This window comes from Taudactylus pleione, unplaced genomic scaffold (genome assembly GCF_031769625.1).
Source record: "Taudactylus pleione unplaced genomic scaffold, aTauple2 ptg000974l, whole genome shotgun sequence".
Classification (NCBI taxonomy): Eukaryota; Metazoa; Chordata; class Amphibia; order Anura; family Myobatrachidae; genus Taudactylus; species Taudactylus pleione.
In genome coordinates, this window is record NW_028285375.1 from 3,268 (window position 1) to 147,446 (window position 144,179).

A 144,179-nucleotide genomic window follows, 5' to 3' on the forward strand; every position below is an offset into this window, starting at 1 on the left:
CTTTTACTTTTCTAATTATGGAAACTGCAATGTTCAATTACATTTCATATTAAAGAATATGGATATAGGCTAGTCTGATGGGAAGACTGATGAATGGAAACTATATGAATATATGCATTTCAGTCTAATTATTATGGCAGAATTCAAGCGTCTGTTTTATTTTAGCTTTGGTTCCTATAATTTTATCCGGAAGGACTGAGGGCCTCATTCAGAGGCGGTCGGAGGATGCAAGCGGTCGCTCAGAAACTGGGCGGCCACTTGCAACCTGACCGCCCGCCTCTGTTGCGGTCGTTAGGCTGTGGGTTAACACCCACAGCTCTAACGACCGCTCGGGTGATGGTCGCGATGGTCAGAGACCATCGCGACCATCGGGGCTTACGACGAGACCCTAGGGTAGGGTCTCACTTGTCGTAAGCCCCGGAGAGCTTCTGGCTCTGTCAGAGCCGGAAGCTCTCCACTGACATCACTAGTGGGAACGCCTCCGTTTGGCCTGCCACCCCCCCGGCCCGCCTTCCAAACGGGGCAAGCTGGCAATCAACATCGACAGCTCGCCCCCTTTGGAAAGAGACCTGCTACGATCGGCGCTGTCGGTCGTAGCGGGTCTCACGCATGCGCACGAGGGAGCCGGCTCCCTCATGCGCATGCGCACTGGCAAAACATCGAGGCGGCCGTGCGGTCGTAGACCATACGGCCGCCTCTGAATAAGGTCCTGAGTGTCACAGAATGTCTGAAAACAAAAGACATATGAACATCTGCAGAGGATTAAGACTGTATTGAACTGCGACTTCCTTGGAAGAACTACAAACCAGTAGCACGGAATAGGATATGTCACCTGGTATAGTGTTCTTATCACTTACTCATTATTAATCACTTGGCAAGTCTACTTCCCATGATATCAACTAATCGGATAAGAATTATATTATTGCCACTCAATAATATAATAGATGTATGTTTGCAATCGTTTCTTTCCGATTTTCAGTCAATAGATTACGGACAGGAATATCAATTTAATACAGAGTATGTGAGTATGTGAACAGAGTATTAGGCTACAGGCAGGTGTGCCGAGAGGGGGGAACCAGTTACAATTGACTCTGGGCCTCTGTGGGGGCCCAGGAGTGCAGGAAAGGCATAAGGCCCTCTTCTGCATAGTGTCCCAAATTTGTGCATGCAACAAGTGGACATATTAGCGTCCCCTCTGGTGGCCATGCCCTACCTCCCCCCAGCACCAAAGTCCGCCCGCAGACTCAGCAGCCCTGGTTACAGGGGCCAGAAGACAGTAAGGGGGAAAAAACCCCTATAGCTTATTATTATTGCCATTGTAAAGCAAAACAATTCCGGCAGTGAGAAAAGAGAACATACATAAAAAAGGAACATACACGGTAGACATAGGGGGAGGTGTACTAAGCCTCGGAGATAAAGTGGAGAGAGATTGAAGTACCAACTAATCAGCTCCTAACGGTCATTTAACAGAAAATGTGTTTGAAATATGACAGTAAGGAGCTGATTGGTTGGTACTTTATCTCTCTCCACTTTAGCTCTCTCCAAGGTTTAGTGCATCTACCCTACAAAAACAAAGGGTAGGGAGGGCCCTGCATGTGAGACTGTTTCCAAACTAGTGGGAAAAGGGCAGGGTTGAGACAAGAGTTGCGGTGTGGTTCAGAGTGGAGATTGGCACACTGGTGAGGGTGGATTAATGTGAGTAGGGCAAGATGTAATAAATATATGGGTTTTCATGAAGCATTTAAAGATTTGAAGGCTGTGGGAGAGCCTTATCAAATCTGGAAGGGACCTCCATTGGTGGGCAGCAGCACAGGAGAAGTCTTGTAGGTGGGTGGGTGTGAGAGAGGGCAATCAGAGACAAGGCAAGAAGATGACCAGTATTACCCAGGTACACTGAAGGTTGAGTTAAATACTAGAAGAGAAATTGGATGTAAGGAGTAAAAGAGAGAACAGAGTCAGGGATTACACCAAGGTAGTGGGTTTGGCAGGCTGAGGGTGATTTTATTGAAGGTGAGTGAGATTGGGGGAGGGGGTGACTCTGGCAGGATGAAAGCTGGACATGCTGAGAGCTACTAGCGGATTGGTTTCTATAGGAAACACCTCCACTTGTCCTCTAAAGATTGTGGGGTAGATGTACTAAGCCTTGGAGAGAGAGAGAGAGAGAGAGAGAGAGAGAGAGAGAGAGATAAAGTACCAACCAATCAGCTCCTGTAATTTTTCAAACACTGCCTGTAAGATGACAGGAGCTGAATGGCTGGTACTTTATCGCTCTCCACTTTTCTGTATGCCCAATGTGAGAGACTAGCTATGCTGGCAGCAGGTGCAGCGATGTATTATGTATACTGTGCATCTTGTATGTGACATACAGTGGCTGTACACATGTGTCCTCATACACTATTGCTGCAGTCGCACCAAGCAGCCCTTCCCGCCACACCAGATCCAGTGCGCCGGATTTTTAGACAGAAAATGCTTTAGTCACAATCAGATGCGACAAAACCACTTCACAAAATTATACGGATTCATTTGCAATGCGAAACTTGTATATCTGTGTGCGAGAGACTCTGAATGTGTATATGTATATGTGAATGTGTATATGTAATTATGTGAATGTGTATATGTACTGCATATGTGAATGTGTATATGTATATGTGAATGTAGCGTTCCCGCTAAGCTGTTTTAGCGGGGCGCGGCGCCCTGCCCTCCTTCTGGAGGGCAAAAAGCACCCTGCCCTCCAGGAGGAGGGCAAAAAGCGCCCTGCCCTCACAGCCTGCGGGTGCCGTTCTCACCCGCGAGACGCAGTGTCCCGCGGGTGGAGAAACATGCGGTGACCCGGTCACCGCCGGAGAATAGACGCCGGGCGCATGCGCCCGGCATCTATTCTCCCTTTCTGCAGCGCTTGGGGGCTGCCCGGCATGTCCGTAAGCGCCGGGCACGCCCCCAAGTATGACGAAAAGGGGACGCGTCCTATAGACACGCCCCCTTTTCATGACCACACCCCCTTTTTCTGCCTGCCGCCGGAGCTAGAGTGAACACTATGAATGTGTATATGTAATTATGTATATGTGAATATATATATGTAATTATGTATATGTGAATGTGTATATGTAATTATGTATATGTGAATGTGTATATGTATATGTGAATGTGTATATGTAATTATGTATATGTGAATGTGTATATGTAATTATGTATATGTGAATGTGTATATGTGAATATGTAATTATGTATATGTGAATGTGTATATGTACTGTATATATGTAATTATGTATATGTGAATGTGTATATGTACTGTATATGTATATATGTATATGTGAATGTGTATATGTACTGTATATGTATAAATGTAATTATGTATATGTAATTATGTATCTGTGAATGTGTATATGTACTGTATATGTAATTATGTATATGTGAATGTGTATATGTACTGTATATGTATATATGTAATTATGTATATGTGCATGTGTATATGAAGTGCCATGATGCAGTGACCGCGGCTTTTTTTCACTCCAAATTCTGTTATTCTTTGAGCACAACCTCATAGGAAAAAGACGCTCTGTGCCGAGTCGCATGGGACCCGGCAGCTCACTCGCGCCATGCGCCCCTCAAGGCTAATTGAGGCTAGATGTATGTGGACACATACACTGTTCTAGAAGTAAACACTAAAGAATAAAATAGCTAAGCGTAATGTACAAAAGGATAACTAAGCATTAGTCCTAAATACAATTACTCTCAATGGCTCACCAAGGATGAGATGTACTAAGCCTTGCAGAGTGATACAGTGGAGAGAGAAAGTGCTGTACCAACCAATCAGCTCCTGTCATTTTTTCACATACAGGCCCGTATTCAAATTGTTTTCATAGCTGCGATACTTTTTGACAGGCCAGACTTTTCGCCGACATCACCAGTTATGCATGCGGAAAAGTATCGCGCGCTCTCCTGCTATTCGCCGTATTCAATTCCAAAGGACGCGAAAACATGTCCTGGTGAAACTCTAACAGGCAAAAAGTGTTGGCAAAATCAGCCTGACACCCCCCCAAAAGATGCACTAACATTGGGGATCAATCTAGATGTCCCCGATTAGCCATACTGAAGCTATTTGTGGTACTTAAGTGCTGTCAATTGCTCCAAAATAGCGGTTTTGCACAAGTGGTGAAGAATAGCATTAAACAGGGGGTTTTTGTGAAAATAAGTATTCCCATCAAATTTGGGGTACTTGAAAATGGGTGCAAGCATGGTTAAAAATCACTAAAGCCAAGTGTTAAGTTGCGCAAAAAACGCACCTTCAGCAAACACCTGCAATAAAAAAAAACATCTCCCATACTTGCAGGCCCCCAAAAGTCTTTTTCACTAGTTTTTGCGTTCGTACAACCACTTTGTACTTTTTCGCCCCCATTTTCAAAGTGCTTTTTTGGGGTTTTCCTCTTTCTTTCTTTGCATTTTTTGACGCAGTTATCCTTTGGGGGGCTGTCCGAAGGGTACAGACTGGTTTCCGCACCTTTGCACCCCAAAACCGCAATTCTGCACTTTTTTCCGCCGGGTATCAATAGGCGAAACTTTTTCACCTATTACATTGCACTGACTTTCCGCTTACGCGAAAAGTCTTTGCAATTGAATACGGGGAATAGTTTCCATCTGGCGAAAAGTCGCAATCGGCGATACTTTTGCGCCGATCACGGCTTTTCGCACCTAATTGAATACGGGCCACAGCCTGTAAAGTGACAGTTAGGAGCTGATTGGAGAGAGATAAAGTGGTCTTTCCACTTTGTCTTTCTCCAAGGCTTAGTACATCTCGCCCCAAATGCTTACTGTAAAATCCGAAGGGGGGGGGGGGGGGATATAGGAATAAAAAAATAAAATTAACAACATTAATCTCTAAAAAGTCGATAGCTCTGCAGTTTAATTATTTTGATTCTGGAGAAGGAGGAAAGTGTACACCAGGGAAATTACAGCACGTGGAAACAGAATAATTACTTAACACCTCTTTCTGGAACAGAAGCCCATAGCAGACAGGTTAAAAGTTCACTGGGCTGCAGGTAGACCGTACAGTAACGAGATGAAATAATGAACCTCACGGATCTTTAATGAGACTTGTCATGCTGCTTAATGAAGTGTACGGCATATAGCATGCGGGCTGACAGAACTGCCAGTCATGGGTAGTTGCAGCCGACGGCAGGTGCTGAATAATCCTCCCAGATACAGAAATGGAGCTTCTCACTGAAACTGCCGACACAGCACAGTCTTGTCAGTGGATCACATTACTATCATAATGCGAGACTCATAGGGTAATATGATTAACGTTTAAATGTGACTTAATCTCTTCTACTTACTCTCAATAAAAAGTTTGCATCCATACAATCCTCCATACAGTGGTGAAAATGGCCCACTAAGACCGCATTACCTTAAGTGACAGGCTTCTGGATACCTGCACTGCCCACTAGTTGCAAAAAACAGGCATTCCATACACAGGAATGAAACGTGCCGATTGCCATTGGACAGCTGCAGTTCCAGCAGCAGCTCAACAGACAGGAGCCTCGGCTGTCTAATGAGAAGCTATAGCTGCCAATATTTGAAAATCATTTTCAGGCAGACTTCATCGCTGGACAAGTGTATGTATGCACAGAGCAGTCCCCGATAGACCTACGCTCACTAAACCATCATAACAAGTACACCGAACCTGGCTGAAATGGGTTTTATTGTTATTTTAAATGCTTCCTTTCAATATCTATTCATTTATAGAGCACAGAGTAAGAATGGCTTGTGGACGTTGTATTAAATACACCGGCTAAAAGGGATTGTACTTTGAAATTGTTCGAAAAATGGGGACATTTCCAAGGACGACTCTTTTGGCAGCTCTGAGCAGTAATGTATTATATTCTCTTTCCTTCACATGGAACAGATTCAACTGAAAGCTCTATAGAGGGACAAGGGCACTAATGGACATTTCAGGAAGTATAAAACCAGTCATTCAAGGTAACAGAAGACGCTGGCACAGAGGTGGCAGATGCAAGGTATGAATGCCATAGACATTCACGTATCTCAAGCAGAGAAGGATACAACCATTGCACGCATGTACATTTCCTGCCATCTCAATGAGCACTGACTGCTTTGCTGGTGTAAATCATAATGGTTTGGAAGTTAATACACATTACATGACCGTAAACGACTAGAATAGATACAAATAATTAGCCTAAAGGATAGCATAATTTCTACACTTACCAAGCACTGTGGGGGGCGATTCAATTCAGCGCAATGCAGAATAACCTCTGGAAGGAGTTCCCGCAGCTATTCAATTGACCGCTCTATAAACTCCGACTAGAACCACTTAAGTTGGGGAATGCCGGTTATTGCACCTTAAGCTGGATGTTTAGTCCCGGGAACCAGCATTCACCAACCAAAGTGCCGGCCGCGAGGCTGTTAGGTCCACAATAAGCCAGAATACATCGTGGCCGGCACTTAAGTCGGATTTCTGTTCCTGAGGTGCGAGCGGGAATCCTGTAGTCGGGCTTAACAGCTGAATTGTAGGAGAACAATTTTAAAATGTAAATTCTTTTTCTAATATTGGGCTCGATTCAATTGCCTGCGATGTAAATAGCGCCGGGAGATAGCAGTGTTTAGTCGGAGAATGCCCATTCTCGCGACTAAACAGCCTCGTGCCTGGACTTTTGTCGGATTTCTGCTCGCATCCCTGGAGGGGTGTGAGAAGAAATCCTTAGTCAGGCTTAGCAGCGCGGTGTATTCCCGGCGCTATTCACTTTGCGCTGAATAGAATCGAGCCCATTGTCTTAAGGGGGTTGCCCAGGAGACTTCTATATATGCCTTCTTGCTGCCTTTATCATTAAATATATACAAATATTAATTAAATATCAAATATTGAATTTTCTGTAACCATCTTTATACCTATTCATTGGTTTTTTAATATACAGATCAGACTTTTGTCATATCCCAGGGCAACAAATATAAATAACTGTGATAATATAAACACACGACTGAAAAACGCTGAAGGCAGCAATATATTTGTATTGTATAAAGTTGCAACAGGTCATGTCATAGCCAACAGAGTAAAATCATCTTAGGGTGGAAAACGCCTGAAAATAAGCGATTAGCGGAATAGAACATCAACATCTCTGACACTTTATACTCTATATAACGAGGATTTGTACACGGCAACATGTAAAATACTGTATTTCAGTTTGAGGTATCGAGGGATAAGTGCGACTCAACATACACAAATAAGTGTATTTGTGTGTGTATGAGTGTATTTGGGTTGGAAAATACATCCATCTCTAAATCAGGCCCTAATGTATGCACCCCTGTACTATGTATTAGTCCCAGCCTGTACTAGAGACAGACTCGGACAGTACGTACTAGGACGACCAATCCGCCATCACAGGTGGCCAATTGATAAGTAATAAATACTTACCAATCGGCCGCTCGATGCGCCTGGGCTGACATCACAACTGGGCGGCCATTTAAACTTGCCCACCAGGTTGAGATGTCAGTGTCGGCAGTGCCTGCAGCAAGTGTACAGGTGGTCGGCGGGTCACCCACAAACAGGCACATATATCGGCATCAGTTGTACTGCAGGGCCACCTGATGTGTCTGAACAGGATGCAGTCGGTATCCCGGCATGCGGGATGCCGACGGTCTAAATACCGGCTCCAAAATCCCGACAGGTCGGGATCCCAGAACCAGTATCCCCACCGTCGGCATCTCAAAGGTAAGTATCAATGTGTCAGAGGGAGGTTAGGGTGCGGGGTTAGGGTTAGGCACTAGGGGGGGAGGGTTAGGGTAAGGCACTGGGGTGGGAGTGTTAGGATTAGGGTACGGGGAGGGGTAGGTTAGGTTTAGGCACTAGGGGGGGGGGGGGGTTAGGGTTAGGCACCAGAGAGGGTGAGTTAGGGTAGGGGATGGGAAAATACTTACCAAGCGTTCCTATGGGTGTCGGGATTCTGGCTGTCGGAATGCTGCTGTTAGTACTCTGACCAACGGCATCCCGACAGCCGGGATTTCATACCGAACCCGTCTGAACAATGTAGTTCACAGACATATCAGGTGTACACATGCGTCATTGCATTCAAGAAATATATATCGATCAAAAGAATGACATATCGAGAAGTGTGTGCCCAGCATTAGATACTTCCTGAACTTCACCAAGTGCTAAACGATTAGTAACAGCCATTAATGACAATCATTTACCTGCACACCAACATGCACTACTACTATACCAGCTTTCTCCATAGTATTCCATGTACGTATGAAGGCTCAGCAAAGAAAACCCTCATAGACAAGAACATAATAATGTAGATAGCCATGAATAATAATCTCTTACTTGTGCATATGTTCCACGCCTACTACGATCATGATGAAATAGGAGATACCGCTTTGCACAATAAAATGTAAGGCATACCTACGGTAGAGATAAAGACAAAGCATTAGCAGCATACAGTATAATACAATGCTGGCTTTTCATTCCAGCCTGTGCTACCTGCATCGGATAGGCAGGAAGGCTTAAAGATGACAAGGCAACCCATCATATCCTGTGTCATACAATTAATCAAGCTCTCAAGCATATACACTGTGACACGGCAAATACAAATACCAGGAGACGGACATCTGCAACTCTCACAAACCCAAAACAATGACTTCAGACAGGCGATATAAGAGAGCGTTAAGTAGTGATACAAAGCAGCAACGCTCAGACTAATTGATGGATAATTGTGTGCATTTACAGATTTGTGTATATTCAGTAAGCCACGAAGCCTCTCTCTAAAGGTTTCCATGACAACTCCCATTGTTGCGTTTTCGCCTCAGTATACATTTTCTGCCAGTCACAAGTCTCCATGAAGCACATGCTGACTCCACAATGTGGGAAATGTCACATATCATTTTGGGAGAGGGAAGAGGACAGGTTCCAAAATCTGCATAAAGCTGAGTGGTAGGCTTGCAGTCTCCTAGTTAATCTGGGAATAGCTTGCATGGCGTGCCTTTCCACCGTAGGAGCAACTTAGCACTGTCTCTCGGCTGTAGGATATGTCCTTTGTGGTGTGTTAAGGTCAGAAAATAGCCACATACACTTTATGTATTAACAAAGCTACTGTGAGAAGTTGGTACAAGGCTGGACACTTACAGCCTCGGAATTCTTTAGGATTCCAAAAACACAACATTATCTATAAACGTAAAACAGTGGCCTCTCCAGATATGAGGGAGCCATCACGTAGGCTAAACATGTATTAGCTATAATGCGGCACGTCAAACCATAAAGAATCTAGTAACAGCACCGAGGTAAGATGTGTAATTGTATTGCTTCAATTACACATCCGTATATCAGGAAAATAGAATTCATCAAAACATAAAATCTACTTACCATCCAAAGCAAAAAAGTGCAAGGTACAGCCCCAGCAGGGTAGCAACCACATGTCTGATTAAAGGACTAGTTTTGCTTGAATGAAGGTAGGTACGAAACCAGATAGCAGCAAGCAAGGCAAATAGTTGGCACGCTACAAAGTTGACCTGCAGAGAGAACAGACAAATACTTCACGTAAAAACTTTGCAGAAAGTTGCTAGAAATCTTAAATGTCCCAACTGGTAAAAATGTTGTCAGATGCCACAATATCAAATGTCTATATCTTTCTTTACTACGGAGAGGTTTTTTCTACTGATAGTGTTTAAACATTAAAATGAAACTAACTACCTTAACGACAAGCCTTGGAGAGAGATAAAGTGGAACAGTTGGCCAAAAGCGACCAATCAGATTCTAACCGTCAATTCTAAAAGGGGCCTATCCATTAGACGACTTTTTGAACGTTCCAACCAAAACCGGTATGTTCAGAAAGTCGACTAATGGATAGCCGACAAGGACCAGCGATGCGCGTGCACGCTGGGTCCTTGCCGATCCAGACTACCTGTAAAACATGCTTGTCAACCTGACGATGATCGTCAGGTTCCACATGACCGCAGATAAGAGGTCGGTTGCCTGCACTGAATGACATTCAGTGAACGCCGTTCAGTGCTTGCACCGTACCTGGCGACCTGAAGGACTGGGCGCTAGTCGTTCAGTTTTTCAGGTCGTCTAATGGATAGGCCCCTTAAGACTGTGCTAGATATATGACAGAAGCTGATTAGTACTTTAGGCAATCTCTCTTCAAGGCTTGATACATCCACCTCTTCCCACCATCTCTGAGACGTAGAAGTTCCCCTATCCTAAATACCAAAACAATACATAACAGGCGTCATTAGTTGTGCTGACTAACTGCATGATCAGGAGAGGTCAGCAGATATCACGCATGTGATCCTATCAGAGCAAAATATTTACGAGGGAAACAAAAACTAAGCAGTTTTCAGCGTTCAGAGCCACAAACAGCATACATGTTACTTTTCCTAATCGTAAATATTTTTTTTGCATTCACTAACAATTAGCCGTATTTGATATTTCAACTTCTAATGAAACAGGCAATATCAATAAACAAAATTAGTCCTGCCATCTGTTGCAATTGTTCATTTAAAAACAAATATCTATGCAAGGAAAGCAAATTCATTTAGCAAACAACAAGAATGTAGTTATTTATTAACAATCATTTACTGTATATAGTGCTAGGATATTCTGTTGCGCTTTACATGGGAACACAGCAATAAATCAATACCTTGGTGTTAGCTGACAGAGAGGGGAGTGCTTGCGAGCTTATTTATTTATCATTAGTAACTTATATAGCGCAACATTTTCCATTGGACTTTACTATTGGGAAGAAACCAGTAATAAAACAAGACTGTAATAACAGACCGACAAAGAGGTAAGAGGGCTCCGCTCGTAAGCCTACAATCTATAGGGAAACAGGAATTTTATATAGAAGTAAAAAAAATAAAAATATATATATATATATATATATATATATATGCTGTATGTTCCAATTTTGCATCAATGTTGCCAGCAAATGCAGCCTGGAATAAGAGAGTTGTTTTAGCATGGTAGAACACTTGTAAATTTTGTTGGAACTGTGTATAGGCAGGTAATTGTCTAGAGTGGCCTAGGGAGGTTATGCAGGGCTGTAACAGTGTTCTATGCTGCCCTTAGCTGGCCCTGCGCATTAAACCTGTGATGTCATGCCAAGGGAGTGGGGCTGCCAGCACCTACGGTGCCAGGCCTCAGTCTGCATCACCCTCCTCCCCCTACACACTCCACTCTCCTCGACTTACCTGCTCCGTGGTTGCCTCCTCCCAGCATCAGTCAGTGAGGAGAGGTAGATCCGACCGGAAGAGGAGGTGTGCGACCACAGAGCATGTAAGTCAAGGAAAGAGGAGTGAGGTGGGTGCAGGAGGGTGTATACTGAGGGGGGGGGGGCATGAAAATTTTGCTATGGGGTCCCCCTAGGTCTAGTTAAGCCCCTGCCACAGGCTGCAGGGTGCCTGCAATGCTCGGGCCGCAGTGCCAATGGCTGCGGTGTGCAGTACCAGACACCCTGCAAGCCACATGCAGGTGCCATGGGGCAACCCTGTGCAACGGGAGCAGGTACGGGAACAAGTAATGAGTGTGGATGAGAGACACAGATCGCGTGCAGAGTGGAGGGGATTAGATGGTGCAGTATTGTCTATGATCTTATATGTTAGTAGAAGTATTTTATATTAGATTTGATAAGATACAGACAGCCAATGTGAAGACTGACAGAGCAGCTCAGCAGCAGAACGTTTTACAAGGAAAATCAGTCTAGCCGCTGCATACAGAATAGACTGTGCGAGGTGAAAGTCTGTATAAGATAAGAGCAGTAATGAGACTACTACAATAATCAATGCAGGAGATAACGAGGGCATGAATTCCAGCTTTTACAGTGTCTTGTGTGAGAGGTATGTGCATATTCTGTAAATATTTCTTGTATGCAAGAGGATTTGGAAACAAATTGCGTGTGGGGAACAAAGGACAGTTCTGAGACAAGGATGGTACCTAGGTAGTAGGCATGAGGGGCAGGGTTTATTGTCATGTTGTCAACAGAGACAGAGATATCAGGTACAGTAGGAAACTGCTGTTGACTGGTGGGAAAAATCATTAATTCCAGTTTTGAAAGATTGAGTTTGAAGTGGCAAGAAGACAGAACATAAAAAATGGCAAAAAGACAGCCAGCAACATTAGAATTTAAGGGGTCTAGTTACTAAGCAGTGTTAGGAGACAGAGTGAAAAGTGATAAGAAAGTGATAAGGTGCCAGCCAATCAGCTCCCAACTGTCATTTTTCAAACACAGCCAGTGAGATGACAGTTGGGAGCTGATTGGCTGGCACACTATCACTTTCTTATCACTTTTCACTCTGTCTCCTAACACTGCTTAGTAAATAGACCCCTAAGACTGCCGATGAAGATAAGTACATTTGGCTATCATCCGCTGAGTGGCGTCACTTGGGGGTTGCGGCCTACAAAGGATGACACCATCCTAGGATATGACACCACAAGGATTACGTCAACAAGCAGGGCTGCAGCGGTGATGGATGACATAAGCATCATCCACTGTGCTGGGAGAGGCGGGGCTGCTTAGTAGCTCCAGGGGGGCTAAGCAAGCTCTCAGAGTAACAAGAAGGGGGCGTGACATGCAGTCATGCCCTCAAAATGGCATACATTAGAGTGCGTGGCCTCACGGGCATGAGGCCACGCCCCCTTTCACAATGAGTACCTAGTTACTGCACTGGGTGCCTCCGCCCATAGTGACGCTACTGTATCCGCATAGAAATCATTCTGAAATCTAAATAAAGAAAATTGATGTAAAACACTGGGTGCGCGTTTAGAGTTATAACCAACAGACACATAAATAAATCGGCTGTAATTTATTACACTAACCATTAAAATGATCATTTTACAATACTCATAAAAAATAGTAATAATTGTAATGACCAATAAAATATGAGATATGGTAAGAACTTACCCTTGTTATCTCTATTTCTACGAAGTCCATAGGGTTCCACAGGATACCTTGGGGTATAGGTGTGACGTCAGTCGCTGGGCACCATAGAGTTAAGCTTTTCAGCCTCCCAGGATGCACTAGGGTCCCCCTCCTATACCCCGCCCCCGAGCCAAGGCACCTCAGTTAGTTATCAAGCCATGGCCGGAGGAGGAGAAGGAAGAGAGAGAAAAAAGATATGGACACATACAAGAATCACATTCTCACCAGAGGGAGACGGAAAACCGGTGACCAGAGCAAAGCCCATCTGCAGCACAGGTGCGACAGGACGGGAGTCCTGTGGAACCCTATGGACTTCGTAGAAATAGAGATAACAAGGGTAAGTTCTTACAATATCTCATATTTTCTACTTCAGGGTCCATAGGGTATCCACAGGATACCTTGGGGATGTCCCAAAGCAGTATCCTTTAAGGGTGGGGACGCTCCTGTGCAGAAAGGAGAATCCGCCGCCCGAAGGAAGCATCCTGAGAGGCGAAGGTGTCAAACCTGTAATACCTCACGAAGGTATGGACAGAGGACCACGTACCAGCCTTGCAGATCTGAACTGCCGAGGCACCACGTCGAGCTGCCCACGAAGGACCCACAGACCTAGTGGAATGAGCCTTCAGAGAAGGTGGGACCGGTAGGCCTTCATGAAGATAAGCTTCAGAAATAGCCATACGGATCCAGGCTGCCAAAGTTTGCTTTGAAGCAGGCCAACCCTTTTTACGGAAGCCATAGAGGACAAACAAAGCGTCCGACTTCCTAAACGAAGAAGTGCGGTCAACATAAGTCCTTAAGGCCCGCACAACATCCAAAGAGGCCTCACCCACGGAAAGACCCGGTGAGTTAAAGGCCGGAACAACTATTTCCTCGTTAACATGAAACTGGGAAACAACTTTGGGAAGAGACTCGGGCCGAGTGCGGAGCACTGCCCTGTTCCCATGAAAAACCAAGAAAGGGGGTCTACAAGGAAGAGCCCCTAACTCAGAAATACGTCTGGCCGAAGCAATGGCCAGAAGGAAAACAGTCTTAGCTGTTAGCCATTTAAGATCCACTGAGCCCAGTGGTTCAAACGGCAGTCCTTGGAGAGCCCTCAGGACCACAGCCAAATCCCAAGGCGCCACAGGTGGAACAAAGGGCGGCTGAATGCGGTGAACACCCTGCATAAAGGTGCGCACATCCGGGATTGTAGCAATCCTACGGTGAAACCAGACAGATAGGGCCGAAACCTGTACCTTCAAAGAAGCAAGGTGAAGCCCATGATCTAGTCCCGCTTGCAGGAAGGCGAGAATCCGAGACAGACGAAACTCCCGCGGTGCATAACCTCTCGGTCGACACCACTGGAAGAACGTATGCCACACGCGATGGTATATCCTCGCGGAAGACGGTTTCCGAGCTCGTAACATGGTACGCACCACAGAGCTGGAAAACCCCCGGGACCTCAGCATGGCCGTCTCAACAGCCACGCCGTCAAAGACAGCCGAGTCAGGTCCGGGTGAAGGCAAGGACCCTGAGACAGAAGGTCCGGTTGTAGCGGCAACCGCAGAGGACTGTCCACGGACAGACCCTGAAGGTCTGAGAACCAGTGCCGTCTGGGCCACGCGGGAGCTATCAACAGGAGCGTCCCTCCTTCCTGTTTGAATTTCCGGATTACCCGTGGAAGAAGGGAGACCGGAGGGAACAGGTATGCGAACCGGAACGTCCACCGGACGGACAGAGCATCCACCAGAGACGCCCCTTCGTCTCTTGTGCGAGACCCGTACACCGGCAACTTGTTGTTGTGCCGGAACGCCATGAGGTCGATTTCTGGAAGACCCCACCTGTCCACCAGTAGTTGAAAAACGTCCGGGTGCAGGGACCATTCCCCCGGATGAACGTCTTGGCGACTTAGAAAGTCCGCTTTCCAATTTAGCACTCCCGGGATGAAGACCGCTGATATGGCCGGAAGATTGCGCTCCGCCCAAACCAGGATCCGAGAGACCTCTACGAGAGCCGCCCGACTGCGAGTTCCTCCTTGCCTGTTTATGTAGGCCACGGTGGTAGCGTTGTCCGACTGGACCTGCACCGGGCGACCCTGGAGAAACCGCTGTGCCTGCTGGAGAGCATTGAAGACCGCACGGAGTTCCAAGATATTTATTGGAAGCTCCGCTTCTGTCGGCGTCCACCTGCCCTGGAACAAGTGTGGACCCGAAACTGCTCCCCAGCCCCGAAGACTGGCGTCCGTTGTCAACAGGACCCAATTTGGAACCCAGAACGGACGTCCCTTGTTGAGGTGGGTCGTCTGTAACCACCACGCAAGGGACAGGCGAACCTCCGGGGTGAGCACAATCGTCTGGGACTTCAGAGACTGAGGCAGCCCGTTCCACTTGGACAGGATCAGGTGCTGCAGAGGTCTGGAGTGAAACTGGGCGTATTCCACCATGTCGAACACCGACACCATGGAGCCCAGTAACCTCATCGCCGAGTGTAAGGACACCCGGCGGCTGTGCAGGCAACTGCGCAACCTTGACTGTAAAGCAGAGATCTTGTCCGCCGTCACGAAGATCCTTTGCTGTCCCGAGTCCAATAAGGCTCCAAGATGCAGAATCCTCCGAGACGGGATTAGAGTGGACTTCTGCCAGTTGATTAGCCAGCCGTGCCGTTGCAGCAGTGCAATGGTCAGGTCCAAGTGGCGTAACAGGAGCTCTGGAGATCCTGCCACCAATAACAGGTCGTCCAAATACGGCAACATGCGGACTCCCTGCAGCCGCAGAGAAGCCGCCATGACCGCCATCACCTTGGTGAAAACACGTGGTGCTGTTGCCAGGCCAAAAGGTAACGCCCAAAACTGGAAGTGGTCGCTGCGGATTGCAAACCTGAGGAACTGTTGATGGCGCAAAAGAATAGGGACATGCAGGTAAGCGTCCTGTATGTCCAATGACACCATGTAGTCCCCAGGTTCCAGCGCCAGAATGATGGACCGTAGGGTCTCCATCCGAAACTTCGGGACCCGCAAAGACTTGTTGAGTGCTTTGAGGTTGAGAATCGGACGATATGACCCATAGGGTTTCTGTACCAAAAATACATTTGAATAGAAACCCTGGCCCCTCTGGGAGAATGGAACAGGCACTATAACTCCAGCCTGGAGCATAGTGTGCAATACCTTCCGCAGCTCCGTAGCCTTGTTCCGGTCTGATGGGAGACCCGTGGTGAAGAAGCGAGCCGGGGGTCTGTGCCGGAAGGAGAGGGCGTATCCGTGGGAAACCACCTCCAGAACCCAAGTGTCTGTCGTAGTGTTGACCAACACTGGGCGAACTGTAGCAGGCGGCCTCCCACCCTGGGATCCCCCAAAGGGAGGCCCGGACCGTCAGGCCGCAGGCTTGTCATCTGGCTTGGGGGCCGGACGTCTGGTACTCCATGCCTGCTTCCGGGGCTTGACCGATTTCTTAGGGCCAGCCTGTCGAGGAAACGACTGTGGTTTGGGCCTGCCCTGGGCCCTAGATGACCGAAAGGACGATGGTCCAGAACCAGAAGGAGCAGCGGCCGACGGGAGACAAGCAGATTTGGCTGCCGCCAGCGTGGCCACAATCTTATCCAGATCCGGACCAAAGAGAACTTCTCCGGTAAACGGCAACGCTTCCAGACCTTTCTTGGAATCTGCGTCCGCCTTCCAGGATCGCAGCCACAAGGTGCGATGAGCAGCTACCGCTGCTGAAGAAATTCTAGACACCAGAGTACTAATGTCTAGAGCCGCCTCGTTGATGTAGGTGGCCGAATCACGGAGATTGCCAATCAACTCCGCCTGTTCGGCCGGACAGTCGGATTCAAAAGAAGCCTCTAATGAATCCGCCCAGCGCTCCATCGCTCTGGCAACCCAGCAAATGGCCATAGCCGGCCGTGCTGCCCCCCCTGCAAGGGAATAAGCGGACTTCAGGCAGATTTCTACCGTGCGGTCCGTAGCATCCTTAAGGGAGGACATGGATGGCATCGGCAATGTGGCACTACGGACAAGACGGGTCACGTGAGAATCCACCTGTGGAGGGGATTCCCACTTAGCAAAATAATTATCCGCGAACGGATAAGCCACCGCCAGGCGTCTCTGCGGCTGGTATCGCTTGCCAGGCTGTTTCCACGCCTCCTCTAAATGGTCCACCAACTGACCCGAAAGAGGAAAGACTGTGGCATCGCCCTTCACATCTTTGAAAAAGGCATACTTAGATTTAGCCGCTGGGGGAACTTCGTCCTCAATCACCAAGGCTGTGCGGACCGCCCGAATATGTCCAGGAATATATACTTTGGACTTAGCATCAACGTCCTTAGTATGGAGAGGTTCCTGATCGTAAGGATCCAGAATCTCCCCATCATCAGACGTCCCTTCGTCATCCTCATAAGGAGCGGACAGAGACGCCACCGGCCTTTTATGAGGCCGCATCACAGACTCCCCTTGCAACACATCCGACAAGTGCTGTACAGAACTCGTCAGGGAGTTAACCCACGCTGGCTCCTGAGAACCCGGGAGCGGGGAAATAGGGAGACTGTGGGGTACCACCAATTGTCGTGGGAACCCCTGCATGGGTGACGACACCACAGACTGCTGGGACAAACCCATCGGAGTAAACGCGGGCTGCGGAGCTAACTGGTCCACTAAAGCTGTTAACGCCTGAGCGAAACAAGCCCAGGGCGGCTCCTGTACCGGTGCTGTAACCGTAATAGGCCGCGCCATGGACAAACACTGCCGGCAAAGGCCCTCCGCGCTACCCTCCCCCTCCGCTAACGGTACTTTGCACGTGGTACACTGTAGCCGGAGGGGAAAATCACTTTCAGACATGATGGCACCACGTATGTGACCTCTCTCACCAATTAAGTATTAAATAGGCGAGAGACCACCCTGCAGCACCGCACCGCAAGGGCTTTAGCAGAAAGAACAGGGACAGTAATAAAGCTGACAGTTTAGAGAAGAAAAGTTACAGGCAGCGCTAGCACAGTCACATACAATGCAGAGAAATAACAATTCCTGCACTAACAGCGCTGATCACTCAACTACACAGACACAGGGCCTGGTAGAACACAGCGCTGCATACACAGACCTGAGCCACAGCGGAGGAGAGGTATGCGGGGGGACCCAGACCACGATGCTTCCGTCCAGCGCTTCCAGCAGCGTTCACCATGCGTTCTGGAGAAGATGGCCGCCGAGGAGCAGAGAGGAGGCTGGCCTGGGGGAGGAGCGCTGCCACAGGACCAGTCGGCAGCATGCAGAGAGGGCTGTGTGCAGCGGGGGAGGCGCCGGCTGTGAGACAGGGAAGGCGCGCTCCCCTGGCATGCATTTAACCCCTGGGACGCCGCAGCGCTACCGCTCTGCTGCGGTCCGCTGTCCCAGGGGGTAGTGGAAAGCGCAGGTTGGTCGCCTGGCTCCACGCTGCAGCCAGTCCCCAGGGAGCCCCCTGCCTGGGGACTTAGGACCATGTGACCAGCGGGGACCCACCGCGGGACCCCGCTGCTTACCTTTGTCCCCCTTGGATCCGGCCATGGTCCGGAACATCTGGGGTCACCGCTAGCTGTGACCCCAGATGCTCACCAGCATCCCCGGATCGGTACCGGCGTTCTGGTACCGGCGGGGGTGTAGGGAAGACAGCATGGACGTCAGGACTGAATGTCCATGCTGTACATCCAGATGTGCAGCCACAGCTGCACTGAAGAAAGCTTCAGGGGCTCTTCTAGCCCCCACTCTGACAGGTGCACCCGACGCCGGCCGGGCACCAAACTAAACTGAGGTGCCTTGGCTCGGGGGCGGGGTATAGGAGGGGGACCCTAGTGCATCCTGGGAGGCTGAAAAGCTTAACTCTATGGTGCCCAGCGACTGACGTCACACCTATACCCCAAGGTATCCTGTGGATACCCTATGGACCCTGAAGTAGAAAATGAATCCTAGCGGACCAACCTCAATGTCAATAAGTATGCTCACCTCCTTAAAATTAGGAACCCAAATTAATGTTTTAAGTAATAGAACATCAATATGTTGGAATTAAGTGATAGCTAATGTGGCAAAAACAAATGTATATATGACAAGGGGGCAACAATTATTATTTTATGCCTTAACAAATGGTGCCCACGTCATAAAATAATAATTCAATAAAAAAAGGGGTTGATAATCCGAGCGCTTCACGTATATGAGGGAAATGCTTCAACAGGTTTAAAAGGTGTACGCCCAACACCAAAGAAATACAAATAACAATACACAGGTACACCTTGCGCAGAACCTTCAATGGGGAAATCACTAATGGTATGGTGATATATTTGTAACCACCACAATAGTCAATAGGTCAAGTCTGAAAAATGAGCCCAGGAGGTACCCGGTTGTTACAACTTTATATGCTTGATGGTGTTAGTATACACCCCAAAGTCTGGTACGCAGCATTATTATTTTAAACACATTGTCAGTGAATAAATTGTATCACACTATTGTGGCCCTCCTTTGTCTCCTTTTTTTCTTTGAGGAACAAGGAGGTACCATGGTGGGTGTGAGGAAATCAACAAGTGACGTGTGCGACGATTTGGGTAGACCAGTTTTATTTTCAAGAAGAGGATTTAGAAGCATGAATTTTATGTTGATATGAACATACAGTAATATCCATTTTTCAGACTTGACCTATTGACTATTGTGGTGGTTACAAATATGTCACCATACCATTAGTGATTTCCCCATTGAAGGTTCTGCGCAAGGTGTACCTGTGTATTGTTATAAAATAATAATTGTTGCCCATGTCATACTGTAAATATATTTTTTGTCCATTTATTTCAGGCTAGAACTCAAGTGATATCCTATTAGATATAGACAAAATCAGATTATTATTTTTTTTAATCTCTTTACTTATGGTGTTACAAAACAGAACTGGATGTGTATCATGTGATTACACATTATGCAATAAAGATACTCAACTGCACAGTACATGGCTTTGAATGTACATTACAATGTCAGCATTTTAGCACATTGTCTGCATTGTGATTATGTTCTGCAAGTTTGTCCAAGGTGTAAGAGGTTTGGGTGATTTCTTCTGGCATTGTATAGGGAGGTGGAGATGAAGGGAACCGGTGGGGGGGCGAAGGGAGTCGGTGGGGATAGAGGAGGGGGAGTGGGTTTAAAAATTAAAAAAAAGGGGGGAGTTCGTGCAACTGTAAAATTACAGTATATTCTAATAGCAGAATCACGTGTTAAATTACTTTACAAGCTGCAAGGAATGAAAATTGCCGATATAGGTCGCAGCATGTTTATCAGTTATCCCTGTTTAGCCAAAAGCTTATCGTCCTTGCCAAATGTTCATCGTCTGCTGCCCTGCTCTGTCAGTCCCTCCATTGGTTGCCGGTTTTCTACCGTATTCAATACAAAATACTGTTACTTACACATAAGGCCATTAAGCAAACCACACCAACATACATCTCTTCACTCATCTTAAAATATCTCCCAACCCGACCTCTCTGCTCAGCACAAGATCTGCGTCTCTCATCCCCACGCATTACTTGCTCCCATTCACGATTACAGGACTTTCTTCGGGCTGCACCCACTCTATGGAATGCCTTACCACGCACAATAAGACTTTCCTCTAGTCTCCAATCCTTCAAGCGTTCCCTGAAAACTCACCTCTTCAGACAAGCTTATCAAATTCCAGAACCGACCACATAACCTTCATAGCTTCCATGTCTTATTACATCCCCTCTCACAGTCCACACATAACCTCACATATTGTCTTTCTCTCACATCCTCCTGACATTTGGCCGACATTCCTGTGTGACTAGATCATGCAGCCACCAAGAACCTCTGCATTCTGGCTGAACCAAATAGCAATATATAGCACCTATCCTTGTGTATCAATGCCTATTTCCCTATAGATTGTAAGCTTGCAAGCAGGGCCTTCCTACCTATATATCTGTCTGTTATTACCCAGTTTTGTTCTATAATTGTTTCCAATTGTAAAGCGCAATGGAATATGCTGCGCTATATAAGAAACTGTAAATAAATAATAAATAAATAAACGAATATCCCACTTGCAACTAATTTTCAACCTTAAAAGCACACTATCAATGATACAATTAATAAGTCCTTGTAAAAAAAAACGTTTGTGTTACACTTGTGAAAATTCTTTCTTCACATGGATCCCCTACAGGGAACATTATAAATTGCATTTGCTATTGTTCAAGGTCAACGTACAAGGAGGTGTCCTACATTCTAGGTAGGGACTGGTCCGTGGAAGGGACTGCTGTTCTGCAGGGTGAAGTGCTCAGTTGCGACTCTCAGCCAACAAGAGATAAAGAAGAGATAGAAATTGTGCCAGAGAACATTGTAAATGATAATAAACTAAAGCAGCTTCACACTCTGGGTAATTATAGAAACTCGGAGAATGCCAGGCTCTTGCCAGTTCCAAATTCCAAGATGATAATTCTCATCCTATTTTGTTAAAAAGGTCTCTGAAATGCCATTTTCAGCTCCATTTTTATTTAAAACTGTACTCAAATTCCTCAGCTCAGGTAACATCTGCATATCCCTCCTGAGGTGCATGTACTGTGCTCGGGGCTTAACTCTTGTCAGTGCTTTATCCCACTACCCAATAAATATTCACACATATGCCTAGTAGCCAGCAAGTCAGCGGATTCCAGTCAGTAGGTAGACAGTAAAAGGTTGACATTGTCTAGATCAAGGGTCTTCAAACTTGGCCCTCCAGCTGCTGTGGAACTACACATCCCAGCATGCACTGCCATAGTTTTAGCATGCTGTTATATCAAGAAGGTGGTAGTGCATGCTGGGATGTGTAGTTCCACAGCAGCTGGAGGGCCAAGTTTGAAGACCTATGGTCTAGATAGATAACAGATGTAAGACAGGCAATAGGTCGACACAGTAAAGGTTCAACAGTTAGAAAATCTCGACATGGTCAAAAGGGAGACACAAAATTTGTCGACACGAAAATGGTTGATACTTTTTTTTTATAGTGCTATGGTTAGGCCCTTACCACTGTCAAAGCTGGATAATTGGCTGAGACAAGATCAGTTTAAAATTGAAGCGTGCACGACGCCATCTTGCGAATGGCAGCTAGACTCCATTTTAGAAACAAGAATCTGCAAGACGCCATTTTGCGACCAACGTCACTTTAAGTTACAACTCACGAGCTAAGAACAGATGGCAATGTTTTTGATAATCTACCAAGGGCAACTAGAAGAACAGCCTCTTGAGAAAAAGTAAATAGAATAGACAATGCACCAGAAACTGTGAGTGCTTTACATACAAATTGGGAATCCCTGTATGCAGATAAGTATAGTTGTGGCAATTGTAATATAACCCAGGCATTGATCTACACAATTGAATGTGTCTGAATCCTAAACAGGTTTTAGCCCCACACCCCGACAGAATGGCCCCAGCTTCGCAGCTGGAGGTAACACATTTGCATTGCAGTCTGAAACTGTGAGTGAGGAATGATACGTGTGTGTGTGTGTGTGTATGTACATGTATATATATATATATATATATATATATAAATATGATAAGTCCATCATAGATGGAACCTCATGCATAAACAATGCACATTACGCACAATTGAGCTGCTAACATGACGCCCATTAGCGAATGCATAAGAAAAACACTGTTTAGTAGCTAAATGCGCACGCATCTGTCCCTAGTTAACTAGCGTCTTCATATCAAACCCCGTACACTCACACATTACATATTCACTTACAAGGTTCCATTAGCATTAAGTTATAAGATTTAAGTTGGTTCAGTTAGTATAAATGCTGTAAAATAAAGATATTTGATAACTAAGGTTTTATACATGCTAAGAAAGCCGTGTTTGGTTTTGTACTGATGCGTACTCTTTCCACAGTATTCCGGTGATATCGGTGGGGAGATCGCATCATGCATTCTCGAGTTATGGACCGCAGAGACTTCAAGCAACAAAATGTATTAACTGTTATGATGTTGCAGGGGGCGGGTGGGCAGAGATCACCAGCTGTTAGAGGCTGGGTGAGTCTATTTGAACCAGCCTGTTAAATGCTCTGTAACAGATGCTTCTCCCCTGGGAACCAATGATATCAGCAGCAAACTTCTCTATTGTCCTGTCTATTCTGGGGGGTATAAACATGTGTGCTCAAACACTGGGTCTTAGTCTTCATGCTGAATGCTGACGGACGAGGGGTTTCTTGCTGATACCTAACATCTGGACCAGAGGCGCTGCGTATGTATACTGTACTTGGGTCTGTATAAATCCTTTGCACTAAATTGTACACAGATCATAGCGTGTAACTGACTGTACTTTTACTTGAATAATACTTTGTGCTTTGGAACCACAGATTCCAGGTCTAAGTCTTTATTTACTGTATGACTGCGTACGCAAATTAGCGTCATCCTTAGAAGGTATAGGCAGGATATTAGAAGGTATAGGAAGGTGTGTATAGAGGTTCTGATCCAATATCGTCACCAGAGAATTAGGGTTAGGCACTAGAAGGGACAGTTAGGGTTAAGTACTTACCCTTACGGTTAGGGTTAGGCACCAGTAGGGAGGGTTAGGGTTAGGCACCAAGGGGAGGGTTAGAGTTAAAAAAACACACACACAAAAAAAAGGGTCGACCATTTTGTGTCTACCATTCTTTGTGTACCTTTAGACCCTCTCAACCTTCATCCATGTCGACCTTTACTGTGTCGACCTTTTGTCCCTCTCGACCTGTTGTCCCTGTCTAACATCTGTTGTCTATCTAGACACTGTCTATCTAATTCCTGCATATCTGTAAACCAAACCCCAGGTCAGCACCATCCTGTGACAGGAGATAGGAGCACATTCTGGCAATGGCTGTGGCTATATGTAGCTTCCCAAAAGCTGCACAGTCACCGATGGCTTATGTGTTCCTGTAAGTTCTGAATGCATAACAGGCCAAGCATCTAGTTTATTGGAGCAGAAGAACAGCATACCTCACATTATTAGGCCAAAAGCCAAGAGAACCCAGACTTGTGCACAATCCCAGAACCCCCCTCTCCCACATTTATATGACAGCCCCTTCTTGTTGGCAGTAATTTGGGGCTGTCCTGTAAAAATGGGACTGAAAGATGTTACGGAATAGGCAAATACAATACGACTTCAGAGAATATATTTGCTGCGGTCTATTTTAGAGACTTGTGAGGACTGGGCTTCACAGAAGCAAAGGAACATTCTGCTTGGCAGCCAGGTATATTTTTGGCTTACTATCATTTTTATGAACATAAAAAAAAGAAACAGTTCACAGCTGTCGGGGCAGTGGGTGTGGAGAGCACAGGCACGCTGACGGGACGTAGAAAAGGTAAATATGCTGAAGAGCAAATCTATATATAGCTCCTGTACATGCCTCTATGTATTTATTTTCTGCTTGGATGGTTAACCATTTGAAACAGAACTGTAGGTGAAGGTGAACATTACAATTCGGGCTCACTTTCATTTTTAACAACCGTTTTACCTACACAGGAAATAATTCAGAAGTTGTTTGCTGAATGCTGCCAAATAAACACATCCATCCCACTCCCCTAGTTACAAACTTACAACCTTAGGTTAATACAATATACACTGTACTATCTTACCACTGATATATGTAAAATACTCTGTAATGTGCAATTAAAAAAAAACAAATTTTTTTAAAGCTTGAATTCCTCATGCTTGTATTTAGGTTTCATAAAAAGATTTTTCTTAATGGATTACACATTAAAAAAAAAACAGAGAAAAAGTGTCGCCTTTTCTTTAATATTTGATAGAAGCACCTTTAGCTGAATGTGAGTCTATACCAGTCTTACATGTGTGCACAGCGCAATTTTCACCAATTTCTTCCAGCACCATCAAGTTGGGTGAGCATCTGCAGAGACCAGCAATTATCCTTTACTTAATCCATTCCAGGAGACTTTGCTGTGCTGGAATATACTGTACACCTTCTCCCAAGCAGGAGGCCTCTCACAGGCAGCAGCAGGTTGTCTTTCAACACTTGCTCTAACGCAGGGGCGGCCAAACACGGGCAGTCCCCTGCTAGACTCTGACCCCCGACCCATCAGAGATTCTTCAGAGCTCCGGATGCCTTGGTCCAGACTCCAGAGGCTGGTAGGTTAACTTTGAGTGTGAATACGGCCAGGCTACCCCACTACAGCTGCAGGTGATGGCGTGCAGACTGCAGGGGCGCACGTGCAGACTCCGCAGCACCGCAGAAAGCTCCAGAAAGTAACATAAGAGGGCATCTGGGCTTATACACGATGGGGCTCTGGGCTAGCACAAAAGGGGGCGAATATGGGCTGGCACAAAAGGGGTCGATTCTGAGCTGGCACATAGAGGAGAGATCTGGGCTGGCACATAAGAGAGGATACTGGGCTGGATTTAAAGGAGAGATATGGGCTGGCACATAAGAGAGGATACTGGGCTGGATTTAAAGGAGAGATATGGGCTGGCACATAAGAGGATACTGAGCTGGATTTAAAGGGGAGATCTTGGCTGGTACACAAGGGATGGGGGGCTCTGAGCTGGCACATAAGGACGGGCTCAGCAAAGGAGTCTCCCCTAATTGCTGGGAGGAAAACTGTGAATTGGGCACCAGAAGACTTTTTCTGGAAGTCATGTTTCTTAATATGGGACCCCAAGAAAAAAGATTGGATGTCCCTGATCTAACCAGGCAGTTGCGATTGCATTAGCGTAAATCTCTTAATCAGACCCTATGTTCCCACCCATCATGTTCCATGGTAGAGGCAGTGTTCTTGGGATGATGAATAGCCAGTGTTCTTGCGATGATGTAGTGGGCAGAAAGTTCAATCTTGAAGCTATAGTTACTAAGCGGATTTTCAATGCAGCTGCAGGATTTAAAACGGCAATAATGTTAAATGCAAATAAAACTCCTGGTCTAAAAATCCAGCAGCCAGAACCGCCTACAAGTGAGATCTGGCCTGGGGACACCAGCCTCTCTGCCCTGCCCACCCCTGCACACACCTGTCTTTATGCAGTGTACTGCCTCTGCCCTCCAGGTCCACCATGAGGGATTTCAGGCCTCAATGAGCAATTTCTTCTAACCCCTTTTCCCATGAAAGGGAATGCATCCTACAGCTGAGCACACACCCACGGATTGAAGCGACATATCGGGTACATCGTCTAGTGCAGTGGTTCCCAAACTCGGTCCTCTAGACCCCACACACGTCACGTTTTCCTGGTCACCCAGCAGGTGCACAGGTGTATTCATTACTAACTGGCACATTTTAAAAGATCCACATGTGGTTCTAATTATTTCACTTGTGATTCTGTGAGGAGACCTGGTAAACATGCACTGTTTGGGGTCCTGAGGACCGAGTTTGAGAACCTGTGGTCTAGTGTGTACCCCATGAAAGGCGCGCTCCCACAGGTCCTTAGCGACATCCTCCGTCGGCCCTACTGCAGGGCCAACTAGGGATCTCGCTAACGATGCCATGCTGCAGAATGACACGTCCCTCCCCCCATCAGTAAGTGTATATGCACTTGCTGCACACCGGGTCCCGTCGCTGGCGATATCGCTTTGTACACATCGGCTAATGTGTACCCAGGGGGCTGTCCACAGGGACTGACAGCAAGTGCTTTGATATAGGTCTGCGGAGTCACTTAGGGTGGCTGGGGCCAGAGCTGGGGGCTCCACTACTGCTCTGTGCAAATCGGTATGACATGCCAGCTGTCGGGATGCCCCCTGTCAGAATACCGACAGCGGCATCCCGATGGTTGGTATCCCAACAAGGGTCGGGTAAGTATACTTACCCTCCCCCCCTAATCCTATCCCTCCCCACCCCGCACCCTAACCCTCCACGTTAATTCCTGAACACTTGTCCCCCTCCTTCGGGTCTAAACCTAACCCTTCCCCTAGGGGTAGCTGACCCTAACCTCCCCCCAAAAAACCTAACACTGACCCGCTAACTACTCTAATCCCCCCCCCCCGGAGCTAAGAGGACGGGACCCCCGGACTTACCTCGTTCATCCGTCCGCATGCTTTCCGCCGTCGGGATTAAGATCGGCGTCGGCATTTCGACGCCTATCTTAACTCCCTTGTCGGGATATCAGCGTCAGCATTTAGACCGGCGGCCGCTGCGCTCTGTGCCCTGGGCTGTCACCATAGCTGCTAATTTACAGAGCTGTAATCTGCAAAACACTGAGCTGCACATTCCTCAGTCCTACACTCTGCTCTTTATTCACATTGCAGACAAAATCTATTTCCGGAAAGATGGGTTTTTGCTAGAACGGACAGGAAACTAAGGAAAGATTATATACAAATAATACACAACAATTTCATAATACACATAACCTATTTCCCAAAATTTGTAACCCTTTCATTGAAATATAGTAACAATCACACAATGAAAGTGACAAATACATAGGCCTTATTCATACTTTCAAACTACAGCGGAATGTCTGGGGGAGAGTAACAAATTTTGGCAACAAAGTCACAGTTGAGCTGCCCACCTTGAGATAGCACGCACCATGAAGCACAGCGCTACCTGGACCCACCAGAGCTCCAGCATGTAGGCATCATACACTTATAAAATATAGCTATACAGATTTATATAGTAACAACTAGTAGTAGCAGCGGTGACAGCGTGACCCCAAACCTCCCCATCACCTGCAGGGCACTGGTGGGACAGATGGACAGAACCCTAAGTCTCCCCCTGACCCAATACTTACCTCGGCAATCTGTCGAGGTTTTGACAGTCGGGATGCCACTGTCGGTATAGTGACTGTCAGCACCCTGACTGTCGGGATACTGACCACATCCCTTGAGGAGGACAGTATATACCAGGGGTAGTCAACTGTGGCAATCCAGCTGCTGTGGAACTACACATCCCAGTATGCCCTGTAACAGTTTATGCATTTCCTAACAGCAAAGCCGTAGCAGAGCATGCAGGGAGGTGTAGTTTCACAGCAGCTGGAGTGCCAGAGGTTACTTAGCCCTGGTGTATACTATCAAGTAGAGGATTACTAGTTTATCTGTACGCTGTTGCAGAATTGCAGCTCCCAGCACTCGCTGACATCCAGCAGTGCACGTGGAGAAGGGCAGAGCCTCAGGATGCTTCTCTCTGATAAACAGACTGCTCTCCATGAAGAATAAATGACAATGAATGTGGTATGGGAGATTTGTAGGGGGGAAGTTATGTAATGAGTGACACCAACAATAAGAAGTACATGAAGGAATTTAAACAAACATCTGTTTGCATGCAGGGAATAAGCACAGAGGAACACAAATTCTGATACTCCAGCAGTCTGGTACCAATCATAAAGCCATCAGGTTTCCCCAGGCCTCTCAGGTATTCTCACAACAGTCCCACCGAATCCCAGACTCTGCATGTTACATGGCTGTGAGACATACTAAGGGCTTTAGTGGAAAGCTGGTGGAGGTAAAGCCTACTGAAAATGCTGCTGGCACAGAGATCATTGATCCCTACACTGATAAACGTGTAGACCCAGTAAGTGCCACAGCTGCAGAAATTACATTGACGCTGCTCAATATCTAAAGAGCCACAGACGTAGAGTCTACATCCCAAGGGTGCAAAAGATAATTTATCAACAGCCGAATAGCCCTACACCTGGGAAAACAGCTGCTTTTTTTAAAAAAGAAAGTTTTATGCTTTCAATAAAGCATTTTTAATGATAAATGTTTTTTAATTCAATATTTTAACCAACGTTAATGCCACTGACCACTGTGGGTGGTGGGGCCGGGAGCTCATGTCATTAGCTGTGAATGGGCCTCTGTCCCCCATCCCGTTTAGTAACATTACCCCCTAGACTGCATGAGCAAGGAACAGCCATTGATTACTATGTAATGTTACAGTGCCTACACGCTTGTGTTAAATATATTTTGCAAGTCTAAGGCAAATAATGGACGACATATATAAGCTACTGTGCCTTTTGGATGAGATGACCAAATGAATTGCTAATGGTTGCGGACTTAGCAACATCCCATTCTGCCCTCTCCGAATCATGCGTGTACATTTTCCAGCCATATATGTGTCTCGTGGTGAGCAGGCAACCGATGCAGATGGTGCTGCTCTGATAGGTATTGAGAATGGGAGTCAGCTGCTTTCCACTGATTAGGAAGAATAGATAGAATTGGCTGTTGGGTGGTGATGTATTAGTGTCCATGGCACACGGTATGCATCAGCCTCCATGGCACACAGTAGGCAACAGCCTCCATGGCACACAGTAGTCATCAGCCTCCATGGCACGCAGTAGGCACCAGCCTCCATGGCACGCAGTAGGCACCAGCCTCCATGGCACGCAGTAGGCATCAGCCTCCATGGCACGCAGTAGGCATCAGCCTCCATGGCACGCAGTAGGCATCAGCCTCTATGGCACGCAGTAGGCATCAGCCTCTATGGCACGCAGTAGGCATAAGCCTCCATGGCACGCAGTAGGCATCAGCCTCCAGGGCACACAGTATGCACCAGCCTCCATGGCACACAGTATGCTGTTAGGCATTCAAAACAACAAGCGTGAAGAAGATCAGATGAAATAAAGGCATGATTATTTAATTGCAAGCCTGCTCAATTCACACTACAAAAAGAAAACAGGAAATTCTGCTTGCACATTGCCAAGAAATGCTTACACAAAGCCTTCAGTCATTCATACAGCAAGAAAATGACATGTCCGAGAATAAACTGCATCTCTAAATTCAGAACAACCTCAAGTCAGTGGTAGTGATGGCAATAATGGAATTCAGCAAAACTCACTACGAACTACTGAAGTTTATCCCAAAAATTGGGAAAGTTAAAGGTGTTTGATGAAAACTGTTCTGCAAAAACTGTTCTGCCTACGTATCCATGCTGCAAGTAGAATTGCAACCAACAATGGGTAACCCCTAAAACCACCCCTCACTCCCTAAGATTTATAAAACAATCGGGGCTTGGTGCTGAATTGGACAGAGATGAGTTGCGGGTTCTCCTACAGGTCATAATTGTTTACATTTACGTTACCCTCTTGAGATTATATTGGCAAGAAACTTTTTTTGTTGTCTCCCTCATGGGAAGTGTGTATGCCGTACTGCAAACTGTACTCAGCTTGTTAGATTAAATATAAAGCCATTTTATATTTACTGTACAGCAAGTTTTACAGGTTATTATTAACATTATTATTAACATTTATTTATATAGTGCCAGCATAATTCACTGTGCTTTACATTTTGGAACACAGTAATAAATCGAGACTGAGTATTAGCAGACACAAAGGGGTATATTTACTAAAGTGAGAGTTTTTAGAAGTGGAGATGTTGCCCATAGTAACCAATCATATTCTACTTAACATTACACTAGCACCTTCTAGAAGATAATAGCTAGAATCTGATTGGTTGCTATGGGCAACATCTCCACTTCTAAAAACTCAATTTAGTAAAGTTACCCCAAAGAGAGGCAAAAGGTCCCTGCTCACAAGCTTACAATGTGAGAAATCGCGAGAATCATTACATGAGGTTGTGCAACAAAACTGCATACTATCCAGCCCATACTGATCCAGCCCATACTGATCCAGCCCACACTGATCCAGCCCACACTGATCCAGCCCACACTGATCCAGCCCACACTGATCCAGCCCACACTGATCCAGCCCACACTGATCCAACCCACACTGATCCAGCCCACACTGATCCAGCCCACACTGATCCAGCCCACACTGATCCAGTCCACACTGATCCAGCCCATACTAATCCAGCCCACACTAATCCAGCCCATACTAATCCAGCCCATACTAATCCAGCCCACACTAATCCAGTCCATACTGATCCAAGCAAATTGCAAGGGTAATAAGGGATTAGTGGATTTCGGATGCAACTATATTTTATTACCTTCTTTACTAATTTTGCAACCTAATGGCTAAGACAATTCAGTGTGATGTTGAATAGCCCTGGGAAGGAGTTCCCAGGTTTTTTCAACTGACGGCGCTGTTTAGTCCGACTACAGGATTTCCTGAGGTGCGTGCAGATATCCGACTTAAGTGCCGACCGCAATGCTGTTTTCCGGCTTAGCGCGGCACTAACAGCCTTGCGGAAAGTCAAAACTTGAGGGGCCCTCTGTTGACCACCACTGCTCTAACTATTCCAATCAGGCTTTTGTGATCACAGGGCCTGATTCAGCAAGGATCACAACTGCAATTATGCACGCAATCGGCCGATTGTTGCGTTCTGCGCAGGCATCGCAGTACGTGTGCGCGAACCAGCCACTACGATTGGGACTGAGATCACAGTGACTAAGCAGAGCCATCGCAGAGTGATTGACAGGCAGTAGCGTTTGGGTGAGGTGACAGGGGGGTGGTCGGGAAAATGCAGGCTTGCCAGTGTGTTTGAACCCAGTTGCAGGGGCGTGCGTAAATAAAGCACTGCGATGCCATACGTCAGGGCTTGACAAATTCTCTAAAATCTAAGAGCCAGGATGAAAGTGTAAGAGCCAGACCACCGTTCCCCCCAAAAAAATTACAGGAGTGAGTGAGGAGCACAGCTCTGTGTGTTATGCAACTGTTATACACACTATACAAGTCCACAAAATGGTCACAGTTGAATAGATACAGTAAAATGGAGGCCCCCTCACTGCTCTGCACAGCTCCCCTGCTCCACCCCCCCCCCTGCAGTAATAATGGTGCCAGAAAGAACAACAAAACCCCCTCCCCTCGTGGTCACACCATAGACCCCTACTCCCGGAGAGCTCTATGCAGCAGGAGATAGGAGACAGTAGACAGCCGGGACGTACAGGAGGATCAGCCTATACTGGGACAGACAGCAGGGATCAGATCAAGCCAGGATGGAGAGGAGTCGTCAGTGCAGGATGGGACGGACACAGGCACAGCAGTCACCGCAGGCGACACTCGGCACATGCACTCCTGTGTATGATATGAACACCGCAATACTATAGCCACGAATCTCCGCCGGGGCTGATGAGGATCTGCTTCCTCCCTCACTGCAAAATCTAGTAGCCAGGCAGCAAAATCTGGTAGCCATGGCGACCTGGCCCCCGGGATTTGTCGAGCCCTGCCATACATAGCTTGGGCTTCCACTGTGTGCGATGAGGGGAGCAATTCCTTAGTAAGGTCTGACCTTGTTGCAAGTGTGCGTGAGTACTCGATGTTACCAACGTTTTTGCAGCCCTGCAAAGTATTATGGATGTGTGTATAGGTAAGGTGGGCGTCCTTTTGTTATACTGCGACGGCATAGCGATCGCAGAGGATTAGCATACTATCACAGTGAGACTGCGTGCGTAATCGCAGCTGCCATCGCAGTTGCAATCCGTACTGAAGCAGGCCCACACCCTTGTAGCCTGAGACTTAATGCTCCAGCTGCAGAGCTACACATTTACATTTAAACATGCATGAAAAACATGTTATTAAAATATGCATTTAAACTTACACTAGTCTCAGACACACACTCTGGTGCGGAACCTAACCATGATGGCGCCATAGACCAGGATTTATTTTGCCGCCTGCGGTGCCGCTAACTGCCAACAAGCGCACACAGGTATATTTATACAGCAGTCAGTATTTGCACCTCTAATCCACTGGTTTGCACCTGTTTGCATAGTATAGGGATATTGTGGAGTATAGAATAATTATAAAGAATAGTTATTTTCCAGAAAAGATAAGCAATGCGTTAAAGGCAGGCAAAGCGGGAACGCAGGTCTTCAAACAGCAGACACAAAAGCTTTCTCTGCTGTAAGCACTTGTTCAAACAAGTGTATTACCCTAAGTTCCTTACAGCGCATTAACTCATGGCTCACACAAAGGGAAATCCTCATATGTTGGGTGTCAGCCGTCAGAGCTGTGGTTATTGTCCAATAAGGAATCATATTTTACACATGCAAACTCTTTACTCCTTACTAGGGATCAGTATACGAACATGTCCTCAACAGACCCATTTTTCAGCTATGCAAGGAAGCAGTAGCCCGCAGGGAAAGGGGTGTGGTCTGATGATAAGTGGGCGTGGTTTGGACTCATCACTGTTCAGCATAATTTGACCTGCAGTGGCAAATGCAGGATTTCTAGAGGGGGGTTTCCAAATGCTTGATTTTAGAGCGAGTGTGGCCAGTCCATGAAGAGGGCATAATTGACACTTAACCAGCTTTAATATGCATCCTACAAAGTGTATTGTGTGTCATAATTCCAGCCTATACAGGACCAGCGATCACAGTATGCCATTAGATGTGGCAGTAGTGCCATCCTGCCTGAGCTAAATGTAATTATTTCAGATTTGGGCACCATTCCAGAGCATTGGAGCAAGTCCCCGTAGTACTGCTGTCCCGATCACCTGATGGATCCGGCCAATCCCTAACCAGTCTGAGTCAGCCGGGACCATCTGACGCTGCTTGTCCAATCCTGGCTAACCCCGGGGTTTATAGTCTACCTTCTGGCTCTCATTCGTTACCAGTACAATGTTTAGCTCAGTCACTACTCAGTGAAGCTAACTGTGCGCCGGTTAGAGTTGTTTGTTATTCTGCTGGTGCAGTTCCGTTTGTATTTACTGCACTAACTCTCCATGCTATTCCATTCATGTGTATCGGTATCTCAAGTTGCACAAGAAATCCCAGCTTGTTCCAATGCGCTAAACCTGTGCTACACCTGTGCAAAACATCCACCTGTCTGCTCAGGTATAGCAGCTGCTCCTGCTTCCCTGGTTCCGTAACAGACTATTCCACAGCTACCATCCATTCCGGTGTTCGGTCTGTATCCGGTCCTGTCATCTTTAGAGTGCTCCCAGACTACAGAGAAAACCCAGTCCAAGCCTAGTAAATACTTCTGCCAAGATCTGCCACTCAAAGTGTCCTGGACTACAGAACCAAGTAAGAAGAGTGCTTTATTATTATCAAGTAACAACCCAGCCCAGCTTAGTAAATCTGCTGCTACACTCCTCCCTGCTACATACATCATACCATCTACAACACCGACGTCCCTGGTGGTCTAGTGGGAACGATCTGGCATCTCTCTGCCGAGACCCGGGTTTGATTGCCAGTCAGGGAACCATCTATTTCACATGTCAGAAGGTCTCCTCAGACCTGCCAGCTTTGCTTACACACCTCCCACTACTCAAACAGACATCTACTTGATGCCGGGCCCACACCAAAGGCAGGCGTGACACACCCGTCACAACACGTGCAGTTCCTCTTTTCTACCTGGGGTGTCGCTGTCTGCTCTGGTACTTCTAGCACACTCCACTATGGTTTGCATCTCAGCAGATTTGTTGCATTACTTGAGTGTGCTAGAAGCATCAGAGTAGAGAGTGAGACCCCAGGCAAGAAAGAGGAACTGCATGGGTTGTGAGAGGTGCAGGGTTCCAGAATGAACGTTAGAATTGTAGGCTATTGCCGTAACTGCTGCGTCTGTGCACGCAGCTGATGTGTGAAAATATGCAAATGTCGCAGGCACCGAGGAATATATTGAGACGCCCACCTGCAGCTTTGCAAATCCCAGCACCTGCGTACAAAGACGCAGCATCATTCGCAGATCCTTTATCGGTCTCCTGAGTATGGTCTATGGTCGCGCGGAATGGGCACGAGAATTGAGACGCTGGAGGCATTTTTCTAGTGTATGGGATTGCAGACGCAGGATATGACCCCCTCCCCCCCCCAACATGGCTGCATTCTTTGTTCACACTCCCCGTTACCTCCAGAAAATCCTCCCTGACCGTGACACTGATACTGTGAGTAAATAGTCTCTGCAAACGTCTATGGTAATGTACCACGATGCATGCGCTGTGCAAATCAGACGCATACTGAGAGTGCCGATCATCACTCAACTGCGAACACATCGGTATAGCGCACAATTCTGATAGAGGCCTTGTGTATACACTGTGCAACAATCACATGTGGCAGTAGAGAATCAGCTGATCAGGTTTATTACTGCACAGTGTAGCCTGGCCTGCTGTACGTTTGTTACTTCGCTTATGAGCGGCTTGTCCACCACCTCCCCCCACATTTTTGTCCGGACCTGGGAGGGGAACCCCCGGGAAAAACTGTTGTGCAGAGCAGCTATTAGGATTCTAGTCCATACGTGGTACAGATTTATATGCTACATTAGGGTTCCAGACACAACCTTGTAGTTTGTCCTCACTTTACAGCGCATTCATTAACGTGACTCAAAGCATTCCCTGTAGCTTAATGTACTTAATGAGAATGCTCACAGAACTCCTTGAAACGGACGTAAACAAGAGAAAAAATTCGGTGTACAAGTCCATTCTCCTACACTTTTTGAGCTTATCGCCAAAGCATGTTTACCAATCTTTAGAACCTGCATTAAATGTTTCAGTTGAATGCCTGTGGTACAAGGCTAAGCGCGGGGAAATTAAAAACAAAAGGGTCAATTCATTTGGTGGCACATAGACCCGCCATATACGTCAGCTGCCTGTGACATCACTAATTGTCCTGCTCATCTCTATGGGTGTGAGGGAAAACAAGCGATGTTACTGGTGGCAATGTACCGTTCACATCGCGCCCACCACAGCTAATGGGATTGCCCTTAGAGTTTGCAAAATCATCTTATTATTGCTAACCTATAGGGGATGATTGAGAGTTGGGAGCAAAGCAACAAAAAAAAAAGCAAGTAACTTTGTATCTGTGACAATCCATGCTGCACTGCAAGGGGTGCAAATACTTTTTTTTTTTCATGCAGGGTAAATACTGGCTGCTTCTGCATGTAGCCCACAAATGCTGGGCAGCTTTATTATTACACAGTGTTGTAACAGGGCTCTGATAATGACTTAACAGACATATAAAAACAGCCTTCGTATCAGTCATTTCATTCAGGCAGTTTCATTCATAAATTAATTTGGGATTCGGCAGCGGGACACTTTATAATTGACGGAGTGTACCATGTTGTATCTATAACAGAAATTTAAAAAAAATACAAAACAAAAACAGACTATGGGTTTAAGTTTAGGCCGCATGTTACTGTACTTTCCATTGGTCAGTAGTTTGTTGTGTGAATGTCTGATAATAACATGTCTGCTAACCTCAGCAACAATCAGTCACATATATACTATTCAGGCGTGCAGCATTAGCCCTTCCCATCCAGCAGAACATATAAACCACACAGGAAATAATCAGGAGGGTGCAGAACATTCATTGATAATGAGGAATAGCAGGAATCAGTGCAGCCTAGTCAGCCTATCGGAATAACCCGTTTGTTTTTTGTTTTTTTAATCTAGGTCTGTTCTCCCCATGAGGCAAGGTGCCAGTTCCCACTCTCATTCATCATCAATGTTCCTGCAACACTGACTGCAAAGTGACATTAATCACCTTGCATATTCATCTATACACATCGCATCGGCAACATGGCTAGATGTAAAGGAGTGCCCTCCTGCTCCGTGCCCTCTCTGCCAGTCAACACAATCCTTGATGTCGCACTACACCGCCTCCTGCAACCAATAATTCAAAAACAGTGACCAAGAGATGATCAGGCAGGGAATTTTTTTTTTTTTTATATTTTTGAGGAGGGGGAGCGACATTATGTTATAGAAGTCTGATCGACAAGGGAATCTGGGCCTGATTTAGAGCCGGACGCTATTTGCGCTCGCTCGCTCAGAAAAAGGGGCCGGTTATTTAAATTGAGCGCTCGCTCTTTGCGATCTGTTGAGGCCTCTATGTCTGAGCGAGCGAGCGAACGAAACATGCGCTCGCTATTTTGTAAAGACGCCCCTTGGCCGCTCGCATCATACGTCATCTCCGCTATTTATTAGATTAATCGAGTACATCGAAAGGTGTCTGAACTGCTCGCAGTGCTTGTGGTTGGATTTTCCTACCGCAATCATGCGAACAGTTCAGGCTAAGAAACAACCAGTGACGTGGTCGATGACGCTGCTTTGTTAATTATGCACACCCTTAAAACGCCCGTTTTGACCATTTGGCACGCCTGCGTTCGGATCACCACTCCCCGTTTTCAAGCACCTTCCCCTGTTACCACCCACAAACGCCTCATTCTGTCACTCAAATTAGCAGGCACTCGCTGTTTTGCGAGCGCTCGATTTCCAACCGCAATGACTGGTTGGCGCATGCGCATTACGACCCATACGCAGTTGTGCGAACATCGCTCAGAGCGAACGAGCGGCCGCTTTCGAGCGGCTCTGAATCAGGCCCTCTGTGTCTTCCCCAATGAGCAGTTATTGTATCTGAAATTAGATTTGTTCTATTCTAGTATAAAATAGATGAATTAATCTAATGTCAACTGAGCCGTCACTGTGGCGTATAAACCTTTGTGCATAATCGGTAATAGGTTATAGAGGACACTGTTCTGCTCAACAGACTGTTTTCACTTTTCTGTAAATACCTCAGCATTTGTCTCAGTAAACTTAGGACAAAGTAAGCGCCTCCCCACATACACTCAGTCCACGCCTCCGATATTTCTCCAATGATTATGATCAGTAGAGCACTAAAGCGATGTTGAATAGCCACAGGAGGGAGCTCCCAAAGCTATTCAATTCAACGCAGTGTTTGGGCGTACTAAAGATTTCTTGTCGCGCCCCCCCTGGGGATGAGAGGAGAAATCCGACAAAAGTAGGGATGGCCATCAGTATGGTTACCATCGATGGCTATTGATGGTAACCAACTATGCAATAGATGACCATCGATGACTTCACCAACAGATGGTCATTCCTATTCAAAGACTGATTGGCCTGTGGGCCAATTAGAACCGGGGGCCGTGGCTTCGCGTGTGCCAGAGGGCGGAGTTATGCTTCGTGTCCTGGCACCGTAAAAAAAAATAATAATAATTCAGTTATGTTCTTCCATCGAGTTCTCCCCCATTGATGGGAAAAACATTCGACATCGGCCATGAATCATCGATGGTCGATGGCCATCCCTAGACAAAAGTGCACGCAGCTGTTTTCCTGCTTAGCCCGGCGCCCTGCACTTTAGTCAGAGAATGCCGGTTCTCGTGCCTAACCACCCAGGTTAAGCCGCGTGAACCGTCATTCTCCGACATAATAGCGCACTGAATTGAATAGCTCCGGGAGCTCCCTCCAGGCGCTATTTAATTTGCATTGAATTGAATTCTGCATGTGTTTTGCAGCTAAATATTCTGTTCTGCTTTCACTCACAGAGGACATGCCACAATTAATGTAAGCAGGGTTTTGCCCGTGGACGAACACACCTCAAAAAATAATGTAAACTAAGCATTTGCTTTAAAACCTCAGTTGCCTGTAGCATTTCCAAACTGTTGGCAATCAGTAAAATGCAATGAAGTTGTATAAAAACGCTCACTACGTACATAGAAAACACAGGGGTGCCCAGGATGGAGTTGCAGTGACACACTCAGGGGGGGTTTCTGAGTACCTGGAAACTTCCACACAGACCAAAAATTTTTGTCAGACAGAGACAACTCTCTGTTCTCTGTATACCTCTCTAGGAGGCCAATCTTCAGAGCCTAAATGTGCCAGCTAACATAGAACTGCACAGAACTTGTGTCTCCAATAGATGTAGATTGCACACACAACGGAAATCAAACACTGGGCCTGATTCAGACCCGTTCACAAGCGCTTGAGCGCTCGCGAGTGGGTCGATGGTGTGCTCTGCGCACGTGCAGTGGCCGCACTGCGCGTGCGCAAGCCCCAGGGCGAGAGAGAAATTTTCTCGCTCCGTGGCTCACTACAAATGGGACGGCTGTCGATGTTGATCGACATCTCGCCCCGTTTTGGAGGCGTGGCGTGGGGGTGGCTTCACAAACAGAGGCGTTCCCATGCGAATGCCTGCCGTTTGTGGGCGGCCCCACTGACATCACCAGTGATGTCAGTGGGAGAGCTTCCGGCTCTATTGGAGCCAGAAGCTCTCTGGGGCTTGCAGCCACGAGACCCTACCACAAGGGTCTCGTCGCAAGCCCCGAGGATCGCGATGGTCTTGACCATCGCGACCATCATCCTGGCCGCTCACAATAGCTGTGGGTGCTCACCCACAGCTATGCGAGCGGCCAGGAGGCCTCACAAAAAAAAACACCCTGATTCAGATCTCTCTTACACAACTACTAAAAATCACATTGTATTGTGATAAAGAACAAGATACAAGACACAGGCATGTGTAGAGACTCAGAGTGACAAAATTATAAAAATATACCATGTATATATGTTATATAAATCTTATATATTCTTGCACTTTTCTCCACTCTGATCAATAGTGGACAAAGGGCCTGATTCAGCAGCATTCGCAGATGCAACTGCGTACACAGATCGGCCGATTGTTCGCTAGTACGCATGCGTAAAAGCCGCACTGCAAACGCACTGCGATTACGGACGCACATACGAATCCATCGCAGAGTGAGTGACAGGAGTTTGGGGGGTGGTGACAGAGGAGTGGTCATAAAAACGCAGGCGTGCCTGTCCGTTTGAACGCCATTTCATGGGCGTGCATACATTAGCCACTGCGATTGCACCTTGAGTACTCACTGCGTGCGAGGAGACCTGCCATTTCTACGGATGGTCAGACCTGTTGTAAAGTGTGCGTGAGGGGCGATGTGCGACGTAGTGCGACGTAATGGGGATGTGAGAAAGCAGCAGTGGGCGTCTCTATGCCCGCTACGCTGTGGCAGGCATTAGCATACATTGGCACAGGATTCACAGCTGCATAAACAATAGCGATCCTTACTGAATCAGGCCCAAAGTCTATGTATTATCTAAGTATTTTAACTAGTGCTGTTATTTTATGCATGTGTGTATTAGACCTAATAGAAGTCAACATGCACACATACACACCTATTAGCAGGGCACTAGAAATATGAGTTGGCATATTACAGTACAGCTATTGGGAGTTTTCTTTTACACAGAATTCTTCAAATGCACCTATGGGCAGAAACTATTATTTATGCACTTAGTTTTGTGCATAAAATGCCATCTATCCTAAGAAGGATAGCAACAGGCATATGCAGAAACACTATGCATGTAACACATTTGGTATGAAATCCCGGCAACGTCAGCCCGACAGAGGAGGAAATCCCGATCGTCCTAAAGGTAAGTATAAACTAATTCTACCCCCTAACCCTCCTTTAGGGTGCCTAACCCTAACCTCCCCCCTGTGCCTAACCCTACTGCCCCCTCTAAGTGACTAAACCTAACCCCCTCTTCCCCGTCGCCTAAACCTAAGTCCCCCGGAGGGGTGCCTAACCCTAACCTGCCCCTGGGGGTGCCTAACCCTCCCTCCCTCCCTCCCCCTAGCCTAACCCTAACCTCCCGGGGGGGGGGGGTGCATGACCCTAAGGCCCCACCGGGAGCCCCTAACCTAACCCTACCGCGCGGCTGTCCGCGCCTGGTGCGCGGCATCTCTTCAATCGGTCTCCTGGCGTCGGTAACATGACAGGCGTCGGTAACATGACATACCGCAAGGGTCTCGTCGCAAGGGTCTTGACCATCGCGACCATCATTTTGGCCGCTCGTTATAGCTGTGGGCGGTCACCCACAGCTATGCGAGCGGCCAGGAGGCCGCTCCAAAAGGTAGGTGGGACGGCCCTGATTCAGAGTGAGCTCTCTGTCAGAGCGTCCAGCTCTGAATCAAGGCCTCAGTTTCATCAGGGATTCTTTTTTTTGTTAAATTTCCCAGAAAATATTTTTTTAATCACTGCCCAAAGCGGCTATAAGATAAATAGGCCCCTAGTACCTGACTTTTGGGCTGAAATGAGCAGCAAACTTTTTTTTTTGTTGTAACTCCATTTGGTTATACACTGCACAGATGGGGGCGCTCTACAAAGCGTTTAGCAGAATAACCAACACAACTACCCACAGTGGAGCAAAAAGCACCTTAAGGGGTATTTCACAGGGCTTCCTCCCCCCACCCTACACAGAGATCCCTCAAAGACACCTGGCAGGTGTTGTACTGTGTAAGGTAATTGCACAATACACTGTTGTCGTTTGTTTTTCTTTGGGCAGCAAAACAGCACCTTAATATAACTTTCACTGAGTGAGAAGAGAAGCAGTGTTCAAGGGCCAAGATAACAGCGTCATCATAGTTGCCAAGTACGCTTATAACAAGCGGAATTGTGCTTGGTCTTTTCCCCAGTTGCTTGTTTTTGGGCTTGTTTTTTTTACGGGAGCTTGTTTTTGGGCTTGTTGTTTTTTTGTGTGTGTATTCCCAAGGCGCTCCTGGAGGTAAGTGAATGTGTGTGTGTGTGTGTGTGTGTGTGTGTTTTTGTACACCGGTAGTGACTGAGGGAGGGGGGAAGGTTGTTTCTAGGGAACAGAGAGCAATGGACACTGAACAGGGTGAAGTTGGAGGGGGCAGGCAAGGGGTAGAGATAAAATAGATGATGGAATGAGGAAGGTACATGGGTGTTGGGGGGAGTTAAAATTACTGAGGCTATTATAGAGAGGGGATAATGGAATTAGACAGGTGACAGGAATGAAGGAGGTAATGAAGAGGGGTGAGAGGAATGGGAAAAAGTAGTCAGATAAAGGAAAGGTGGGTGCACACTAGACCAGGCCTAGCCAGCCTGCGGCTCTCCAGCTGTTGTAAAACTACACATCCCAGCATGCCCTGCCACAGTTTTAGCATTCCCAAATAACAAAACTGTGGCAGAGCATGCTGGGACTTGTAGTTTCACAACAGCTGGAAAGCCACAGGTTGGCCAGGCCTGCACTAGACGATATGTCGCCCAATCCCATGGATCGGGACGGCATATGTCCACATCAGCCAGCGTGTAACCACTATGCTTGACTCTGCGCACTCCCGCAGCTGGTCCATCGGGGTCGTTCCGTCAGTCTGCATGTAGGGCCGATGGAACAACCCAGCTGCCGACGCTGGCATAGTGGATTGTGCCTGACATATCAGGCCGTTCCGTCACCGCACCGTGCAGGATGTATTGACCGCCCGATATATATCGCGTGGTCGGGCATCACATCGCTCGGAACAGACATCGGCAAGTGTGTACCCAGCTGAAGACGGCAAGGGAATGAGGTATGAACAGAGGGAGGAGGTAATAATAGCGAGGGAGTTGAGCAATAATATGAGATATGGTAAGAACTTACCCTTGTTATCTCTATTTCTACGAAGTCCATAGGGTTCCACAGGATACCTTGGGGTATAGGTGTGACGTCAGTCGCAGGGCACCAAAGAGTTAAGCTTTCAGCCTCCCAGGATGCACTAGGTCCCCCTCCTATACCCCGCCCCCGGGCCAAGGCACCTCAGTTAGTTACCAAGCCATAGGCCGGAGGAGGAGAAGGAAGAGAGAGAACAAAGATCTGGACACATACAAGAATCACATTCTCACCAGAGGGAGACGGAAAACCGGTGACCAGAGCAAAGCCCATCTGCAGCACAGGTGCGACAGGGCGGGAGTCCTGTGGAACCCTATGGACTTCGTAGAAATAGAGATAACAAGGGTAAGTTCTTACCATATCTCATATTTTCTACTTCAGGGTCCATAGGGTATCCACAGGATACCTTGGGGATGTCCCAAAGCAGTATCCTTTAAGGGTGGGGACGCTCCTGTGCAGAAAGGAGAATCCGCCGCCCGAAGGAAGCATCCTGAGAGGCGAAGGTGTCAAACCTGTAATACCTCACGAAGGTATGGACAGAAGACCACGTAGCAGCCTTGCAGATCTGAACTGCCGAGGCACCACGTCGAGCTGCCCACGAAGGACCCACAGACCTAGTGGAATGAGCCTTCAGAGAAGGAGGAACCGGCAGGCCTTCATGAAGATAAGCTTCAGAAATAGCCATACGGATCCAGGCTGCCAAAGTTTGCTTTGAAGCAGGCCAACCCTTTTTACGGAAGCCAAAGAGGACAACATAAGTCCTTAAGGCCCGCACAACATCCAAAGAGGCCTCACCCACGGAAAGACCCGGTGAGTTAAAGGCCGGAACAACTATTTCCTCGTTAATATGAAACTGGGAAACAACTTTGGGAAGAAACTCGGGCCGAGTGCGGAGCACTGCCCTGTTCCCATAAAAAACCAAGAAAGGGGGTCTACAAGAAAGAGCCCCTAACTCAGAAACACGTCTGGCCGAAGCAATGGCCAGAAGGAAAACAGTCTTAGCTGTTAGCCATTTAAGATCCACTGAGCCCAGTGGTTCAAACGGCGGTCCTTGGAGAGCCCTCAGGACCACAGCCAAATCCCAAGGCGCCACAGGTGGAACAAAGGGCGGCTGAATGCGGAGAACACCCTGCATAAAGGTGCGCACATCCGGGATTGTAGCAATCCTATGGTGAAACCAGACCGATAGGGCCGAAACCTGTACCTTCAAAGAAGCAAGGCGAAGCCCATGATCTAGTCCCGCTTGCAGGAAGGCGAGAATCCGAGACAGACGAAACTCCCGCGGTGCATAACCTCTCGGTCGACACCACTGGAAGAACGTATGCCACACGCGATGGTATATCCTCGCGGAAGACGGTTTCCGAGCTCGTAACATGGTACGCACCACAGAGCTGGAAAACCCCCGGGACCTCAGCATGGCCGTCTCAACAGCCACGCCGTCAAAGACAGCCGAGTCAGGTCCGGGTGAAGGCAAGGACCCTGAGACAGAAGGTCCGGTCGTAGCGGCAACCGCAGAGGAATGTCCACGGACAGACCCTGAAGGTCTGAGAACCAGTGCCGTCTGGGCCACGCGGGAGCTATCAACAGGAGCGTCCCTCCTTCCTGTTTGAATTTCCGGATTACCCGTGGAAGGGAGACCGGAGGGAACAGGTATGCGAACCGGAACGTCCACCGGACGGACAGAGCATCCACCAGAGACGCCCCTTCGTCTCTTGTGCGAGACCCGTACACCGGCAACTTGTTGTTGTGCCGGGACGCCATGAGGTCGATTTCTGGAAGACCCCACCTGTCCACCAGTAGTTGAAAAACGTCCGGGTGCAGGGACCATTCCCCCGGATGAACGTCCTGGCGACTTAGAAAGTCCGCCTCCCAATTGAGCACTCCCGGGATGAAGACCGCTGATATGGCCGGAAGATTGCGCTCCGCCCAAACCAGGATCCGAGAGACCTCTACGAGAGCCGCCCGACTGCGAGTTCCTCCTTGCCTGTTTATGTAGGCCACGGTGGTAGCGTTGTCCGACTGGACCTGCACCAGGCGACCCTGGAGAAACCGCTGTGCCTGCTGGAGAGCATTGAAGACCGCACGGAGTTCCAAGATATTTATTGGAAGCTCCGCTTCTGTCGGCGTCCACCTGCCCTGGAACAAGTGTGGACCCGAAACTGCTCCCCAGCCCCGAAGACTGGCGTCCGTTGTCAACAGGACCCAATTTGGAACCCAGAACGGACGTCCCTTGTTGAGGTGGGTCGTCTGTAACCACCACGTAAGGGACAGGCGAACCTCCTGGGTGAGCACAATCGTCTGGGACTTCAGAGACTGAGTCAGCCCGTTCCACTTGGACAGGATCAGGTGCTGCAGAGGTCTGGAGTGAAACTGGGCGTATTCCACCATGTCGAACACCGACACCATGGAGCCCAGTAACCTCATCGCCGAGTGTAAGGACACCCGGCGGCTGTGCAGACAACTGCGCACCCTTGACTGTAAAGCAGAGATCTTGTCCTCCGTCACGAAGATCCTTTGCTGTCCCGAGTCCAATAAGGCTCCAAGATGCAGAATCCTCCGAGACGGGATTAGAGTGGACTTCTGCCAGTTGATTAGCCAGCCGTGCCGTTGCAGCAGTGCAATGGTCAGGTCCAAGTGGCGTAACAGGAGCTCTGGAGATCCTGCCACCAATAACAGGTCGTCCAAATACGGCAACATGCGGACTCCCTGCAGCCGCAGAGAAGCCGCCATGACCGCCATCACCTTGGTGAAAACACGTGGTGCTGTTGCCAGGCCAAAAGGTAACGCCCGAAACTGGAAGTGGTCGCTGCTGATTGCAAACCTGAGGAACTGTTGATGGCGCCAAAGAATAGGGACATGCAGGTAAGCGTCCTGCATGTCCAATGACACCAAGTAGTCCCCAGGTTCCAGCGCCAGAATGATGGACCGTAGGGTCTCCATCCGAAACTTCGGGACCCGCAAAGACTTGTTGAGTGCTTTGAGGTTGAGAATCGGACGATATGACCCATTGGGTTTCTGTACCAAAAATAGATTTGAATAGAAACCCTGGCCCCTCTGGGAGAATGGAACCGCCACTATAACTCCAGCCTGGAGCATAGTGTGCAATACCTTCCGCAGCTCCGTAGCCTTGTTCCGGTCTAATGGGAGACCCGTGGTGAAGAAGCGAGCCGGGGGTCTGTGCCGGAAGGAGAGGGCGTATCCGTGGGAAACCACCTCCAGAACCCAAGTGTCTGTCGTAGTGGTCGACCAACACTGGGCGAACTGTAGCAGGCGGCCTCCCACCCTGGGATCCCCCAAAGGGAGGCCCGGACCGTCAGGCCGCAGGCTTGTCATCTGGCTTGGGGGCCGGACGTCTGGTACTCCATGCCTGCTTCCGGGGCTTGACCGATTTCTTAGGGCCAGCCTGTCGAGGAAACGACTGTGGTTTGGGCCTGCCCTGGGCCCTAGATGACCGAAAGGACGATGGTCCCGAACCAGAAGGAGCAGCGGCCGACGGGAGACAGGCAGATTTGGCTGCCGCCAGCGTGGCCACAATCTTATCCAGATCCGGACCGAAGAGAACTTCTCCGGTAAACGGCAACGCTTCCAGACCTTTCTTGGAATCTGCGTCCGCCTTCCAGGATCGCAGCCACAAGGTGCGACGAGCAGCTACCGCTGCTGAAGAAATTCTAGACACCAGAGTACTAATGTCTAGAGCCGCCTCGTTGATGTAGGTGGCCGAATCACGGAGATTGCCAATCAACTCCGCCTGATCGGCCGGACAGTCGGATTCAAAAGAAGCCTCTAATGAATCCGCCCAGCGCTCCATCGCTCTGGCAACCCAGCAAATGGCCATAGCCGGCCGTGCTGCCCCCCCTGCAAGGGAATAAGCGGACTTCAGGCAGATTTCTACCTTGCGGTCCGTAGCATCCTTAAGGGAGGACATGGATGGCATCGGCAATGTGGCACTACGGACAAGACGGGTCACGTGAGAATCCACCTGTGGAGGGGATTCCCACTTAGCAAAATAATTATCCGCAAACGGATAAGCCACCGCCAGGCGTCTCTGCGGCTGGTATCTTTTGCCAGGTTGTTTCCACGCCTCCTCTAAATGGTCCACCAACTGACCCGAAAGAGGAAAGACTGTGGCATCGCCCTTCACATCTTTGAAAAAGGCATACTTAGATTTAGCCGCTGGGGGAACTTCGTCCTCAATCACCAAGGCTGTGCGGACCGCCCGAATAAGTCCAGGAATATATACTTTGGACTTAGCATCAGCGTCCTTAGTATGGAGAGGTTCCTGATCGTAAGGATCTAGAATCTCCCCATCATCAGACGTCCCTTCGTCATCCTCATAAGGAGCGGACAGAGACGCCACCGGCCTTTTATGAGACCGCATCACAGACTCCCCTTGCAACACATCCGACAAGTGCTGTACAGAACTCGTCAGGGAGTTAACCCACGCTGGCTCCTGAGAACCCGGGAGCGGGGAATAGGGAGACTGTGGGGTACCACCAATTGTCGTGGGAACCCCTGCATGGGTGACGACACCACAGACTGCTGGGACAAACCCATCGGAGTAAACGCGGGCTGCGGAGCTAACTGGCCCACTAAAGCTGTTAACGCCTGAGCGAAACAAGCCCAGGGCGGCTCCTGTACCGGTGCTGTAACCGTAATAGGCCGCGCCATGGACAAACACTGCCGGCAAAGGCCCTCCGCGCTACCCTCCCCCTCCGCTAACGGTACTTTGCACGTGGTACACTGTAGCCGGAGGGGAAAATCACTTTCAGACATGATGGCACCACGTATGTGACCTCTCTCACCAATTAAGTATTAAATAGGCGAGAGACCACCCTGCAGCACCGCACCGCAAGGGCTTTAGCAGAAAGAACAGGGACAGTAATAAAGCTGACAGTTTAGAGAAGAAAAGATTACAGGCAGCAGCGCTAGCACAGTCACATACAATGCAGAGAAATAACAATTCCTGCACTAACAGCGCTGATCACTCAACTACACAGACACAGGGCCTGGTAGGACACAGCGCTGCATACACAGACCTGACCACAGCGGAGGAGAGGTATGCGGGGGGACCCAGACCACTATGCTTCCGTCCAGCGCTTCCAGCAGCGTTCACCATGCGTTCTGGAGAAGATGGCCGCCGAGGAGCAGAGAGGAGGCTGGCCTGGGGGAGGAGCGCTGCCACAGGACCAGTCGGCAGCATGCAGAGAGGGCTGTGTGCAGCGGGGGAGGCGCCGGCTGTGAGACAGGGAAGGCGCGCTCCCCTGGCATGCATTTAACCCCTGGGACGCCGCAGCGCTACCGCTCTGCTGCGGTCCGCTGTCCCAGGGGGTAGTGGAAGCGCAGGTTGGTCGCCTGGCTCCACGCTGCAGCCAGTCCCCAGGGAGCCCCCTGCCTGGGGACTTAGGACCATGTGATCAGCGGGGACCCACCGCGGGACCCCGCTGCTTACCTCTGTCCCCCTTGAATCCGGCCATGGTCCGGAGCATCTGGGGTCACCGCTAGCTGTGACCCCAGACGCCCACCAGCATCCCCGGATCAGTACCGGCGTTCTGGTACCGGCGGGGTGTAGGGAAGACAGCATGGACGTCAGGACTGACTGTCCATGCTGTTCATCCAGTTGTGCAGCCACAGCTGCATGAAGAATAAGCTTCAGGGGCTCTTCTAGCCCCCACTCCAACAGGTGCACCCGACTCCGGCCGGGCACCAAACTAAACTGAGGTGCCTTGGCCCGGGGGCGGGGTATAGGAGGGGGACCTAGTGCATCCTGGGAGGCTGAAAGCTTAACTCTTTGGTGCCCTGCGACTGACGTCACACCTATACCCCAAGGTATCCTGTGGATACCCTATGGACCCTGAAGTAGAAATAGGCAGATAATACGGCCGTGCACGAACTAAAATAATTACGTTAGTGAAGAGGGGGAGTAAGAAAGTTAGGCAGGTAGATAGTGAGGACAAAGAGATACCCCCATAAATTGGGCTTTTTAGGATTGGTTTTGGCTTGTTTTGGGCTTGTTTTTTACTTACTGGTTGCTTGTTTTTCATTTCAGAGTTGGCAACACTGAGCGTCATATAGAATATGAAACCTTTGTTATTATTTTTCGGTTGCCAGGTGTGATGCCTGTTGCCGTGTTCACAATCCCTAACCCCAGCCCTTATTTTCCCAAATCCTTAGGTGAACTCTGCAAAGGAGATGCACGTCTGGTATGTAGCCTTGTGTGCTTTCTATGAAAGTTCCTTCCAAATGTTGTCGTCATCTGGTACTATTGTAAAGTAATAGTTATGCCCTTACTTGAACTGTAAACACATCCCAACAACACAGATCCCATGTTTACATGAAGTATAATCATGGAAGGGGGAGGAGGGTGTTTACGCTTCAGGGTCTTCTATGAATGACTATTTTTCTGCTGCCTCCATTGTGCAAAGCATGTTTTCCTTTACACATTTTCCTATTTAGCGCAATATTTGGGTCTTTCAGGCTATTTTCATATCACCTTCCACATTTTGCAAAATTCAATATATTCCAGAATTAAAAATTAAACATGTAAATAAATTCACTGGGATAAACAAAGATGTTTTAAAAAAGGTTAGAATGGCGTTAACACACCTGTAATTATGAAAGTGAAGGACATTTTTCATAATACAGCAGAACACAGAAAAAAGCACAATCATTTCTTGTTACAAATTATGGGCCTCATTTAGTAATGAGTTTTATCACCAAAACGAGTGATAAATGTCACTGTGGGGTCTAGTTACTAAGCAGTGTTAGGAGACAGAGTGAAAAGTGATAAGGAGCCAGCCAATCAGCTCCTAACTGTCAACTATTAGAAAAAGGACAGTTGGGAGCTGATTGGCTGGAGCATCATTTATCATACACAGTGACATTTATCACTCATTTTGGTGATACAACTCGTTAGTAAATGGGGGCCTATGTATTATGAGACAGGATTTTTTATTTTGGCATTTATAAAATTTGTGGGGCAAGGCCAGAGCTTTTCTAGGTTTAGAGACTGCTTAAGTTTAGTATTTAGGGCTCTAATTAAAAAGGAAAGTGAAACGCAGCATAAAAACATCACTACTTTTTGCTTTTGTTTTATCTCCGTATTTACATTTTGCGGGTGTCCCAGGACAGACGTAGAGGGAAGGTCTGTCCTGGTGAGGAGATAACAGAGCCCAGTGCCACCTTTCGCAGAGATGAAAGAGGACATGTGCCTCCTGGCCGCAGGGCCCCCCCTCCCCAATACAGTATGGGAGAGAGCAGGAAGAGATGGCATTATATTGTTAAATAGAGTTTGTGCACAGCCCACACTGAAACCTATGGAGGCTGCTGCTCTGTTATAAGAGACTATATAAATGACTGCTAAACACCAATATTCAAGTTTTCACATATGAATCATAAAGGTGAGGAGGTTAGGCTTCAAAGTACATTGTTTAATAATACTCTGACATTTCACTGCTGCTCTGTTAACAACTATATTCCCTCTCCTTTACACGACAGAAAGCTGACGTTTTTTTCACATCTTTAGGACAGAGCCATTAAGGCATGCAATACAGGTCAAAAAAAGCTAAGACTGCAGTCATGTGAGCTGCTGTGACATCACTGTCCCTGACATACTCTATTAATCCACACAGTATTTATTACAGATTTCCAGACTTGCTCTGAAGTTACTCTCTGCTTGTTCTATTATAGAAGAAGCTCATACCTAAATATCATCCGGGATGCCGACGGTCTAATAGGGATCCCGGCTCCAGTATACCGACCGCCAGCATACCGAAGGTAATTATAGGGGGTTAGGGGAGGGTTAGGTTTAGAGTTAGGCACTAGAGGAGGTTTAGGGTTAGGCACTAACGGGGAAGGCTTAGGTTTAGAGTGCGGGAGGGGGGGGAATTAGGGTTATCCACCGGGGAGGGAGGGAGGGTTAGGGTTATAGGGGTCTTTCTGCTGCTATTGAGTACAGTGCCGCAAATCGTGAGCCTACAGAGAGGGGGCAGGACCAAAATGAAGAAGCGATTCTAACAGACTCTATCATATTGGCCCCATCCCTCCTTTTGGACCCACTATATTCTCCATTCATTAAGAAGTGGGTGGGATGTGGGAGGGGTTCAGGGGACTCTCCTGACATTCTTGAGTCTCCTGGACGCTGTGCCTCTAACAGGAAGAATAACATTTACTTTGGGGAAAAAGATGCCCAAGAGGTGTCCTAATTTATCACTGCAAATTAAAAAAAAGACAGTTTCATTAAGTATAGGAAGGATTCTTTACTGTAAGGGCAGTAAAGCTGTAAATGCCAACCACATGAGGTAATGATGGCAAATTCACTAACAGAATTTGAAAATGTACTAAAGGAAATTTATGGGCCGGATTCTGAGTGGCACGCAGGCTATTTACTACCTACCTGCTAATGCGAGAATCTGCCCGTGTATGCAAAGATTCTACATGTGGAAACTTATTCTGCCCTTTGTTCTTACGTTCGCAGCTGCAGCAGTCATCAATAGTATCTGGACTTGCAAAAAACACATCAGAAGCAGGAGTCCAAATTCCGTCCATGCGCTATGATTGAGCACAGAAACCGGATTACATGCCCACAAACACTCCCATAAGACAGAAAGTGTGGTCCGTCGTTCAATCCATATTGACTAGCAAACTGCGCCCATGTGTTTACCCGCCGTGTGGCTTAATTGGCAACTGTTATAATAGCATACCCTCCAAACGGTCTAGATTTTTTGTGGGACAGTTGTGATTTACGGATCTCGAAATGGGAATGTACCCTCTGCAAAGCAGTTCAGAAGGCCACACATGAGATTTCAGTATGTTAATTGTATTTTATTTTTTAAAAATTTTTCCCTACTTTGGTCATTAACAAGAACACATTTTGCATTGTACAAATAGTGGGAGAGGGGAAGTCGAGTTTTGGGCGGAATAAGCCGGTGGGGTGCTAATTCACTGATGACGCAGGAATAACTGAACACGGCCCTGGTTACTAGATGAAGCATGTACGTGGGCATTGAGCAGGTCTTTATACTCACAGGCACAGAATTATTAGGTGCCGTTACCAAACACGCTGTGAATGAGCAATAAAGAGAGCAGTGTAGCAGGAGTCACATGACGCAGGACTCTGCATACAGTTCATTTATTGTCACTTACAGCTACTGATCATTGAGCGGATCTATTATCAACATATTATACATGATTACATTGCAAATGTCTAAAATACAGACATAGAAGCAGCCCAAGGTTACTTCGGGTGTGGTATAAGAGATAGCCAGTAATTAGATTGACAATATCTATGTAGACAATAGGTCGACAGGGACAAAAGGTCGACATGTAAGAAGGTCAACGGGTTCAAAGGGTCGACATAGTCAAAATGTCCACATGGAAATGGTCGACAAAAATTTTTTTTTTTAACCCTAATCTTCACCTTAACCCTCCCCTTGGTGCCTAACCCTAACCTTCCCTCCTGGTGCCTAACCCTAACCGTCCCTTCTAGTGCCTAACCCTAAACCTAACACATCCAAAAAATCATGCGTCAACAATTTTTTTGTGGACCATTTTCATGTAGACCTTTTGTACCTGTCGACCTTCTTACATGTCGACCTTTAGTGTGTTCTCCTTTTGTCCCTGTCGACCTACTGACTGTCTAGCATCTGGTGTCTATCTAGACATTGTCTATCTAATTACTGTCTACCTACAGTCCGGAACCCGTATATTGTACTTCGGAATCACTAATAAACAGAGTGTGCATGACTTTACAATCACAGAACACAGAAAATACTCTTGGGGTTATCTACACAGTTTATAATCAAAACAGCATTGTCACCCATAGCAACAAGAATTATTTTCATTCTGTACAATACATTTAGGGTAAAAAACATTAAATGGTTGCTAAGGGTTACGCAGCTATATTGCACAGATATCTGCCAGCTAGCATTGCATATATGCCCCTTGTGTTCTTATATGTGTCATTAACGTTACAGAAAGTGTATTATAGACTGCTATCAGTCATACAGTAATAGCTACTTATAGATTTAGGGTGAGCTAGGGTGTATTTCAGCAGCAGGAGAGGTCTGTCCGATTCTACAGTCAGAACCTAGATGCACATAACAAAGCTCACAAGTTACTGAACAAACCAGATCATTGCTGCAGCAGGGGAAATGTGCATATTGTGATCTAGAAATGCCAAGTCTGGGGGTAGGGCCACAGGTAATGAGTTTGGTGAGGGGCCAAGCATTGGGTGGGTTTTGTAAAAAAGTTCTACAGTAAAATCGACACCAAATGGTGGCCACTCAATAGGAGACACTGACAAAAGGTCGACGGGTACAAAAGGTCGAAACATAAAAGGTCGACATGGTTGAAGCTATAACGGTGCAAAAGGTTGACGAGGTCAAATTGGCGACATTGGAATGGTCAACACATTTTTCTTTATGGATTTTTTTAACCCTAATCTTCACCCTAACCCTCCCTCCTGGTGCTTAACTCCAACCGTCCCTCCTAGTGCCTAACCCTCTGGTAAGTGCCTAAACCTAACCGTCCCTCCTAGTGACGAACCCTAACAGTAAGTACCAACCCTAACCACGAGACAGACCATTTTTGTGTCGACCATTTCAATGTCAACCTTTTGTCCAGTCTACCTTTTGTACCTGTCTATCTTCATCCATGTTGACCTTTTGTGTCTGTCTACCATTTGGTGTCTATCTAGACATTGTCTATCTTTTTACTGTAGATCTATTGATTGGAACCCATATTGGGTGAGGTCTATCCAACCTTCTAGAGGACAGATGGTGATGTTGTCCATAGCAAACCAATCAGCTACTAGCTATCATTTTGTAGCATGTACTTGATATATGATAGCTAGAAGCTGATTGGTTGTCTTTAGAAGGTTTGATACATCTCCCCCATTGTCCCGGTTTTGGCTTCGCCAATGCTGGTTGACTGGCAGCTTGCTGATGCCTATATCTGTCAACACTCCAGCTATCCACGCCAAACCACATCCAAATTCAGCCTAACCACACCCATTTCCGGCAAGTCCTGGGTATGATGTCACTTTCCGACTAGCTACATGCTTTTCAGCCAATGAAAATTAGGAATGATTTAGACATGGAAGTCATGGTAAATTTCTCAGAGGTACAGTGAGCACCATCCTACCAGTACATGCAATGTTTACACCCTAAACAATATATATGTTTACCTGCACTACTTATGCTATAGAAAACACTATAAAACTGCTAAAGTAACCGTAACATACGTGTTTTGTATGCTGGACATTGATATGAATAGTTAATATGCAGTTGGGTACAGGTGACACAGACTCTTTTGTCCGTTTCCTCTGCATGAATAAACTTTTCATGTGTCGGTGCTTTGAAAGCCAGGAACCATCAATATAACCACATGGAAATGTCACACGATGGACATTGTAGGGAAGAAAGACATAGTACAGTGGCAACCAGAACATCATAAGTCAATATAGAATACATCTCATCACAGCAGGAGCAGGACATAAAACCATGTTAGTTACCAAACTACATCAGTCAGATGTGACACAGCACCATCTACTTCATGGGGGAAGTGATCGGGATCTCAGGAGTGTGGGAGAGCTCTCAAGAGTCCTGAGGTTCACAGACATTCCAGGAGATTAGGCAAGTGTGTCATCAGCCAATAAGACATGAGTTCTCCCAACAGCACAGAGTATGTCAGGAGATGAGTGTGCTGTTCTTGCTCAAGTGATTATGTGAGGACAGGGCTGTGTGTCACAGGAGGAGCATAATGATGTCAGGAGGGGAATGAAAGCAATGAGGAAGCCACAGACTGAGTGTTCTAGAGTGCAAAGAGAAGGTCAGCCAGCAGCACAGAGTATATCAGGAGATGAGTGATGTGTTAGTGAGGACAGAGCAGAATGTGACAAGTGTCATTATGCGAGCAGAGGAAGTAATCAGTAGGAGAGTTAGATAGTGGAAGGAGTATTGTCCATCAACACACCAGCGCACAGTAGTAATATGAGGGTCTTGTCAAACTGACGCAGAAATAAAGGTGTGTGAAAGATAAGTCTGTGCAAACAGAAGGCTGCGCATCCAATTCATTATACAGAGCTGTGTTACATCAGGAACAGCCGGTCTCTCTATCAAAGCTTAGAATACGCTGACAATAGCATAAATGACTGGCTCACATCTACTATTATACACTATTATTTTTATTATTATTGCAAAAAGTCAGTGATGCAGTTTTCACCATTGCATTCTCATATGTTAACACAACACAACTTATTTCTCATGTTATACTCACTCACTACCTTTACAAAGATTGAAATGGTACAAAATCAACTCATGGAACGCATGGATTAGTTTTACTGCTTTTTTGACATTTTTTTTCCAGAACATATATGCACAGTATATCTCCAAACCCTCCCGGTTTTGGCACCATGGGTAATATACAGTGCATCCGGAAATACTTATGTACATGTGATTTCTTAGTTTGTTTTTATTTTATAACATTTTTTACACGTTGTCATTATGGGGTATTTTGTGTTGAATTTTGAGGACAAAAATGAATGTATTCCATCTTGGAATAAGGCTGTAACATAACTAAATGTGGAAAAAGTGAAGCGCTGTGAATACTTTCTGGATGCACTGTATGTACTAAGCCTTGAAGAGAGATAAAATGGAGAGAGATATAGTACCAAACAATCAGCTCCAGACACTTAAAACCACCTTTCTCTCTGGTGCCTGTCCAGGCTAACGCTGAGGCCTGTTTGCGCTGTGCATCACTCCGGGATAGCACAGAGGTCTGCTCACGCTGCACATCGCTCCCAAGCTGGTACTGAGGTCTACTCCTGCCCCGTCTGCTCAGTGTCCAGTCACTGAGCATGGAGATGGCTCTACGCAGTCACTTGCTCACAGCGTGCCTCCCCAGCATGATGGTATACAAACTGCACGCCAGAGTTTCCTCCAGAACAACAGTATCGCAGCCATGTTGGACTCTGTCACCTGACTCTCCTCCACCACTCAAGGTGCTGCTCCCAGACCAGCTGATCTGACCGCAGCATCCAATCCCTGGTGATCCTCCCTTATAAATTCCATTCCCTGACTGGCCTCTGTGCCGGTACAACGTTGCTTCTTGCTGAAATTACAGCTCAGTGCTGAGCTCCCGGGTACTCTGTATCTGAACGGTTATATCCAGTTCCCAAATCTGGCAAACAAGTTTCCTATACCATTTTACACACCAGTCTGGTTTTACCACTGAGACTTGTTCTTACAGCAACCATCGGTTCCAGCCGATGATTCCAACATCAGACTCTTATCAAATAAGTTCATCAACTCAGCAACATCGGTCCCAACCGATCAAGTTCTTCAATTCATTAATATCTGACTCATATCAATTAAGTTCTTCAAATAATCAACACTTGGTCTTAAACCGATCCAGCTCTCAATCCAGCATCATCGGTCTCAATCAGATTCTGCTCATTCATTCAGTATTATATATTCAGATTCATTCCAACCTGCTGTTCAATAAAGACATTCTATTCCTGTCCTTGCCTTCGGGCCCATCATCCACTGCCGTATCTCCACCTCCTCACATCAATACATGAGGAGGTCCTGGCTCAAACCACCTAAGTTCATCCACGTCTCTCAAATCTCCACTTCAGTCTCCCAAGCCTGTTCCAACCCAAAACCAACCCTCAGGCGTGACACTAACTCAATTTTCAAACACAGCCTGTAACATGACAAAAGCTGATTGGTTGGTACTTTATCTCTCTACAAGCTTTAATACATCTCCCCCACAGCATGTAAACTGACAGTAGCTGATTTGTTGGTTCTTTATCTCTCTCCAAGGCGCAGTACACCTACCATTATGTCATGATCAGCAAATCCAGAATGGCGGGACGGTTGGGGGTACTTCCCCTGCTACAAGCAATGGTTTTCCTACGCTAAATACACTTAAGGGGGAGATGTATCAAACCTTATAGAGAGACAAAGTGGGGAGAGTTAAAGTAACAACCAATCAGAGCCTGTCATTTTACAGGCGGTGTTAGATAAATGACAGGAGCTGATCGATTTGTACTTTTCTCTCTCCACTTTATCGCTCTCCAAGGCTTGGTACATCTCCCCCTTAGTGTGGGCATGGTCAGGGCAACCACACCTCCGTACCAAATCGCTTCCTTCAAAAGTTGGAACTAATATGAACGAGCCCTCAAGGTTTACAGCTAGGAATCAGCAAAACAGTATAATTTCATTTAAATTTCTACAATTGTCAGTGTTTCATAGCCGGGGAAATCAATTTGCAAAAGTTGAGATATAAAATATTTTTTGTATCTCGGAAAACAAAACGATGAAAATGTTGATTTCGCCACTGTGTCCTGCAGGGCTGACAGGTTGGGAGGGAACTCTCTCTCACCTGCCGTTCTTAGCAAAGCAGTGGTGAACAGATGCTGCGAGGGGGCCTGGGCAAAGCCCGTTAGCTTGTAAAGTGCCAAGCATGCCCCCAGCATGACGTAAAACAGAGGCGTGACACTTGGCCACGGCCATACGGTTAGGTCACACCCCCATACTACATAGCCACGCCTCCTTTTCATTCGCATCCAGCTCCCCACTTCCCAATAGTTGAGAGGTATGTTTTGTTATAAAATAAAGATATAGTTTATTGGAAGTGCTCTGCAACACACCTAATACACAATGTGTAACCAGGTATATCGGATCCTAACATCTTATGTGACCGTGGAAGCGCCCATATCGTGCATACACACTGCACGATATGTACAATTTGTCGTTCTGATTTGGCCAAATTGGAACGACATTGCTCCAGTGTGAACCCAGCTTAAGGACCATAAGTGACTGAACTTTTAACAAAAAAAAGAAAGAAAATTTGTACTTTTTATTTATTTTTTTAACGCATCTTTTTGTAAATATTTGGATACCACTTATAATACCCATCTAGAGGCACAAATTAATTCAGCAGCCAATGTCTGACCATTTTGGCAACCACACAGCCTCATGTATGTACTCTGTCCATCCTTTTTTCCTACAAAACCTATTTTTGCACAGTATGTGTGTGCAATTCCAGGCTCTCCCCTGCATCGGGTTTACATGAACTAACAGCACCATGTTGTGTCCTGGGACTCCGACCACCACAAGTGCGGTATATGACTTATGGTGGCCATACACGCTACAATTATCGGGACGATCCGCCCGATATCGGCGGATCGCCGCGATAATTGTAGCGTGTGGGGGCGACCGAGGGTTAAATATTGCTCGGTCAGGCATGCCCGTCCGATGCGATATTTCCCGTTAAACTGTCGGCCGCATCGGGCAGTGTATGCCCAGCGCAGCCGACAGACAGACATTTCCTGTGTTCCTTCGGAAATGTCTCCTCCCCCGGGGGCGGAGCGCGGATGTCGGGCTATACACTGTGAGATTTCTCTCACAGAGTATGCCGGCGACATCTGCAGCTGGAAGCCGGCCAGATAAAATGTCTGTCGGTCTGACAGACATTTTATCTGGCAGTGTATGCCCAGTATTAGACAGTGCGAGTTCAGACAATCAAAACATAGACAACATAATGTTGACAAGTACATCATTTAGACAAAAAAAAAAGGTCGACATGACTATATGGCTACAATCAATATGTAGACAGGCAAAATGTCGACAGGGACATTATGTAAACAATGAATATACTGACAGGTTGAAATGTTGACGGAGTCAAAATGTCGACATTTAAAATATAGACAAATCATAAGGTCAACAACCAAACTGAGTCATAATGTCGACAGTCATAATGAAATCACACAGGTGCACCTGACAACCAGCGGCTCAGAAGCTGCTAAAAGCCGACGGCTACAATATTTAGTGTGTGCGTGTACTGTCTATATAATCTTTCTTTTTCCCCCTATTTTCCAATTCCAGCCCAGACTCAGGAGTCCAGGGCTGGTTATTGATTTAGGAGAGGACCCCATTCATACATCTATCCTCCGTGTACTACATGTCGCGCCAAACATATCGTGGGAGCTCAGTGTGACTCTTTACGTGAGTCTTTTTACCTTCAAATGTGTCTTATTCACACAACTATGCAAATAGATAGCACAAGCAGCTTCTGCTGATTAAAATGACATGCAGCATGACTATGTTCTGTGTGTGATTGCGGGTGTATCTGCATGCGAAATGCTACGTATCAGTGTCAGCGGCTGTAACACTGTAACATAGTGTTTAGCATGCAGATACACCCGCAGACACACAGAGAACATAGGCATGCTGCATATCATTTTAATCAGCAGAAGCTGCTTGTGCTATCTTTTTGCATCGTGGGTGCGAATAAGACGCTTTTGAAGGTAAAAAATGCACAAAAAGACGTTTGGTGCTACTGAGTCACGCCAGGGCATGGCACAACTAGAAGGGCTGTTTAACGAGCCAGGAGGCTAGATGTATGTGGACCCATCTGTACGTCTGTGTCATTTTATTACAACTGTTGTCATATTATCGGTATCTACATTGGTTGTTGACCTTATTTGTCTATATTTTAAATATCAATATTATGATTATGTCTAGATTTTAACTGTCGAACATATGACCCTGTAAACCTTATGTCCATATCGAACTTTTGGTTGTCGATATTGTGACATTGTCGACATTTTAATGATCGACCTTATATCTATATCAATCTTTTGGTTGTCAACATTTAGCCTGTGTGAATTGCTCGTAATGTGTTGATAAATAGGTAAAACGGCATATTTACTAAGAAGTGCAGATAGGGCTGGAATATTATCAGTGCTTAACTCATTTTTCCAATTAATATTTCCTGCTATTGCAGTCCTGAGTTGGTGATAGTGAAAGGACGATTGTGGTAGCACCGCAATCCTTGATAAATAAACTTCCCCATCTACCAGATAAAGCCAGGAATCAAAGCCTTTTAGTTCCTATAGTAGAGAGCAACATAATATGCTGGCATTATATAAGTAAATATTATTATTATTATTATTATTAATAATAATTTAGTAAATAGAACCCGGAGTGTTAAACAAGAGAAATCATGAGTCGCCAGGCCCCGTGCGACTAGGATTGTGCAGAGCATTTTTTTCATCCGAAAATGCGTCTTAGGCGCAATACAATGTGACTAAGATGCACCAGGAGACCGCAACAATTAATTTTCTATGCGACAACTGTATATCTGTGTGCGACTGAGTCTGTAAATGATGCACAACGGAACTTGGCATGGAAAAAGCAGTGGCCCATGCATCATAGCACTTTGTATACAGATTCAGACTCAGTCGCACAGAAATATACAAGTGTTATATATCAAATTGATCCGTCCCGTCTCCTGCTGCGTCTTAGACGCATTGCGACTAAGATGCATTTTCTGGCGAAAAAGGACTACAAAAAACCCGCTTAGCGCTAGCAGAGTCACACGGGACCTGCCGTGCAATGGGGGACGGTTTGGAGTGACTGCAGCAATAGTGTGTAAGTAAGCAATCTAATTGCAAATAACTATAAAATAAGCCTCCGATTTAACATTTGTGTGATGACATTTTATTCTTCAAAATAAAGAGACAGCCGCGGAAGGACAAATTACATTCTTAAATGTTACTGGACAGGTCCTAAACTAATGTCATACTTGCGTAATCCTTTAAGATCTCCCATGTGTTGTTTTCTGAAAGGGACACCTGGTACGGTTACCAGGACAGTGACAGAATTCCATCAGCAGCCGGCAGTGGTAATCCCCGCACGTAGGATCAGACTGGCACGCTCTGAATGTGGATGGCACTCAGTTTGTCATTGCTATTCAGCAGTGAGATCCACAATTGAAATCCGTTTAACACACAATACATTCTACGCTCAGGCTGTAATGAAAGTGATCTGGCTCAGTGATCCAAAAACAAGCGCGGAGCTGAGCAGGTAACAGAGCCTGAAAAACAAACCTATATAATACTGTTCATTTTAAGTTCATAATAACAAAAGCAGGCACATTTCGTACAGTGTGTATGTAAAATAAAGAAAATAATAAAAAAGGTTTAAAAATTTAGGTTGTGGCGTTGTAAAGAGAGCATAGAACAAGTGCAAATTACACTACATTTAGATTTATTAACCAGTGACATGCAGCGAGGCCAATGGCTGGGGATACACACATGGGGGTGGATCTCACCCCCTACTCATGTAACTCTCCCCTCACTACACTAAGCTTCAGTGTCTACTGATTCTCGTACCTGCACCACAAACTGTGTTTCTTCTCTTCCTCCATCTACTGCTGCTGCTGAATGAGCTCCGGTGGGTCTCTAAGCAATGCACTTCCTGGTCATATAACACATCCAAGGTGTTAATCAAGGCACCCCCCCACAGTGAGGCATGCCCCTTTTGGCTCTCTTTCTGTACCGTGGTGTGGTCCCGCCCCCAGCTCTGCAAGCAGTGACTGAAAGGTGAGGCTGAGTTCTTGTTGCCTCACCTTTCGTCTCTCCCTGCAATTCTAGGGGGCTATAAAAGTTTTAAATATCGTCTTTGTATTATTCTAATCGTTTTTATATAAAAACTCTCCAGCATGACAGGCAGTATGATAGGGGAGGGAGTATGACAGGGGAGGCTCTGGTCTCTCAGTGTTGTCACTGGTCCCTAATGATCACCATAAGTTGCCTTGTCATATAAAAATTGTCGTCATTCTCAAGAATATTAGTCATGCTTGCCTCTAGGAGTTCCTGAAAGGAAGGTCCAAAAAGAAAGTTCAGGGGGTGTGGCAATGCGGCTTGCCATATAATCTACTCTCTACTCTTTACGTCTACTCTCTTGGTACAGTAGTTTAGGAGAACTGGCAAGTGTGATATTAATTCACGTCAACAAAATGTCTGCCTCTGCCAGGGCGTGATGTCACTGCTTCCACTGCATTGGCCTAAACTAGCTCTACTAACAAAATGGCCACCTACAGCAGTGCTTCAGTGAATGGCTGTCATCAAAAATTTCATGGGCACCTTGTTCTATGGTAGATACTGTACATCTAGGCAAGCCACTTGTGGTATTGTCTAGGTAGGTAAGAGGTGTATAAGTGTAGGTCGCCAAGGTTTTTCTTTTTGGGCCCATGCAGGTATTGTTGACGTCCATGTAGCTTTGTCTATTCTAAACTGCAAATGTGTCCTTGCTCACCTAGCTTCAATACGCCATGCGGCGTGATATGTCTGGTGTGAGTAAGCCGCCAGCTCCCGTGCAGCTCTGCTAGCGTCAGGCATCTATTTTTTACTGAAAATGTATCTAAGACGCAATGTGATGAGACTAGGACGCACCAGGAGACTGTGCTGATTAATTTGTTATGTCACACTTGTATATCTGTGTGCGACTGAAGGCCTGATTCAGAGACCCAGAGGCAGCTCGCAGGTCTGATGGGCGTGGGGTTTTTTTTCTTTTTTTTTCTCTAGCCCACTCGCAAAGCTGTGGGTTACCACCCACAGCTTGTGCGAGCGGCCTGGAGTCCGTCGCGATTATCGCGACCATCGGGCTTGCGACAAGACCCTGTGGTAGGGTCTCGGCTCCCGCAAGCCCGAGTGGACTTCCTGCTCTAATAGAGCAGGAAGTCCACTACTGACATCACTAGTGATGTCAGTAGGGCCGCCCACAAACGACAGGCGTTCCTAAGGGAACGCCTCCATTTGTGCTGCCACCCCCCCTCCCCGCCTACAAAACGGGGCGAGCTGTCACTCACCATCGACAGCCTTCCCCACCTTGTAGCGAGACCTGTAGCGACGGAGCTGCTGTCGCTGGACGGGTCTCACGCATGCGCACGCCGGAGGTGGCGCATGGGCAGTGGAGGACCGTCGACCCGCTTGCGAGCGGGTCTTAAACAGGCCCTGAGTCTGTAAATGGAACTTGGGGCCTGATTCAGAGCTGAACGCTCTGACCAGAGCGCTCGCTCTGAATCAGGGCCCTCCTACCTGTTTTTGGAGCAGCCTCATGGACGCTCGCATAGCTGTGGGTTACCACCCACAGCTATAGCGAGTGTCCATGATGATGGTCGCGATGGTCAAGACCATCGCGACCATCGGGCTTGCGACGAGACCCTTGCGGTAGGGTCTCGGTGACCGCAAGCCCTGGAGTGATTTTGGCTCTATCAGAGCCAAAATCACTCCCACTGACATCACTAGTGATGTCAGTGGGGCCGGACCCAGACGGTAGGCGTTCCCATAGGAACGCCTCCGTATGGCAGCCACGCCTCGGCACGCCCACCAAAGGGGGCGTGCTGTCAGTCACCATCGACAGCACGCCCCCTTTGGTGCGAGACCCCGAGCGACGTATTTCTCGTCGCTCGCCGGGTCTCGCGCATGCGCACGACGGAGCTCCCTCCGTCATGCGCATTCGCCCAACATCGACCCGCTTGCGAGCGACCTGAATGACCCCCTTGGTGTGTAAAAAAGCTGTGGCCGCAGCATCGTAGCACTTTGCATGTTGACTCAGAGACTCAGTCACACACAGATATACAAGTGTCACATATCAAATTAATCAGCGCAGTCTCCTGGTGTGTCCTAGACGCATTGCGACTTAGACGTATTATCGTGAAAAAAAAAAATGCAAACAAGACGTCCAGCACTAGCAGAGTCTCAGAGGACCAGGCGTGTAGAGAGGGGCTGTTTGGCACGACTGCAACAAAGATGAGCGAGGAAACATCTGTATTCTCCTGCCTACTTGTGAGTTTGCCAGGAACAGAATTGCTAGGGTCCTCCTCACTTTGCACACTTGCCTATTTCAGCTAGTCCAGGGAGGTTTTTTAAATGTTTTTGAGAATGCAACTATGAATGTATTTTTTCAATATTGCAATGTCCTCTGACACAATGTGGGGGACACCTCCTAAATCAAGGAGCTATAAGAAACAAAGGGTGTGCCAGCTGTGTATTACTTACAAGAGCCCTAATCATCCCACATTGTGTCAGTCACAAAACACACCCTAAGCTCAGGCTCAGGAATTCTGTGTCTCTCCAGCGGTCATGAAATAGCATGTCCTGACAATTACAGAGCTAAATAACCGCAGACAGCCCAAGTCTGCTTTATTGTTTCGTGGGCCTGTGATACCCAACACCACAGTCTGTCATTTCTGATTGTAATCGTAGTAAGGTATAGTGTTTAACCCATCAATTTTGCACAAACCATCCTAAATTAACAATTTAAAGTATCTTGCGAGGCAGAGACCAGCCCAGCATGCAGAAGTGTACCCTTTGCCTTAAGTGGAGGCAGCCATTTTGTGTGCTAATGATGCCACTAGTCCAGAGGTTCCCAAAAACAGTCCTCAAGGCTCCCCAACAGTACAGGTTTTAGAGATATCCATGGTTGAGCACAAGTGATTAAATCAAATTGACTGAGGTACTAATGAAGTCACCTGTGGTCAAGCATGGATATCTCTAAAACCTGTACTGTTGGGAAGCCTTGAGGACCGCATTTGGGAACCTCTGCACTAGTCCCTAATAAAGTTAAACGCATACTTGCCTACTCTCCCGGAAGTCGCGGGAGACTCATGATTTTTCGGGTAACTCCGTGGACCCCCGGAAGTGTAGGCACTTCTCCCACATTCCTGCCCACTTCCTAGTGAACACTTCCTAGAGAAGTGGGCAGAATGGGGAGAATTTAAAGGAGATTGGGGTTCCCTGAGTAGGAGCCGGGGCTTAATGATGCGATTCTATAAGAATTACGCAAAACGTCAGGCCCTGCCCCCATCGCCGCCCACCTGCTTTTCCTTCCCGGGCTTCTCCAGGGGAAGAAAAATTAATGGTAGGCAAGTATGATTAATCAGAAAAGGAATATGCCCGCGCTCGGTTTTACCCATATCATACATGGTACCAGCAGCATGGCAATATTAATGCCATAAATGTATACCAAACAGAAAAACTATTGCTATCGGCGCTAACAGTAATATACTGCAAATCTATATATGTGTAGCAAATAAAACCAAGGGGATTTTGTCATGATTTGATCAAAGCATTTAAGCCTGCAGCCCAGCATCAAGGGACCCCTTCTCTTTCTGCAGGTCCCTACACTAGCATATATGCCCAACACACCGTTAAAAAGCCTAGTTGGGTGTGGCTCGCAGCCAGCCCATGTATAGATGTGTCCCTCTGTATCTAGGAAGTGAGTACATTTAACTGCAATGTAATGGTGTGTTGGGCAAATATAGGGACCTGCTGAAAAATATTGGCTAGTGTAGGGACCTGCTGAAAAACAAAGTATGATTAAAGGCTGGACATTGTTCAAATGGCTGCCTCCACCATGTGTAATGACATGTACGCTCTGAAATAAAATGAGCCCTTGCAACAGGTCAGGTAACGGAGCTCTATTGACAGATGGTATTACTCGCGTTTTCTATATTATTCCACTGCATGTACACTGTGGTATGATCCCAAACCAAGCTTTAGGCAGTTTTGAAGGGTATGTGGACTATGCACTATACAGATGGGCATAATACACTGTATATCAATGCTGCATCCTATAGAGCAGTGGTTCTCAAACTCGGTCCTCAGGACCCCACATAGTTCACCCAGCAGGAGCACAGGCGTATTCATTACTCACTGACACATTTTAAAAGATTAACAGGTGGAGCCAATTATCTCACTTGTGGTTCTGTGACGAGAGACCTGGAAAACATGCACTGTTTGGGGTCCTGAGGACCGAGTTTGAGAACCTGTGCTATAGAGGTATGCCATGCTGGATTCATGTAATTAGCGGTGATGTACACAGCTGCATTTCTTGACCACACATTGCCACTATGTGAATACCCGCATATGAATCTTGCCTATTGCTAAGTGGAAAAAGAGTTGGGCCAACGTCAATGCTCAGCTGTTCAGGGGACACGGTTTACCCTGGTAAGTAGGAAAAAAACATCAGTCCAGGATTCATTAACATGTAGCAAAAAAAAGCCTTGATTTATACGGAGCAAGAGAGGGGATTCTAGCAGAAATATCTGTAAGTAGTTTCATGTAGGTGGTGGTATATTAATAAAAGCAAAATGCCACAAACTAGAAAGTAAAGTATATCACAACGTATTTTCACAATTAGGATTACAACAAAACAATAAAAGATTTTTCCGCTAAGTAGAAATCTGTCTTCTACGCTGAATATACCTCAGTGCCACCGTGTGTAATATGGATTTGCTACAGATAAAATAGGAAATGAAACACAATCAGCCTTCATACCTTCCATCTGTCCTGAATTAGGTGAGAGGACTGCTCCAATATCCAGCAAGTTGGCACCCGGCTCACAGGAGATATGGTGATATCCCCTCATAATGTGTACACCAGCCTTATAAATGCTACTTTAGGACATGGTGTGGATTTTGGGGGGGAATCTAGTACTTCATACGTTCTGGAAAAGCACACAATTTTATTGTTAGGTGATTCAGCTGCCTGGCTCAAGGTAATTCCCCAAAATAAATAGTTAAGTAGGGTTTATGGGCTAACAATTGTTCCATGAAGAAGCAACTACATAGTTTCATTAATTTGAAACTTGAAAAAAAGCATTAGTGCTGCAGAATGGAGCAGCATCTACCATGGATTAGCACCATTTATCCATACTGGGATTGAGGCCACCAGTCTCAATCCCGACGCAGAAATCCAGACAAGGGATTTAAGATAGGCATCGAAGAACCATGCCTATGTTAAGATCGATGTTGGAATCCAGGAAGACGCGTGCCTGAACGAAAGTAAGTCGGGGCACCGCGGGTCTTAGCCGCGGGGGGTGGGTTAGGTAAGTTGGTGGGGATGGCGTTAGGTGGTGAGGTTAAGGTTAGGCATGCCTAGTGGGAGGGTTAGGGTCAGGCACCTCTGGGAAGGGGGGGTTACGTTAGGCACTAAGGGGGGATGGTTAGGGTCAGGCACCACTGGGAAGGGGGGGTTACGGTTAGGCACTAAGGGGGGATGGTTAGGTTTAGGCATGAAGGGTGGAAACATAGGTTTAGGCACTAACAGGGGTTAGGGTGCGGGGTGGGGAGGATTAGGCTACAAGAAGGGAGGGTAAGTATACTTTGCCGACCCCTGTTGGGATACCAACCATCGGAATAGCGCTGTCGGTACAGGAGGCATTCCAACAGCCGGCATTACATACCCATTCCATCAATACTTTAGTGTTACTTCCTCCATTATTCCATTATCCAGGCTATTTCTCCTAAACTCTGAGGCAGTAGTCATTGGCTCACTACAAAGCATGCAAGTATCTGCAAAACTGCCAGCTCACTAGGAACATGACAGACATGAGGGTCAGTGTATCACTACTGAGAAAATATACTTTACACTGAACAAGAAGTTCAGCACATTCCTCTGCAAATGTATTTATTTTCCCACTGGGAAGGACAATCGTGCAGAACCATCTTGTTTCAGTGATGACGAAACCTAAAAATCCCAAAGGGGATTATTTACATGAATCTGCGAGGTGAGCAATTCCCAGGGGCCTTCAGTCCACACAGCTTTATTTCCATCTGCATTAATATAGAATCGCTTCTTGTTCACATGAATGTACGGGGAACTGTGAAAACTGAACCACACAGGTGACATTTTGTTCCATCGAGGTTTTGGGTCTGTATTCCCATTGTGTCACATGATTCCTTGTAATATTGTTCCAAGCGGAATGGGTATCTTGTGTGATATCTTGGGGGTAATTAGCTCGGCAGAGGGTGGATTGGTGCAGTGTTTAGGTGCTTAATGAGGGTCCACACACAGCTTTCAAGCAAAACAAATGAGATGGTGCTTTACTTCCAGCAGGGAAAACAGGTACAACACAAGGACCAGAAAATAATAAACAACCTAGCCCCTGTTTAGGGCGTCTAACTCCCTTCTTGTCTCTGCCTGCTTCTTGCAGGTCTGTCGCCAGCTCCAGCCTGGCTTGGCTTGGCTGTCACAGCTACACAAATACAATCAGTCCTGGTGGCCTTCCCTGTATCATGCAGATATAGGCCCTGGCTTCCTCAGCCTGCAGCTTCACTGCCTTCCTGTCACACAGTCTGAGAGTTTGTGGTCCCCCCTTGCCTCCTGCAAGGTCCAGACATAGGCCTACTGGTCCCCAATGGCTCGCTCAGCTTCACTAGGCTCTCTGACTGGTCTGCCTTCTTATCAGCCCACACCTGATCTTTATCCACAAGGCAGCAATTAAGCATCTTCCCACAAAGCTTTTCTAGTCTGTGTGGGTGGATCTCCACTGCCCTACACAGAATCTGCTGCTCGCCAGTGCCACCTCTGGTGATACTGCCACACTTGTTACTAAAGGGAACGACTGCAAAAGGAAAAAGGTTGTGTTGCCCTGAGCAACCAAACAGACCACGTCATTTTTTTAGTGCAGTTCAGAAAGTGAGCACTGAGTCGTTGCTATGGGTGACAGCACCATTTCCTTTTGCACCAGTTTTTAGAACTGTTTTCTATTTTTCCTATTCTAGCACTAAAGCAAGGTTATTCTGTAAAGCAAGGTTATTCTGCAGAATACCACTGATCGCCAAAAACCTGATTTACCCCACACACCTGCCCTACCTCTCAACAGTCCAGGCAGTCAGAGGAAAAGTCCTGACTATCAGTACAGTCTCTAGAATTGGGCTGTCCCGCTTTAGTAGGAATTATGTGAAAGGATACTGACTGAATGGGCTCTTGGAACCAGTATTTATCTGCTTTAATAAGATCCGCTCTACACTGACCAGCGTAACTTACTGGTAGTACCCGGAGGCTACAGGAATGATAGAGAATCACAGCTACTGCTGATACCACAAGTACAATAGTTCTGCCACAGTTATTGCCCAGAGTGCCACAGTTTAGCCAACTATGTGTCCATGTTTAAGCAGCTCTGAATTAGGAGAGGCTAAGCAAACATGTAGCAAGTAATTAGTGATAATAAGCCCTAATCACGGCATAACGCTGCGGGGGCAAGACTTAATCATGCAATTTACCGGACATTCTGGGAGTGTAGGCAAGTATGGTATTAACACTAGTGATAGCCATCGAAGGCTATGCCATTGGTGGTCCATGGTTTTAAATCATCAGTAGAAAACCTTAGACGGTTTAGCGCTGCGCTTGCTTCCCCAACACAATCATAGGAGGAGGCTGCTGGAAAGTAATGTCTTTCCTAACTGGGAAGAGTGCAACATTCATACAAAGAAATGTTAGGCCTGGTCAGAACACATCAGTAATCTACTTAACTTCTTATCTGAAAGTCACCAACTTTCACTCCGCGTCTAATACAAAGTCAGTACGTGACATCATGAGCATGGTGCTTGTGACAGTTGAAGGCAGCCATAAAGATAACCATTAATCTTATCACCATTTTTGTGTGTATAGTGACTTTCTATAAATAGCTCCACTGGGAAATATCGAAACACGCATATAAAGCTAAAGGCTCATACACACTTAATGATATGCTCCATGAGCGATATCGTTAAGTGTTTCCTCTGCATTGCCGGGCTCAAGGTCATTAACAATATTGAGCATACACACTGAACAATATCCTTAACGACATCGCTCAGTGACGGCACCCTCCCTCATCCCTGTACTTGCAGAACCTGACGATATCGTCAGGTTGCCCTGCAAATACGGGCGATGAAAGACATCGTTAACGATCCGCGGTAGCGCGGATGTCTTGCATACACATTGGACGATAATGAACGCGATGAACAATAACGATATTGTTATCGTTCAACTTATCGTCTAGTGTGTATGCGCCATAAAGCACCGCAGCGTTCATCAAGAATTCGTGATTATTTTATTTATATATTTATAGATTTTATTTCTCTATGACCAGTAATCCTTTGCTATTATATTGCTTTTGGCCGGGTGCCCTTCCATTAACACCTGGAGTTGAAAAAAGATATGCAAGTAGCAAAGGGACACACTCACGGCTCCAATAATAACGCATACAGGGCCACATTCAGTACGGATCGCAACTCAGAATTCGCATACAATGCAGCCTCGAAAATATGCTAATGCCTGCCACAGCTCAGCCGGCTGCTTTCTCACATCCGTCCAACCTCGCACTTCTGCGTAAACATCGGTACCATCGACGCACATCAGCCTGCCATGCAGCATTTACAACTGGTCTCTCCAGCCGCAGAAACTGCAAGTTTCCTCGCACGCAGCGAGTACTCAAGCTGCGTATACAACTGCAGTGGCTAATTTATGCACGCCCATGAAACGGCGTTCAAACGGACAGACGCGTCTGCGTTTTCCTGACCACTCCCACCGTCACCACCCCCCAAATGTTGAAAGCCTGTCACTCACTTTGCGATGGATTCCTTTGTGTGTCCGTAATCGCTGCGCATGCGCAGTGCAGCTTGCATGCATTTACAATGGCAATCGCTCGACCGCGTGAGTAATCGCTATTGCATACGCTGCTGAATCAGGCCCACAATGCCAACTGATTTTCCCATGTTTTGGGACACTTATACAGTAAGTCCTTTTCCTCAGGTATCCCAGAGGAAAGGACTTATTAAAGTGTCCTGAAACGTTGAACCTGTGTGCGTTATTATTGGTGCCGTGAGTGCCGTCCCTTATATAAAGCCCAACATACTGCATATCCAGGAGCGGCATCACTCAGGTCAATAACAAGGCACCAACACAGGTAAGTACACCAACGTTTTCAAAGCCCTTTATTACTCCATTGTCAAGGTCCTAGCAATAAAGGGCTCGCCGGTGTTGATGCCTTGTTATTGACCCGAGTGCCGCAGCGCCTGGATATATGTTGGGCTTCCATGCGTTCGTCCTAACGGAGGGCACCAGGGACGTTGTTGCTGTATTATTGGGAGCGCCGCCCTATTTCTCACTTGTAAATCTGTGGCCGGGGACCCAAGTCACACGGCTATGATGGTCACCATTGTTCGGAAAGAGTTACTGACTGAAAATATAGCTACGTAGAAGGTAGCACTGCCACATTGGAATGGTTACTGTCCAGCACTGCAGCACCAGATGGGATTGAGGGGTCTATTTACTAAGCAGTGTTAGGAGACAGAGTGAAAAGTGATAAGGTGCCAGCCAATCAGCTCCCAACTGTCATTTTTCAAACACAGCCTGTGAGATGACAGTTAGGAGCTGATTGGCTGGCACCTTATCACTTTTCACTTTGTCTCCTAACACTGCTTAGTAAATAGACCCCTTAGTCCCTGCACTGGGAACACTTGTAGGAATGTATTTTCAACGTATTGTACTGTATTGCCATTTTGTGACGTCTGTTTATGAGAGAGGTAATGGAACGTTGAGTAGGCATTTTGTCTAAGCAGGAGGGAAGGCGTGAGCAGCGCTAGCTTGAAAGCATAGCAGGAGGTAATCTTCCTGTTTGATTAGACGGATAGGAATAATGGTGTCATAAGGAAGCATACAGACACTGCTACATCAGATTGTGTTTAAATCCAAATAGATCATTTGATTTGCTTCCTGGCTAATAAACATCATATGTACTTTTTCTATGTGTTATGAAGGAAATACTCCAAAAACAAGAATGCAAGGGACAGATTGTGGCCATGTATATACATATACACAGACAATAAAGAGAAAACATGGTGCAGATTGGTGAACACCAGAAATTAGAATCAGAATAAGAGGGCTGTTTATCAAGCTACCCCATGAGACCACCTCCACCCCCCAATCTCCATAATCATTCCTTACCAATTTAGGGATTCTGTAAAAGGATGAGTAGCAGTCTAAGGGCCCCATTCTGAGTCACACAAAGAATCGCGCGCAGCAGCGTCTATTGGCGCTCACCTGTCTGCAACTTTACACAAATACCGCTACAAACTCCGTCCCTGCTGTACATCCATGCGGCGGAATGTGCGGGTGCTGAGCCGCCCTCTTCCTGCACCTGTACATGCAGTAACACAGATTGGTGCCTCCTTGGACACCACCATCGAAACTTGCACCTGCCCCATGGCAGTTACAGCTTCTCGGTCTGTCTACGGCCTCCTAGGCCCACGTCAGTGTACGCCACCCACTTGACGCGCACGCAGCACCCCCATAACACATAGCACCGCGTTTCTAGCCACCTCCCAGGAACGCCAATGACTTTCCACATTTCTGATGCCGTCAGGAGGTTTTTTACATTTTTGAGCAGTGGCAAAGAATCGCTGAACTATGAGAATATCGCCATTGCGTGCGACTCTGAACTGATTGGTTAGTCTGATTAAATATTGTAATATGTGACCAGTGATACTGAGCACCATTATAGAGTATATATATATTATATATATATATATATATTTATTTGTGTGTATGAACACATACTCTTTTGGCAGTCATGGTATGAGTCACCCACAACAGTTTCCTATTTTTAGAACGTTAGGTGCCTCAGTATGAATCCATATACCCTATGTGGCTTGGTTCTATGCTGGATTAATGTTTGCTGAATCACTGTTTTTGAAGTCACATCTGAGCCATCTACTTCATTAGAGATCAGTAGGTCTGTACAGTTCGTTAGTTCCCTGACAGCTTTCCCAAGTTAAAGTCTTTAAGTTATATATATACAGTATATATATATTTTTTTTTGGACAGCACGGCAGCAGAGGGGTTAGCATGGATGCCTCACAGCCTATTTTGCATGTTCTACCCGTGCTCCGGATTCCACCCACACTGCACAATCAGCGCTGACAAATTAACTGGTTGCTAAAATGGACACTAGTGCATGTGTGTGGTAGGGGATGTATACTGTAAACTCCAATGGGGGTAGGGACTGTTGTGAATGATGTAAATTATCTGTACAGCTACGCGCAATATAGAAACAAAGTTAACATTACTCTGTTAGAATAAATAGTTAATGGGTTGTTACTACATTGGCTGTTCTCATATAGAAAAACAAAGTATGGATTATGCGTTTTCAATAAAACACTCAATGATGTTGGCCTGTGGCTCTAGCCTTAGTTACATAAAAACTGAGTCATCAATTTGCTTTCTGTATGCACTAATTATAGAAATGTCAAACTGAATATCTCTATTAAATACCATAAAGTATGGGACTAAGCATTTCCTCCCTCTCTTGCTAGTTACAGAACATTGAACTCTAGTAAGGTAATTGTGGGTACACGCTATACGATCCATCGTGCAATAGATCATTCAGACGTGGTGCGGAACTATATATTGTGCGGATCATATAGTGTGTACGCCCGATTATGCGTTCACGGCGGTCGTTCATCGCATCGTCCAATCAGCTGTGCTGCACAGCAGAATGGAGCCTTGCAATGAACGACGCCATGCAGCATGGAACGCTATACCGCACCGTCATACACCGGACCGTGTAGTGTGTACGGCGTGTGTGGTGTATTGTTATGTCACGTCGTTCCGTTGCTGGGTACAAACATAGTATAGGGTGTATACCCAGCTTTAGTGATTTGATTGCCCATCATCAGCACTAAATGGGTTGGGTACGGGATGCCGGCGCTATGGATCCAGTCGCGATTCCAGTGCCGGCATTCTGAGCGCTGACGGCCGGGATGAGAACTACATCCCCACTAAACAGCCAGATCTTCCAGCACACACGTACGGCGGTATCTGACAGCCAGCAAGTCGGGCCCAGCAGCCAAACCGGTCGCTGTACGGACACCTTCAGACTGTGGGGGAAATGTATCAAGCCTTCTAAAGAGTGGAGGAGTTATTCATAGCAATCAATCAGCTTCTACTTATCATGTTATAGAATGTACTTTATAAATGCTACCTCAAAGCTGATTGGTTGCTATGGGTTACTTGTACACTCTTTAGGTGGCCTGATACATCTCCTCCTAAGGGCTCATTTAAACAGGCATTTCTGACGAAGTTGCAAGTGCTGTCTTCTAAATGTGAACACAACAGGGGCAACCTACTGTGCAAGGCGCGCAGACATCAGGGTCATTATGCTGAAAGAAAGAAAGTTAATTAACTTTTCATTCATTCCATACATTTTGCAGCCCTAATAAACCTACTGCCTGAGACAAATGCCTTGGGTTTGCCTCATTATTGAGAAATGCCTGCAACAGCCTGATGCTGAAAAGCAGGTGAAGAATAGCTGGCAGACACCAATAGAACATGTGTAATCTCTAGTGTTGGAGGCCGTCAGACTCTCAACCTTCTCTCTTGAAAAAGACACTGACAGTAGCAGCTGGTCTCTCCCAATGTCAGCGCTGAGAAACCTGACAACATTGAAATTGGATTTCCAGGGACTGCGGCAAATCGCAGGTGACGGACTTTAATCAAGTTCAGCGGCCCGACATGACAGGTACACTAGTCATGACCATAATAATTACATTATATACCTCTGTAAATGCCTTTAAGGGAGAGCTCCATGGAAATGTACAGAAAGGAAACAACTCTAGCATCGAACTAGGACAAATGACATTGGTTATCCAATAGATTCATGCACCGGGTGGCACTGTCAGCGATGAGTATCTCCCGAATTGTTGGGGCAAGTTGATTGCTTAGAAACCAAGGTGCTGATTTAAAGGCGCACGCAATTCGGCCGCACCTATATGGCTTGTGAAAGTAGCAGCCATCACCATCAGGGCACAATTATACCTGGTGCAAGAAATCAGTCTGAAAGCAGATGGACCTCTGCGTACGTTCACCTCTGAACAGCCCAAAATTCCACCTATACCCCCAGGACGTCCTCGACACACTTAGGCTACGGGCAAACACCGCAGTTACAGATAATTAACCGAAACTGGAGGCAGATCTCCTATAGTTGCTGAAAGTTGCATATGGCTGGCTATGGAGAATGCACAGTGCTGGTAGCAAACTCTGCGTCACCATAACGTGCCCAGTATATCAGTACTTGTATTTCCGTTGAGCCAGAAGCAAACACAAATGAGCAGACAAGACAGAGCAGGGTATCGCACTGTTCTGCCCTGTCCTACAGAATAAATAGTCGGGTGTCTGATGCTGTGTCGGCAGAAATCCACCCTCAACAATCAATCATGTAAAGACTCTTCCCCTGGCTTGCATGTTTAAATAATTCACATGCATCTGCTATCATACACCCACACGTGTGCTCTGTGTGATGTCAGGGGAGGTGGGAGCAGGTTATTACACTTCATATTCACTTATACAAACAATGCTAACCTCTTAGACCTCAGACGTGTGGATGGCGGAAATGTTACAGCATACGGGCAGCTGTACTTGCAGGGGACACAAAGCCTCAGTTTGTATTGATCAGAACCGGAAGAGAGGACACAGAACAAAACACAGACCTGGGCCCAACTCTCACATCATACTCTGGTCACTGGCTTATTGGAGTCTATAGAAAATAGCTGCCACGAGTCAGAGTTTTTCAGGACAATAAAACAAATGTAGCCCAGGCGCTATGGAGTTAGAAAGGTTATACAGACTCAGGGCCTGATTCAGACGCGGACGCTATCAGCAGTGCACTCGCTATTGCCAATGGTTGCTAATCTGCGCACGCGTAAGCATCGCAGTGCACAAACTACACAATGCGATCATACACCGCTTGCTCGCCAGCCCAGCAGAGTGAGTGACACGAGAGGCCGTTTGTGGGTGGTAACAGGGGCAGTCCAGTAAAAACGGGGGAGTGGAGGTGGGAATGCAGGCGTGCCTGAGTGTTTCAACGCCGTTTTAGAGGCGTGCATAATTAACAGGCAGCGTCATAGTACACGTCACCAGCCATTTTTTTACTCTGTTTTCCTCGCAATGCTTGCGGTAGAAATAAGCTACCACAAGCCCTGCGTTCACATCAGATAGTGGACGATGTACCAGTGTTTTCACAATCTTCCAGGAGATGACGTGGGGCAGTGGGCGTATCTGCATTCACTAAGGGTAGTCTGCATACACAGAGCGAACGCTCGTACAGGTTAGATGGGCATGCTTATGCCTTGGCGAGCGATCGCTCCCCGCCGCGTCACTTTCAAATATTTGCATATGCATTGAGCGAGCGTACGCTCACAGCGACCGGGTCTGAATCAGGCCCTCAGGGCCTGATTCAGACCCGCTCGCGAGCACATAGCGCTCGCGAGGGGGGTCGATGGCCAAGCAGTGCGCACGCGCGTGAGCCCTGTAGCGAGTGAATTTTCACTCGCTGCGGGACTCACTACAAGATGGGGCATCTGTCGATTGTGAGTGACAGCTCGTCCCGTTTTGTAGGCGAGCAGGGGGGGTGGCTGGACAAACAGAGGCTTTCCTGAAGGAATGCCTGGCGTTTGTGGGCGGCCCTACTGACATCACCAGTGATGTCAGTAGTGAACTTCCTGCTCTATTAGAGCAGGAAGTTCACTGGGGCTTGCGGTGGACGGGACCTTAAAACAAGGGTCTCGTCGCAAGCCCGATGGTCGCGATAATCGCAACCATCGCCAGGCCGCCCAATAAAGCTGTGAGTGGTCACCCACAGCTTAGCGAGCGGCCTGGAGGCCGGAGAAAAAAAAAAGTCCCACCCTGATTCAGAGCGAGCGCCTCTGAATCAGGGCCTCAATGCGGTTGTGTGGGATAGTCAGTCCCACTAGTCAAAAATATAAAACCAAGAGCAAAGCAACCACAGATTCTGAAAGTCAATAATAAAAGTCACTCAGACCAATGCAGGAAATTATAATAGAAGTATATACTGTATTTATTAAAATTAGTAGAGCAAAACACCTATAAAGGATGTATCACATGTATCAGGCAATAGCATATAACAACTATAATAGCAATTTACTAAAGACCCTGAGGGTAAAGCAGTATAAAAATAAGTTTAAAAAGTCCCGAAATGGAATCATTGAAATGTCATTGGTTAATAATAAGGGGTTACTGTCAGGAAGCTGATGGTCGAAATGCCGACCGCCGACTTCCCGACTGTCTAATCCCGGCAGGGGTCTAATGATAGGCGGCGAAATCCTAAAGCCTATCATTATCCCTATGCCAGGAGCCTGGCGCCCGTCATACCGAGCGAAGGTAAGCCGGGCGGAGGGTGTGGACAGCAGCGGGGGGACATAGGGTTAGGGGCTCCCGGGGGGGGAATCAGTATGATTTACCACCGGCCGCACGGCAGGCGGTTCTAATCCCGACAGCTGCAGCCTGACAGAGGAGGAAGTCCCGATCATCCTTAGGGTAAGTATAACTAACCTAATTCCCCCCCTTAACCCTAACCCTCCTTTAGGGGTGCCTAACCCTATTTCTCCCCCCCTAGTGCCTAACCCTAACCCCCCTCTAAGTGCCTAAACTTAACCCCCCTTTCCCGCCACCTAACCCTAAGTCTCCCCGTGGGGGTGCCTAACCCTAAATCTAAGTCCCTAGCCTAACCCTAAATCTAAGTCCCTAACCTAACCCTCTCCCCACCTCCCCGCGGCTGTCCGCTCCCGGCGCCCGGCTTACCTTCGATCGTTAAGCCGGGTGTCGGGTTCCCGGCGTAGGTCTAATGACAGGCGCCGAGATTTTGACGCCTGTCATTTGTACGTTGCCGGGATTAAGCAGTGGGGAAGCCGGCGGTCAGCATTGTGACCGCCGGCCTCCCGACTGTTTCTCCGGGAGGGTTACGGTTAGGCTAGGTTAAGGGTGGGTTAGGCACCCCCGGGGGGGTTAGGGTTAGGCTAGAGTTAAGCTGCGGGGACGGGGGGGTTAGGTTTAGACACTTACCTGGGGGGGTTAGAGTTAGGCACTTGAGGGGGGAGGTTAGGGTTAGGCACCCCTTAGGGAGAGGGAGGGTTAGGGGGGGTGATAATAATAGTAATAATACTCACCTGTCTGGATCTTCTGGTGCCGGTCTTCCGGCGTCGGTATTTGAACCGCCGGACATGCGTATTCCGTACCCATCCCATAATAAGCGCCCTTTTGGAAGCATCGTGCTTATTTATATAGAAGCGATTGCAATAGCAGCTGGATGTATTATCCGGCAGTTTAGCACAATGAGTTAAAAGTAAAGAGTCATGTAAGAAATGTTGCAGAGTTACCTCCCAGGCTGGCCCTTCTAACCCGTCTGGTATTTCAGTGACCCGACTGTATTAATAAGATAAGCCGCAACCACGGATGGCTGGCCTCCGATGATTAGCCCGACTCGCGGGGATCTTGTGAATGGAAATGAGGTGGCCGCGACTTTTATTATTGACGTCCAGAATCTGTGGTTGCTTTGCTCTTCATTTCAGGACATTTATGGTTACTGAGAATTAAGCGCAAATTCCGGTAAGAGCCTCTTACGACGCGTCTCTGCGCAATGTTACTGGCATGAAGCGTCGCTTATTCTACGAGTTGCAAGACAAAATAAAATAAGTAATGTTTTCTGTACCGTAACACCTGGAAGTATGCGGAACCTCACGTTGCGTAATTAATCGGCTTTTAGGGGACACGGGCTTGTCACATCCGTGGTCACACCCAGCTCTCTGCTAAAAACATCCCTTCAATGCCACGCTACCACGCACTGCATTAAAAGGACATTAAATAGTAAATAGTGTGATACAATTCCCAACTGTGCCCAAATCAGGACAAAGTCCTAATAATGAGGACAGTATGAACTCTATATCACCCCTATATCAGGACAGTGGTACATGTTAGCTCCCTACAGGTCCTTGTGCTTAATTTAATCTCCCCAAAAGAATGTATCTGGATGAACACAAATCTTGTATCTGCTTACAGTATATGGTACTAAACATATAACAATGGGTGGCATGTAGGCGATAAATATCAAATAGACGTCCCCAGATCTAGATTTGTAGACACTGAGGCCGAGGTAAGATGGAAAATGGATATCAGCACTATCTCTTTGCTTTTTAATTGGCCAAGGGGATCAGTCAGCTGCGGACGGATTTGTTATCGCAGCTGCTAACATGGTAGCAGCTGCGATAGCACTTTCATGTTAATGCAGCAGGAGGCATCAGGCCACAGGCATGCATTACTGATCCGAGCTGTGTCCATGGACGCAGCACCGGATCATCTGCGTGATCCTCAGCCATGGGGTCACTCAAGCCGACCTCCGCAAATGCACAAAAGAAGCCAGGATGTCTCCATCAGCCGGCGGATATCCTGGCCTCTTCCCCCACTCCCAACGGCGGTGACACGCCTCTGCTTTGTGAAACGGAGGCCGTCGCTGCCCACTCCCCGCCCAGAAACAGCAGAAGATGGTCAATCACTGACAGTCTGCTGCAGCTCTGCGTGCTGGATCACAGACCTGTACCGCACCTGCACAGTAGGGGTCATGCGCAGGCGCAGAGGAGACATAATCGGAGATCGGGATAGCACACATCTCTAAAACAGGCCCCTAGTTGCACATCTTTGGGCATTTTGCATTGTGCTAACACTGTACACAAGGTGGAATGGTATCGGAATATCGCGGCTAATTGCTAAGACGCTCCGGACTTACCTCGTTCGGGATGGCGTCTGTGTAGATCCCGGAGTCGGGATTAAGAGGAGTGTCGGTATTTCACCACCTATCGGGCATCTACCGTTGGGGTCTGATTACTACATCCCCACAAGGCATAAAAGTGAAAGCTGCTTTAAAGTATTGTTAATTTCCATGTTAGGCCCTTCACCGTGATCCTATTGCAGGGTGGCCATTGCCTTCCTACTGTGCTTCATCCCTCTCAGTCACCTCTTCTGAGATCACACAGAAAGGCTACGGGTGGTGCCGGCAGCCTCACAATCCCAACAATCCAGGTTGAATTGCTTCCTGCACCCCTAATGCATTAAGCGCCTGATTCAGAGTTGGGAATAGAGTAAGAAATAGCAGGTTAAGGCCGTACACAATAGATGTCTAGCGTGTACCGACCTCGTTAGCAACAGGTCCCGTCGGGGTGCCGGCATCGGCAAGTGACAGCGGGGGCCATGCTGCTTTCGGCAGCATTGCCCCCGCTGACGATATCGCCTGGCGGTCCTGCATGCATCGTAAGTGACATAGCCGGTACACACTGGCCAATGGGTTGTTCCCATTGGACGTGCACAGCATTCAATGCGATTATGCAATGAGTGACGGGTGAAAACAACGGATTGGGGGTACATGCTATACGATGGTCCTGCAGATTAGAAGCAAAAAGATTCTGGTAGTTGTGATTGTTGGAATTTGTGTGATCAGATACGGGTTTTTTCAAGAAAACCTATATTATTAGTTTTATTATTATTATTGTCAATTATTCATATCTATAGACAAATGTAATCCTTTTCCTGTAACCATATCTCCCAACTTTAGGATTGTACTCACACACCACAGGGTCTGCCCCTCGCCCCCTTACTCAACCCTAAAAGCAGAATTTGAATGCTGCGGCCCCTGACTCAGCAGAGCACCAGTGAATGGGAGATATCTCCTATCCCTCTGAATGATTAGGACAAAGTGGTCTTCATATAGTGACAGTCCCACACAAAGCGGGACAGCTGGCTGGTTTGCTATAACCCACTAATAAAAGTTATTGCTTTGAAATGATCTGAACATTTACATCAAGATTGGGCGCAGACGTGATTCAAAGAGAATTATATTTTGAATCATATTTTGAAGACATACAGGTGGCGACTAAATACAGCAGGAGTTCAATAGCGCCGGGAGGGAGCTCACAGAGTTATTCAATTCACCGCAATGTTTATTCCGACGGGAAACAGTTAAGTTGGAGAATGCCGCTTCTTGCGACTTAACCTGGGTGAATAGTCGCGAGAACCAGTATTCTCTGACTAAAGTGCTGGCCGGGAGGATGCTAGTGCCGCGCTAAAGGGGGGTATCCACTAGACGATAAAGTTGAACGATAAAATCGTTCGATAATTGTTTGAACATCGTTTGAAAATCGTTTGAAAATTTGGTCTTTTAGGACATCTTTTAGACATCTATCATCGTTCAAACATGCTGGTCAACCGGACGATATCGTCAGGTTCAGCATGTTTGCAGATGATTGATTGTGCCTGCACTGAACGACATTGTTCAGTGTGGGCACCTTGCAGTGTAGTGAACTGAACGATAACGATATCGTAATCGTTCAGTCTTTTCACTGTCGGGTAGTGGATACCCTCCTTAAGCTGGAAAACAGCCTTGACACATCTCCCCCAAAGACTTTCATAATAGCCTCTTATTTATTGGATGAAATAGATGCGACTTTTTTTTATAAGAGTGAATGACTCACTTTTCAATGTCAAGAAGAACGCTCTTCTGCCGAAATAAAGGAATTCATCTTAACCACCACTTTGAGGGGAGACTGGGGAGGTCCAACTACAACAAATAGCTTTTTGGAGTGCTTTTTTTAAGTGATTTTTGTGTAGTGTGCCTGATACATGTCAGCAAGTGGGAACTTCAAATTCTTAACTCATAACTTTTAACTCGTTTCTGCTCACAGCCTGAGGAGATGAGAATCAGCCTATCTATAGAAACTGGCCAAAAACCCACCCAACTGAATCTGCTCCTCAGTCTTAGGGCTCAATACAATTAGATGCAAATTGCAAGTCGCGAGTTTGTTTCTTTAAACTCGCACACTTCACCATGAAGCACGCTCCCGAGAATTCTCCAATCCAATTAAAAATGCCTATAACGCACTACTCGCAGCGGAGGAATTCGAATTAACTGCCAAATGAGATTTGCGAGAAATGCATGAAAATGTGGGGACACCATCCTGGACCCCCAAAAATGGATAATTTCGTTAGCAGGACTGTATAGAAGCTGTTAGTGGCCATTAGGAAGTTACTGTAGGTTTTGAAATGGTGTCAAATGGCTGATTTGTGTTTTTTTTTTTTTTTATGCAAGAAAATTATAAAAAAACAAACTTTTTTCGTTTAATCTCAGATGAATTAAACGAAAAATGCAAAAAAACTAGGGGGAAAAAAAAAAAGGTGATTTTTGTGGTACTTTGAAGGCACCTTGAAAAAAAAAATTACAAAAACAATTATTTTTCAGCTAAAAAATTATTGTAATTAAATTTGGGGTGTCTATTTTACCTCAAAAAAATTACATGTAATTATTGGACTAAACAAGCTAATTAGAAACTTCCAATTGCCTAATTGGTCATTAGGGTGGTGTCCAAGGGGTTCAGCACAGCGTCCCCACATTTTAACCTTAAAATAAAGATTTTCCTTTCCATCTCTCACCCTCAGGGAGGTGCGAATGGAAACTTGCGAATTCAGTCTCACCGATCAGTGCGAGTTGCTAATTGGATTGCAAAATGAATTCGTCATGTGAATTCGAAGTGAAAATCGCAACTCGCATCTCGCAATTCGCACCTAATAGGATTGACCCCTTAGAGCTGTATCACCAAAATCTCGTCACTTTGCAAATCTCACTCTCTCTTACATTTGGGCCTGTATGCTTCCTACTAGTGATTAAAAGTGCTTTGGAACAGCCAGTATATTCATAGCCTAAATCCTTCAATTATGTGGGCAGAAGTCTCAGGATGGAGAATTCCGAGGCACATGGTTGGAAGGCAATGTGGTTTATCTGTACCAAGCAATATAGGCTGAACAGGGATATTACACTTGAATTGCAGTAAGTATGTGCATGATACTCAGGGTGCATGAGGTCAGCATAGGCGTACCGCACTGGTTGCACTGGGCATTTCAGGGCTGGTGTGTGAACGGCCCTTAAATGCACTAATTACATTATCAAGGGATCAGTGTACACTGTAAATGTAAAGCTAATTAAATGTATTTTGTGGCAGTCACTCCACTCCCCAACCACTATAGCATACCTCTTATTACAGTCTGTCACAGCCCTAAATCACTCTTTATCTACAAGAACATGTGACGGGGTAGAGACATTGGAGATAGATACCAGTTACACTGATAATAACGGCAGCTGCAATGTTCCCGGGTCCGCAGCAATCGCTTTTCCCACATAAATCCTTATGGGATTTATGAAGATGTTCCATAGTGCAGGCTGGAGTGAGAACAGACCACACTAATGCACTGTCTGATCTCTAATCATGGCCCCTACCGAAGCCCTTTTCCTATACAGATGTGTCCTCATACAAGTATCCTTATTTCGCCATATGCCGTGAGACAATAGAATAAAAAGGTGTTTTGCGCTTGTAGTGTAGCAGCTGAAATGTAAAAAGGTAAATAATAAAATATCAAATTGAGCGCTGAAATAAAATGGTATGGTTAAAGGCATAATAATCATAAAAGCATAAATAATGGGATAAAAGCATAAATAATTGGATTAATGTTTATAGTCTTTTTTGACTGGTGTAGGAGCGGTGGTTAAAGCAGCATAAAAAGTCCTGAAGTGGCCGGCATATGTAATAGTCCGTGATGCCAGGGCCTCCTCTAACTTTCCCTGCCTTCCTACCGGTAACGTGTCTTTCCCCTCCTGGGGACCGCTTCTTTCCTGGCAGAGTCCCGACAGCGTGTGGAGGCCGCGGCGCTGGATGATGACGTCAGATGCCAGACGGCTTCCCGCCGGACCTAGCGTTGGGTTTGCCACTCGTTCTCGATCGCGAGATGCTGGACACTATTTCTGTACTGTGCACTTTTTCTTCAATTGTGCATCTTCGTTCACTTGTAACAAGCAGAATTCGGCTTGTTTTTTTTGCAAGTTGCTTGGTTTTTGGGCTTGTTTTTTTTAAGGTTGCTAGTTTCTTAGCTTGTTTTTGTTGTGTGCATTGCTGAGGCACTCCTGGAGGTAAGTAAATGTGTGTGTGAGGGAGGGGGGAAGGTTGTGTCTGAGGAATAGAGGGCAGTAGTCAGTGGACAATGTGAAATTGGAGGGTTCAGGCATGAAGGAGAGGTAAACTAGATGACAGAAATGAGGCAGGTATATGGGGTTAAAATTACTGAGGCTATGATAGAGAGGGGATAATGGAATTAGACAGGTGACAGGAATGATGGAGGTAAAGAAGAGGGGTGAGAGGAATGCGGAGAAGAGTCAGGTACAGGAAAGGTGGGTACACGCTAGACGATATGTCACCCGATCCTGCTGATTGGGCTGACATATCGTCCACATCGGCCAGTGTGTACCCACTATGCATGATCCTGCACACTCCCGCGGGTCGTCCATCGGGGTCGTTCCGTCGGCCTGCATGTAGGACCGATGGAACGACCCAGATGCCGATGCTGGCATAGTGGATGGAGCCGGTGCCCGACATATCGGACGTTTGGTCACCACATCATGCAGTATGTATTGACCGCCCGATATATATTGCGTGGTCGAGTGTCGCATCGCTGGGTACACACATCGGCAAGTGTGTACCCAGCTGAAGACTGGCAAGGGAATGAGGTATGAAAAGAGGGAATAGGTAAAAATATGGAGGCTGGTGTAGAGGCAATAGAAAAGCAATATAGGCAGATAATAAGGCCGTGCACTCACTAATATACTTAGGTTAGAGAAGAGGAGGAATAAAGGAAGTTAGGCAGGCAAAGAGTTAGGACAAAGAGACACCCCCCATAAATTGGGCTTTTTTATTGGGCTTTTTAGAATTGGTTTGGGCTTGTTTTTTACTTATAGGTAGCTTGTTTTCCATTTTCAGAGTTGGCAACACTGCTTATGGTGTACTACGTACTTAGGATTAGTGTTCTGGTGCTGCTAAGTCGCAAAGTCGGTGGTCTCTAAACAAGGCTGTTTGGCGCAATTTCAGCATAGGTGTATGCGGACACATCTACAGTTGCTCCCGGCTACGTGAGTGAGAGGAGGGAGCTGGGGTAAGAAGAGGTTTCTGGTAATCTGGTGTAAGATGAATGGAAGAAGATGAGCAGCCCCATACAAGTCCTAAGTATCAGCACTCAGGGAGACAGTCACGGAGTTGGTCAGTTCCAGCATTTCAGAGGTGAAGACTCCAGTGAAGCTCAGTGGCCACAGCAATTGCCTTGTTTTCTCTGACCAAATTCTAGCCCTGGATCAGACCATGAGGCCAAAATAACAATTGAAAGGACCCTAAAACTAAATTGCAGACCTTGTCCCTGGATCATATAACGGCGTCAGAATTTATGGAGTCACATTTTCACATAAAGATTTAGGGAAAAATGTAATAATAGTATTTTGCTTGAAATCTGGAATGATTCCTGCAAAAATCAGGTATACACCATAAGGGGAGGGGGGTGATAAATTATGAAACATACCAAACTTGGCCATGATAGCGTATGCAAAGGACGTCCCCTCCATTAACTACAACATGCACAAACGTGGTCCAATGACCGCCTCATGCACAGTCCGATGACCGCCCCATGCACAGTCCAATCACCGCCCCATGCACAGTCCAATCACCGCCCCATGCACAGTCCAATCACCGCCCCAGGCACAGTCCAATCACCGCCCCAGGCACAGTCCAATCACCGCCCCAGGCACAGTCCAATCACCGCCCCAGGCACAGTCCAATCACCGCCCCAGGCACAGTCCAATCACCGCCCCAGGCACAGTCCAATCACCGCCCCAGGCACAGTCCTGCCACCGCCCCAGGCACAATCACAGAGCCAGGTCCAAATACGGAAATACAGTGATTCCATAAGCACAGGCGAACCGCACTAGTTGCACAGTCCAATCACCGCCCCATGCACAGTCCAATCACCGCCCCAGGCATAGTCCAATCACCGCCCCAGGCACAGTCCAATCACGCCCCAGGCACAGTCCAATCACCGCCCCAGGCACAGTCCAATCACCGCCCCAGGCACAGTCCAATCACCGCCCCAGGCACAGTCCAAATCACCGCCCCAGGCACAGTCCAATCACCGCCCCAGGCACAGTCCAATCACCGCCCCAGACACAGTCCAATCACCGCCCCAGGCACAGTCCAATCACCGCCCCAGGCACAGTCCAATCACCGCCCCAGGCACAGTCCCTGCATGTGTCTTTTTGATATATTGCCCAGATAAACAATAATTAAAGTGCTACAACTTTATTTTGTACATCTCTCATGTAAATAACACAATCAAAATCTATTTTCTGTCATAGAGATAAATGAATGAAGGACTTAATTTTGACATAACATCAGGTCATCTTAAACAAACACATTCCACAGCATATATCCTAACCCACTGCTCCATGCTCTTTCCTCACTATCTACCCCATCTGTGTCGCCCCTGTCTGTCTGCCCTTCCCCTTTAGAATGTAAGCTCTCACGAGCAGGGCCCTCGTCCCTCACGTGCTTCTTCCCCTACTTATAGTATCATTTACTCCTAACTCCCCACAACGGCACCTAACACCTGGTTGCTCATGTCCTGCTGCTTGTGTTATGCAGCTGTGTGTATAACCATGACCTTGTCCTACATTGTTTTGTATTACTATTAACGGTTTTCTTGTGTGCTCATTTATGTACTGTGTAAGGCGCTGCGGAACCTTTGTGGCGCCATATAAAGGATGATAATAATAATAATAATAATAAATCATTGGTTATTATGAAATCATAATTTTCTGGGCCACATAACAGCTGTAGATAAAAAGGCCCCCTAGCACTAACCGTGTAGACGTAACACTAGTCTTATACATTATTACAGTATGCACTGTTTTTTTTGGGGGGGGGGGGGTTCGTGTAAATTTAACTTGTGCACCTGGAGTGTGAAAGTGGGACCCAAAAGATAACCATTAACAACATCCCTGAGCAACAGGTAAAATCTAGGCCTCCCGCTAAATTGTAGCACTGTTGAGCCATTGTGTAAAGTGGGCAATACTCTCACATATTCCAAATCTCATCCCCCTAGTTGTTCATGGGTCATTCCTTGTCAAGTGGACCAATTTGGAAGCTCGTTCCCACCCGCCAATTGTCCACTGTGGAGTCGGAGACCGTTGCACCCACCCCCACTTTGAGGGCCATAGTTTTGCCACATTGCATATTGTGAAGTTACATTTTCCCAAAGTTAGTCTGACATCTATGCCAACCTTCATGTAACAGGTTATCAAAATAGGAGATGGTCAGGTGGGGCCCCTGGTCCACTTAACATGGAACCACCCTCATTTAATTATCTTGCAGACACAAAATAACAATGTAAGGGCATTATGCCTACGGAATACCCTGCTCTGCCCCTCATCCTACCACAAAATCATGGAGCACATAGTGCCACACAGTTATGTATATCTGTGCATGCCAGTTCAGAATAAGGCCAGGTGTCTGCAGAGGATATACATTCAGAACATAGAGCGGTCCTGTATAAAGCAGGATAAAGTACCACCCTATTCATATGGGAACTACTGATCAACAGGATTCCACAATAGCACCCTGGCTTTATGGGTGTGAGAAATTCAGGATCAGGAAAGGTGGAGTCCGTCATTGGTACCCGGTTTTCACCTGTGGGATCAGCCCATCCCATTCCTTATTAGCCCAAGCCCAGAAAACAAGAACAAGAACATATCCATAACCAACAAACTGTGAGGGGTAACGCAACACACCCCTGTATTGGGAGATCTTTCCTTTTGTACAGGCTGCTCCCAAAAAGTGCTGTTCTTGCTGCACCATTAAAGGGATGTGGCTGCAACTGATCAGTGGGCAGTCAGCATGGATAAGTGTCAGAGCCCTCTAGGTCCAGAGGTGGAACTCTGTTGCCCCTACTTTTAAAACTAGGTGTTTTTACTAGAGTTCCTCCCCGGGATCATTGCAGTAACCAGGAGCTTACAAGAAGGGTTATATCTTCAGCCGGGGAGTCTCACATGCGAACAATTCATTAATTAAAACCTCTTACATCAATATTCCTGGTTCAAAACAAATGATATTATGCCGCAATGAGCCTGAAGATGGCCACTGTCCTCCTAGACACACATAGGGGTAAATGTAATCTTCTGCAAGTCTGGTCAATGATTTAAAGGGGCAATCTGTTAAAACAAAACCATCCATGTCTTGCCAGGATCTCGCCAATGCCTGTAAGTCACAGGCTATTACATTTCCCCCATAGTCTGTCATGGACTGTTGGCGGGCTAGGGTGACAAGAGAAGAGTCTCCTCATTTCACCACCAGAAACAAAAGTTAACTGACAATAGAATGCAGCTCTCTGTGATCCTGTGCCTCAGAGCTGCCTCCTACTGTGTCCGTTTCCCACATCACATAACTCCGATCACACAGGCTGTTTTCCAGCCATCTTCAATACATCCATTCATGCATCAAAATCTAATGCTAAGTAACACAATAGTAACATTCACAAACACGCGTGAGTTTTCCTGTGCAGACTCTCTTACACTTCTAAATACAGCTGACATGGGCCTTTATTATCAGCCAGATAATTCATGCACTTCATAACAATCCAATGGGCACTGCACCCTCAAACCGTGCATGTGCATTACACCAGATAGGGGTCTATTTACTAAGCAGTGTTAGGAGACAGAGTGAAAAGTGATAAGGTGCCAGCCAATCAGCTCCCAACTGTCATTTTTCAAACACAGCCTGTGAGATGGCAGTTAGGAGCTGATTGGCTGGTACCTTATCACTTTTCACTCTGGGCCTGATTCTGACCCGCTTGCGAGCGTTCAGCCCTAGTGCCCTAGTGCGCCTGCGCACGACGGAGCCGGCTCCGTCGTGGGCATGCGCGAGACCCGGCGAGCGACGGGGAAGCCGTCGCTCGGGGTCTCGCACCAAAGGGGGCGTGCTGTCGATGGTGAGTGGCAGCACGCCCCCTTTGGTGGGCGTGCCGGGGGCGTGGCTGCCCAGACGGAGGCGTTCCAGTGGGAACGCCTACCGTCTGGGTCCGGCCCCACTGACATCACTAGTGATGTCAGTGGGAGTGTTTTTGGCTCTGATACAGCCAAAAGCACTCCGGGCTTGCGGCAGACGAGACCCTACCGCAAGGGTCTCGTCGCAAGCCCGATGACCATCGCGACCATCTTTTTGGCCGCTCGCATAAGCTGTGGGTGGTCACCCACAGCTATGCGATTCGCCAGGAGGCCGCTCCAATATTAGGTAGGAGGGCCCTGATTCAGAGCGAGCGCTCTGGTCAGAGCGTCCGGCTCTGAATCAGGCCCTCTGTCTCCTAACTCTGCTTAGTAAATAGACCACATAATCATAATGCATTTCCATATATTCTAGGACTTCCCATCAGTCATATTTACACTATTAAGCTGGGGCTGTACAAATGTTTCTACATAGTACAGTACAGCTCCTCATAACTACAACTAGCATACAGGAGGAAGCTGGTAAATGCATGTGCCTATATATACAGATAAGGAAGTTGGTTACAGACTAGACGATTTTTTTTTTAACTATTTGTCGATTTCCGACGGATTGGAACGACAAATCGTTCAAATCGTCCAGTGTGTACGCACTATGCGCGTTCCTGCTGGGGGGCGTCCGTCGCATCTTCAGATCTGCCGTACATGCTGCTCAATCTGAGGATTTCGTCTGCGATTTTCTGCAAATCGTGCAGTGTGTACGCACTACCGGACAACCAGGCGATATGTTAACGCTATATCTAAACGATCTAACGACCGATATAACGCACAATATATCGTTTGGTTGTTTGAAAGTTTACACAGTGTGTATGCACTATATCGTTTGTCCGAGAGTTCAAGGGAAATCAGGACGAACCATCCACATCGTCTAATGTGTACCCAGCTTTTATTTAACAAGGAGTGATTTGTCAAAATTATCAATATTCAGCGAATTTTTAACACTAATTAAAAAGGAAATTTAAAAAAATATATAAGTTCCAATCTTAAACTCTGTATTTTGCTTTTTTAAATCCTGCAGCAAAAAATAAATAAAAAGTTTACAAAATTGCATTTCATTTAAAAACCCTGTACTGTGGGGGGAATTCAGATGTTTTCTCGGGCGCTGTAAGTAATGAGCGCCCGACAGAGCAATTTAATTGTTGCTGCCGATGGACGCAAATGCCCATATTTCTGCTCTCACCCTCCTGAAGTGGTGAGCAGAAGTCTGCAAAAAGTCCTGAACTTTAGACGGGTTTAGCCACTTTACGAGGCTAAACCCAGTGCATTGGGTGCGACATGCATGAAAAGTAATGAGCGCCAGCGGCAATCACGCCCAATTGGAGCAACAACTAACGTGCCCATCAGCTGCCCATTACTTAGAGCACCAAATAAAACAATTGAATTCCCATCTGAGAATTGCATATAGCACACACAAGAAGAAAACTGGTGCAACTCACCATACAGGTTCAAATCGGGCAAATCTCACGGGATATATGGGGAATTGCAGACATTAATGCTGTCGACAGGTAAAATGTCAACGGGACAAAGCCAACATGGTTGTAATGTTAATTAAAGCATTGTAGCTGCTATGTCTACAGTATAACTTTAAGGGGCAATTCAGTCGCTCCCGAAGTACCTGTCTAAAGAGACCAGGAGCTGTTCGCAAGTTCAGGGTGCGCTTTACCTGCAGTGCGCTCGGCACTTAACATCGGAGAAGCCACTTGACAAAGCTACTCCCGTGCATTAGGGCGCGAGAATGCGAGGTCAGGGTGGGGCTGGTCGCGCAAAAAATGGACTTGTTCTTAGGGATAGATTTACTAAAGCTTCTAAAACAGACAAGAGGATCAGAATCAGATTCTATCATTTCTCTATTGCATTCTAGAAAATGACACAGAATCTGACTGGTTGCTATGGGCAACTACACCACTGTTTTAGAAGCTTTAGTAAATCTACCCCCTGGTCACTTTAAACAAGAGCTACGGGAGTGAGAAACAACTGAATCGCCCCAAACGTAATAGCAAAGCATCATGTTTAAAGTTATAATGCCGACATGGTTAAAATGCTTGAAGTAACATTACAACCGCATCGGCTTTATCCCGCCAACATAATGCTGTCGACATTTTGACTCTAGACATCATTAATATAACTGTTAACCGCATAAACTCCACCCAGGAATGCCAGAAATGTGACAGCTACACCTGTGTTTGCTGGTCGGTTTCCACAGCTATGATAAGAATAAATAATTGGGATATCTATAAAAAATGATTTATCAATCAACATTTCTATTACTTATTCATACATTCAAAAGGTATGTAAGCTAATGGAACATTTAAAAAAGGTCTGTTTTGATGGAAACAAAAATCAGCATGCTTCCTGGCAGTATTAATACAGCCCCATCTACAATTTTAATCAAGTAGCAATTATGACACAGTACAACCATCTCAGACCTGACTAGCTAAATCTATATGTAAAACCAACGTACTGTACAAGTCATTTACATCATCACCTCGCCGTCAGCTTCCTGAACTGGAAATCATGCAAACATTTCATTAACACCTCTTAAAGAGGCACTTTTGGTTTTACTTTCAAAATGAATTTGCATTTATGGCGCAGACTAGTTAAGTGCGCAGCTAGGGAAATGTTTGCAGCTAAACCCTGCAAGGTATCATGAAGGACAAATGAGGAAGAGGGAAAACAAAAAAAGTAATCAATACCTGATAACAAAACACTACAGGCATGACTAAAGGAGCATACACACCAGACGATATGCTCCCTGAGTGATATCGTCTAGTGTGTCCCCGGCAGGGTGTGCTCAATGTCGTTCATGACATTGAGCACACCCGCTGAACGATATAATTAACGATATCGTTCAGCGCCGGGCTCTCTCCCCCATTCCCCAACATGTTGGCCTGCATGTTTGCCCGATGAACGACAATGATGAACGACTCGCAGGAACGCGCATCGTCGTTATCGTTCATCGTTTTGGAGTAAAAAATGGACGATATAGTGAACGACTGAATGATATCGTTATCATTCAGTCGTCCACTTTATCGCCCAGTGTGTACGCACCTTAATCATGTCACAAAACTTGGCGTAGCATATCTTTCAATATTTAAATCGAGTTTGAAAGGGGGTGAGTCAATGACATCAATTCAATTAGGTGTGAGCGGTGTGATGTGCAGTTGCAACGGCGTGGAAACACCGGCAATGGCGTATCAGCTCACCCTAATACTGCCCCGTTCTTACTTGAGGGGTGAGCCAATATCTGAGGAAGGGGAGCGAGTAAATATGTAATGGTAATAGTTGTACAAAGTACAGTTCATGATTATCGACATGAATTTTATCGACCAGCCATACCCAATCCAGAAACAGAGTGGGGGGAACGCTGAAGACATCGATAGGAGAAAATAGAGAGAAAGGGAGAAAAACCCAGGCAGCAACGGGGACAGTAAGTAATAAGTGGTCACATAGAAACGTGAGTTAAATAACACTGGGAAGTTGGTCCCGGAACTATTAAATTCATCGCACTGTTTAATCTGACTATTACAACTTAAGTTGGAGAATGCCGGTTCTCCTGACTTGACCTGGGTTTTTGGTCGTGAGAACCAACATTCTCAGACAAAAGTGCGGGCACAAGGCTGTTAGCGCCGCACTAAGCCGGCAAATAGCCTCGCTGCCGGCACTTTAGTCGGATTTCTCCCTCAGGTGGGTGCGAAAAGAAATCCTTTGGTCACCCTAACAGCGCGCTGAATTGAATAGCTCCGGGACCAACTTCCTGGCTCTGTTCAACTAACACTGAATTGAATCATCCCCAAAGAATTTGACGCAAGATATGAACCACCTGGCCCATCTAGTCTGCCCCTTTTTTACCTTTAGGTAACCTCAACCCTATGTGATCCTTAGTTCTTAGTAAGGGTATTTTTGTGCCTAGACTATCTCAAGCATGTTTAAATTGCTCTACTGACTAGCCTCTACCACCTCTGATGGGAGGCTATTCCACTTATACAATACCCTTTCTGTGAAGTCATTTTTCCTCAGATTTCCCCTGAACCTCCCTCCCTCCAGTCTCAGTGCATGTCCTCGTGTTCTAGTACTTCTCTTTCTTTGAAGAATGTCTCCCTTCTGTACTTTGGTAAAACCCATGATATTTGTGAAGGTTTCTATCATGTCCCCCTTTTCCCTTCTCTGCTCCAAACTATACATAATGTGATCTCTTAGTCTTCCCTGGTAAGTTCTGTGATGTAGCCCATGCACCATTTTAGTTGCTCTTCTTTGTACCGTCTCTGATGTATTTATATAATTCTAGATATATGGCCTCCAGAACTGAACACAGTATTCTAGATGAGGCCGTACCAATGATCTATACAGGGGCATTATTACTTCTTTCTTTCTGTTATTCCTCTCTCTATGTAACCATGCATCTGACTTGCCTTCCTCATTGCTTTGTTACATTGCTTACCTGCCTTCAGGAAGCACCTGAAATAGTGACTCCTAGATCCCAAGTACCTGATATTGCATTTTTTAGCATTATACTTTAGTTGACTCAAACACAGTTTTATGGTTGTGTTTTGCATTTAGCATTTTCCATATTTAAGTACAAAAGTTAGGTGGAATTAGCCGGCTTTGTAATAGCGGGCTTTCAGCAATGCCTTTTGTTCTGAGCTCTCTTTGGTATACAGTAAGGTGAATGAGCCTAAGCGGTCTAGCACTCCGGCTGGTTGCGAATTCCATGGCGCACATTGAGATGCGGTCAACATCCCAAACGCAGGGATTCCAGCGCACAGAATACCGGCGCCAGAATCATGACACTTGTCAGAATCCCGGAGCCGACATCTCGACCGCCGGAATTCCGAAGGTAAGTAGTGGGGTTGAGGGGAGGGATATCGTTAGGGTTAAACACTAGGGGGAGGGTTAGGGTTAGGCACTAAGGGAGGAGGGCTAGGTTTAATGTGCGGGGAGGGGGAGGTTAGGTTTAGGCACTAGGGGGGGAGGTTAGGGTCAGGCACCGGAGAGGGAGGGTTAGAGTAGGGAGAGAGGGAGGGTTAAAATACTGACAAACAAATGTCGGTATTCTAACTCTGTCAGGATACCGGCGTTGGGATTCTGACCGCCGGCATCCCATACCCATCCCCGGCACATCTTACCTCCATTTTGAATTACAATGTGCACTGTGTATGGGAAGTGTCTTCTCAAAACGTGCAAAATTTCAAGGCTTAGAAAATTGTGCTCATCACCACTCACAATTAGTTCCTATAAACTACAGAATAGACATTATTGTGCTAGAAGAACACTCAGAGCCACCGGGACGAGGCACATGATTCCCACCGAGAAACGTTCCAGCTTCAAATATGACATTCATACAACTGTTAAATTCTCAGCATTCCTGACTTGAAAACCCTACTGTGCTATACCCGGTCCTGTATAATGGTATTTGTGGGCCTGTTTTCTGCTTGAAAAGACTGCAGTTGTGCAGTTTATCATAACAGGAGAAGTGGCTGCTTATTGGATAGTCATGCACCAGGCACTTACATTACCCAGATGGAACTTATCTAAAGGAAAAAAGTGCCAAGAAAGCCGGGAAGTAGGGACCTAATGGTCCCTACATTAAAATATGTATTTATTTTTAATTCATTATTTATGGCAGGATTAATTCTAAAAGGGAGCAGAACAGGTTTTGCAACATATACTAACGACTTCTATTGTATGTACACTTTTAAGGTGAGCAGATAGACCAAAATACCTTTAGTAATAACACAAATACAGTACATTTCCCTATTGAAATAGCTATTTACTAATTCCTTTCACCACAAAATTATTTCTGACTGAGGTAGCCCTCTTTGTTTTTGTAGTAGTGTGTTTGCTGGATGGATATTTGTTGCCTTTTTCAAAATAAAAATTAAACAAAAAATGTAAATTCAAAATGAAAATAAAAGTCTGCAGGATTTGGCCAGAATGAATCAGCCGCCATTGTGAAACTGGGTCTGACGTGACCACAAAACACAAACGCTATGTATTTTAAGTATCTTTTCCCAGTATGCAATGAAGAAGAAGATATACTGGACATATGTATAGCTAGACAATATCAGAAATCAGTAACATTACAAAGGACGATTCTTATAACACTGTGTGGTGTATTTACTGCAAGATCTTGAATCAACCTACAGTGCAATATTGCACTGACTCTCACAGACTGGCACCTAAACGATCTGTGTCACATAGCACAAATAAAACTAAACAGCATGAAGAAGCTAAACAAATATGACATGTATGATTGGTTATACGCTACACACCTAGCAATGTAAATGTTACATTCAGCTGTGTCCACTACAACCACATGCCTGTTCATAGAGCAACAAAGGGTCAGAAACGCCAGGAAATGCAATATATAGCTGGTCACAATGGGCAAATGCTTACATTTAATTTAAAATACTCAGCATAGAGCGAAATATAAACATAAAAAGTGGAGATAGTAATTTATTAAAACTTAGAACGATAAAATGTTAGAGGACTTGGATCCATGAAGTTGCATGGCCAGTCAGAAGAATTGGAACTTTGGGGGGTTAGTATACAATGTATACACCAACAAACTTCTTAAGATGGACATACTGTACGTGCTCAATATTTACAGATAAAAGAGAGCATGTCAATAGTGAGATGTTTTAAAATCATTTCTTAAATCACCATCCAAACCAGTCTGGCCTCAGTGGGGATATGACATCACATAAAGGGGATAGCTGCAAGTGTACCAACCATTTTACACACCGTTCATACTAGTCGGGTTGTATCACCCCAATCACAAGTAAGTTAACAGACATAGGAAGTTAATGCAAATACATGTTTCATTAGAATGGTCATCATTGGGAATAGGCTGGAAACTATATGTTTCAGGTCTAATCAGGCCGATGTGGGCCCCGTACAATTGCATATTTTTTACTATGCTTGCTTATTTTTGCTTAGCATAGCTTCCTAAGGGGTATATTTAGTAAAGTGAGAGTTTTTAGAAGTGGAGATGTTGCTCATAGCAACCAATTATATTTTACTTAACATTTTATTAGCACCTTCAGGGAGATAATAGCTAGAATCTAATTGGTTGCTATGGGCAACATCTCCACTTCTAAAAACTTTCACTTTAGTAAATACTGTATACCCCTAAGTCTTGTTATTAACATTGATCTTTGCATTATATATAATAGTCCAGTTTTACCTGCTACACTTAAAAACTGCTACGGAGTAGATGTACTAAGCCTTTGAGAGAGATAAAGTACCAACCAATAAGCTCCTGTCACTTTACAGGCTATGGGGTCTATTTACTAAGCAGTGTTAGGAGACAGAGTGAAAAGTGATAAGGTGCCAGCCAATCAGCTCCTAACTGCTATCTCACAGGCTGTGTTTTAAAAATGACAGTTGGAAGTTGATTGGCTGGCACCTTATCACTCTGTCTCCTAACACTGCTTAGTAAATAGACCCCTGTGTTTGAAAAATCGCAGTTAGGAGCCGATTGGTTGGTACTTTCTCTCTCTCCACTTTATTACTTCCCAAGGCTTAGTACATCTCCCCCCCCCTGTATATATAATAATAAATACTGTCCCTCCAAGTTCTGGTTAAAGACTACCAGCGTGTGTTCTAATATTTTCATTGTGACCATTGTTTCCAGAAACAAGAAACCAGGATTTAAAAACTTAAGTGGAATCCTTCTCATCTTACAGTCCCTTACCTGTACCACTTTGCATGTTTACATAGTCATTAAGCGCTATCCAGCCTGGGCAGTCTGACGAAATATATCATACAGCTGTCCTGGTTATGTAAATTGAGGATGCTTTACAATCACAGATTTGCAAGGCTGATCAGATGTGTGCCACTGCCCTTGGTGGAAAAGATTACAAAATGCTATGTGTTCTGCCTGCAGTCAGTTCATATAAAGTCACATTATAGTAATAAGACACAATAGGGCTGATTCTGAAATAGGAGCAAAGCAAAAAAAAAAGCAAATAACTTTGCACCTGGAACAAAAATGTTGCCATGCAAGGGGGACAAATATTTATTTTTCTTTTGCATGCAAGGTAAATACTGGCTACTTCTGCATGTAGCCTACAAATGCTGGACGGTTATATTTTTACACTGCCATTTAGATCCCCAGATAGGATACACCTCTCTCAAATCACAACCTCCCTGCACATTTGAAATCTGACCCACCTGCACTGCAACATGATTTGCCCCAAAGTGCAAACTTACTCTTTTTTGTTTTGTTTGCTCCCAACTGTGAATCAGCCCCAAAATCCATAATGGAAAGCACAGGAGCTGCCAGACCTATGGGTGACAGGTACCCATTGGTGCAGTCAGGGAGGGAGATGGGGTATGGGCAGTGGGGTTGGCTGTGTAGTACATTAGAAAATGAGGTTACTAGTATCACCCACAAAGTGCATTCTGCTGCTGTGGCCCCTGGGAGACCCTCCTTGTACCCACATCTGCTTACCTGGTCTATAGGCAGCTGCACTGCACCGCTGAGGGGGAGCAGCAGTGTGGAGCCAGTGGTACTTGTAGCCATGGCAATCCTTCCAATGACAGATGAGGAAGATGATGCTGAAGAGGTTTCTCCTTCCAGAGGCTCCCAGGAGAAAACAGAGACCTTCACTTTAGTGCACAAAACAATGGCTCCACAAACTAACACCGTCCCCCAACTGCAGGCAACGGGATGCACCCCCACACAGTATCAAGGGTGATGCCAGCCTAAAATTGCACAAAACATATATATATATTATGTATATATATATATAAAACATTAAAATCCTATAAAGTGGCGGCAGCTGAGCTCACATCATTAATAAAAATTAAAAAAAACAATGCAACAAGGACTCCAGAGCACAGATCCAGCAGTTTATCCATGCAGAGAAAGACAGCCTCTTCCAGCCTCAGTGCACTGAATGCAGAATTGCAGGGAGGGAGGGAGAGAGCACAGGACTGGGAAGTGTCTGTATGGTAGCCCAGACAGCACATTCTTTGTTACTATCATTCTGTAAATCTCGGCTTCCATTCTCCCTACTGTAGTGTAACTTCAGCCCGTCCTATCTCCCTGCTGCTGGGGAGGCTCATTGTGCTCTGATCACGACACTTGGGAAATGCCATCAAGTTTTTAATATTTTTGTTATTTTAACTTCAACATTTGATTCCATGTAGTTTGTGTGTCAGAAAAAGCACTAAGGACAGGGAAATGTATAACAGCAGCAGCATAAACACTCACTGATAGTGATATAGCAGATTAAATTATATTTGCAGGGGTGTTTTATTGTTGATGTTGTTGGTTTTTTTTTTATCTAAACCAACAACCTGCTTGCCAGATCTGATCATATAGGCACATGGGACAATACAATCATAACTATTGGTATTTATGGTATTCTGCATACATCATTATTCAAATGCTGGTAGTAGAATGAGACAATTGCAGGTTATGCATTGCACACAGCATGCAAACCTACAAATGCTAAATGTAGCCCTTTAATCTCTGATCAGTGACAGCAAGGCAGGACATATTAATCTCTTCTGCTTACAGACCTTTCACCACCTTATCCAGCACAAGTGAGTTATTCTATGCAGTATTATCAGACAAAGGAAACCTCTGATGCTCAGGCTGTTGTTGGACTACAACTCCCAGCAGGGGATCAAAGAACCACAGATAGCTCATCACTGGCTAGATTTTAGAGGGAGGTAGGACATTGTGTGACATCATCAGGCAACGTTCCTAAACTGGTAAAAGTATATGTATTTCACAGCTACCCAATTTCCAGACGCAATCTTAAATTAAATAGTGTATGTACCTACTTGTATCGCCCTGACAGTGTACTTGTTTATTTTTACTAACAAAACGGTGCCACTTACATTGTTCTGTGTACCGGAATTATAGGGGTCTTTGGGGGCGATGTGTCAAACCTTTGAAAGAGTTAAAGTGAAGTTTACAATAGCAACCAATCAGCTTCTGTCATTTTATAATTTGTGCTAGATAAATGGAAGCTGATTGCTTTGGGTAAAGCTGGGTACACACCTGACAGATATATCTGCAGATGATGGTCGTTCATACACACTGAACAGCCATCATCTGCTTGGGTCCGGAGGCCGGTGGGAGGGACCCCTCCCCGAGGGACCCCTCCCCCTCCTTACGGCTGCCGCTGTGTGTGTACGGGCGATCTGCAGACCGCCCGTACACACTTGCCGATGGACAGATATGTCTGCAGACATATCTGTCTATCGGCTGTGCAGCACAGCCAATGCGATATGTTTGTGAACGGCAACATTCACCGACATATCGCGGGTACACACTGGCCGACAGGCAGCAGATACATTGACCCATCAATTGATCAGCCAATGTATCTGTCAGTGTGTATCCAGCATAACTTTTCCACCTTATCTCTCTTGAAAGTTTGATACAGCTAGCTGTATTTCTCAAAGGGAGACAGTCCCTAAATCCAGTGAAAATGTCAGTTTTCACAGGATTTAGGCCAGGGAATGTCAGGGTTACCATTCCTTGCAGCCTGCAAATTTAGATTTTGCATCGCAAAATCCATTCGCCATCTCAGGATGGCATAAAGGAGGTTGAAAACAGCTGTCTCCCTGCTCTCTCCGCCCCCTTCACAGACAGGAGCCAATCGGAGAAGCCCAGGGCATATGCATATTCATATGCCTTGTCACCACCTCTGAGTCCTGAATGCCTGCTGTCCCTGTGCCCTTTTGCTCTGCCCCACAGAACCGGCCGCCCCCTCTGTATTTTAGCAAGATGACCGACATTGCAAATGCCGAGTCACCTGACTGCCAGCTGCCACAGTATCTCCTTGCACTACTCCTACCCCTTCTGCGGTATGTAGTTATGAGACCAGCGGACGCACGGCCGCCGGTCTCAATACTGACAGTGTTATCCCGGCAAGGGATCTAACATAGGCGTCGAAATACCGACTATGTTAATCCTGACGCTGGAACTCCGACAGGACACCGGACCGATCGTCCAACACCGGGGTAAGTCCATGTAGCCGGGGATGGGGGGAGTTAGGTTTAGGGACCCCCGGGGGGGACTTAGGGATAGGCATCCCCCCAGGGAGGGTTAGGCTAGGGGAAGGGGAAGTTAGGTTTAGGCACTAAGGGTGGAGGTTAGGGTTAGGCACCCCCCTGGAGGGTTAGGCTTAGGGTGCGAGGAGGGGGGGTTAGGTTTAGGCACTAATGTGGGGAGGCTAGGGTTAGGCACCCCTAAAGGTGGGTTAGGGGGGGAGAGGGTTAGGAATAGTAAACTTACCTCCACTGTCGGGATCTCCTCCATTGGGCTGCCGACATTGGGATTTGAACTGCCGGGCTCACGTCCGGCGGTCAAACATACTGATTCCCCTGCTGCTGCTGTATATATATATATATTGTAAAGTGACCCGACATATGCATATGCTGGGTCACCTCCTCCTTACTGCCTGTGACCACCGCTGCCCCAGTACCCCCTGGCCCTGCCCTACCACCGCCTCCATTAATAAAGTGACCCGACATATGCATATGCTGGGTCACCTCCTCCTTACTGCCTGTGACCACCGCTGCCCCAGTACCCCCTGGCCCTGCTCTACCACCGCCTCCATTAATAAAGTGACCCGACATATGCATATGCTGGGTCACCTCCTCCTTACTGCCTGTGACCACCGCTGCCCCAGTACCCCCTGGCCCTGCTCTACCAACGCCTCCATTAATAAAGTGACCGGACATATGTATATGCAGGGTTACCACCTATTAACTGACGGTGCTGCTATGTCTTAGTAAGGCGACTTGACATCTGCACCGTGTATATGCACCAGGTCACCACCTCTTAACTAGAGAAGATTGGTAAAACCAAACCGCTCATCTCTGCTCTTAACTGACCGATATCCCCTCACACTGCCCCACACCATCCGCAGCACTGATGTGAGATGACCCGGCGTCCGACGCATGCGCAGAAGGGGAGAGCCTTACCGAATCCAGAGGACCACAGGAAAAGACTGCGTCGCTGGAGCCCTGGATTGCATCACATAAAAGTAAATATACATTAATTGCTAATTAGTCAGGCTATATATCGCATCGAAATGATGCAATATATAGTGAAAAGTAACAATTCCATACTGCAAAACTTCATGAATAGACCCCTATGTTATCCAACCCACCTGCCCTGACTTCCCCTTTCTGCCCTGCCTATCCCTCACACCATTTTCCCCTACACGATATTCTCATCTTCTGTGTCTTCTGCTACCAGCCACCTCCACTCTGTGTTTGTCTCTCTGTCTATAGATTAATATGTGCACATTTGTTTATATCTGCCACCTTCCCCAAATGTGCAGCTGCCCTCCCTTCCCAAGTGTGCCTCTACCCCCTTCCCATACATGCCTACTCTCCCGGAAGTCGCAGGAGGCTCCAGATTTTTCAGGTAATCCCCCCCCCCCCCACAGCCCGTAAGAGTAGAAATATCTCCCGCATCCTAGTGAAGTGGGCAGGATGGGGAGATTTTACCAGGAATTTTCGAGTCTAAGAGTAGGAGGCGCGGCTAACATTACGTATACAGTCCGTCCCCGCCCACAAATATGTCACAGAATCACCTCTCCTTGGCCTCTCCCTTCCCCATATGTGCTTCTGCAAGTATGCCTGAAATGCTTTTTTGAAAGTAGGCAAGAATGCCTCCCCTCCTCCCCATGTGTGCAGCTACCCCCTTCTCATGTGTGCCTCTGCCTCATATCCCCATATGTTACCCCCATGTTTGTCTTTGACATTTAAAAATTTATAATTTTGATCAATAAGCAAATGAACAAGTATATTTTTTTAATGTGCTATTTACTTTTTTGTGTCTCCCTTTTATTTATTTTTATGACTTAGGTGATATTCTGAATACATTTAAGGTCACATTTATGCAGGAATTCAGACAATTCTTAAGGGTTCGCAAACTTTCTAGCACCACTGTATCTTTATACAATGCTGTCTGTATTGTATAGCATTCATTAGAATATTCTCACTATTGTACATTGGTTACAAGAAATCTGTATTGTATATTGTCACTAGCACTAGAAGGCTCTCTATTGTATATAAAACAACAGAATGCTCTCTGTATTGTATATTGTCACTAGCACTAGAGGGCTCTCTATTGTATGTAAAACAGTAGAATGCTCTCTGTATTGTATATTGGTCACTTTGAAAGATCTCTATGTTGCATATTGTCACTAGCTCTAGAAGGCTCTCCGTAGTATCAGTCACTAAAAGGAATTCTTTATCAGTGACATGCAGTGAGGTCAATGGCTGAGGAGGCACACATGGAGATGGGTCTGAGTGCTGGGAGCCTGTCTTACCCCCTACTCACTGTAACTCTCCCCTCACTACACTAAGCTTCAGGGTCCATTGATTCTCCTACCTGCATCTTCTCTTGCTGCTGCTGCTGACTGAGCTGAGTGAGCTCCGATCTCTAAACACTGCAGTGCACTTCCTGGTCACATGTATTAATTCCTACTTATCTATACACCCTAAATGTTGCTATTTAGCGTTATAAGTCGCACAAGAAATAATTGCTTTCCAGACTTTGATTGTGGTTCCAAAGCACAAAAAGATATTATTCACCAAAAAGCAGATAGTTACACGCCTTGATCTAAAATACAATTAGCGCAAAAGATTATAAATAAACAAGATACAGTCAATACATTACGCAGGCGCTTTGGATCCAGATTTCCGACATCAAAGGTGAAGCCTCCGTCAATAGACAGAATATGATGACTCCCTACTGAATATAGAGCGCCTGAATATATACCCTTACAGAGAGTAGGCAATACAATAGAAATGAGTTGGCATAATCCTATTGCTTCTTCTTCTTGGTTCTTCTGTCATAGGTCAGGTGGTTCAATGGTAGTTCAGCCCTCCAAAGGCTCTTTGTGTGTGTTTTAACTAATCAATAGACACTACATACAAAGTACATTCTAACACATAATTCTCTATAATCCATAACTTGCAGACGCATGTTGCGATCTCCTTGCCGATGGAACCAGAGATCTGCAAATAAAATGTGGCTTAGAATAGCACCAAACACGATGTGGCTACTACATACTAAACCTTAGATATCAAATACATGCGTTTTATTACATTATACAATAAATAAACCTTCTAATATTAGCCTTTACACTAAGGAACCTTTTAGGAAATTTGTGTATGTGTAAGTGTGAAGAGAATATGGCGTAAAGTTGCTAATATGCATGGTGCGTTTATGTGTAGAGTGCTTATGATAAACAGCACAACTGTGCATAATGTGCGGTGTTTATGCATGTAAGTCTATGTGTGTGTGTTGTGCATGTAAGTCTATGTGTGTGTGTTATGCAATTCAGTGTATTTATGATGGATTAATATATATATTATCCCTTTCTAACATATTTTAAAACTACAGTGCAAGGTGTTACAAGCAGCGAGGTTCACTTTCAAGCAGGGTGGAGACCCCCAGCTGACTGTCGTTGCCACTTCGTCTGATAGCTAATTCAAAGGTTTTCCTCTGCCTATTTAGAATACACTTGTCAGTACTTCTTAAGCAAACCTCTGACCATTGTTTCTAACTCTTCATTCAGACAAATTCAATTGTGCATATCAGTGTCTGGGTTATATTTAAATTTCCACAGCCATACGTGTCTGTATGCGCGGCTTCTCAATTTATATGTATAACACTCACAGTATCCTGGTGTATTTTTTTTTTATTACTTTTCTCAGAAATGTATACAGAAGCTGTTTCTCATTACTAACTAAACCCTGCATGAACATTGTGTTTGTCAGTGTGAGAGTGTTGTATATTATTCGCTATTTAGTGTTGTGCGAATGTGTGTATATGTGCGCACACTGGGTGTGTGCGCAGCAATGGTGCGTCGTGGATTGTACCAACATAAATTGGACAGCGGACGACCAAATCGTCCGATTACAGTTGAATTGCGGTCACATGCAATTATTCGACTTCGACAGTCCACCCTTTGATAGCAAACAAGACGTTATCACAATTTTATCCTAGTTAGTCATGCATAATAAATTATTATCTAATGTCCTATACGGTATGACACAGTTAGGTCATTGAACCGTTAGTAATGCGCCTCAGGAAGGGGTAAAACAACCCTTATACTCACTCAGCGGATCTATACGGGACCATGGGCAGGATGTGGGATCTCATCGAACCTATAAGAGTGGAGTGGGGGAAATGGAGACTACATTAGCTAGGATGTTTAAAGGAACATTTGCAATATTTTATCATACATGACCAATCCTAAGCAATCACCTGATTGTACACTCTAGTTCAGGATTGTAATACAGTGTGTCATTTACCTTGGTATCCATATTATTGCTACTAACCACCATCATGATTTTATTCTCCCTGTTAGTTTTAGAAGTACCTTTTCCACACTTCATCACAGTAGGAACACACCTGACACATAAGCCAATTACTAAGATGACAACCACTATGAGAATCATGAGTTTACCTACACTAGCAACCAACTCCTGGTCCCACTTTCCTATACCGGAGAACCATTTTACTGGTTTCAACCAAGAGAACCACTCTTCTACCTTTTCCTCTACTTCAGCCACTGAAGCATTATGGTTCTTACGAAATTCCCATTTCAGCTGCAGAATCTCATCCATCTTCCGGCCTATCACCTCCTTGGGGTCATTAGTGTTATTGGTGATGTACGTACAACACTTGACACCAAACTGGGTGGCTAGAGTCACACAGTATCCACCAGTAACAGCTGTTAAAGAATTTAACACTAACCTATGTTGCACAAGTTCTTTCTTGTAGGCCTGTAACTCCTTACCCGTGTACCTAAAAGTGTCGTCATACATCTCAGTGATATTATCTTTCAATTTGGCAAGATCTTGTATATATCTGAAATTTAGAGTACCCCGAGCGATCCTGGTGGGATCCAATGCTACTAAAATTTCAAAGCCAATTGTTTCACTAATCATTTGTGTGGCTTTATGTACATCACCAGGTATCATGTTTCTTTTGTCTCGGTGTTCATACTGTGTATGAAGATATGGAGATGGTGTATTCTTATGGATACCAAGCATTTTTCCATGTGTAAGTGTCATAACCTCTGGGAGTACCCTTCCCAGGTAGCATAAACCTTCTGAACTCGGTGAGAGACACTTATACGCTTTCCTTCCACCTATAAAATACACATCATCGGGGAGAACATAAGGAATAGAATGAATCATGATCATCAAACACATTTCTCTAGCAAATGATCCTATCTCAGTTTCTCCCATCTGACTAACACACGTTTCTGGTTATATAACCCTGGCACAGTACCCTTCTGGTACCCTACCAACCATTTCTTTAGTGTCATTACGTATGTACCGATACTGGAAATGTCTCCCACTTAACCTTATTGTGCGTAAAAGTTCAAGATTTAACGGTTCATTATCAGCCCTTAGTGAAAAGGTCATCGTCTGGTTATTCCCAGTCACCTCCCAACTTCCTGGTTTGTTGAAGTTGGTGATGTTTAAACATAACAGTGATCTATCTACTAGGTACTGGTGCAGTTTACAATGCGGTGGTTTGGACATAAGAAATTTTCCATCCAGTGTCTTCCCTTTTTGCAATTCTAAAACCTCAAAGACATTTAATGGAAATGATACTAACCCTACATTATGCTGTCCTTGAGGCGCGTGAGAGCACACCCAACAGTAAGTCTGGTTTAATACTTTGCCCACCATGGTATGATAATCCTCTAAAGGATACCCACCCCAATACTGCTATACTTAGGTTGGCACCGTTGGATGCATCTCTCATCGACTAAGGACCCACAAAACTCACAAATACAATATTCCTCAGACAATAAACACTCACACTGTCTCCGAGTTTCCAGGCTCACAGATCTCTTAACAATTACTGTACTGGGTTTGGTCAGATACCGCCCTTGTGTCTGTATGGCTCCTTCTCTCAACTCCACTCTTCGATACCACCATCGACCTCTCTCTCCATCCTCTGCCCACCGTTACAGAAATGAGACATCCCAAGACAAACTAAAATGAGAAAAACCCAGGAAAAGAACCCCCATAATCACAGCCCACCACTCCATTGCTGGAATAGTGGTCTGTATATCTCTCTAGCTCAGGTGTTCCACTGCAGTCACCAACTCTCCCAGAACAGGCTCGCAATCGACAGGTCCACGTTATCTGCCTTGATTCCGCCTTGTATCTCCTCCGAGTGATTAACCTTTCTGCAGTGGCTGGAATGGACCCAGGTATCTCTCTCGGTTACTTTCACAGATGTCGTACTTGTCAGCAGCAGCTGATATGGTCCTTCCCACCGGTCAGTCAAACAACCTGAACGCAAGAAATTATGGATCATTACATATTCTCCAGGTTGAACATCATTACAGTTTGTCTCAGGCATATCAGGTGACAATATTTTCAATTTCTGCTGTTGTTGTTTCAATTGCTTACTCATTTTTATAAGATACCTCACAGTAACCTCGTTATTACCCTTTAAATCATCCTGTGGACTTACATTCAAATGAGGTTGCTTACCGAACAGTATCTCAAAGGGGGACAAAATTAAGAGGCAGCCTGGGGGTGGTCCTGACGCTATTATTACCCATCAAGTTACACATGTTCTGGAAGACATCACCTGTGAAATGAGTACCCCTATCACTTTCAATAATTCTAAGGATACCGTATCTGCATACAAACTCCTGTACAGCCTTTTTGCCAGTGAATTACAGCAGTATTAGTGGCAGCTGGATATGCCTCTTATCCAATTAGAAAACACATCTGCACAAACTAATACATACTTAAGATTCCTGCAGGGTGGTAATTGGATGAAATCAATTTGTATTACCTGAAAAGGTCCGTATAGTTTTCCCAAAGTTTTTCCTCAAGCAGGTCAGAGTCAGACCATGCGCTGCCTCAGCCATGCTTGGGTAATATGCCTTGGGAGCCACAGGCTTACCTTGTCCATCTCTCCAGAGTCCAGAGGACTCTGGCTCCCATCCCTTTGATCTCCAGACTGCCTTTTCCTGAATGGAACACAAATTTTGCATCTCAATTAATTTCTGCATATCACCAGTTTGAAAAACCACCCTTTGATCAACCGTCATATTTATTCTTAAACCTGCTCCCCTTTTTGCAGCTTCGTCTGCCCTGTTATTGGAACAGCTGTTAACAGTAATGTTGTAGCCCCTGGGTTTAGACAAAGTCCCAAGTATTTGACCCGGTCTGGCATGGCCGTAGTTTGTCCTTTGCAACCTTGTGCCCTGTTTATGAGAAATGAAGCACGACAGTTTAGTATCATTAAACATGACATAAACAAAATCAGAGCACAACAGTAAATCATCTACATATCAGATCCATTGCTTTAAAAACATGCCCTGTATAGTTTCACTGCAGATATACTGCAGGGGCTAGTGTGCTTCAGTTCTTAATCTCAATGTTTACTGTAAACAAGGACACCAACATGTACAATGACTTGAGGCTTACACACACATTACATTTCCTTAGAGGTGCAATGTCCTAGAGGTGACTTAAAACACATTATTTTTTATTTTTTTTATTGCTGGATTTACTCTTTAAGTGCTAATAATATTCCCCCTCCTGCCACGCTCTCCACTACTCTCATCGGTTTCAACTGCTGCCCCTGCTGGTTGCAGATTAACAGCTTGGGCAATGGCTGAATTTACGGTGGATTAATCATCATCTATAATTACATTTTCCTGCAGGTGACTTAAATCAGGATATAAGTTACTTATTACTATTTTTTTTTAATGATTTTTGAGATTGACTGTACTTTTACCCCCATCCGCATAGGTTGGAGGTGGTGAACATGAACTACTAACATTCCATTCGGCAATGCTACCTTGCCGTGTGTGCGCGCTCTTTTGTGGCGTGAGCATGACGCTAGTTTGCGTCACGTACCCACTGCTAAGCCACATGTTCCCCTCGTGCTGCCACAACTTTAAACAGTCATTATATTCTACTCTTTTCTTCAAAGATTTCACCATACAGATGCGATCTCTGACATTGTTCAATATCTCCTTATCAAAGCTGCCAACTTTGGGAAAAGGTTTCACACTCATTCTCATCATCTTAACCCATACATCACAGTACATAGTTACATAAGCACCGTACTTTGTATGTATTATATGCCGTGCCAAACCGATCGGCGCTTCCACGAGCAGCACGTCATCTAACATCTCTACCATTTGTTTGGCTCCCATCTTGGGGAAAAAAAAAACACTAAACTTTTCAATAGAGATTTAAATCGGTGAAAGAATGTCAAGGCTACTTTCACTTACCTGTGGACGATTTAACAGGCCGCGCCCACACACCTATGGAAGAATTGCCAGGTTGCTTCCACGCACTGAAGCCCTTTTTGAGTACTTTGCACTGCTAGAATTTAAGCATTCCAATAACACTTACCCTTTTCAGTGATTTCGTCCACCTCAACTCAGTTCACAATCACGATATGCCACAACCGTGCGGTTCAATCACAATTCCCAGTAACCCTAACTGATCACGAGATGCTGCGATTACACTGAGAGCCGATACCTAACACAAACAACAACAACTACACCTGCTGTGTGTATAGACTCCGGTATCTACTACCGAACCACTAGGCCGACACCAGGCGCCTAGCCCCTAAGGGTCCTACGATACCCCTAACTAGGGAACATGTTACCCCTACCAACACACGTTCACTGTTACACACCTTTTTCTGCGCAGAAAAATAAACGTTTTCCCAGAAATGGCAGCACCGACTGAGATATTTAAAACAATGCTATCATGCAATCTCAACGGCTTTGTTTAAACATGTGGCAGCAATACAGGAAATACGTATACGCTATTGTGCGACTTCCCCTTTTATCATGAAATTTTATCAACGAAGGAAAACAAACTTTTTCCTTCCTTGTCCTAGGATTCTAATCAGCGCTCCTTGAACTCACACAATAACGGAGAGCGGTCTCTCAGCAACAAAGTGGTAGCAGGTATTCGAAGGCACAATGCGTTCTTTCCTGCGTATGGCGCCTCCACCCTTTGCTGAGAGATCGATAACCGTGTGTTACCATGTGAATGGTAGCGTGATTTCACTCTACAAGCCCCCAACTATTAATTCCTACTTATCTATACACTCTAAATGTCACTATTTAGCGTTATAAGTCGCACAAGAAATAATTACTTTTCAGACTTTGATTGTGTTTCCAAAGCACAAAAAGATATTATTCCCCAAAAAGCAGATAGTTACACGCCTTGATCTAAAATACAATTAGTGCAAAAGATTATACATAAACAAGGTACAGTCAATACATTATGCAGGCGCTCTGAATACAGATTTCCGGCATCAAAGGTGAAGCCTCCGTCAACAGAAAGAATATGATGACTCCCTACTGAATATAGAGCGCCTGAATATATACCCTTACAGAGAGTAGGCAATACAATAGAAATGAGTTGGCATAATCCTATTGGTTCTTCTTGGTTCTTCTGTCATAGGTCAGTTGGTACAATGGTAGTTCAGCCCTCCAATGGCTCTTTGTGTGTGTTTTAACTAATCAATAGACACTACATACAAAGTACATTCTAACACATAATTCTCTATAATCCATAACTTGCAGACGCATGTTGCGATCTCCTTGCCGATGGAACCAGAGATCTGCAAATAAAATGTGGTTTAGAATAGCACCAAACACGATGTGGCTACTACATACTAAACCTTATATATCAAATACATGCGTTTTATAACATTATACAATAACAAATAAACCTTCTAATATTAGCCTTTATACTAAGGAACCTTTTAGGAAATTTGTGTATGTGTAAGAAAATATTGCGTAAAGTTGCTAATATGCGTGGTGCGTTTAAGTGTAGAGTGCTCATGATAAACAGTGCAACTGTGCGTAATGTGCGGTGTTTATGCATGTAAGTCTATGTGTGTGTGTTGTGCATGTAAGTCTATGTGTGTGTGTTATGAAATTCAGTGTATTTATGATGGATTAATATATATATATTATCCCTTTCTAACACTACAAACTACAGTGCAAGGTGTTACAAGCAGCGAGGTTCACTTTCAAGCAAGGTGGAGACCCCCAGCTGACTGCCGTTGCCACTTCATCTGATAGCTAATTCAAAGGTTTTCTTCTGCCTATTTAGAATACACTTGTCAGTACGTCTTAAGCAAACCTCTGACCATTGTTTCCAACTCTTCATTCAGACAAATTCATTTGTGCATATCAGTGTCTGGGTTATATTTCAATTGCCACAGCCATACGTGTCTGTATGCGCGGTTTCTCAATTTATATGTATAACACTCATAGTATCCTGGTATTTTATATTTAATTACTTTTCTCAGACATGTATACAGAAGCTGTTTCTCATTACTAACTAAACCCTGCATGAATATTGTGTTTGTCAGTGTGAGAGTGTTGTATATTTTTCGCTATTTAGTGTTGTGCGAATGTGTGGATACGTGCACACACTGGGTGAATGCACACGCAATGGTGCGTCGTGGATTGTACCAACATAAATCGGACAGCGGGCGACCAAATCGTCCGATAGCAGTTGAATTGCGGTCGCATGCAATTATTCGACTTTAGGCTACCAGAATGGAGGGTTGGGGGGGAGGGTAAGTATACCAACCATCGGGATACCGCTATCGGTATTCTGACAGGAAGCATCCCGACAGCCGGCATATCATACCGTTTCCGCCATCAGTATGAGTCTGTGAGCTGCAGTAGTTACTGTAACATTCTGCATGGCCACTTACTGTATCACAGAGATACAGAATGTTATTCTGCTGCAGTTTATTAAAGTAGCCCCTCCTGTAACCATCTGCGGATACGGGTCCCCCCTTGTCATTGCTTTTGTCAGTAGCGTAACGGCAAGAGGCTCATTGTCCTCAGACACCTACACTACACTGCAGCATGCAGTGATTACACAAACCTACTCAGTCTAACTGGAATTACTTGAATTACAACAAAGACAGCCATCCTAGGATCAGGCTACATGGATCAGGCTACATGGATCAGGCTACATGCTCAGTAAATTAGACTCAAAGTGAACTGCACAGTAATACGTATATTACTTATACCACAGAGTACAGATTAGGTGGAATATTACTTTCCAATTCTGTATTTTCATGATAAATAATTCAGAAAATAGTTATTTCCAGCTCCTAATTATAATCATATCCACATCAGCACCCATTACAGGTAATCACTGGAGCAACTGGAATCAGCGATCTTCATGTGAGTACCATACTTCTACGCTAACCTACATGTATGACTGTGTAAGTGATATGAGGGCAAATGTATCAAAGCGTGGAGAGAGATAAAGTGGAGAGAGATAAAGTACCAGTCAATCAGCACCTGTAATTTTTTCAAACACAGCCTGTAAAGTGACAGGGGCTGATTGGTTGGTCATTTATCGCTCTCCACTTTATCTCACTCCAAGGCTTAGTACATTGCCCCTTAATAGCGTCTGAGTTCGCAGCCAGTTATACGACATGCCCTCCACACTCCTACATCACGCCTATAAGATGGTACATCCAGGCCCGTCGAGAGCCGCGCGAGGCCCCGGTAAAAAGGGGCGTGGCCTAATCATTGCAGTGTGGCCACGTCCCCTTATGTAAAAGCCCCCTGTTTTGCGTGCTGGCAAGGGGGGTGCAGTGAGCCCCCTCAGCCCGGTGCATAACCAGTGGGGGACGGGATCAGCTTGATCGCTCCCCCCACAGGCATAGGAGACTGCTGTGGCTGCTTCTTAGCAGCTGCGAGCAGTCTCCCAGACCCAGTGCGGGTCCCCTCCGGGCCCCTCCAGCAAGCCCGGGCTAATTGTACCTGATCCCCCCCTCTCGGCGCCCCTGGGTACATCCACATGCGCCTGCAGCGCCACTTCCCAGTCACTGTGTGCATTAATTGCTACTATGACTTTGTATGCTCACAACGTGGGATGCATGGGAATGGGAATGATATGCTGACAGCTGTTTAGCCACCAGTTCAAATACCGACAGCGGCAAGCCGAGAGGATTAAATCCCGACAGCGTCAGGTAAATTAACCCTAACCTTAAGGGTGCCTAACCCTAAGCTCCTGGGGTGGTGCCTAACCCTAAGTCCCCCCGGGGGTGCCTAAACCTAACCCCCCTCCCCGCACCCTAAACCTAACCTTGTGCCCGAATATGTTTGAGGTTTATTTTTATTAGAGATGAGCGGTTTGGTTTTACTCAGTTATGTTTGGATCTCAAAAACGGCATCTCATTGGCTATCCAGCTCTCACGTGTTTTGGATAGCCAATAGGATAAATCTGAACTTGCGCTAATTTGGTGAAAAGAACAGAGTAAAACCGACCAGCTAAACTCTAATTTGTATACATTGTTCTGGTGAATGTTGTTGCATGATTGCGCGCATCAGTGTACTGGAGAAGAAGGAATTCAAAGTCCATCTTGCAGTGGGTCAGTGTGTTGTGTACAACAAAAGGAGGACCTGGTGCTAACAACTGTATATCCTAGATCAGTGGTTCCCACTTTCTCAGTTCGAGGAACCTTTAGGGTCTCCATTATTATTTCAAGGCACCCCCTAAGCCCAAATATATACTGAGCAGACCGGTTTTTATAAGCATTTGGGTGGAAATAATGTAACAAATATTTAGGTCAGGACAGAAAAATGCTTATTATACTCCTTAGGTTGTTTGCAAAAATAATACAATGAATCCAAGGAAAAATAATATTTTATATCCATGTCTTTCCATTTCCCACTCTCAGTGTCTCTCGTTGCAGCTCCCTCCATGTCTCTCCCTTTGCTCCTCTCCATGTCTCTCCCTTTGCTCCTCTCCATCTATCTCCCTTTGCCCTTCTCCATGTCTCTCCCTTTGCTCCTCTCCATGTCTCTCCCTTTGCTCCTCTCCATGTCTCTCCCTTTGCCCTTCTCCATGTCTCTCCATTTGCTCCCTCATGTCGCTCCCTTTGCCCTTCTCCATGTCTCTCCCTTTGCTTCTCTCCATGTCTCTCCCTTTGCTCCTCTCCATGTCTCTCCCTTTGCCCTTCTCCATGTCTCTCCATTTGCTCCCTCATGTCTCTCCCTTTGCCCCCCCGACTTACCTTTAGTTGTGCTCACTAGCGTCGTCCTGCAGCATCACTCCTCAGATCACACATGAAATGAGATCAGACACACACAGCATTGTGGGACCTCACTCAGCAACACAATGACAGGTGTGCTCCCGCATGCTCCAACCTCTCATTACCCCAATCCCCTCTGCCCCCGGTCCGCTCCACTCATTGCTCCAACCCCTCTCCCCCCCGTGCACAAAAAAATATTTACATTTTTTTTTAAATACACTGGGCGGCATTGTTAGGCCACCAGCTGCCGCGGAACCACGATGAGAGCACTTTGGCACCCCTAGACACTGTTTAGTGATGGCAGCTTCTAACTCTGTTTCAATGGAACTATGGTACAGGAGACTGGGTCACCTAGGGTATGACAATTCGCCCTGGCATGTTGCCAATTAACTTCTGGGCCACTTACTGACTGATGGCCGCCCATTCTTGTCTAATCAATGCTTGGAGTTTGTCAGAATTTGTGTGTTTTTGTTTGTTCACCCGCCTCTTGAGGATTGACCACAAGTTCTCAATGGGATTAAGTTCTGGGGAGTTTCCTGGCCATGGACCCAAAATTTAGATGTTTTGCTCCCCGAGCCCGAGCCTGAATAGAGCCGGCTCGGTCAAGGGGGTGTGGCCTAATTGTGGGTCCATGGCCACGCCCCCTTATGGAGGGAACAAATATTACTATTTTTTTTGCAGTTGTGTTACGCGGGGCGATTGCCCTGATCACCCCCCCCCCCTTGATCCGCCACTGACGCAGCATGGGGTAGAGACCTGATAAGGAGGATTCCAGAGAACCCACTAAGGAGGATCAATAGCTGGGATCCTACAGAGGAAATGAGAACGTTTTGGTTTTGTATGTGATCTATCTACAGTCTCTCTCTCTCTGGGGGGTTTCTACATCTATCTATCTATCTATCTATCTATCTATCTACAGTCTCACTATCTGAGAGTTTCTACATCTTTCTACAGTCTCTAACTCTCTGAGTGGTTTCTACATATATCTATCTACAGTCTCTCACTCTCTGGGAGGTTTCTACATCTTCGCCATTTGGGCCTCAAGGTCTTGCAAGGGCAGCGAGGCCCTTTGGACCTTGTTGGATGTTGCCCTATTGTTGCTGGTTTCAAGCTTCAGAGCCTCAAAAATGTAGATCCGACACCGACCATTACCCCCTCCTCTGCCCACCCCCTCCTCCTTGCTCTCTGCCCTTGACTTTGCTTCCTACTTCACATCTAAAATTGACTCCATACAGCAGGATATCATATCCCACCAGTCCCCCAGCACTACACCTCGTAGCGGTTACAATCATTGGCAAATCTTCACAGTGAGATAACGACCGCTATTGAATCAGGCCCATTGTTCTTTATTTTGTCTTGCAGAGGTCTTGAAAAAGAAGGGTCAACAGTGCAAATATTGCCTCTTTGCATAAACTTAATGTAATTGTCAATAAAAGCCTTTGACACTTATGAAATGCTTGTAATTTTACTTCAGTATACCATAGTAACATCTGACAAACAGGTTTACTAAATACACTGAAGCAGCAAACTTTGTGAAAACCAATACTTGTGTCATTCTCATTCTTAAAACTTTTGTCCATGGCTGTACAGAGGGCCTGATGCAGACCCACTCGCGAGCGCTGAGCGCTCGCAAGCGGGTCGATGTTGGCCCAGTGCGCATGCGCACGATGGACCCGGCTCCGTCGAGCGCATGCGCGAGACCCGGATAGCGACGGGCAAGCCGCTACAAGGGGGGCATGCTGTCGATGGTGAGTGACAGCACGCCCCCTTTGATGGGCTTGCTGGGGGCGTGGCTGGCCAGACGGAGGCGTTCCCATGGGAACTCAGTGGGAGTGCTCTCTCCTCTGATAGAGCCAAAAGCACTCCAGGGCTTGCGGCAATGAGACCCTACCACAAGGATCTCGTCGCAAGCCCGATGGTCGCGATGGTCTTGACCATCGCGACCATCTTCCTAGCCCCTCGCTATAGCTGTGGGTGGTCACCCACAGCTATACGAGCGGCCAGGAGGCCGCTCTAAAAATTCAGAAGGACGGTCCTGATTCAGAGCGAGCGCTCTGTCAGAGCGTCCAGCTCTGAATCAGGGCCAGAGTCCCATGTCCACTGACCTTATCATGAACAACATGACAAAGCAAACTTCTACCTGCAGAGAACCAATCTACTGTATAGGAAAATTTTTGTAACACATAATATTACCTCATTCTCTGTTTCCAAATACGTTTTATTATCTTTTTATACTATGTATGCTTTCAGTTCTGTGTTAATGTGTATAGATAATTGCTAGCCAGGCTTCATGTATGTTGTGGCTTTGTCAGATATGTGTGTATTTAATCTGCTACATAATAAAGTCTTTAAATTGTTAAATATATAAAAATGACTGTAATTAGGTTAGGCTATATAAAACAAAAGTTTACTATTATTATTATTACTGCTACTATTACAACTAATTATTATTATAATAATAATAATAATAATAATAATCATCATCATCATCATCATCAGGATAAAAAATAGACATAAATGATTAAGGGGCCTATTCATCATCACTTAATTTTTACAAAAGCAGGTGAAAAAGCACATTTTCACCTGCAATTGTGAAAATTAAGTATTCGGGCCATTCATTAAGGAGGTAAAGCAGGAGATATCACAGATATCTCCTACTTACCTTCTGTTTGCGGAATGGCCCGCTGTCCCCATACACTAGTATGAGGACAGAATTCATGAAGCTCCGAAAATATTATATTTTCGGAGCTTGACTGTGGGAGCATTCGCCATCTTCAGATGGCGAATACCCCCGTTTGTTGATCGCTACCCGTTCTTCCCTATGGGAAGAAGGTCCAGGTTGCGATAAGGGATCGGATCCCTCCGCCCCTGTCCGGCTCCTTCCGCCGGACGTCGGGGCTCTTGTGCGCATGCGTGACCTGTAGGTCATGCATGCGCACCGCCGTCACTGCTCCGAAAATTCACTGATTCACTGCTCCGAAAAGGAGCAGTAAAGCCACTCGCGGGGGCAGCTGATTTCGCATCAGTTGCCACCTCGTCAGCAATGATGAATTGCTCCGGTGGTCACGGCGAGTAAGAGTGTTAACTATTCGGGGTCCGTTCGGACCCCGATAATTAACATCATGAGTAGACCCCTAAATGTTTAATTTACAATATTTGAAAGACGATTGAATAGGCAAGTGTGCAACAGAAGATTAATGGCGCCACCTGCTGGATAGAGTCTTAATAGTAACTTTAATTTTCAATAGGAAAAGTCATTTAGGGGTTCATGCTGAGTTGAATGGACTTTGCATGTTGCATGCAAGCACATGTCCCCCCTCCTCACCCTCCCTGGAAAAAGGCACATTTTGCTTAGCTTGCAGAGCTATCCATATATACTGCACAAAATGAGTCCAGCTCCAGTGACAAACACAGGATTTCTAGAGGGGGGTTTCAAAATGCTTTATTTTAGAGCAAGCGTGGCCAGTCCATGAAGAAATGCCCTCTTCATGGACTGAGATGCCCTCTTCATGGACTGGTCACACTTGCTCTAAAATCAGCACTTAACCAGCTATAATATATGTCTTACGAAGTATAATGTATGTAATAATTCTGAGATGAACAGGACCAGCGATCACAGTGTGCCATTATAACCGGAAGTAGGGCTTGAATGTTTTTATTTCAGATGTGGGCTCCATTGCAGATCATTTGAGCAAGTTCGGGGGTCTGGGGGAACAGCAAAAGAACCTTGCACTGCTCTGGACATATATGTACACATTGGTCACCTTATGCACTGGATAGTGTATTGTTAAAGAGTATTAATAATTGACCCTAAAGATGGTCTATTTCAGTGCACCCCTAACAGTGCATGTTTTCCAGATCTCCTAGTAGGTGCACAAGTGTATTCATTACTGGCTCACACATTTTAAAAGATCAACAGGTGCTGCTAAGCACTTCATTTGTGACATTGAGGGGATTTTATAAACTTGCAGCTTTAGTACGTATTATATGCTATTTCTATTGTGGTCGTCATGGTGTGGCTGGGGAGGGGGTTTACAGGCAACCGGAACCCCCCTTCCTGCGTTTGCTTATGAGCTCAGCAAGGGGTGCATTTGCGCCTCCTTTGCACCTGCAGACAACAGACGCATATGCAGGCCCGCTGAGAGCTGCGTCGGGCCCGGGTAATAGGGGGTGTGGCCTAATTGTGGGAGGCGTGGCCACACCCCCTTTCCAAAAAAGGGGGGCGCTCTGGGGAGGGGGGCGCTCTGTGCCCCCTCAGCCCTGCTCAAAGCCAGGGGGGGCGCGATCAGTGTGATCGCTCCCCCCCACAGGCATAGGAGACCGCTGTGGCTGTTGCTCAGCAGCCACGAGCAGTCTCCACTGCAGCTCAGCGCACGCTGTGTGCTGGGCTGCTGAGAGGGAGGGGGAGTGGCGCCGGGCCCTCAGGAAGCCCGGGTAATCTGTACCCGCTCCCCCCCCCTCTCGGCGCCCCTGCGCATATGCAACTTGAGTACATGGTTGGACAATGTAATCCACCATTAATAATCGCATACTCCATGTAAAAGTAAAAAAACAACAAGACACAAAGACCAAAGTATAGTTTCTATTAAGTTTAAATGAATTGTTTAAAAATGAACAGTTGTCATCTCCTTTAATAGGTGACTTGGAAATATGTCTTATTGGTACAGCCCGAGCGCTAATATTATTGTGATAAGATCAGGGCCGGTGCAAGGTATCCCGGCGCCCTAGGCAGAACTTCAGCCTATTGCACCCCTCCCCCCTTCCAAATGTGTGCTGTGTGTCAGTAAGTCTAATGGTGCTGCAGACAGTATATTATATACTGTCTACAGCGCCATTACACTTACTGACACACATGCACTGCTTGTTAAAATACATATATATATATATATATATATATATATATATATACATATACATACACTGTATATATATATACCAAGCTGAAGGTGTGGCACTCGTCCCAGCAATAAATGACACTCAGATCAAATATAACTCATCAACGTTTCAGTGATCATACACTATCTCCTGAAGATAGTGTATAAACACTGAAACGTTGATGAGTTATATTTCATCTGAGTGTCACTTATTGCTGGGACGAGAGCCGCACCTTCACCTTGGTATATTGCATTGTTTTTGTGAGGGCACCGCGTGAAGTTTATCTGGATTTTTCTCTGGAGTGCCGGGCCTGACGTTTGTGTATGTATATATATATATATATATATATATATAAAACCAGCACCTCGAGAGAGCTAGGGGAGAGGAAGAGAGGAGGAGCTATAGGGGAAGTATAGAGAGCTAGGGGAGAAGAAGAGAGGAGGAGCTATAGGGGAAGTATAGAGAGCTAGGGGAGAGGAAGAGAGGAGGAGCTATAGGGGAAGTACAGAGAGCTAGGGGAGAGGAAGAGAGGAGGAGCTATAGGGGAAGTACAGAGAGCTAGGGGACAGTAAGAGAGGAGGAGCTATAGGGGAAGTATAGAGAGCTAGGGGAGAGGAAGAGAGGAGGAGCTATAGGGGAAGTATAGAGAGCTAGGGGAGAGGAACAGAGGAGGAGCTATAGGGGAAGTATAGAGAGCTAGGGGAGAGGAAGAGAGGAGGAGCTATAGGGGAAGTATAGAGAGCTAGGGGAGAGGAAGAGAGGAGGAGCTATAGGGGAAGTATAGAGAGCTAGGGGAGAGGAAGAGAGGAGGAGCTATAGGGGAAGTATAGAGAGCTAGGGGAGAGGAAGAGAGGAGGAGCTATAGGGGAAGTATAGAGAGCTAGGGGAGAGGAAGAGAGGAGGAGCTATAGGGGAAGTATAGAGAGCTAGGGGAGAGGAAGAGAGGAGGAGCTATAGGGGAAGTATAGAGAGCTAGGGGAGAGGAACAGAGGAGGAGCTATAGGGGAAGTATAGAGAGCTAGGGGAGAGGAACAGAGGAGGAGCTATAGGGGAAGTATAGAGAGCTAGGGGAGAGGAAGAGAGGAGGAGCTATAGGGGAAGTATAGAGAGCTAGGGGGCGGACGGAGTTACGTCAGCGCTGATGCTGACACTGTAGGAGGACAGCCTGAAACCACCAGACACTGCGGGGATGGGAAATGAGGAGACAGTGTACAGCACTGCTGCTGCTGCACACTGTCTCAGTCAGGCCACTGACAGAGCGGTGACCGCGACTGGCTTTACAAGTGCCGCGACCACCGCTCGGATGTTACACGGGTGCCATCACTATATGTACACAGTCACTAAAGCAACAGGGCGCCTTCAGTGGCCGGCGCCCCTAGGCAGCTGCCTTAAGTTGCCTAATGGTGGCGCCAGCCCTGGATAAGATGAGTAGATGACAGCATTTACTATGCCATTAGGATATATGGGAGGCATTTGGACGCATTTAGTCAATCAGATGTGGCCGCCGATCATCAGCATAATCATTATCTGTGCAGATTTTGTACCGGTGGTTGAGTACCCATAAGTGATTTGCCTACAAACAGGCGCATATGTGTCTTTCTTGTGGTCAGCGTGAGATGCATTTTGCCTGAACAGAATGTTATTGTATCTGTAGCTACATTTACATAAACCCCTCCAGCTCCGGTGCCAGCTTGTACCATGAAGTACTTAGAGTTACATGTACATGTTTTTTGCGGTGATAACATTGCATTCTGCATCAAATATGTCACACTGCTTATGTGCACAACTTGCACCCGAGTTTTGAGCTGCATTTATTTCCCCCTGTACTGTGAGAGGTGGGTAAGAGGCATTCATATGCAAGTATACCTGTCCGCTAACTGTAGAGCGGTCGCTGATTGGTTCTGGCTCCTGACTGGCTGACCAGCCCACGTGGGAACTGTCAGGAGCCGGAGCCCATCAGCAGCCACTGATTGGCTGCCGGCTCCTGACAGTTCACACTGAGCAGTCAGGAGCTGGTTAGTGGTGTATGTGGTCACATATATAACCTCTAATGTAAGTGTATGGTCCAGGTTGCGGTTTGTTTTTTTGCCAAGACCTGGGGATGCTACAGAGACCGACGCTAGGAAGGAGGTGAGTATTGTTTTTTTTTTTCAGGTACTCCAATGGATTCTACGGGACAAGGGGATAGACCTGCTGGCAGCAGGTAAGTATGTGTGAGTGAGGTAGGTAGGAATGTAATAAAGTTGTACTAAAAAGTTGTACTATACACGATGTGTGAGTGTTGTGGTTATCTAACTATTTATTTTACGGGTGCCGGCCACCTGCTGGCACTTGTAGTTCCACAAGTGCCAGAGGGCAGGCATGCTTGTACCTGTAATTCCGCTGTAAAATGCAATAGTTTAGAACTATTTCCCACATTATTAACCTCGTACCCACAGCCCAGGGATGCAGAGAAGAGCCCCGGGCTTCAGCCTAAGCCTGGGGTGTCATGAGAGGGGGAATCCCTTGAGGGGGTTCCCACCTCCCCTGAGATCCCCGGCTTGTGCTGACTAGCTTTGGGTGTGAATTCTGTGGCTGGGGAGACCCGGTGATAGGGTCTCCTGGCTGTGGCATTACACCACAGTCGGTTTGGGTCCGGTGCTGGTTTTAAACATAGGGGGACTCCAATGCAATTTTTATTCCCCTATATTTAAAACCAGGACTGGCCCTGCATTGAGTTGCTGGTTCCTAAATTATGGGGGGAATCCTACACATTTTTCCCCCAACATTTTTAGGAACCAGGACTGGCTGAACAGCCTGGGGCTGGTTATGCTTTTGGTGGTGGGGGGGGGGGGGGGGGCCCTATGTCATTTTTTTAAAACATTTAAGGCTTTTTTTACAGGTGGAGCACACAAGCATGCTTCACATATCTCACTGGTATGTGCAGGCTGCTTGCTCGGGAGAGTTAGGCAGAGAGAAAACACTGCTATCTCAGATGAGTAATCTCCTTCAAAACTTGCTACTCTGGGTAGAAATCTCAATCTGCTTCACCATTGGCCAACTCATTCTCAGCTAAACTCACTTCTTAGTAAATTTGTGAGTTTCAGAAGCCTCAAATCACCTGAGTTTCGGCGATGTAATTCCGGAGTAATAAAAAAAAAAGTAGATCAGACTCCAATCTTAGTAAATTTACCACTTGTGACAATGGTACAATGAGGTCTCAATATGGTAGAGCAGAAGTAAATAAATGTATATAACCAGTGGCGGATCTTACCTAGGGCCTGCGAGGCTGAGGCCCCCCCCCCCCAGTAATATCCTCCACTGTTCAATGAACCAGTGCAGTCCGTAACTGCACTGGCTTCACTGTGACTGGAGGTGGCTTCCTATTGGAAACGCCACCTGCCAGTCACGCTGAAGACAGGCAGTCAGGGGGAGGTGTCTCCTCCCCCTGGGACTGCCAGTCCGGGCTGCGATCAGCAGAGAGCAGCTTCCAGAGGAGGCCGCTGCTCTGAATTTCGGGCAGCCCTACCGGACTTCTCGGGGCTGCAAACAATGCAGCCCCAAGAAGCTGGTGTTAGGCATGCGCAGCGCCACCGCCGCTCATGCGCAGGTCCCGTTGCCTGCCAGATTCATTGAGCAGGCGCCGGAACCCAGGCCAGCAGCAGCAGCCCCCGTCAGGTAAGAGGGCAGGAGCTGCTGCTGTATATAACACATGTGACTTTGACAAGGAAAACGGACCCCTCTGAGCTCTAGGACCCATAACAGCGGCACCCCTTGTACCTATGGTAGTTACGTCCATGCTCATCTGTGCTCTGTTGCTGTATGAGATAGATAGTTGTGCCTATTTAACAAGTGCCTACTCATATGTATCACATATATATTCAAGCCCAGACTAACTAGATTATAGATGTATTGACCAACACATGAGGTACAGCTTGTGTATAACCTTTCCATCTCTCTAGGAGTCTCTGCTCTCTCAGTAATTTCTGTATTTTCATGCCGGACTTCGGAGCCTAAATTTGAGCAAAACAAACATCACAGCCAGAGGTACACGGATGTACAGTGTTACTGCATCACATTGTCTTACAGTGTTTTCTTAGCTGTGCTCAGATTTGTGGCATTTAAACGTGTGTAAAAGTGATACAATACACCGCAAAGATGATTACCTGGTGTGAGGCTGCTGGGCACGGTCAGGCTGAGCACCACAACACTTCCTCTCATACTCTTTATCGTGTTCCTGCGGGCACTGCCAGGCAGCCACCAAGCTCCTGACTGAAGAGGAGAACTGGTGCTTCCAGGCCACACGGACTCAGGACAGTCCCCAGCCGGTACCACACTTCCGGCACTGTGCCGCCATGTTGGATTCAGACACAGGAACTAAAAAAGAAAAAAGTGTTGTCTTTGATGCAGTGCACTGAAAATTCCACAGAATTATCAGCACAAACAATAGAACAAAAAGTGTTAGGACATATAACAAAGTGAATCTTAAAATAAATCGGAAAGTCTCCCTTGGTCTCTAACAAGAAGTATATTTCATAAATACAGAATTTAAGCGTGTGACTATAACCCTAATGGACAGCTAATATGTAAACTCAATATACTATATCTGTATAGTTTCATATAATTATTAGGTATTATATTATGCTGTCATATGGGAGGTAAAATTCAAACATTCGGGGATCACCTGAATATAGGCTGAAATTAATATCAGCTCTATGTTGTGCCTTTAGCCTGAATGTAACAATATATATAATGGCCACAAAATAGAAAAAAGATGGGAACATGTCTTTCTGTCACAAAGTATCATATATATAGTGACAGTAAATATATGGCTACATTCATCCACCAGCGTAGACAGATTCACTATAAAACCTCTGTATTTAATCACACTGCTATATATTAGTAGAAACTATAGTCTACGTGTGAGTGATACTAATTATTATAATCATTAGTGGTATAATGAGCATCATTCAAAATAATTAGTATAATGAGCATCATTCAAAATATACGAGCTCCTCTTAAGCTTGTTGTTGTCCACTCTGCAATGTATTTGATAGAACTGTATTATACCCCTTTTACACCGAGCTAAAACCTGGGTTTTTGAAGGGTTAACCCGGGCAGCTCCCTGGTGTAATAGGGCAGAGTGTTGGATCGCCGGGTCGAGTGACCCGGCAATCCAACCCAGGTAACTAGCAGGGTTTAACACGGGCGTAGCCCGTGAATCCCTGCTATGGGAACAGTGCACTCTGGGTCACGAAGACCTGGAGTGCGCTGCTAGCCGGCCGATTGGTCCGGCTTCAGTGGCCCTTGGAGATGACGTCATCTCCAAGCGTCCACTTTCACTCCAGACCCGGAATTTAGGTGGAAAAGGGGTATTACATACGATTACCCATTCATGATAGTAACGATAGCAGGTTGTAATATAGTCACCTCCTAAATTCCGCGTTATCTAACTGATATGATTATTAGCATCTTATTATTAGATCTCTCTAATTATAAGTCAGGGGAGGATCATGTGACATACTTATAGCTTTCACAAAGGACTAGATTCATAATAAGTTTCTTTTCCTTTAACTTCAGTATACATACATTCGCGATAGAATAAAGTGCCGGGTTAATACCAACAACGTGTGTACATATTCAGTTGTAGTGTGCATTTTGTTATAGAAATGATTAATCGCATATAATGGTTACACTGCTGGTGTGATGACTGTTTAGGGGCTAATATACATCCCTTCTTTCCCCTCCTTGTACATATAATAGAATGCAGGTTTAAATGTAAAGAGGGTTCATTCATTATATACTTATAACGCTAATGATGTGATAAGAGGCCAGGACTAGCCTTCATTATCTAAGTATCAGTAGCGTATAGTTTTACATATAATTCCCTCTTCTCATCTACACTGCTGTGTACTAAGTAACCCCTCCTATACCATACCTAGTACACTGCTGTGTACTAAGTAACCCCTCCTGTACCATACCTAGTACACTGCTGTGTACTAAGTAACCCCTCCTGTACCATACCTAGTACACTGCTGTGTACTAAGTAACCCCTCCTGTACCATACCTAGTACACTGCTGTGTACTAAGTAACCCCTCCTGTACCATACCTAGTACACTGCTGTGTACTAAGTAGCCCCTCCTATACCATACCTAGTACACTGCTGTGTACTAAGTAACCCCTCCTGTACCATACCTAGTACACTGCTGTGTACTAAGTAACCCCTCCTGTACCATACCTAGTACACTGCTGTGTACTAAGTAACCCCTCCTGTACCATACCTAGTACACTGCTGTGTACTAAGTAACCCCTCCTGTACCATACCTAGTACACTGCTGTGTACTAAGTAACCCCTCCTATACCATACCTAGTACACTGCTGTGTACTAAGTAACCCCTCCTATACCATACCTAGTACACTGCTGTGTACTAAGTAACCCCTCCTATACCATACCTAGTACATTGCTGTGTACTAAGTAACCCCTCCTATACCATACCTAGTACACTGCTGTGAAATAAGAGGAAGTTACGAGCAAGAATGATAATAAACAGAAATTTGACAGGCCCAAACAGCGCCCCCTGACCTGTGGTGCCCTGTGCGATGGCACCGGCCGCAGTACCCTAGCTACGGCCCTGATAGGGAGTGATTTAAAAGTCAATACACAAATGCAGGGGGAGGGGGCACAGGACAACACACAAAACATAGGAAGAGGGGCAAAGAACATAACAAATCATGGGGAATGGGAGAGGACAATATACTGTACATTATGGGAGACACAAAACATAGGGAGGGAGAGGACAGTACAAAATCTTGATGGATAAAGAGAATAATACCTAGACGTTAGACCTCTGTGAGTACACTGAGTGGATATTGATTTTATATAAATTTCCTTGACTCACCTGGTTCCAGAGCCGTAACTAGACTTTTTGGGGCCCTGTGCCAGAAAGACCATTGGCGCCCCCTCCCATTATTTTTCAAATAGGAACATAAGAAACGCACCCGAAAAAGGGCCATGGCCTCATGGGGAAGGGCCAGGGAAGAGATAGGGGATAAAAGAAGAAGAAGCTACAAGAGAGAATGATAATAAACAGAAAATTGACAGGTCCAAACAGCGCCCCCTGCCCTGCTGTGCCCTGTGCCTTGGCACTGGTCGCACTACCCTAGTTACGGCCCTGCCTGGTTCTATATCAAATCCTAACCATCAATTTCCATGGCACTGCCAGCCACTAAGTAACATTTTATTATGGCTTCCTGGCACATTCTCTCTGCACAATGTTCCCTAGATTCTGGGCACTGCCAGTTACACTATGCCATAAACTCCAGCTCCTTTATAGATCCTCTGAGCTAGTCCCCTACTAATATCTATCTGACACTCACATCATACATAATGACCAGTGCCCCAGTCAATGCCCCTTCTACCTTCTAGAGCTCCACGGCTCTGCCAGACTCTAGGGGCAATAATCCCAAAATCACTAGCACTTCATATCCTTGTCTCCCTGGGAGTAAGGAATGGTAGTGTTGAAAGACTGACAGTGCCAATGAGTCAGAGTTTGGGGTTCGGCATATGCTGGGTCCAATAACCTAGTATATATATATATATATATATATATATATATATATAAATACTCGTATATACGCCCTCAATATCACTATTCACACTGTAGGCCCTTCAGAAATTTCAGCTCCAGGTCCATATGGACCTTAATCTGGCACTGGCTGTAGGTAAAGCTGAGCACACAAAGTGTGGGATTTTGGTAGCGTGCAACAAGGTACACGGGTGTGTTGGCACTGTTTGTACACTGCGTAGCATACAATAAAGTACACAGATTTGCTGACACTGGTACATGGATGCATTGACACTGCCTGCACAGTGTATAACATGCAATAAGGTACATGGAGGTGTTGGTACTGGTTGCTCAGTGCGTAGTGTGCAATAAGGTTCAGGGATGTGTTGGCACCATTTGTACAGTGTGTAGCCTGCAATAAGGTACATGTCAGTGTAGGGGCGCTTCTAGAGAGGAGGGGGCCCGGGTGCAGTCTCCATCACGGGCCCCCTCCTCTCCGTCCGGCAGCCGGCTGCGCACTGAGCGTTACGCGGCCAGCACCGCACTCATAGATTCTGGGCACTAGAGTGTGCCCAAAGTCTATAGAGCTTGTGCAGGTCACCGGGAAAATGGCCACAGCGGCCATTTTCCCTGTACTGCACATGCGCAAACAATGGGAAAATGACCAGCCATTTTTTTACAAGCCTAGACATCAGAGCCCACGTGAGACTCCAGAGTAGTACGTTTTATGGGTGCAGGGTGTGCAGTGCGGGCCCCCCCTGGACCCAGGGGCCCATGTGCACCACACACCCTGCACCCATTATAAATACACCCCTGCGTCAGTGATGGCACTGTTTGGACAGCTTACAATAGTTTATGTGGAGGTGTTAACACTGTTTAGACAGCGTGTAGTGTGTGGGACAGGTGGAATTGGTGCAACCAAATACCCTAGCACAGAGTCTTAGGGCACTATTTACTACAATCTGCATTTAAGATGAAGTTGTAGTGTGATATTTCAGACTAAATTTGCACTGCGAATTCAGGCAATATCACAGGGATTTATCAAAAATCCCTTGCAGGGACAGAGCTTGCGATAAAGCTCTGTCTCTGCGAATCCCCTCCGCACACTTATCACGGTATTTTTCAGAAAAAATACAGGGAGACTGTCTGCACATGCTCCTGCCGCCGGCTACCGCAACCCCCCCTAGTGACCGCCCTGTTTTTCACTTTATTTTAGTAAAAATAATGTTAATAAATAGAGCCCTAAGACCCCAACCAGACTTCACCAGGAATCTCTCCAAGAGGATATGGACTTTACTCAGTGAGGGCCCAGGTCGCAACCCAGTGTAGTTGGTTCCCACCGTGAAGTTAACAAAATACTTTACTGATATGAGGACTCCCAACAACCCACATAAACTCCTCGGGGTAATGTGAGAGTTGCCTATAGCAACCAATCAGATTCTAGCTATTATCTTCTAGAAGGTGCTAGTTAAATATTTAGTAGATTCTGATTGGTTGCTGTGGGCAACATCTTGTCTTCTAAAAACTCTAACTTTAGTAAATGTACCCCCTAGAATCAGGCTAGAGAAGCCTTCACCTATAGCAAACGCCTTTCCCATAGATATTTATGTTATTACGGGTACTCATATGTCCCGAGGTCTTATAATCATGATAGTAGGAGTTTATGTTTGGACAGCAGGTGGCAGCAGAGAGAAAGCTGGAGTGGAAAACAGACTGTAATAAACCGGAGTCAGGTGAAGCCTTAGGGGTATATTTACTAAAGGTCGATTTTAATCGAATTAAAATCGACCTTTAGTAAATATACCCCTTAAGGTAGGTACACACCTAAGCGATATATCTGCAGATTGAGTGATCCGCAGATATATCTGCAGATGATGGTCGTTCATAACAACCATCATCTGCATGCTGCAGCTGGTCCCGGCGGCCAGGGGGGGCGGGTCCCTGTAGGCGGCTGGCGTGACCTGCCCACCTCCCCATGGCTGCCGCTGTTTGTGTACAGGCTGTCTGCGGACCGCCCGTACACACCCGCCGATGGACAGATATGTCTGCAGATGACATATCTGTCCATTGTCTGTGCAGCACAGCCAATGCGATATGTCGGTGAATGGCGACGTTCACCGACATATCGCGGATGCACACTGGCCGACGTGCAGCAGATATATTGGGTGATCAATTGATCGGCCAATATATCTGCCAGGCCCGCTGAGAGCCGCGGCGGGCCTGGGTAATAGGGGGCATAGCCTAAAAACGAGAGGCGTGGCCACGCCCCCTTCCTGCAAAACACGCTGGGGAGGGGGGCGCTCTGGACCCCCTCAGCCCTGCTCAAAGCCGGGGGGGCGCGATCAGTGTGATCGCTCCCCCCCACAGGCATAGGAGACCGTTGTGGCTGTTGCTCAGCAGCCACGAGCAGTCTCCACTGCAGCTCAGCGCATGCTGTGTGCTGGGCTGCTGAGAGGGAGGGGGAGCGGCACCGGACCCGGGCCCCCGCCGGGCCCGTCAGGAAGCCCGGGCCCCGGTAATCTGTACCCACCCCCCCCTCTCTGGGTGCCCCTGGTGTGTACCCAGCATTAGCCTGCATATATTCAGCAGCAAGAGCTGAAATCAGGTTCAGGGCCAGACTAGCAATGGGGCGGATGGAGTTCCAGCTAAAGGCCTCCACATAAAAATAGGCCCATCATCAGCATGACGACGACCAGCTACCTAGCTGGTCGTACAACAAGTCATAAATTATAAGTATTAAAATAGTTTTTCTACATATTTTTTTTTTTAATTGCAAAATTCTATTTTTATTTCTATTGTTATGTATTTAGGGAGACAAAGGGGGTGATAGTGTATGGGGTGTAAACACCACACATTCACACAGCACTGGTCACAGCTCCTCCCCTTCTCAGTAAAGGCACTTGAACACTTCCAGGCCCAGGCCCATGTCGCCCTTAATTGGACCCCAAAAATGGTGGCCTTTCTACCAATGCTACGTGACATCACAAAGGCTGTTTATGATATAACAAGTCACATGGTCAGTATACTGAGGTGAAAAAATCACCTCCTACATGCATTTAACCATTGCTATATACATCATTCCTCCTCTCCATCAGTATCTATTCCGAAAAGCTGTCATTTATGTGATGACAGCTTTTCAGGAAATGGATACTTTTCCCTCTCTACTTACCACAGCTGTAATCAGTGCTGCGCATGTGCCGTTACCTTCACAAAATCAGCGCATGCGCAACACTGATTGCAGCTGCGGCAACTCTGTGTCTGTCAACTCTGCTCCCCTCCTCCACCTACGCTCTCCTCCCCCACCTACCTGGTCGCCTGGACCTCGACAGGCTGCAGCCGCAGACTCCAACCTCCCGCCCGGCTTGCTGAAGGGAGAACACAGTCAGAGCAGCAGCCGGAGCCGGAGGAGGGACCAGGAAGCGATGGAGCGAGCCAGAGGAGGACCTGCCCAGCTGAAAGCAGGTAAGTGTAACCCGCTAAATGCCACCTGTGAGTGGCGTATAGTAACACCAGGGGTTAAAGTGGGCAGGAATGGGGTGGAACTGAGTTCCGTCACCTCTAATGGTAGGTGTAACTAGTTCCACCTCCACCAAGTCCCTGCACAGAAGTCCCACAGAGAGACTCACTGTCTGCCTAGGGAGGCTCAATTACTTCAGCGGCCCCGTATTTCAGAGTAACCAGCATATAGGTAAGGAAAGAATCAAGCAAAGGCAATACATAGTGATACAAGACTACAACTATTACAATGATTGCTTAAACATATGGCAGTAATACAGGGAAGACGCATACACTATTTGAGAATCGCCTATTGCAGCGCAAAGTGACAATAAAAGAAACTGATTTTTCTCTCTTGTCCCTGGATTCTAATCAGCGCTCCTTAGATCAACCAAAGAACGGATATTCGATTTCACAACAATGAGTACAAAACAGGTTTAAAACACATTGCGTTCTTACCCGTATGTGACGCGTCCACCCTTTGTTGCGGAATCAAAATCCAGTCGTCGCTTTGACTAATTTCCGGTAGCGTGATCTCAAGGCCGAGCCCCCATCTATTGATTCCTAATAGTTGCTAGTCGCTATTTAGCGCTGCAAGTCCCTTAAGAAAGAATTGCTTTCCAGTTCAATCGTGTGGTTCCACAGCACAAAAATGTATTTATGTAAAGAAAAAGTAACACAGTGAAAGAATTAACAATTAGAGTAAAAAGTAATCAATAATAGTACAAGCCGATACATACGCATGCGCACTGGTCCCAGTATACAGTCATCAATCCAAAAGTCTGTGATCATCAAAGAGGATGTCTGTACACTGGGGTCGGGTCACTGCTTATATACCTTACAGAGTTCTACGTTAACAAAGGAACTAGTTTTACAGGTTTCCATTGGATCTTGCTTCAGGATAATCTGGTCATTAGTTGATTCATACTGTGTCATCAGGGGCATGTCTCAGTTCTCCAATGGTCTCTTTGTGTAGTTTCCCGACGAACAACTGGTTAATACTAGCTACGACACTGCATATAGATACTAACATTAAATGCAATAACTCCCTATCGTCCATAACTAGCGGACGCAAGATGCGACTCCTTTGCCGATAGGAATGGGAGTCTGCAAATAAACAGGGATTTAGTATGATACCAAACATGACATGTCCACTATGCTCTAAACCTTAGATCTCATTTAAGTACATATTACATCATAATTATTAGTTAAAAATACCTTTTAGTAACTCTGGTTAGTAACTATTGTGAATGGGAACCATCTTGCACATATGCGTCCGCATATGTGCGTCTGTGTGTTGAATTAGCAACTATATACAAATGAGCGTCCATGTGTGAGTATGTGCGTATGCATATGAGCGTCCGTGTATATAAGTATATATTCATTTATATGTGTGTGCATTATGTGCATCAGTGAAAGCGTGTTGTGAATACGCAGTTTAGCGCATCGGATTGCACAACGCAAAGTAGCGTCGTGGTTTACTCGACATCAGACTATAGACGACCAGATTGTCAGATAATAATTGTGTACGATCATATTCAATTATTTGGCTTCGACAAATGTGGCATTTCTACCAAAGCTGAGTGACATCACAAAGGCTCTTTATGATGTATCCAAGTCACATGGTCACTAGGATGAAAAATCACATTCTCCATGCATTTTATCATTGCTATCTATATAATTATAATCTATCTATCTATCTATCTATCTATCTATCTATCTATCTATTTATCTATCTATCTTTAGGTTGAAAAGCTTATACTACAAGGTCAATAGACATATTAACAGATATAGGGCAGTATTCAATTAGCGGCGAAAATGGCGATATTTTCGTTAAAAAAAAGGCAAAAACGCAATTGTCGAAAAAAAAACTGGAGAAAAGTTTTCTCCATTCCAGACCAGGTGAAAAAAAATGCAAAATCCCTAAACTGCCATTTTCGCCGCTAATTGTTTACGGCCCATAGTTGATAACTGCCACTTCTATAGCAAGTCACATGATAAGCATATTAAGGTTCTACATTACATCCAACCTGCATCTATCTATCTATCTATCTATCTATCTATCTATCTATCTATCTATCTATCTATCTATCTATCTATCTATCATTTTCATATATAACATTTAGGTTACAATAAACATACCTTACATTATGACATGTTATATCAGCAGATACAGTTGATAACTGACAGTTCTCTAGAAAATGTGACATTTCTATCAAAGCTCGGTGACATCACAAAGGCTCTTTATGATGTAACCAAGTCACATGGTCAGCATACTAAATGTGAAAAATCACATTCTCGATGCATTTTACGATTGCTATCTATATATTTATAATATATCTATCTATCTTTAGGTTGATAAGCTTATACTACATAGTCAATAGACATATTAACAGATGTAGTTGATAACTGCCACTTCTATAGCAAGTCACATGAAAAGTATATTAAGGTTATATATCACATCCAACCTGCAATTCACCACTGCTATCTATCTACCTGTATGTCTGTCTATCTTTAGGTTGATAAGCTTATATTACAAGGCCAATAGACATATTAGCAGATATAGTTGATAACTGCCACTTCTATAGCAAGTCACATGATAAGCATATTAAGGTTATATATCACATCCAACCTGCATTTTACTACTGCTATCTATCTATCTATCTATCTGTCTATCTATCTATCATTATTTTCATATAATGGGGTAGATGTATTATAGCGGCACTTACTGTGCCGCTATAACGCTTCCCGCTTCGCCTCTTTACCGAGGCGAAGCAGGAAGCACTACCGATAAGATGTATAAACATCTCATCGGACGGAGAGGGGGAGCGTTAACTCCCCCCTCCGGCGCTACCCGCTAGAGACAGCACTAGGCTGATGCGCTGTGTCTCTGTCCCGGCCGGCTCCATTGAGCATGCGCGGGATCTCGCAAGTATCGCGAGATCCCCGCGTGGAGCCCTGGAGCCGGCAGCCGCCGCAGCAGGGACAGCGCTGTTTCTGCTGTGGGTATAGGCTAGTGCCAGGCTGTAGCTGTCGATAACGACAGCTACAACCGGACGAACGGTCATGCAGTATGTCCGTTCGTACATGGCACTGACGCTCGGGGCTGCTATCTTGTAGATAGCAGCGCCGGTAATGACAGGGGCGCATAGCGCCCAGACCCCCGATAATACATCGGGGAGAAGCAGTATCAGCGCACATAACATGTGCTGATACCGCTTCTGGGCTTCGTACATCTCCCCCATTATATTTAGGTTATGATAAGCATAACATTCAGGTTACAATAAGCATACCTTATATTATGGCATGTCACATCAGCAGTCAGTTCCCTACAAAATGTGACATTTCTACCAAAGCTGAGTGACATCACAAATGCTCTTTATGATGGTCAGCATACTATCTATATATCTATCTATCTATCTATCTATCTGTATGTCTGTCTATCTTTAGGTTGATGAGCTTATACAAGGCCAATAGACATATTAACAGATACACTGTAGTTGATAACTGCCACTTCTATAGCAAGTCACATGATAAGCATATTAAGGTTATATATCACATCCAACCTGTATTTTACCACTGCTGTCTCTCTCTCTCTCTCTCTCTCTCTCTCTCTACATATCATTAATTTAATACATAACATTAAGGTTATAATAAGCATAACATTTAGGTTACAATAAGCATACCTTATATTATGACATGTCACATCAGCAGTCAGTTCCCTACAAAATGTGAAATTTCTACCAAAGCTGAGTGACATCACAAATGCTCTATATGATGTAGGCAAGTCACATGGTCAGCATACTAGGATGAAAAATCACTTTCTCCATGCATTTTACTATTGTTACTATTGTGACTATTGTTGAACCTCTCGCAGTCCTGTCGTTTCCATCTCAAGAATATTTCCAAGATCAGACCCTTTCTCACCCAGGATGCCACCAAAACCCTCATACATTCACTGGACATCTCTAGATTGGACTACTGTAACCTCCTCCTATCTGGCCTCCCCAAATCCCATCTCTCTCCTCTCCAGTCTGTGCTCAATGCTGCTTCTTGGCTCACCTTCCTCTCCAAATGCTCTACATCTGCCTCCCCTCTCTTACAAGCCCTCCACTGGCTCCCCTTCCCTTTCAGAACCCAATTCAAGGTTCTCACACTCACTTACAAAGTCCTCTCTGATGTCCTCTCCCTTCACTCTTCTGTCCACCCTCTTCGTTCACTTAATACACGCTGCCTTTCATGCCATAAATTACTTCCTCCCACTCCCGCCTCCCAAGATTTTGCCCTCGCTGCTCCCAAGCTTTGGAACTCCCTCCCTCTCCCCATCAGACTCTGCACCTCTCTACAATCTTTCAAACAAGCTCTTAAGACCCACTAATTCATTAAAGCCTTCCAGCTCTCATCCTAACTTGCTGCTACATCTTCCTTCCTCCTTGTCAGGACTGTGACTATTTCAGTACATAAAGATAGATTACTTTTTCCAAAGTTCCTTTGTGGTCGTTGGAGGAGCTATCCTGCTTGCTGGCGTTCTTCACATACAGGGGATAGTGAGTTAAAGTGATCATCTGTTTCCAAGGTGTTGTCAGGTTGTGGGATTCCTAGATTGCTCATTATTTCAAACCTGATTCCATTTGGGTCACATGTTCTGAACTTCCTATGGATCACAGACCTCTAGTATAAAGCCCGTTAATAACTGTGTCTCAGTGTCTGTGCAACATTACTTTCAGGTCTTTCTTGGACTCCTGCCAGATCCCTGCTGAGTCTGTGGGTTTCCTTTGGACTTTACTATATCTCCGCTCATGTTCCAGCTAAACTTCTGATGCCAGTTACCAGCCGCACTACAGACCTCAGCATAGCCATTGCCTAAGTATTGCTTTCTGCTCCACTGCTGTGGTTTCACCTTTTACTGCACTATATATTTGCCTGTTGTCTCTTACTCCTGTGGACATCGAAACCATCCTTGTTACAGTTGTCAACTGCACCGTTACAGTCATCATCACCGCATCGTGGGGCTCAACCCCGCTCCAGATTCTAGTCACACCGCAGGGCTCAATTCTGTTCCGGAACCACACCGCTTCACAGGGCTCAACCCTGCTTCAACCTTCATTGCATCGCGGGGCTCAACCCCGCTCCGGATTCTAGTTACACAGCAGGGCTCAACCCTGTTCCGGAACCTCACATGATCAGCCTATTGAGGTTATAAATAACATCATTCCTGCATTTCACTATATCTATCTATCATTATTTTCATATGTGAGGACATGGGATGTGTGTTACAAATTTACTGGCAGCATCTCAGTCATTGCAGAGATCAATTTACTTTTTAGTCCTTTTGTGTTCCCCCATCCGTCTCCTAGTGTATGTGTGATCATTCTCAGGACACACATTTCCATTAGCATGTATATTATGTACTGTAATAATGTAAGTAATTGTAATGTTTAATACTGGATAAGCCTTGATGTTAGCCTGGTCCATATGTCTGTGTTATTCGTACCCACTAGAGCAAGGTGACACCTCCCAGAACAAAAGACCTTCTAAGTTAATTCCCACCTCCCCAGGGGACGCTCAGGATTTACTCCTCCTTCCATTTGCCTGTTTTGTGCCTCATGTGAATCTGGTAGACTGAACGGAACCATCCCAGCAGGTGTTCATCAGGGAAGTAATACCCAGAGGAGGTAGGAAAAAGTGACAGCATAAGGGACACGCACCAATCAGCAAACGGTGCAACCCCCCTGGGTGGTCACAATATCGTGGGAAATTGGAAGATTTCAAAACAGGTCACCGAAGGCAACTCCACATTTTAGTCGCTGACTTTGGCTAAGAGGCCTCGCTCTGCCAAGGTGCTAGTGGAACGCATCACCAGTTTTGTGGATTTATACTTTGGAAATTCGGCAAGGACCTATACGCTATTCATTGCTGTGTGTTCTGTGATTAGCTTCTACTTTATGGGATCCTGAAAACAATTGTTTGGACCCAGGGACTATCACTGCTGTGTGATCTCTGATAGTTTCTACGTGTGGGGACCTGGAAACGATTGAGTGGACTTATGCGCAGTTTCTACGTGTGGGGGCCTGGAAACGATTGAGTGGACTTATGCGCTATTCACTACAAGTGCGATCAGTGATAGCTTCTACTGTGGGGACTGAGGGTCTCTAGCTATTTCGTGGAATTGTTCTGGGACATTATACTCTACTGGGACTGCCTCTGTCTGGACTGCTACCTGTTTATTGCCTGTTCACTGTATTTACCGCTTGTCCTGACATATTATCTGTTGCTGTGTGCTGTGGAAAAATAAACCATCACGTTGGTTTCATCTGCTCGGTGTCTGGGTCATTGAGAGAACCTCGTATCCTCACATTTGGCGGCAGTGACAGTGGGATCATTCAGACATCAATCAAGGAGCAGTGAAAGTGTGAAGTCACTCACAATAGAGGAGAGAGGATCAGGCCATATGTAAGGAATTTGCAGTAAAGTGGTACCAGCAACTGAGTGGTCGTCAGTCCTGTAAAAGGTAAAATGGTGCTAAGGAAAGAAAGTCAGTGCCTCAAGTCTCCCAGGGCAGTGAAGCTCGTGGATGGAGGTACGTCGGCATGTCGGCAGGCTAGGAAGCCGGATATATTATTTATTATAAGGATGCAGTACATATGGGAGTACTGGAATGATGCTCGGAGGATGATTAGCGGGTGGAGAGTATCCAGCTTAACAGACAAATTGTGTTATCTGGGAGATGCTTTCATGCACTGCAGAAGTGAGGCAGTCACATGGAAGATGCTGGATGAACCAGAGTTTGAAGAATTCACAGAGGAAGTGAAGGCTACAATGGCCCAAATGATACAAGGAAGCCACTGTACAAAGACAGAAGGGCAGGTCCAGGATAAGTTGTCCTCCTGGACAGACCCAGAGGAAAGATCCGAAATAGGACTACTGCAACCCGGCCAGACAACCGAGGGGGTTGCCCCAAAATTAACTGTTACCAGTGGAGCGGGGTCATTGTCAGGGGGGCCCCTAAGCCCTCTGGAAGAAATTAACATGGAGGAGTTGATAGCAGAATGCCAGCTGCATGGCATCCCTGGCCAATTCGGCACACGCAGGGAAATCCTTCAGTGTATACTCCAGGACCAGGGGGACCCCACCAAAGCGTTCACTGATTATCGGACATTTATCCTCCATCTCGGCCCACGGATGAGTGTGGGGAAACAGCTGGAGTGTCTGGAGTCGTGCTTTGTTGTGGCAGAGGAAGAGGCCTCAGATCATGGTCTCCTGGATACCCCAGGCTGGCGGGACCAGCGTTGCAGGGTGGATGCGGAAAGGCGCCGCCTGCAACAGCTTCTCCCACTCCCAAAGGACACAGCTGCCCAGTGTACTATACTGGGAGAGGCTAGCGTCAAAGTGAAGGAAGAAGTGCCCATAATACAGGCACCCCAGGAGGAGTCGCATTACACTTCTCTTTTGCTGAGGTGGAAGATGGAGACCTATTAACTACTGGGACTGCCTCTGTCTGGACTGCTACCTGTTTATTGGCTGTTCACTGTATTTACCGCTTGTCCTGACATATTATCTGTTGCTTTGTGCTGTGGAAAAATAAACCATCATGTTGGTTTCATCTGCTTGGTGTCTGGGTGATTGAGAGAACCCCGTATCCTCACATCATATATAACATTTTGGTTATAATAAGCAGGCCCGGCGACAGGGGGGTACAAAGGGTACCCCCGTCCCGGGCCCTGAGGTTCATGGGGCCCCAAGGTTCAGAGGGGCAAAAAATGTGGCAATGGCACCTAAATGTTATTAATCAACTGACAAGTCACCAGCGCGGCGCAAGTTGGCAAAGATAATCTATTTAATAAGCGGCAGCCAACAAGCGTACCCCCCTCCCTGTGACCTGGTCTTGTCCGCGCCCATAGTATGAATGACATTGTGACGTCATTCCACATGATTCTGTGCTCCTCCATTCTGTCCCTGTCTGGTCTGCCAGTTTGGATCCCCCTGGACACTGTGACCGTGGTGCTCTTTGGTGCAGGCAGCTCAGTTGCACCTCTCCTTTGACTGGCTGGCCCCCGGCTGTGTAGCTACCTGGACACCCCTGCTGCATCACTCTGCAGGAGCCCCGGAGACTCTGTGGGTAGGGAAGCGGGCGCCTCCACTTTCCAATGCAGCGGTGCAGACCGCTCTTTGTCTCTGGCAGGCCTCTCTCCTGGACCGCCTGGTTCACCCGCCGTGGATCTTTAAATCACAGACCCGGGGTGCCCTCCTTGTCTGGCCTCCTGCAGTGGATCCACAGAGCCAGCCTGCATCTCCTTGCTTCCTAGGAGCCTCATGTCCTTCAGCCACTGTAGCCTGCGGCAGCTGCGTCATATTGTGTGAGTTTAATAGACTGGTGAAATGCCCCATGTCTTACTTATCCTTACTTTATTACTAATGCTGGCCATACACTATACAATTATCGGGGCGATCCTGCCGATATCCGCGGATCGCCCCGATAATTGTACTGTGTGTGGGGGCGACAAAGATCAAAATATCGATCGGTCTGGCATGCCAAATCGACCAGCATGTCGGACTGATGCGATATTTGCAAGCTTGTAGTCGGCCGCATCGGGCAGTGTATGCGGTCACTGCCCGAGCGACCAACTTTTCCCCCAGTTCTCTGCATGTGCATGCACTCACCTTTCTATCCCCAGCGACTGCAGAGCTATGCGCTGAGCCGACGAACTTCCGGGTAGCCGCTGTTCACTTCCGGCGTCATAGATTAGTTGAAGTCTAGGCAGTCCCGTGAGCCAATCAGCGGTCGCGCTGACTGTAGAGCGCCTGCTGATTGGCTCCGGCTACTGACAGTTCCCACGTGGTGTGACTCAGCCCACGTGGGAACTGTCAGTTGCCGGAGCAAATCAGCGGGCACTCTACAGTGAGCGCTGCCGCTGATTGGCTCACGGGACTGCAATGCCCCGTGAAGAGCCGAGAGCTGCCATTCGGGAGCTATGTGTATGTGTGACAACACACATACACATAGCTGTGTTCCGTGGATCGGGTAAGGACGTTTTTTTGTTTTTAAACACCCATGGATTACTGCGGAGACCAGCGCTGGATGTAGGTGAGTATGAAATCTTTCTTTGCAGGCCCATTTTTTTTGGATATTCTACGTGGAGAAGGGGACAGAACATCTGGTATAGGTAAGTATGTGTGAATGGGTAGGTGTATGTAATAAACTTATACTGGGCACGGTGTGTGTGTTTTGGATTTTTTAACCTATTTATTTTACAGTGAAATTACACGTGCCGCATGTCTGCTGGCACTTGTAGTTCCACAAGTGCAATATGGCAGGCATGCTGGCACTTGTAGTTCCACTGTAAAGTACAATAGTGCTACATTATTTGGCCCCCCTATTACCCCCATACCCACTGCTCCAGGGGTATGGGGATGAGCCCCAGGCTTCAGCGTAAGCCTGTGGTGCTCGGGAGAGGGGGGACCCTTTTTTGGGGGGCCCCCGACTCCCCCAAGATCATCGGCTTGCGCTGACCGACTTGGGGTGTAATGCTTTGGACCTGGAGCCCCGGTGATTGGGTCTCCGGGCTGTGGCATTACACCCCGGTCGGTTGGGTCTGGTGCTGGTCTTAAATATAGGGGGTACCCCACGTCTTTTTTGCCCCCTATATTTAAAACCAGCACTAGTCCCTGCAGCCTGGTGTTGGTTTCTAAAATACGGTGGAACTCTACACATTTTGTTCCCCGTATTTTTAGAAACCACCACTGGCTGGCAAGCCTGGGGCTGGTTTGCCTTTTGGGGGGAGACCTTATGTCATTTTTTTGGGAAATTTTTGCTACTTTTTTTTACAGGTTCAACAACAACAGGAATTTTCGGGAAATATTCTAGGGACCCCCCCTAAAGATGTGTAGACAAGGGGGATCACTATGGGTCCCCCATTTATAACTACTGAATGAAGTCGTGGTTTATAATTGTCGCGGCAAGTGCATAAATGTGACTTTGAAGAAAGTGATGCAGAAGAGCATTTAGAATTTTTGGGGGGCGAAAATAACTATGCCCAGCAAATTTGGGGTACTTGAAAATGGGGGTCAGCATATTTTATAGTTGCTAAAGTGCAAATTCTTTTGTCCCTCCCCTGTGAGGGAACAAAAATATGACAGAGCCTGGCAGATTTTTGCTTGAAAAAAATCTGTTGGTTGTGTTAAAATATCTGTCAGTGTATGGGCAAGATATCAGTTGCTTTTAAATTGGTCTGTCGGTCAGACAGATATTTTTATCTGACAGTGTATGGCCAGCATTAGAAAGTAATGTTATTATCTGGATTGTTGTGAATGTTTAATTTCATTGAGGTGTAAAATGTCAGTGACCTCAGGTTGTATAGATTTTAAATAGTAAGATATTTGTGTCCGTTTGTACCAGACACAGGCAGTGATTTCATATATAATTTTAAATCACCACATGTGTAGCCAACATAAGGTAAATAATATAGCATGTAGGTGTACAGTTATGACTTGGACAAGGTTTGGTCTGGTTACATTTTGATCGACATGTTATAATAACACCCCCACAGCCCAAACTTTGACAAATTGTTTTTAAATTTGTTTACGTACGAATTGATGCCCCACCCCCACTGTAGCTCCAACCACATCTGCAGCTCTGCCCACCCCGCCCCCCAGCACGAGTTCCTGAACCTATTTAAAATAGCACTATATATATATATATATATATATATATATATGTATATGTTGCATTTGTTAAGACATGTATATTGCAAAGATAGTTTTGGACTGTGGGCCTGATTCAGAGATGTACATTCATCTGATGATACATGTACATCTCCGATATTTCTGTGCAGGACCTTTTCTACACATGTGCAGAACGGGCACTGCAATTACGCTCACAGATTCCTCCCCGGTCCCCCAGGCTGCGGCATGACTGACATGCTGCTTCCTTTTTTTGGGGGTGGAATAGAGGCGTGGCAGGTCACCATTCCCGGTAAGGGGGGCCTGGTGTCCCCATTTTCCAAGAAGGATGAGACCTGTGTCTGAGATGGCAGATGCAGATTCCTGGCCTCCTACGTGTCCAGGTACCAGCCAGTCCTCCTTCTGTATTTGCATCTGAGTTGGACGGATTTGCACAGCCATTTCTGTGCAGCTGTGCAAACTCGTCCATCTCTGAAGCAGAACCTGTGTGCGGAGGATCGAGGGTGGCGGTGGCTGTGGTTTAGGGGGCGGGAAGGGTGCCAAGAGAAACCAGTGTACCGGGCCCCAAGATTTCTGTTGCCGGCCCTGATAATAAGCATACCATACATTATGACATGTCATATCAGCAGACATGTGACATTTCTATTTAAGCTGGGTGACATCACAAAGGCTCTTTAAGATGTAGCCAAGTCACATGGTAAGCATACTAGGATGAAAAAATCACATTCTCAATGCATTTTACTATTGCTATCTATATATGAATTATCTATCTATCTTTAGGTTGATAAGCTTATACTACAAGGTCAATAGACATATTAACAGATATAGTTGATAACTGCCACTTCTATAGCAAGTCACATGATAAGCATATTAAGGTTATACATCACATCCAACCTGCATTTCACCAGTTCTATCTATCTATCTATCTATCTATCTATCTATCTATCTATCTATCTATCTATCTATCTATCTATCTATCTACCTATCTATCTATCTATCTAATCTATCTATCTATCTATCTATCTATCTATCTCTCTTTTTCATATATAACACTTATAATAAGCATACCTTACATTATGACATGTCATGTCAGCAGATACAGTTAATAACTGACAGTTCTCTACTAAATGTGACATTTGCACCAAAGCTGAGTGACAGCACAAAGGCTCTTTATCATGTAAGCAAGTCACATGGTCAGCATACTAGGATGAAATATCACATTCTCAATGCATTTTACTATTGCTGTATATATATTTATAATCTATCTATCTATCTATCTATCTATCTATCTATCTATCTATCTATCTATCTATCTATCTATAAATCATAAGGTTGATAAGCTTATGCTACAAGTTCAATAGATATATTAACAAATATAGTTGATAACTGTCACTTCTATAGCAAGTCACATAATAAGCATATTAAGGTGATACATCACATCCAACCTGCATTTCACCAGTGCTATCTATCTATCTATCTATCTATCTATCTATCTATCTATCTATCATTATTTTTATATATCATATTTAGGTTATAATAAGCATAACACTTAGGTTATAATAAGCATACCTTATATTATGACATGTCACATCAGCAGATACAGTTAATAACTGTCAGTTCCCTACAAAATGTGACATTTCTACCAAAGCTGATTGACATCACAAAGGCTCTTCATGATGTAAGCAATTCATATAGTCAGCATACTAGGATGAAAAATCACTATCTCCATGCATTTTACCATTTCTATCTATATATTTATAATATATCATTCTATGTATCTATCTATGTCATATCAGCAGATACAGTTAATAACTGACAGTTCTCTACTCAATGTGACATTTCTACCAAAGCTATCTATCTATCTATCTATCTATCTATCTATCTATCTATCTATCTATCTATCTATCTATCTATTGGTTGATAAGCTTATGCTACAACTTCAATAGATATATTAACAAATATAGTTGATAACTGCCACTTCTATAGCAAGTCACATAATAAGCATATTAAGGTGATACATCACATCCAACCTGCATTTCACCAGTGCTATCTATCTATCTATCTATCTATCTATCTATCTATCTATCTATCTCTATCTCTCTATCTATTTAGCTATCTAGATATCTATCATTTTCATATATAACCCTTAGGTTATAATAAGCATCCCATACATTATGACATGTCATATCAGCAGATACATTTGATAACTGACAGTTCTCTAATAAATGTGACATTTGTGCCAAAGTTGAGTGATATCACAAGGCTCTTTATGATGTAAGCAAGTCACATAGTCAGCATACTAGAGGGGTTCCCAACCACGGTCCTCAAGGCACACTAACAGTCCAGGTTTTAAGGATAGCCATACTTGAGCACAAGCAACTTAATTAGTACCTCAGTTATTTTGATTAAACCATCTGTGCTTTAGCATGGATATCACCAAAACCAGGACTGTTAGTGTGCCTTGAGGACCGAGGTTGGGAATCACTGGCATACTAGGATGAAAAATCACATTCTCAATGCATTTTACTACTGCTATATATATATATTTATAATCTATCTATCTTTCGGTTGGTAAGCTTATACTGCAATGTCAATAGACATATTAACAGATATAGTTGATAACTGCCACTTCTATAGCAAGTCACATGATAAGCATATTAAGGTTATACATCACTTCCAACCTGCATTTCACCACTGCTATCTATCTATCTATCTATCTATCTATCTATCTATCTATCTATCTATCTATCATTTTCATATATAACACCTATGTCATAATGTAAGGTATGCTTATTATAACCTGTCACATCAGCAGATACAGTTAATAACTGTCAGTTCCCTACAAAATATGACATTTCTACCAAAGCTGGGTGACATCACAAAGGCTCTTTATGATGTAAGCAAGTCACATGGTCAGCATACTAGGATGAAAAATCACATTCTCAATGCATTTTACCATTGCTATCTATATATTTATAATATATCTATCTATCTATCTATCTAACTATCTATATATCTTTAGGTTGATAAGCTTATACTACTAGGTCCCTATATATATTAACATATATAGTTGTTAACTGTAACTTCTATAGCAAGTCACATGATAAGCATATTAAGGGTATACATCACATCCAACCTGCATTTCACCACTCCTATCTATCTATCTATCTATCTATCTATCTATCTATCTATCTATCTATCTATCTATCTATCTATCTGTCTATAGATAGCTATCTATCATTTTCAAATATAACACTTATAATAAGCATACTTTACCATTGCTATCTATATATTTATAATATATCTATCTATCTTTATATCTGTCTATCTGTCTGTCTATCTTTAGGTTGATAAGCTTATACTACAAGGTCAATAGACATAATAACAGATATAGTTGATAACTGCCACTTCTATAGCAAGTCACATGATAAGCTTATTAAGGTTATACGTCACATCCAACCTGCATTTAACCACATCTATCTATCTATCTATCTATCTATCTATCTATCTATCTATCTATCTATCTATCTATCATTTTCATATATAACACGTAGGTTATAATAAGCATACCTTATATTATGACATGTCAAATCAGCAGATACAGTTGATAACTGATAGTTCTCTACAAAATGTGACAATTCTATCAAAGCTGGGTGACATCACAAAGGCTCTTTATGATGTAACCAAGTCACATGGTAAGCATACAAGGATGAAAAATCACATTCTCAATGCATTTTACTATTGCTATCTATATATTTATAATCTGTCTATCTATCTATCTATCTATCTATCTATCTATCTATCTATCTATCTATCTATCTATCTATCAGTCTATCTTTAGGTTGATAAGCTTATACTACAAGGTCAATAGACATATTAACAGATATAGTTGATAACTGCCACATATATAGCAAGTCACATGAAAAGCATATTAAGGTTATACATCACATCCAACCTGCATTTCACCACTGCTATCTATCTATCTATCTATCTATCTATCTATCTATCTATCTATCTATCTATCTATCATTATTTTCATATATAACATTTAGGTTATAATAAGCATACCTTATATTATGACATGTCACATCAGCAGATATAGATAAAAACTGATAGTTCTCTACAAAATGTGAAATTTCTGCCAAAGCTGAGTGACAGCACAAAGGCTCTTTATGATGTAAGCAAGTCACATGGTCAGCATATTAGGATGACAAATCATATTATCAATGCATTTTACCATTGCTATCTATATATTTATAATCTATCCATCTATCATTTTCATATATAACATTTAGGTTATAATAAGCATACCTTACATTATGACATGTCATATCAGCAGATACAGTTGATAACTGACAGTTCTCTACAAAATGTGACAATTCTATCAAAGCTGGGTGACATCACAAAGGCTCTTTATTATGTAACCAAGTCACATGGTACGCATACTAGAATGAAAAATCACATTCTCAATGCATTTTACTATTCCTATCTATATATTTATTATCTATCTATCTATCTATCTATCAATCTATCTATCTATCTATCTATCTATCTATCTATCTATCTATCTATCTTTAGGTTGATAAGCTTATACTACAAGGTCAATATATATATTAGGAGACATAGTTGATAACTGCCACTTCTATAGCAAGTCACATGATAAGCATATTAAGGTTATACATCACATCCAACCTGCATTTCACCACTGCTATCTATCTATCTATCTTTTCATATATAACAGTTAGGTTATAATAAGCATACTTTACCATTGCTAACTATGGGCCTGATTCAGACCCACTCGCGAGCGGCTGTACGCTCGCAAGTGGGTCGATGGTCTGCACTGAGCATGCGCACGACGGAGGGAGCTCCGTCGTGCGCATGCGCCAGACACGACGAGCGAAGGACTTTCCTTCGCTCGTTGTGTCCGATCAAAGGGGGCGTGCTGTCAATGTTGATTGACAGCACGCCCCCTTTGGTGGGCGTGCCGGGGGCATGCCTCCCTGACGGGGGCGTTCCCACGGGAACGCCTCCCGTCAGAAGCCGGCCCACTGACATCACTAGTGATGTCAGTGGGAGTGATTTTGGCTCTGATAGAGCCAAAATCACTCCGGAGCTTGCGGTTGAAAACCTCAACCGCAGGCTCCGGCTCGCAATTTCGATGGTCGCGATGGTCACGACCATCGCGGCCATCAAAATGCACGCTCGTATAGCCTGTGGGTGGTGACCCACAGCTATACGAGCGTCCAGGAGGACGCTCCATGAAAAAGGAGCCCGGCCCTCATGCAGAGCGTGCGCTCTGCTCAGAGCGTACGGCTCTGAATGAGGGCCTATATATTTATAATCTATCTATCTATCTATCTATCTATCTATCTGTCTATCTATCTATCTACCTTTCGGTTGATAAGCTTATACTACAAGGTCAATAGACATAATAACAGATATAGTTGATAACTGCCACTTCTATAGCAAGTCACATGATAAGCTTATTAAGGTTATACGTCACATCCAACCTGCATTTCACCACTGCTATCTATCTATCTATCTATCTATCTATCTATCCATCTATCCATCTATCTATCATTATTTTTATATATAACATTTAGGTTATAATAAGCATACCTTATATTATGACATGTCAAATCAGCAGATACAGTTAATAACTGATAGTTCTCTGCAAAATGTGAAATTTCTACCAAAGCTGAGTGACACCACAAAGGCTCTTTATGATGTAAGCAAGTCACATGGTGAGCATATTAGGATGACAAATCACATTATCAATGTATTTTACAATTGTTATCTATATATTTATTATCTATCTATCTATGTATCTATCATTATTTTCATATATAATGTGAGGATACGGGGTTCTCTCAATCACCCAGACACCGAGCAGATGAAACCAACGTGATGGTTTATTTTTCCACAGCACACAGCAACAGATAATATGTCAGGACAAGCGGTAAATACAGTGAACAGGCAATAAACAGGTAGCAGTCCAGACAGAGGCAGTCCCAGTAGAGTATAATGTCCCAGAACAATTCCACGAAATAGCTAGAGACCCTCAGTCCCCACTGTAGAAACTACCACTGATCACACTTGCAGTGAATAGCGCATATTACTTCCCTGACGAACACCTGCTGGGATGGTTCCGTTCGGGCTACCAGATTCACGTGAGACACAAAACAGGCAAATGGAAGGAGGAGTAAATCCTGAGCGTCCCCTGGGGAGGTGTCACCCTGCTTTAGTGGGTACGAATAACACAGACATATGGACCAGGCTAACATC

General features: G+C 45.7%; 1 protein-coding gene across 1 annotated transcript; it reads right to left on the reverse strand.

The window, feature by feature from the left end:
• Positions 1-8,332: 8,332 nt before the first annotated feature.
• LOC148454623 (membrane-bound glycerophospholipid O-acyltransferase 2-like) lies at positions 8,333-96,117 on the reverse strand (the record flags this gene model as incomplete). Its single annotated transcript, XM_088460700.1, has 3 exons — positions 95,679-96,117; positions 9,368-9,513; positions 8,333-8,410 (listed from the first exon to the last, which is right to left on the reverse strand). Coding segments are annotated over exons 1-3 (296 nt in total), but the record flags the coding sequence as incomplete, so codon positions are not given.
• Positions 96,118-144,179: the final 48,062 nt, after the last annotated feature.